Genomic DNA, 144,179 nt, shown 5'->3' on the forward strand with positions numbered 1-144,179 from the left:
GGACATAGAGGATTTTCGAGACCTTATGTCCGTCGCAGTGCCCCAGTACCAGATGCCCAGTCGGCACTACTTCTCAAAGAAAGGTGTGCCTGCGCTACACCAGCATGTCGCACACAACATCATCGCTTCTTTGAGAAACTGTGTGTGTGACAGGGTGCATTTCACCACAGACACTTGGACGAGTAGGCATGGATAGGGGCGTTACATGTCGCTGACTGGGCACTGGGTAACTATGGTGACAGCAGAACAAGGGGCTGCTGTCCAAGTCTTGCCGTCCCCACGAGTTGTGCGTCAATCCTCTTTATCTAGAAGTTCCTCCACTGCTTCTGCCTCCTCAACCTCCTCTCGGTCCTCCACCTGCACCCAAAGCCTGTCTGGTAATGCCACCCGCTTTCTAACTGCGCAGAAGGAATCCTGCACACCTCCTTACTATGCTGGCAGCAGGGCTCAACGGCATCAGGTGGTGTTTACTTTGAAATGTCTGGGAAATGTGAGTCACACAGCTGAGGAGTTGTGGTCAGCTCTGGAGACCCAGTTTCATGAATGGTTGTCTCCACTGGACCTGCAACCAGGGAAGGCCGTGTGCGACAATGCTGCAAACCTGAGTGCGGCCCTTCGCCGGGGCAATGTCACACACGTGCCTTGTATGGCTCACGTGTTGAACCTGGTTGTCCAGCAATTTTTAGCCCACTATCCCGGACTAGATGGCCTTCTGCAGAGGGCACGGTTGCTGTGTGCTCACTTCCGCCGTTCGCATCCCGCAGCTCAACGACTTACATCTCTACAGAAGTCGTTGGGCCTGCCAGTTCACCAGCTGAAATGCGATGTGCCGACACGGTGGAATTCAACTTTGATCATGTTGCAGCGACTGTGGCAGCACCGACAAGCCCTGGTGCAATACGTTCTGACGCATAGCCTGGGCCAACGAGATCCAGAGGTGGGGCAAATCACGCTGCAGGAGTGGTCTCAGATCAGGGACCTATGAAGTTGACGCGCCCCCTGGGCCGTGGGGTACCCGGAGCCGGGCCGGTAGAAGCTGGGGGTTGTAGTCACTGTGGCGGTGACCCGGTCCGTGACCCAGGGTGGTCAATCCAAGGGTAATTTGTATATATGGGTTTTATAATGTCCGACTACGCCACCTGTGGAGTGCGGCCAAAGGGGCGGCTGCTGCGGAACAGTCCTCTGAAGCTGGTGGTTTTGCAGCAATGGTATTATTACTCCCCACAGGAAGAGTGTAGCTTCAGGGCAGTGTGGGTGGATGATGGTGGTTGTAGTGCAGGGAGTCAGTAATGAACACAGAGTCCGTGTGATGCAGTCCCAAGATCTTTACTCACAGTTGTTTCAGTCCAGATTACAGGTACCAGAGCAATCTCCCCCGTCGTGCTGTGCGTACTCAGTGAGGGGCTCAGTCCACCCCCAGATAGTTCCGGAGTACTTAGCAGGACCCCCTTCTGTGTGTCCTTTCTCTGGCCTTCTCCCTGCACCTCACACCCAGTGACACTTCTATCCGGTATCCTCGGGCCTTGGCAGGCGACGTGTGTTCCGTCCCCTGGGTCCTATGTGGCTACCTGCTTAGTGAGACTGATGTGGACTTTGGCCTGCAGTACATGAAATGCTGCAGCCTCTGGTTTCTAGTTGAGCCTTGCTGTTTCTCCACTAGTTGAGGGACCGGTTCCCCTTATCTGGCCTGACCCCTCTACCTCCTGGTAGCAGAGGGCGTACGGGTGGCCTTCTGCACGGCCCGTACCCCTAGGGTCCCTTCGGTTCCTGGAGCCTTCCTGCTCCCACTCCTCTCTTCTCCCTTTCAGTCCTGGGCCTCCCAGGCTAGGCCCGCCTCTGGAGCAGAGCTCATGCAGAGCCTCTGCTTCTGTCACTTCTCCTCCTCTGACTGGATTGCTCTTTCTAAGATGGCTTCCTATTTATACTCTCCCTGGCATGTGCTCCCCTAAGCTGCTTTCTCCACCCACACCCACTACATAGGACCCTCCCGCCAGCTAGGGAACTGGGACTGTGCTCTCCCTTAGGAGCAATCTCGCCCTACCCCCACTGCGGGTATGTGTTGGATGCAGGTGTTAGGGTCCCGAGCCATACTCCTTCCTTACCTGAGGGTGAGATACCACACCGCTGGGTGAGATACAGTACCTCTGTGACGACTGAACCCTCAGGGGCGCCACACACCCTTCTGCACAGTTTTGAAATGGCGACGAAGATGTTTAGTGCTGACGACGATGCCATTATCAGCATGACTATTCCGGTGATTTACATGATGCAGCACACGTTAAACAGAATTCAGAGTCAGGTGGTGGGACAAGAGGAGGTGGAGGAAGTAGAGGAGGAGTCGTATGCGGAAGGAATAACATCTCCAAGGTCCAGACGGTCGGCAGCACCAAGGCGGCAGGCATGAGAGGGTGGGGGAGAGGGATTAACCAGGGTGCATGGTAGCAGCCAAACTGTTGAGGAAGGTGCAGGAGCCGAGGAAGAAGTGGAGGACGAACTTGCGATGGGCATAGAAGACTCATCAGATGAGGGCGACCTTGATCACATTTCTGTTGTGCGAGGTTGGGGGGAGAGGGCACAGGAAGGAAGCATGATTTTTACCTCGCTACCAACACAACAAGGACTTGGTCCTCCTGGATGCGCAAGACACATGAGTGCCTTCTTGCTGCACTACCTGCAACATGACCCTCGGATTGTCAGAATTCAAAGTAATCCCGACTACTGGGTTGACACACTCTTAGATCCCCGGTACAAAAGTAAATTTGCCGAAATAATTCCTGCCATAGAAAGGGATTCACGCATGGAGGAGTATCAGCAGAGGCTGTTGCAGAATCTTACTTGTGCTTTTCCACAAAACACCAGTGTTGCATGTAGTGAATCTCACAGTTCTAACTTGCCAACCGTGGGACTGTCGAGTCTTCATCACTCAAACCGTAACAGTAACACAGTATCTGCTGGTAATAGCAATTTTGTGGAATCGTTTCACCACTTTTTTAGACCAACCTTTGCAAGGCCACAGGAGACAAGAAGTCTGACACATAGTCAACGCCTAGAGAGGATGGTACAGGAGTATCTCCAAGTGAACATCGAAGCCATGACTGTGTCACTGGACCCTTGCTCATTTTGAGATTCCAATCTGGAAAAATGTCCGGAGCTCGCCACTCACGCCTTGGAGATCTTGTCATGCCCTGCAGCCAGCGTTCTCTCTGAACATGTGTTCAGCGCTGCTGGTGGTGTGCTGACAGATAAGCGCACTCGGCTGTCCACTGAGAATGTAGACAGACTCACGTTCATAAAGATGAACAAATCATGGATCCGCAAGGACTTTTCTACCCCTGTGTCATCCTGGGGAGACTAAAACCTTGAGGATTTGGTAAAATCACCTCACCAACCGTTTTAAGCAACTCTGAGGCAATTGATGCCACTTAAGTGGTGTCTGTGCCACAATTTTTGGAAAAAATGGAGACTCTTTTTGGAGTCCCCTTGCTGTGTTTTACTTGACGTTGGCATCGTCAATTCCAGGTGGGTTGGGTCGCCCCCCCCCTTTTAACTGTAAGAAACTACATACACTATGGCTTGGGGTAACACAGATGGCTGAGTCTGAAGAGCTGTTTACTCAGAGGTCTGCTCCAAAGCTTCAGTGTCTGCTAGTCAGCGTAGAATTTTTAACTGCATCTAGCGTAGTAGCCCAGCTGCGAAGCAAGCTGCGCCGCCTGTGTATCTAATAAGAATTTTTAAATGCATCTAGCCTAGGCAGACTGTGGGGACCCCCAACCAAACCCAGACGCTCAGCCCCCCTACCGCCCCCCTTTCCTTGACAATACAATAATGTAACTCTTACAACTGGATGGGTGAGGATCGGTCACAGCTTTATTAACTCTTTATACTCATTCCATTAGAAAGGCATTTTATTTCTAAAATAATTCAGCTTGTTGCAGCATGCCCTGGGTCTCCACACCGGCAAGTTGGCCAACAAGTGTAACTCTCCAACATGTCCTTTCTATTTCCAGGCCACGGAGGATCCTGCGTACTCGTATGCAGGACTCTGACCCCCATCCATCACTCTTAACGCTTTTTCCACTCCGTCCTGGAGTCCTGACAGGAATATGTCCAGTCCAATATTTATTAAGTGAACACTGTCGGGCCGTATGAGGCCTGCTTTATCTCCTTCCAGTTGTCGGTGTTGTATCACTACACCGCCTCTGTCTTTTCTAAATTTTGCCATCCGAATATTTATTACCCGCCTTGTCCGTTCGATTGCCGTGATGTCTCGCGCACCTTGCCATACCGCTATCGGCACAATCTCTGACCATACTATAGTTAGTTTTGTGAAAAATTCTCTGAAGCGCTCAGTGTCTAGTTTCATTATTGTCATTAGTTATGCACTCTTGTGATGACCTAGGTCGTTTCCCCCGGCCTGTATAACTAAGATGACCGGACCTCTTGCCTCTCTCCCTACCTTGATTACCTCCATTAGTACCTGTGGCCATAGCAGGCCTCTAATACCTCTCCAGTTGAAATATGTGTTATGAAACTCTAATTTCCTCCTTTCGCTCTTTTTTCTGCCCAATATATATATACGAGTGGCCTATCACCCACACTGTTGGCTTAGCGTCACCTGTAAAAGAAACAAACCACGTTAGGATAACAAGTCCGGTCTTATGTATCTCGCCAAACACGTGGATCGCCATCTCCCTATCCTCTGAACTTCCGTTTCTGACAGTCCTGCTCTTGCTGCTTCCGTGGCCGCACCTATGCCGAATGAGTGTGTCCCGTAATCTTTGGGGTGGTTCCCTGCCGATGTTATGCATTTATTAAATATAGCTTGGAACTAGTATCTTGATAATGGCGTTCCATCAATGTGTGATAGGAAGAAATTACTTTGTGATCTGATGGTTATATATGTTTTTACTATTGTTACCCGACTCAGTGTACCGTTTGTGGGTTGTAGAAGTACCCAAGTGCCCCTGCCCGCTGGAACCGTTTTCGATTGGCGTATGCGTAGACGTATTGCATTATTGGCTATGACTACGTCCTGGTATAATAAGCCTCCACTGGTGGTAATTTTGGATTGAGGGACTAATTCGCTTATGCATAGCGCCCCGAAGAAGGCGATCGCAAATGCAGTAGACAGTAGTGTTGCTTCAAATTGTGAGTATCATGTTAATGGTGTTAGGGATATGATGTGAGAAATCAGTTTTAGTGACACGGGACGGGACATCTACACTCCTGACTTGGCTGACCCCTTTTCCACCCTTTTATGGATTGTCTGATGATGAATCTCTTTGTCACATCTCCCCAATTCAGTAGTTGGAAGTGAAATGCTACTCCGGTCAGACACCGCTGTGCTGACGCCCCTGATATGCCCCTCATCGTTAGCTGGTGGAGAAATTTTATGGTGACTTGTAATCTGGCTTGTTCACATTGGTCAACCCGTCTGCCTGCTACTAGTCGTGTCCACTCTTCCCATGCCTTACCGTATGCTTGCCACGTCGACGGGGCAACTGACGCTCTGATTAATGGCATCAACTATTCGCCACTAGATCCCATAGGGAGGGTGGGCAACTGTTGCCCGATGGGTGGGCGTTGGGGAGGAGTTCTGTGAAAATCTGCCAATTGAATTGTGATAAAGCGTTAGCAGCAGCTTTAGACCCCTCAGCATCGTGGCTAGCGTGGACCCATACTTTGTGTTTTAGGCACAGGAATGCTAGCCGGCGTAGTAGGCCTAGCACTGGGAGAGACGATGATGCCATCTTATTAATGCAGTGTGCTAGGCTGGTGTTTTTTGTTATGAAGCGTATATTTTTGTTAGCCAGGCGCGCGCCCCATATTTCTATTGCTACCACTATTGGGAAGAAAAATTATTTTCCGGGCTAGATGCAGCTAAAAATTATTATTAATTTCAAAGCTGGTGGAGCTTGGTATAGATGGCCTAATACAATGAGTACCACACACTACTACTATGCCCAAAATTATTTTCCAGGCAAGATGCAGCTAAAAATTATTAGTAATTTGAAAGCTGGTGGAGCTTAGTATAGATGGCCTAATAGAATGAGTACCACACACTGCTAATATGCCCAAAATTATTTTCCAGGCAAGATGCAGCTAAAAATTATTATTAATTTCAAAGCTGGTGGAGCTTGGTATAGATGGCCTAATACAATGAGTACCACACACTGCTACTAAGCCCCAAATTATTTTCTGGGCTAGATGCAGCTAAAAATTATTATTAATTTCAAAGCTGGTGGAGCTTGGTATAGATGGCCTAATACAATGAATACCACACACTACTACTATGCCCAAAATTATTTTCCAGGCAAGATGCAGCTAAAAATTATGAGTAATTTGAAAGCTGGTGGAGCTGGCCTAATAGAATGAGTACCACACACTGCTAATATGCCCAAAATTATTTTACAGGCAAGATGCAGCTAAAAATTATTATTAATTTCAAAGCTGGTGGAGCTTAGTATAGATGGCCTAATACAATGAGTACCACACACTGCTAATATGCCCAAAATTATTTTACAGGCAAGATGCAGCTAAAAATTATTATTAATTTCAAAGCTGGTGGAGCTTGGTATAGATGGCCTAATACAATGAGTACCACACACTGCTACTAAGCCCAAAATTATTTTCCGGGCTAGATGCAGCTAAAAATTATTATTAATTTTAAAGCTGTTGGAGCTTGGTATAGATGGCCTAATACAATCAGTACCACACACTACTACTATGCCCAAAATTATTTTCCAGGCAAGATGCAGCTAAAAATTATTAGTAATTTGAAAGCTGGTGGAGCTTAGTATAGATGGCCTAATAGAATGAGTACCACACACTGCTAATATGCCCAAAATTATTTTCCAGGCAAGATGCAGCTAAAAATTATTATTAATTTCAAAGCTGGTGGAGCTTGGTATAGATGGCCTAATAGATTGAGTACCACACACTGCTACAGGCCCAAAAGGTTTTACTTGGCTAGCTGCAGTAAAAAATTTGTATTACATACACAGGTGGTGTAGCTTGTAACACAGATAGGCTACTCCACTGACTAACACACACTGCAAGAGACCCAAAAGGATTTGCTTAGCTAGATTTAGCCAAATGCTGTGAAAAACACTTGCACAGCACTAAAACAGACCTGCCTTGCAAAAAGTGATAGGAACTGATGTAACCTAGCCCTCAAAAGGGCTGGAATTACAACTAGTCACTACTCCCAACCTATCTGTCGATTTAAGAGCACAGACCTGCCTGCTAAAAGTGCTAGGAACTGCTGTAACCTAGCCCTCAAAAGGGCTGCAATTACAAACTAGTCCCTACTCCCTAAACCTTTCTGTCTATTTAAGAGAAAATTCGCTTGCAATTCAGTTACACAATATAGCGCTAACAGCAGCAGCAGTGCCGTCTAACACTCAGCTGCAGCAGTGAGAAAATGGTCGCGACGGGGAAAATGGCTGGGTCTTATAGGGCAAGGACATGTGACATACACAGCCAATGACACATGCCCTTGCATGTGTGAAAAAAAGCACTTCGCTCCGTGTGTGCGCTGCTGATAGGCTGACAGACTGCACCTCCCCACTGTAAATGCGGGAAAGAGAAAAAAAATGGAGATCTTCATTATTTCTGCAGAGATGCATCCCATGCCCCTCCCCCCCGCCCCGCTGTACACTCAAACTGTGTATTAACATTGATTATCAGCATTACTGTGAAAAAATCCAGTTACGATTTGGGTGCATGAACAGTTATCGAACATAACCTCGAACAGCCGGATTTTTTTCAAATCGTTCGGGTTCGTCGAACGGCTCGAACACCGCCGAAAACAACTCGAATTTGAAATTGGTGAACAGTTCGATTCAAACACCGCTCATCTCTATTGGTGACACTTCAACCTCTGCCTTCTTCCTCCTTATATATCCGGCCGCTCTGCTTCCAGAAACACACACGAGCGACGAGCCCAATGTAAGTCTATGGGAAACTCGAGCAAAATTACCCAAATTGATGGGGACAGTGCTGAAATGACATGGGAACATCATGGGGAAGACCCCTGGAAGCATTTCTGACTCCCAGGTCACTGCTGTGAACAATATTGTCAGAGTCTTAAGCCACTTTTATAGACTCACAATAAAACATATAAAAATGAAACCAAAATGGATTTTCCTGGAAAAACTGTTAAGAAATATTCTTCCAGGGTAATGACTTGTATATAAGTCAAAATAAATAACCAAAAACAAAAATACTCCTCCACACCTTGGTCTATGTTCACACGTAGTGTTTTTGATACGATTTTACACTTTTGCATTGCTTTAAAGGGAATCTGCCACCCCCTGTGACTTAACAAACTTCTAACATGGGCATACAGGTGATAGAAATGTAAATCTACATATGCATACCTGTATGACCCATATTCGAGGTCTTGTTGGTGTGAAATGTGTTTTTATTCAGTGCTTTTCTCATTCTTGCCAGGCATGGCGCACTTTAATTTTCTCCCGGCTATATTGTTTCCATTAGTGATCTTGTGTGCAGGCCCCGTGAAGTCACAGTGACACATTTCACATCAACAAGACCTCTGATATGGGCCATACAGGTATGTATAGATTTACATTTCTATCACCTGTATACCCATATTAGAGGTCTGATAAGTCCCAGGGGGTGACAGATTTCCTTTAAACGGTGGAAAATACTTTACCAGAAAATGTAGTTTTAAAATTTTACTACCTTATCTGGTCATGTGGTGTGTGAGACATGAGCAGACACATCCTGTTTTGAAGGAGGGACTCTAAAAGTCACCCAAAGCCTATTTTTACAGAGCCATCAGGCGGCCCTTACTATTGTTAAAAGGCCAGGAGTCGGCCCTCACTATTGTTAGAAGGCCATCAGTCGGCTATGCTTTGTTGTTCCCATTATTAAAGAGTGGGTCTCCTATACTATTATTGCATAGTGACTGCAAGGGCTGTCAAAAATTTGGACACACATCAGTACCCCTTTGAAGAAACATAGAGGAGGGCCTCAGTAAAGAAAATGTTCCCATTTTAAAGGAGTGGGTCTCCTCTACTGTGATCACGCATGCAGTGACTGCAAGGGCTGTCAAAAATTTGGACAGACTCCAATATATACAGGAGGGCCACATTAAAAAATTGTTCCCGTTATTAAGGAGTCGGTCTCCTATAGTGGTAATGCCCATGCAGTTACTGCAAGGGCTGCCAAAAAATTTGGATGCACTACAATACCCCTTTGAAGAGACGTAGAGGAGGTCCTCATTAAAAAAATTGTTACCATTGTTAAGGAGTGGGTCTCCTATACTGGTAAAAAACATTTACCCCTGGGGGGTATACATGAACATATTGTAAAACATACAGAATGTTAGAGATAGGCCTCTAAAAAAATTTCCTATGGGCATCATAAACACTAGTAATGAGCGAGCACTAAAATGCTCGGGTACTCGTTATTCGGGTTGAGCAAATTGGAATGCTCGAGTGCTCGGACCGAGTAACGAGCCCAATGTAAGTCTATGGGAAACTCGAGCGTTTTTCCTACGGCTTTCCCCGGCGGTCTGAAGAGAGCGTAAAAATTGCCCAAATCGATGGGAACAGTGCTCAAATGACATGGGATCAGCATGGGAAGACCCCTGGAAGCATTACGGATGCCCAGGTCACTGCTGTCAACAATGTTGTCAGAGGTATTACGCCACTTTTACGGACTCACAATAAAACATGCAAAAACGAAACCAAAATGAATTTTCCTGGGAAATATGTTAAGGAACATCCTTTCCAGGGTAATGACTTGTATATAAGGCAAAATAAATAACCAAAATCAAAAATTTTCCTCCACACCCTGGGCTATGGTCACACGTAGCGTTTTTGATGCGTTTTTGCACTTTTGCATTGCTTTCAACTAAGATAAATGCATTCACTGGGAAATGTCATTTTAACATTTTACAACCTTATCTGGCCATGTGGTGTGTGGCACATCATCAGACACATGCATACAGTGCTGAAAAGACATGGGAACAGCATGGGGATGAGCCCTGGAAGCATCTCTGACTACCAGGTCACTGCCTAAAAGTGTGCCCATCACAAGTGATCCTTGGCGCATGCAAAGATGCCTCTGTCGTTGCAGACTTGCAACAATCACCGTCCACGTCCTTGTCCCAGAGCAGAGTTCAGTTGCCCCTACCCCATTCCTTGGAATGCAAGTGCAAGTATGCAGCCAGCCACCCACCCACAGGCTGCAATACTATGCTGCCAAATTTTTGACAGCTGCTTGCACTTGAAATGTGGCATTTTAGGCTCGTGGAGGCGGAAGCTGTCCACAAGCTTAAGGCGGTGGCGGCCGGGTGTCCATACTCAGTCCCCAGCCGCCACTATTTGTCCCGATGCTGTATCCGCCTTCCACAAGCACGGGTCCTATAACATTACCCATGCCCTCCCCAGCGCACTTACTGGGAAGGACCGCCTAACCACAAACACGTGGACAAGTGAATGTGGCCAGGGACGGTACGGAGCCAGTCCACAGCTTGTCGGTGAGTTGTTTTTCACCACAGCCATTTTTTTAGCTCAGTAAAAGGACTGACTTTTGGGAAACCGTATCTACTCCAGTTGTCATTTCTCCCAGGAAGTCCTCTAATGCAGCTTGGTGCATAAGTAATGGCAGCAGCCTGTCTAACATTAGCTCGTACTTGTCGGTGGTGCTTCGACCCACAAACATCTTTCTTTGCCCTTTAATTTCATGACTACAGAGTTGGGCAATGGCCTGCTCTGCAATGCGGTTTCAGAAATAACATGCAATTAAGCATGTCCAATCCACATTAAAAAAAGCAGCCATAGAGTGTCCGGGAAACTTCCAAAACACTTTTCTTAGCCAGGGATGCTTCTCGGCAGGGTTAAACGGACCCACCAAAGAACCGGAGGCTCCTCCGATGGGCCCTAGCTTCTCCATTGGGAGAGTTCATAGTACCGAGGTGAAGCCATGATGATGATAGAGGCCACCATTTGCTTAGTTTTCTGTTACTTAGAATGCAAGCGCAAGTATGCAGCCAGCCACCCATTCACCCACAGGCTGCAATACTATACTGCCACATTTTTGACAGCTGCTTGCACTTGGAATGTGGCATTTTAGGCTCGGAGGCGGAAGCTGTCCACAACCTCATGGCGGCGGCCAGGTGTCCTTAGTCGGTCTCCAGCCGCTACTATTTCTCCCGGTGTTGTCTCTGCCTTCCACAAACACGGGTCCTACAACATTACCCGTGCCCTCCCCAGTGCACTTACTGGGAAGCACCACCTAACCACAAACACGTGGACAAGTGAATGTGGCCAGGGACGGTACGGAGCCAGTCCACAGCTTTTTTTTTGCTGAGAGTTGTATTTCACCACAGCCATATTCTTTAGCTTGGTGAAAGGACTTGGGAAACCGTATCTACTCCAGCTGTCATTTCTCCCAGAAAGTCCTCTAAAGCTGCTTGCACTTGAAATGTGGCATTTTAGGCTCGTGGAGGCGGAAGCTGTCCACAACCTCATGGCGGGCGGCGGCCAGGTGTCCATATTCGGTCCCCAGCCACCACTATTTCTCCCGGTGTCGTCTCCACCTTCCACAAGCACGGGTCCCACAACATTACCCGTGCCCTCCCAAGTGCACTTACTGGGAAGGACCGCCTAACCACAAACACGTGGTCAAGTGAATATGGCCAGGGACAGTACGGAGCCAGTCCACAGCTTGTTGGTGAGTTGTATTTCACCACAGTCATATTTTTTTGCTCGGTGAAAGGACTGACTTTTGGGAAATCGTATCTACTCCGGCTGTCATTTCTCCATCACCAGGTTCTGCACATTGTCACACACGACCATGCCTGGCTGTATGTTCAGTGGTGAGAGCCACAGATCAGGCTGCTGTGTTACAGCTTTCAACAACTCTGCAGCGGTGGGCGGTTTGTCACCTAAGCATTAAGCATGTTATCTTCAGCACAGCCTGTTGCCGCTTGGCCAAGGCAGTGCTGCAGTGCTTTCAGCTTGTGAGTGATGTTGTCATTTCAGAGATGGAGGCCGAACTGGAGGAGGAGGTGCAGGAGTTGAACAATGTGATTACATTGAGGTTACTTTGGCGACTCTTGTTTTTATACTAAAGAAAGATCCTACTGTGTTTTTTCTTTTTTTTTTTACGTTATTTATTGAGACAAATGCATTCACCGGGAAATGTCATTTTAACATTTTACAACTTTATCTGGCCATGTGGTGTGTGACACATCATTAGATACATCCTGTTTCATTTAGGATGGAGGGACTCTGAAAGTCACAAAGCCTATTCTTACTCGCTATTATTAGAGAGCCATCAGCCGGTTATGCTTTGTTGTTCCCATTATTAACGAGTGGGTCTCCTATACTGTTATTGCATATGCAGTGAAGCAACGGCTGCCAAAAATTTGGAGGAACTCCAATGCCCCTTGCAAGAGGCGTAGAGGTCAGAGAGCCTCCTAAAAACAATATTCCCATTATTAGGAAGTGGGTCTCCCATAATGTTTGCCTATGCAGTGAAGCAACGGCTGCCAAAAATTTGGAGGAACTCCAATGCCCCTTGCAAGAGACGTATATATGTTGATATGGTACATATGGTGGTGATATGGTGGTTCAGGATGAGGAGAAGGAGGAGGACAAGAGTAAATAGACAAAACCAGAAAGCGTATCCCATGTCTGGGTGTAAAGACAGAGGTGCATGGGAATAGAGTTAGACCTCCCAAAAAAAGACACTGTATTTGAGTTTATGTTACGCTGCTATCATTCGGTGGTGATGAGAAGTCTAGCCCAATCCAGCCCTTGTTCATTTTTATAAGAGTCAGCCTGTCAGCATTTTCAGTTGACAGGTGGATGCGCCTATCGGTTATAATTCCACCGGCGGCACTAAAAACCCGCTCTGACAAAACGCTAGCGGCAGGGCAGACCAGGACCTCCAAGGCGTAGAGAGCCAGTTCATACCACATGTCTAGCTTGGATACCCAATAACTGTAAGGCACAGAGGAACCACGGAGAATGCTGGTACGGTCGGCAAGGTACTCCCTCACCATCTTCCGAAACTTTGCACTCCTTGTGAGAGTACCCACCGCCTCAGGACCTGTGCGATGGTAAGGTCTAAGAAAACTGTTCTAGAACTTTGACAGTGTTCCCCTGCCTCCCCTGCCTCTGCTAGATTGCATTTGTGGCTCTCTCGCCTGTACTCCTTGGTTGTCCAACGAACTGTGACCTCTGCCGCCAGCGTTTTCAGATGGGAATTTTTTCACTAATTCTGTTATGCTCTGCAACTTAGAACTAAGGAATAGGATGGAAAAGCTGTCCCTGCACTGAGACTCAGCTTAACCCTACGCTGGGGTGGGTGCCCTATTCCTTATGAATAGCCCCACCGAAACTCCTGCACTGAACTCAAATGAAGACCTGTAGGAAGGGGAAAGGGGGCCTAAAAGATCTAAGGACTGGGAGCAAAAGCAGTAGACCTCCTAACAGAAAAGTTAGTTGCAGAAATAAAGATTAAAGGGAACAAAACTGGTGGAACAAGAAGTCCCAGGATAACAATTATCCACAGCACAAATAACTAAACAAGGCTACTTAGCCAGAGCACAAGCGTAACAACACTGATGTCCAGCGGGAATGAGTAATAAAGAGTGCAGAGATCACGTGACCAAGAAACCCAGCACCAGAGGAAAAGACTAGAAGCCAGCAAAACACAACAAGATGGCCAATAGTAAAGCAAAATAGATTCTAACAGTACCTCCCCTTTTACGAGGATTCTCCGAATCCTCTAGGCCAAGCCTTACCAGGAAATCTCCTGTGAAAAGCCTTAATTAGCCTTGAGACCGAGATGTCCTCGGCCTTCACCCAGGAATTATCCTCGGGGCCGAAACCTCTCCAGGACAAAAGATACTGTAATCTTCCACTATGCCACCTGGAATCCAAAATGAGAGAAATCTCAAATTCACCATCCTCATCAACAGGAGGAACAGTAGGCTTCGCCTGCTTGTCAGACGTGTCCGCCTTCTTAAGTAACGACACATGAAACACAGAATTAATCCTCCAGGATGAGGGAATGCCCAACCTCACTGCTGCCGAGTTGACAATCTGAACAACTTTGAAAGGACCCACAAATTTAGGCCCCAGTTTTTTAGAAGGAATTTTCAAACTAAGATTCCTAGAGGACAACCAAACCATATCCCCAACAGCAAACAAGGACTCCTTTCTTTTTTTGTCAAAATACCTTTTTGATCTCCTGTTAGCCTCTTTATGGTTCAGGCGTACACTGGTCCAAACCCTCTCCAAATCACCAGAAAAATTGTCCTCCTCTGGTACAGCAGCCCCAACTTTGGAAAATGGACCAAAAGATGGATACCTGCCAGTACAACAAAAAAAAGGAGAATAACCGGCCGAGGAAGAAGTATGATTATTAAGGGCAAACTCCGCAAGTGGTAGAAATTCTGACCACATTTCCTGATTGTCTGCCACAAAACATCTCAAAAACTGCTCAACATCCTAGTTCTTCCTTTCAGTCTGTCCATTGGACTCTGGATGATACCCCGACGAGAATGACAAATTAATTTTCAATCTGTCACAAAAAGCACGCCAAAAGCGAGCCACAAACTGTGGTCCTCTATCGGAAACAATGTCCGTGGGAACACCATGGAGCCTGACAATCTCCTTCACAAAAGCCTTAGCAAGAGTCTTGGCACAAGGTAACTTGTTGAACGGAACCAGATGACACATTTTAACCAGGGCAACCCCAGGACGACCGGGGAAGGCAACTGTCACGCTGTCTCGGCGTTCAGGAGGTCAGGAGCCTATGCTGACCCTACACTGAGGCCCTGCTTAATCCCTCTACCTGGAGGTACTGTTGATGGTACAGAGGTCCAGGCCGTCAGCGTAAACCTACCTCCTGAGAATCCCTGAACCTCAGTAATCCAGTCCTGAGAAGGACCCCGATCACAACAATTGGGGACAGGACCGTATATGCCAAACACAGTACAAGACGAATGAGACAGTACAAGGGGCAAACCAAAAACCACCTTGCATACAAAAACTTACACCACTACAACGGAGGGAACACCAACGGGTAAGGGGATAAAGAATAAAGCGAGGAAGGGAAAAAAACACACCGAGTACACTTCGCTCCTACTTCACAATACCACGTATCACTCCGATAGTCTGCATGAAAAGCTTTCATCCAACAACCACCCAATCTGAACAGCAGGTATTTGAAGGAGTACCAATACTGCAGAATTAACTGCAGCTGGGCGAGGCTGGGCCTCGTCTAGCACAAAAAGAGAGAATTAACTCCCTCCCTGCCGAAAAACACCAAGCACCAAAAACTCAGCTGCGAGAAGTCAGGCTGTGTAATCGCGACGATCTTCGTGGCGACACACCCGTGACAGCAACTTAGCAAGTACAAATAAGTCAATCTGCTCCTGATGTTCCATATTCATAGTAAGCGGAAACCCAGTGACCTTTCGAAGAATGCTCCAGGGGAGTATTATCAATCGCCACCACAGGAAAAGGACATGACAAAGGTTCAGAATCAAACTTATACTTTTCAAGAAATTGTTGATCAATCAAATTAAGTGCAGAACCACAATCCACCATAACCTGAAACTCAATCAAACGACCCCGACAGGTGGTATTACCAGGAAAAAACACCCCAGCAGAACATAAAAACGCAATGCGAATGGGAGTATTATTTCTACTGACCATTTTTTTTTCTTTCCTTAAGCGAACCTCACATTACTTTAAAAAATTATCAGCCTTACTGGAATACAAGCAAAGTCCCTCAGAGAACCTCCTGTCCCTCTCCTTGGAACAGGATGACATTGCCCAGACCTGCATAGGTTCCCCAGTGTCGGCAGGAATATTGTGAGAAACAGAATCCAGCAATACAGGAAACTTCTCTTCATTCTGTCTAGCCCTCAACCTTCTATCCACACGGATAGCTAACTGCATGGCAACTTGCAGAGTATCTGGTGCAGGGAATGCAATGAGCAAATCTTTAACCCTTTCACTCAAGCCTGCCAGAAACTGAAACTTGAGTGCAGGGTTGTTCCACCTGACCTCTGCAGACCATCGTCTGAACAGGGTGCAATAACTCTCAGCATCAAGAGAACCCTGTTTTTGACGTCTGAGCTCTGCCTCAGTTGATGTAATCCGATCAGGATCATCATATAGCAAACCCATGGCATCAAAAAATGCCTCCACAGACCTCAAACAATGATCATCAGGAGACAAGGAAAACACCCAGATTTGAGGTTCCTTACGCAATAGAGACATAATAATCCCTACACGCTGTAGTTTACTCCCAGAAGGTCTAGGTCTGAGCCGAAAATACAACAAACAAGCATTTTTAAATGAAAAAAAATCCTGTCGTTTCTCTGAGAAACACTCAGGTAACCCTACCTTAGGTTCTTCATAGCGTTCTGCAGGGTATTTACTCACGTACTGCTGAAGACCGGGAACCTCCAGAGTCAACCCTTGCAAGCGTTGAGCAAGCTCCTGGATGGTACTCATACTGAAGAAAATCCAGGAAGAGGAGAGGAGAAGAAAAATTTTTTTTTTTTTTTTTTTTAAACGCGGCTGGACATACTGTTATGTTCTTCAAATTAGAACTAAGGAATAGGAGGGAAAAGCTGTCCCTGCACTGAGACTCAGCTTAACCCTACGCTGGGGTGGATTCCCTATTCCTTATGAATAGCCCCACCGAAACTCCTGCACTTAACTCAAACGAAGACTTGTAGGAAGGGGAAAGGGGGCCCTAAAAGATCTAAGGACTGGGAGCAAAAGCAGGAGACCTCCTAACAGAAAAGTTAGTTGCAGAAACGAAGATTAAAGGGAACAAAACTGGTGGAACAAGAAGTCCCAGGATAACAATTGTCCAAAACACAAATAACTAAACAAGGCTACTTAGCCAGAGCACAATCATAACAACACTGATGTCCAGTGGGGAATGGGAGCCAGGTGCTGAGTAATAAAGAGTGCATAGATCACATGACCAAGAAACCCAGCACCAAAGGAAAAGACTGGAAGCCAGCAAACCACAACAAGATGGCCATAGTAAAACCAAATAGATTCTAACAAATTCCACAACAAGGGCCTTCTCATACTGCCCCATTTTATTAGACCTGTCCTGCAAAGGAATAAGAGATATAAAGTTCTCCCTGTAGCGTGGGTCTAGAAGCGTCACCAACCAGTAATGACTGTCACCCAAAATTTGGACAACGCAAAGGTCATGGCAAATCAGCGTAACATAAACTCAGCCATATGTGCCAGACTGCAAAGAGGCAAGACTTCCGTGTCCTCACCAAGAGGACGACTGACCATGCTGTCCTCCTCATCCTCCTCCTCCTCCTCCCAGTCCTCAGGTCATCCACGCTGAACAGACGGTATGGCAGTTGTGCAGGTGGTACCGTCTATAGCGCAGGCAACTAGCTTCTGCGCTATAGGGCTGTGTATAATCACCCTGTATGGTTCCTTGCTCCATCTCATCATGTTCCGCCTGCAATGCATCCTCTTTAATTGGAGAGCAGAGAGCTTTTCAGAAGACAGAGAAGCGGGATGGTGACCCTAATTATGGCATCATCGCTGTTCACCATCTTGGTGGATTCCTCAAAGTTTTGGAGGAAGGTACATATGTCTGACATCCATGTCCACTCCTGAGGTTTTGTGCGTGGAGTCTGACCTGAATACCAACGGCCTTGTTGATGCTGGTAGTCAACAACTGCCCTCTTCTGCTCACAAATCCTTCCCAAAATCTGCAATGTAGAGTTCCAACGCGTGGGGACATCGCAGATCAGTCGGTGAGCTGGAAGCTGCAAACGCTGCTAAAGCATGGCAAGAGCGGCGGAAGCTCAAGCTGACTTTCTAAAATGGGCACACAGGCGGCGTACTTTGACAAGCAGATCCGACAGATCCGGGTAGGTTTTGAGAAACCGTTGAACCACGAAGTTAAGCACATGGGCCAGGCATGGTATGTGTGTGAGCTCGCCTCGCCTCAGAGCCGCCACCAGGTTCCAGCCATTGTCACACACGACCATGCCTGGCTGTAGGTTCAGCGGTTTCAGCCACAGATCTGCCTGCTCTTTCAGAGCTGTCCACAATTCTTCAGCGTTGTGTGGTTTGTCACCTAAGAATATTAGCTTCAGTACAGCCTGTTGCCACTTGGCCGAGGCAGTGCTGCAGTGCTTCCAGCTTGTGACTGATGTGGTCATTTCGGAGATGGATGCTAAAGAGGAGGAGGGGCAGGAGCTGTAGAATGTGGGGGCAACCCTGATTGACCCAGGGCCCGCAATCCTCGGCGTCGGGAGGATGTGTTCCGTCCCAAGGTCCGACTGGGTCCCGTCTTCCACTATGTTAACCCAGTGTGCCGTCAGCAAGATGTACCATTCCTGCCCACAAGCATTTGTCCACGTGTCCGTGGATAGGTGGACTCTCCCAGTAACTTCATTGTTGCGGGCACGGTTAATGTTGTGGGACACTTGCTTGTGTAATGCGGGGATGGCACACCGGGAGAAATAGTGGCGGCTGGGGACCAAGTACCGAGGGACGTCCGCCACCATCAGGTTGCAGAAAGCTTCCATCTCCACGAGCCTAAAAGGCAGCATTTAGAGCGCAAGCATTCGCAAAATGTGTTAATTTAGTAGTGTTGGCATATACAACAGATTAGGACTTATTATAAGTGAAAGGAGGACTTTATACTAACCAGAAAGCAGATGGCGATAGTGTGTAAAGTTATATGCTTGCTGTATGGTGGGAGGAAAGCTCTCAATTGTTGGTTGTTTTTACTTCCTGTGTTTCTTTCTTTTTTTCCTGATTGTGTTATGTCAGCAGCACACAGACTGTGTGACAATGAATTGTATCTCATGTTTAACCAGTATGAAGTAAATACTGTTTACTCAATATATCTTGCTGATTGAAGCTCTCGTAAGTACAGTGGTGACTGTAAGAAGATGCACTCTGCGACAGGTTATGGGCCCAGGCCGGAACCCAGACACTACAGGCCCACACTACAAGAGGATCCTGGTTTATAACTCCAGATAACGGAGCACACAGATAAGCTCGGTAAACAGAAGGAAATAAATCCAGATGCAGAGTGACAGAGGAATTCATGATCCCAGGAGCTGGATATAATTACAAAGAATTCAACACAGGCAGGACATACAGGAACTATCAGCAAGAAGAAAAAACAGGAGAATATCTTCAGTACAACTCTCTAAACAAGTAAGACTATATAAAGATGATGAGTAACACAGAACTGAAATTCACAGTAGCTAAACTGAATAGTGAAAATTATCAGTTATGGAAATTCAAAGTAGAGATGTTGTTATCTAAGGATGATTTATGGGAAGTAATTGTTACAGAAAGACCAGATCAAGATAATCAGACATGGGATAAGAAGAATAGACAAGCGAGAGCCACCATTAGCTTATTAGTGGATGATGCTCAATTAATACATATAAGAAATGAAGAAACAGCTAAAGGAATGTGGGAAGAATTAAGAAAACTGTATGAAAGACCTAGCTTGAATCACAAGTTATTTTTATTAAGAAAGCTTTACAGTATGAGATTGAGTGAAAATGACGACATGCAGAAGCACATATTCTCAATGATGGAAGTGATATCACAGCTAAGATCTATTGGTGAAGACATTAAAGAAAGTCATGTAGCAGCTATATTATTGTGCACTTTACCAGATTCGTATACAGCCTTGATAAATACCCTTGAGACAAGACCAGAAACTGACATTACATTAGATTTTGTGAAAACAAGACTAATAGATGAATATCAGAGAAGAAAAGAACAAAGAAATGATTCTTCTACTGAAAAGGACAGTGAAAACGCTCTTAAAGCTACAGAATTTGAAAAACCATATAAGAAAGAGACAAGAGAATGCTTCAGATGTAAGAAAAAAGGTCATTTAAAGAAAGACTGTACCATATGGAAAGCAGAACAACAAAAATTACAACATAAAAAGCATACACAGAAAGTAAAAAACACAATTTCCGATTCATGTGAGAATAATTGGAATGGCACATTTAAAGTAACAGACAAGAAAGCATCACTTGGTTGGTTTATTGATTCAGGAGCAACGAGTCATATGACAAGTGACAAGAATTTCTTTACTGATCTTGATTTAGATAAGAAAGAAGCCATTTATCTTGCAGATGGAAGCAAAATAACCGCAGAAGGTATCGGACAAGGTATGCTAAATTGTTCAAACAAGTTCGGACAAGATTCAAAGATACTTGTACAGGATGTGTTGTATGTTCCAAAATTGGAAGGCGGATTATTATCTGTGAAACGTTTAACAGCAAAAGGACTTACAGTAAAATTCAAAGACAATGAGTGTGCAATTATTGCAGGAAACAAGGTGATCACCAAAGTCAAGGCAGATGAACAATTATATCATTTTGACACACCAAAGGAACAGATGAAGGTATGTACACATGATCACAAAAACTGTATTCACATGTGGAATAGACGTCTAGGACATAGACACCCTGACAGTATAAGGGAATTACAGAGAAAAGAATTGACAAAAGATTTAAAGATATCAGATTGCTCAATTACCGTAAGATGTGAATGTTGTATAAAATCCAAAGCCACAAGGATATCTATTCCAAAAGAAAGTGAGATGAAAAGCGAAAGACCACTTGATTTGGTGCATACTGACGTATGTGGACCCATGAAAGTGACTACATCAGGAGGCAATAGATAAATGTTGACTTTTATTAGACGACTACTCAAGATACACAGTCACATACTTAATTAAGAACAAAAGTGAAGTTTTTGATAAACTTGTAGACTATGTAACAAGATCAAGTAACAAATTTCAAAGGAAGCCAATTGTCATCAGAAGTGATAATGGAGGTGAATTTACAGGTCACAGAATAGAAGACTACTTAACAAAATGGAATAGAACACCAGAAAACTGTTCCATACACATCTGAACAAAATGGAGTAGCAGAAAGAAAAAACAGAACTCTAACAGAAATGATAAGATGTATGCTGATGGATTCCAAACTACCAGAGAAATATTGGGGTGAGGCAGCAATGACAGCTACATATCTACAGAACCGACTTTTTTCCAGAAAACTGACGAAAACTCCATATGAACTGTGGCAAGGTATGAAACCAAGCGTCAATCATTTAAAAGTTTTTGGATGTAAAGTTTTTATATTCATTCCAACAGAAAAACGTTCCAAATTTCAAAACAGATCCATGGAAGGAATATTCGTTGGATATAGTGAAAATTGCAAAGGATATAGAATCCTAGATCCCAAAACAGACAGAGTTACAGTGAGTAACAGTGTGACATTCATTGAAGATTTAAATGAAGACATTATGATTTCAGTTGAAACAAAAAATGAAAAAAACAATAGTGACATAACTGAAGAAATATCTGATGAGAAAGAGGTAGAAATTAATGAAGAACAAAATACTGAAAGTGAAGAATCACAACTATAAACAGACACAGAACCAAGACGTTCAATGAGAGAAAACAAAGGAAAACCACCAAAACGTCTCTCATACAAGACAAGCATAAGAAAAATCTATGAGCCTATCTCTTGGGAAGACATATCTAAACTTCCTGAAGAAGAAGCTAATAAATGGATAGAAGCAACAGAAACAGAAATTAAATCCATGCATGATTCAAATACATGGACACTAACAGATTTACCAGAAGGAAGAAAAGCCATAGGATGTAAATGGATTTTTAAAGTAAAATACCAAACAGATGGCACAGCTGAAAGATACCGAGCAAGACTCGTAGCTAAAGGGTATTCTCAAAAATATGGAGACGACTATGATGAGACATTTGCTCCAGTTGTCAAACACACTACAATAAGAACTTTACTTACAGTTGCAGCAATGAAACAGATGGAACTGAGACATCTGGATGTAAAGACAGCTTTTTTGAATGGAGATTTAACAGAAGACATTTACATGGAACAACCTCCAGGATTCAAAGATGAAAGAAATCCAAACAAAGTTTGCAAACTACAGAAAAGCATATATGGTTTAAAGCAAGCAGCTAAAGCGTGGAATGACAAAATCACGGAAGTACTTACAAATGAAAAATTTCAAAGAAGCAAAGCTGATCCATGCTTGTACACAAAAAGGCTGATTAATAGATGGATTTATGTACTCATATATGTAGACAACATTTTGATTTGTTTTAAACAAGAAAGGGATAAAGAAAACATTCTAGAAATCCTGAAGCAACATTTCGAAATCAAAGACTTGGGAAATGTAAAACAGTACCCAGGAATACAGGTAGAAAGAGAAGAAGACGGAAGTTTCCTACTGAATCAAAATCACATGATTCAAGACATAACAGAAAAATTTGGATTAAAGGATGCAAAAACAGTAAAGTCTCCAATGGAAGCTAATTACCTCAAAGAGATGAACAGTGAAAAAAATATGCTACCAAATAATGAAGAATACAGAACAGCAATAGGAAAACTACTGTATCTAGTGACCGTTACAAGACCAGCCATCGCAGCAGCAGTAGGAATCCTGAGTAGAAAGGTATCAAAACCAAATAAAGTTGATTGGAATGCCGTGAAGAGAGTAATGCGTTGTAATGCACACGCCCGGACTGACTGGCGTGTGCGTGTTTAGTGGTTCCACTGTTCCATGAACCGGAGAGTGTCTGGAGGGGCGTAACTAAGTATCTGCCCGATCCGACCAAGGTAGCACGACAGCATACGACGCCAGTGCACCAGGGAGGAACCGAGCAGAGGGACCAGGGTCTACTCCAGGTCAGACTCCGGATAATGTTAGAACTCTCCTGTTAGGTTTTTTTTTAGTTTGCTGGTCACATGACCATTTTTGCCTATTTGATCCGGCTCCGCCCTCCTGGCCTTGCTGGACTTCATTGTATTTCTACTCTTGAGCTAGCTTGGTGCTCTGTTACCTTTCTCTGTTAGTTTTGCTAGGTCTTCTGATCTCTATGTTCTATGTTGTGTGTTTGTCTTTTACTGCTACAATTTCTGCTAGGAGGTGTCCAACTTTATCCCAGTCCCTAGATCTTGTAGGGATCCCTCCCTTGCATCTATAGGTCTTCGTACAGACTAGCTGAGGACTATAGCGGGTCTGATCGCAGGATCAGGTTCCCCGTTACATCATAGGGATCCAGTTTAGTTCTATTGTAGGGACAGATCTCCTGTCTTTCCTTAGTGCTTGTAGCAGATCATAACAGTAAGTCCAGCCCAAAAAAAAAAATTTCTCTAAGGAAAGACCTCCAGTTTTCCATCATGGTCTCGGTTCAAGATTTGGCTTAACGCTTGCAGGGACTCTCTCTGGAGGTGGCCGAGCTCCAACAACACGTGAGTAACTGTTCTGGAGCACATTTTGTGGAGCCAAAGGTACGTCTGCCTGATCTATTTTTTGGTGAACAACAAGATTTTTTTTCTTTTAAAAATGCTTGTTTATTGTATTTTCGTTTAAGACCCAGATCCTCTGGTGATGAATCACAGCGCATAGGGTTCATAATGTCACTTTTGTGCAAAGATCCTCAGGAATGGGCCTTCTCTCTCCAACCTAGTGATCCGTGCTTTAGATCAGTGGATAGTTTTTTTTCTGCTTTGGGTTTGTTGTATGATGATCCTGATCGTGTCTCATCTGCTGAGTCTGAATTGAGACATCTGAGGCAGGGATCAGGTAATGTGGAAAAATATTGTTCTCACTTCCGTCGGTGGTCTGCCCAGGTGGGGTGGAACGATTCAGCTTTGAAAAGCTTGTTTCTTGCAGGGCTAGGTGAAAGGGTTAAGGATTTGCTGATTGCTTATCCCACACCTGGAAACTTGCAGGAGGCAATGCAATTAGCTATACGGGTGGACAGGAGACTGCGTGCAAGGGTTAATGAGAGCAAATCCTCTGCTATGTCAGCTCCGAGTCCTGAGAGGGTCTGTGCTGACAATGGAGAACCGATGTAGATTGGAGCGATGGCACCCCGCTCTCAGGAAAAAGACCGCAGGCTTTCTGAAGGCTTGTGCTTCTATTGCGGAAATTCTGGTCATTTTATTAAGAACTGTGTGCTTCGTATGAAGAAAGAAAAAAAAATGGTCAGTCATGCACGTATTGCCTGTTTAAATTCTAAGGGAGTATTCCTATCTGCTACTACCGCTGCTCAGGATGAATTAATTGAATTTCGGGTATTTGTGGATTGTGGTTCTACTCTGAATGTGATTGATGGGGGATTCTTGGAAAAACTTAGATTAGAACCTAAAACTTTGTCATCCCCTATTGCTGTGGTTTCTGTTGATGGCTCTCCCTTGAAGAGTGTTACTCATAAGGTCTGTGAATTTCCCCTCACTATTAATGGTATTCATCAAGAGAATTTGGATTTGGTGGTATTGGATAATTTGCCTTCTCCAGTAATATTGGGGTTACCCTGGTTAAAATTGCACAATACTGTACTGGATTGGTCTACCAATGAAATTAAGTCCTGGAGCCCTAAGTGTTATGACAAGTGTTGTAACGGACGTATTGCTGCGGTGGAAAAAGGGAAATTACCTGTACATGTTCAGGATTTTTGGAGAGTTTTTTCTGAGGAGGAGTCACAAATTTTGCCTCCCCATAGAGACTATGATTGTACCATTGAATTTGTCACTGGAGCGACTCTTCCTAAAAGTCGTTTATTTAATCTTACTATTCCTGAGAGAAAGGCTTTGGAGGAATACATACAGACAAGCTTGGCTGCCGGTCACATTAGGCCTTCCAAGTCTCCTGTGGCTGTTGGATTTTTTTTTGTTAAAAAAAAGATGGCGGTTTACGTCCTTGTCTGGACTTTCGTGAGATTAATAAAATTACTGTACGCAATCCTTACCCACTGCCATTGATTCCTGATTTATTTAACCAGTTAGTGGGGGCCAAGTGGTTCTCTAAAATTGATCTCCGGGGGGCATACAATTTGTTGCGCATGAAGAAGGGTGATGAATGGAAGACTGCTTTTAACACTCCTGTGGGTTATTTTGAGAATCTGGTGATGCCTTTTGGTCTTACCAATGCTCCAGCATTTTTTCAGAATCTTATTAATGACATCCTTAGACCTTTAATCGGCAAAAATGTGGTTGTGTATTTGGATGACATTCTGATTTATTCGCCTGATCTGGAGTCTCATTGGCGGAGCATACATGAGGTATTACAGTTATTAATGGACAATTCGCTTTTTGCTAAGCTGGAGAAATGTGAGTTCGCTGTACAGAGAATTAGTTTTTTGGGCTACATTATCTCCAGTGAAGGTTTTGAGATGGACCCGGTTAAAATTCAAGCTGTGCAGGAATGGCCTAGGCCTATTGGTTTGAAATCGATACAGAGGTTTTTGGGTTTCGCCAATTATTACAGAAAATTCATAAAAAAAATTTCTATTATTGTCAAACCGCTGACCGATCTCACCAGGAAAGGTGCTAATGCAGTTCAGTGGACTTCTGAGGCCATTGAAGCTTTTGTGTTTCTAAAGGAGAGGTTCACCTCTGCTCCCATCCTTATGCAGCCTGATGTGACTAAGCCGTTTTTGGTTGAGGTTGATGCTTCTTCGGTGGGGGTCGGTGCGGTGTTGTCTCAGGAAAACAAGGGTGGAGTACATCCCTGTGCCTTTTTTTCAAAAAAATTTTCTGAGACTGAACTTAATTACGATATTGATAATCGGGAATTGCTGGCGATTAAACTCGCATTTGAACACTGGCGTCACCTCTTGGAAGGTGCTGAATTTCCCATTCAGGTTTTTACTGATCATAAAAATCTGATCTATCTTGATGCTGCCAAGCGCTTGAATGCCCGTCAGGCTAGGTGGGCACTTTTTTTCTCGCGGTTTAATTTTTCCGTTACTTACATCCCGGGTACCAAGAATGTTAAAGCGGATGCTTTGTCTCGCAGCTTTTCTCCCATGGTCGGTGTTGAGGAGGAAGAGGAGAGCATTTTACAAGAAGGTGTTGTGATTGCTGCTTTGGACTCCGTTTTGGAGGATGAGATTCTTAAAGCTCAGGAGAATGCCCCATCTAACACTCCCCATGGGAGGTTGTTTGTGCCTAGGACCTTTAGGAGAGATTTGTTTGTTGAGTGTCATGAGTCTCGGTTGGCAGGTCATCCAGGAATTTCTGAGACCAAGAGACTTGTGGGTCGCAGTTTTTGGTGGCCTGGATGGCAGAAGGAAGTCATTAAGTGGATGCGCCAATGTACTGTGTGTGCTAGATCCAAGTCTTCGCATGCTCCAGCTGCGGGGTTGCTTTGCCCTCTGGAGGTTCCTAGTGCACCTTGGACACATCTGGCCATGGACTTTATTACTGACCTTCCCCCCTCTGAAGGTTTCACGGTCATCTGGGTGGTCGTGGACCGTTTTAGCAAGATGTGTCACTTGGTTCCCTTCATCAAACTGCCTTGTGCTAAGACACTCGCTAAGGCCTTTGTCAAGGAAATTGTCAGACTACATGGTGTTCCTACTGACATTGTTTCTGATAGGGGACCTCAGTTCGTGGCTCGTTTTTGGCGTGCCTTTTGTGACAGGTTGGGAGTTCATTTGTCGTTTTCATCCGGATATCATCCTGAGTCTAATGGCCAGACAGAAAGGAAGAACCAGGATGTTGAGCAGTTCTTGCGTTGTTTTGTGGCAGACAATCAAGAGGGGTGGTCTGAGTTTCTGCCACTTGCTGAATTTGCTCTTAACAACCATACATCCTCTTCTGCTGGGTGTTCGCCTTTTTTTTGTTGTTCTGGGAGACATCCGTCTTTTGGGTCATTCTCCAAATTGGTTTCGGCTGTGCCTGAGGAGGAGAGTTTTTCCGGTGATTTGGAGAGAGTTTGGACGGATGTGCGTGGTAATCTTCAGGAGGCTAACAAAAAATCTAAGAGGTACTTTGATAGGAAACGGCAAGAGGTTTTGTTTGCTGTTGGTGACATGGTTTGGTTGTCCTCTAAGAATCTGCGATTGAGGATTCCTTCTAAAAAATTGGGTCCCAAGTTCGTAGGGCCCTTTAAGGTGCTTCAGATAGTTAACCAATCTGCTGTTAGGTTGGAGGTTCCTACGTCCTGGAAGATTAACCCGGTGTTTCATGTTTCTCTGTTGAAAAAAGCTGATGTGTCGGATGGTGACGCCTCTGCCACTGTTCCTCCGGTGGTGGAGGACGGGGAATATGAAATTTCCCGCATCCTAAATTCTAGACGGTATAGAGGGAGTTTGCAGTATCTCGTCGCTTGGAAGGGTTTCGGACCTGAGGATAACTCATGGGTGAGGGCGGATGATGTTTCTGCTTCCAGACTTGTCAGAGCTTTTCACAGGAGGTTTCCTGGTAAGCCTGGGCCTAGGGGATACGGAGGATCCTCTTAGAAGAGGGGGTACTGTTAGAACTCTCCTGTTAGGTTTTTTTTAGTTTGCTGGTCACATGACCATTTTTGCCTATTTGATCCGGCACCGCCCTCCTGGCCTTGCTGGACTTCATTGTATTTCTCCTCTTGAGCTAGCTTGGTGCTCTGTTACCTTTCTCTGTTAGTTTTGCTAGGTCTTCTGACCTCTATGTTCTATGTTGTGTGTTTGTCTTTTACTGCTACAATTTCTGCTAGGAGGTGTCCAACTTTATCCCAGTCCCTAGATCTTGTAGGGATCCCTCCCTTGCATCTATAGGTCTTCGTACAGACTAGCTGAGGACTATAGCCGGTCTGATCGCAGGATCAGGTTCCCCGTTACATCGTAGGGATCCAGTTTAGTTCTATTGTAGGGACAGATCTCCTGTCTTTCCTTAGTGCTTGTAGCAGATCATAACAGATAACCTCTGCTTCGGAGTACACTAGGTCGGACTCACTGGAAGAAGCGGCCAAGGTAACAGGTACCGAGTATAGGAGAGTCTCAGTCCATTCGCTATCAGGTAGCACCCCGAAGGGTTCAGGAGACAACTGGAGGTCCTCCGCCTGGTCGGAGGGGTGTAGAGACTCGGGGATAACCTCTGCTTCGGAGTACACTAGGTCGGACTCACTGGAAGAAGCGGCCGAGGTATCAGGTACCGAGTATAGGAGAGTCTCTATCCATTCGCTATCAGGTAGCACCCCGAAGGGTTCAGGAGACAACTGGAGGTCCTCCGCCTGGTCGGAGGGGTGTAGAGACTCGGGGATAACCTCTGCTTCGGAGTACACTAGGTCGGACTCACTGGATGAAGCGGGCGAGGTATCAGGTACAGAGTATAGAGAAGGCTCTGTCCATTCGCTACCAGGTAGCACCCCGAAGGGTTCTGGAGACAACTGGAGGTCCTCCGCCTGGTCGGAGGGATGTAGAGACTCGGGGTTAACTACCGCTTTGAGGTACCCATTGTCAGGCTCACAGGACGGAGCGGACGATGTATCGGGTACCGGGTGTAGAGAAGTCTCTCTCCATTTGTCATCAGGTGGTATCCCGGAGGATTAAGGAGGCAACAGGGGGTCCTCCGCCAGGTAGCAGAGATGCACAGACTCGGAGGTAATCACTGCTTCAGAGGACCCTTGGACAGGCTCACCGGTTAAAGTGGGTGAAGCATCAGATACCGGGTGCAGGAAGTCCTCCTGTGTGGATTCTGGGTAGGCAGTAGTCTCTTCGGGCAGGAGAACTGGTGCGCTACCCACGCACATTACCCGTCGGGGCTGCTCCGGGATATTGGGAAGTGAAGCTTCAGCAGGGGCTTCAGGGTTAGGGTCCTCGAAGACCATACGAAAGGCCACCAGGAAGGCCTGCAGGTCAAGGACGACAGGATCCCATGCTTCCCATAGGGGGGTGACCCATTTCAAGGCATCACCCGCTAGGTAGTCAATCATAAAGGCCACTTTAGCCCAATCGGAAGGAAAATAGAGAGGGTAGGCCTTGAAGTGTAGCATGCATTGCTCCACAAAAGCACGACTTTGTTTTGGATCCCCAAAGTACCGTAGCGGATCCGCAGGAACGAGTACTGATAGATCCGTCTGGACGGGTGCGTAATATGCCTGAAACTCAGCTGGTAGCAAAAAAAAAAATAAAATAAATTTCTTCTAGAAGCACGTATTTGCTGGAAAACGTCTCAGAGAGCGAAGGCCGTGGGGCTCAACAGGAACCATGGCCTGAGCATGCTGTAAAGCACACGCCCGGACTGACTGGCGTGTGCGTGTTTAGTGGTTCCACTGTGCCATGAACCGGAGAGTGTCTGGAGGGGCGTAACTAAGTTTCTGCCCGATCCGACCAAGGTTGCACGACGGCATACGACGCCAGTGCACCAGGGAGGAACCGAACAGAGGGACCAGGGTCTACTCCAGGTCAGACTCCGGACACGGCTGTTGACCCACACCGGGGAATACAGGAACAGGCAGACTAGAGCGCAGGCTGGGTAGGGTCCAGTACAGACTGGGAGACAAATTCGGAGCCGCAGATGCGGTAAACAAACAGAGTAAAGCGAAACCGCAGGTGCGGTAGTCAAGGCCGAGCAGAGCAGAACCGCAGACGCGGTAGACAAGGCTGAGCAGAGCAAAACCGCAGACGCGGTAGACAAGGCTGAGCAGAGCAAAACCGCATACGCGGTAGACAAAGCTGAGCAAAGCGAAACCGCAGACGCGGTGGACAGGACTGAGCAAAGCGAACCCGCAGACGCGGTGGACAGGGCTGAGCAAAGCGAAACCGCAGACGCGGTGGACAGAGCTGAGCAAAGCGAAACCACAGACGAGGTGGACAGGGCTGAGCAAAGCGAAACCGCAGACGCGGCGGACAGGGCTGAGCAAAGCGAAACCGCAGACGCGGTGGACAAGGTTGAGCAAAGCGAAACTGCAGACGCGGTGGACAGGGCTGAGCAAAGCGAAACCGCAGACGCGGTGGACAGGGCTGAGCAAAGCGAAACCGCAGACGCGGTGGACAGGGCTGAGCAAGCAAGAACCGCCGAAGCGGCAAGCAAGGCAGAGCGGAGGGAACAGGGCTCAGTTCACACGGAACAGACAGGAAGGGAAAGGCAGAACCAGATACCCACAGGGTACTTCCAGAGAAGTAGCGAGTGGACCACAAACTCACAAACGGAAGTACAGTGACAACGAGCAGGAGTTAGGTACGAGTTCAGACTCTGCAGAAAAAGGGAAGGTACGGACATAGAGAAAAACAAAACAGGCTAGGAGAGTATTCAGACAAGAACAGACACAGCAGCAAGATACAGGAGCGGGTCTAGGTATGCGGCCCCTAGAAAGCGCAACGAACAGGCAGGAGCGTGTTCACACAGGCCTGGAAATACAGCCTCCAGGATAGGCAGAAGACAACAGGCTAGAAGATAATACAGACAGGACACAGTTCAGACACAGGAACTGATACCGAAGACAGGAAACATGAACGGGACCTGGCATATCAGTGACCAGAAGCCAACTGACAGAACACAATGCTCAGGCATGGGTTAATTGGAGCAGCTGGTTTAAATACCAGGTGACAGACAGCAATAGGCTGAGGACGCACAAGGGGTGTGCCTGCAGCAGGCACAAAAAGCAGGAAGTGATCGGGTGCCGCCCTTAAGCAGCAGAAACAGAAGCAAACAGACAGCATGGAGGGAAGCCAGAGAGACATTCTGGATTGGAGATCAAGTGCGCGCTCTTGCACAGTGGGAGATGGACCACTATGCAAGGACGCCACCAGGTATGTTACATGCGTTATTTGAAAGGAACTAGCAATGTTAAGCTGAAATTACCCACAAGTGATAATTGCATTTTAACAGGATATGTTGATGCAGATTGGGCTGGAGATCCAACTGACAGAAGATCTACCAGTGGACATATTTTTTTTCTCTCAGGTGGACCAATAAGTTGGACAAGTAAGAAACAGTCAATTATGGCACTGTCTTCAACAGAAGCAGAATATGTTGCCGCAGCACATGCGAGTCAAGAAGTACTGTGGTTAAGACAATTGTTGACAGAATTAGGACAACCACAGTTGGAACCAACAAAACTGAAAGAGGACAATCAAGGATGTCTTGTTCTTGCTCAGATGGAAAGAGTCAATCCAAGAACCAAGCATATTGATGTGAAATATCATTTCTTGAGAGATCATCAGGAACAAGGAGTCTTGAAGTTAGAGTTTTGTCCTACTGAAGAATTGACAGCAGACATCTTCACGAAGGCGTTGAATGCTGATAAACACCAGAGACTAATAAAAAAGTTGGGTTTGACTGAATAAGTCCTTACTGTTGAGAAAGGGTGTTGGCATATACAACAGATTAGGACTTATTATAAGTGAAAGGAGGACTTTATACTAACCAGACAGCAGATGGCGATAGTGTGTAAAGTTATATGCTTGCTGTATGGTGGGAGGAAAGCTCTCAATTGTTGGTTGTTTTTACTTCCTGTGTTTCTTTCTTTTTTTCCTGAATGTGTTATGTCAGCAGCACACGGACTGTGTGACACTGAATTGTATCTCATGTTTAACCAGTATGAAGTAAATACTGTTTACTCAAGGTATCTTGCTGATTGAAGCTCTCGTAAGTACAGTGGTGACTGTAAGAAGATGCACTCTGCGACAAGTAGTGTGGCCTGTGGGGCATTAGCTGCATATTTGCGCTTGCATTTTAAGGACTGGGGTAGGGACAACTGAACGCTGCGCTGATACAAGGGCGTGGATGTTCTTGCTGATGGTGGTAGTTGAGAGTATTAAACCACAGGTGCAGGGCGGGAGTCATCTTGGCATGCGCCATGGACAGGGGAATGGCGTGCACGAACAACAGTGGAACAAGCAGTGGTGTCATCCACAGACACTGTTGCTAGACCCTGGGGTTTGGCCCATTTAGTTGAGTGCTTTGCTGCCATGTGCCTGATCATGCTGGTGGTGGTCAGGCTCGTAGTTTTGCTACCCCTGCTGATGCTGGCCTGGCAGTTGGTGCAAATGGCCTTTTTGGAGTTATCGGCTTAGTGTTTAAAAAGCAACCAGACTTGGAAACAGTTGTACTGGCAACTTCCGTCATGTTTATGTTACGAGGAACAGTTGCCCGCTTTCTGTCTGCAACCACCACACTGCTTGTTCTTGCCTGTTGTGGTGCTACGCCTCCCTCCCCCTGTGTGCTGCTGTCCTTCCTCTGCATGTCACCTTGCCAGGTTGGGTCAGTCACTTCATCGTCCACCACCTCATCTTCCACTTCCGCACCCTGGTCCTCCTCCTGATTTTCTGGCAATTGTGTCTCATCATCATCCACCTCTTGTGACAGTTTCCCACCGTCGCCTTTGTGTGACCGTGACTGCTCAAATATTTGGCCATCGCTACATGCGATCCCCTCTTGCCCCGCTTCAAGTGGACTGGGCGAGAGGCCCGAATCTATAAATGGAAAAGTGAACAGCTCTTCGGAGTGTCCAAGTGTGGGATCAGTTGTCTCCGGGCACTCGGCATTGTGGGAGGAAGGAGGATCAGGGTGAGGAATATGCAGTCCAGACTCACGGCTACTGAGTCTTGACCGTGTGGAAGACCGGGTGGTGGTGGCTAAGTGACTGGAAACATTATATGCCATCCAACCAAAAACCTTTTCACACTGCTCTGTGTTCAGTAGTAGTGTTCTGCGGTCCCCTATTAATTGGGACAGGAAGGTCGAGCGAGAAGATGTGGGTGTTTGTTGTGGCACAATTTCAGCTTGCCCACGGCCTCGGCCTAGTCTTCTGCATGCGCCAACACCATCACGTCCACTTCCCCGTCCCTTGCCACGTGCCTTGCCCATTTTAAATGGAGGACAATATTTTCCACGTTCACTACAAATGGCTGGATTTGAACCGCAGTGATATGTGATACGTGTGACAGAAAACCACAGTTTTAAATTGCTGGCCTGTAGGTTACTATTTTTCACAGCGACCTGGTGTCTATAACTTCACTGATACACTGCAACAAAATTTAAATGGAGGCCAGAAATGGCTGAATTTGGAGCGAAATTATATGTGATACGTGTGATGGAAAACCACAGTTTTAAATAGCTGGCCTGTAGGTAACTATTTTTCACAGCGACCTGGTGTCAATAACTTCACTAACACACTGCAACAAAATTTAAATGGAGTACAATATTTTACACGTTCATTACAAATTTCTGGATTTTTATCACTGTAATATGGAAAGGATCTGGCTCTATTCTGCTGTGGCAACAAGCAAATGGAGCAGAAAAACGGTGTTCTCTGGATTGCTTTTTAAGCAAATAATCAGGATTAAGATCAAAAAAATAATTATCCCTGGCCCCTGATACCTGTGGCTATTTGTAGAAATATCTGTAACAGCAGCAGCAGACAGAACTGGAATGGAGCCTATTGTGCTGTATTATACACTGCAGTCTGCCACATACACTGCCTGCCTGCCTAGCACTGATATATATATATATATATTGATATATATATATATATATATATATTGATATATATATATATATATATATATATATATATATATATATACAGTACAGACCAAAAGTTTGGACACACTTTCTCATTTAAAGATTTTTCTGTATTTTCATGACTATGAAAATTGTACATTCACACTGAAGGCATCAAAACTATGAATTAACACATGTGGAATTATATACTTAACAAAAAAATGTGAAACAACTGAAACTATGTCTTATATTCTAGGTTCTTCAAAGTGGCCACCTTTTGCTTTGATGACTGCTTTGCACACTCTTGGCATTCTCTTGATGAGCTTCAAGAGGTAGTCACCGGAAATGGTCTTCCAACAATCTTGAAGGAGTTCCCAGAGATGCTTAGCACTTGTTGGCCCTTTTGCCTTCACTCTGCGGTCTAGCTCACCCCAAACCATCTCGATTGGGTTCAGGTCTGGTGACTGTGGAGGCCAGGTCATCTGGCGTAGCACTCCATCACTCTCCTTCTTGGTCAAATAGCCCTTACACAGCCTGGAGGTGTGTTTGGGGTCATTGTCCTGTTGAAAAATAAATGATGGTCCAACTAAATGCAAACCGGATGGAATAGCATGCCGCTGCAAGATGCTGTGGTAGCCATAAATTCAGCAATGTGTGCCAGACTGCCACCAGCCAAGTCTTCCCTGTCCTGACCCATAGGATGACTGTCCATGCTCTCCTCCTCCCCATGCTCCTCCTGGCCCACTAGGTTGAGCACATGGGCCACGCATGGTACGTATGCGAGCTTACCTAGCTTCAGAACCGCCACCAGGTTCCAGCCATTGTCACACATGACGATGCCTGGCTGTAGGTTCAGCGGTGACAGCCATAGATCTGCCTGCTCTTTTACAGCTGTCATCAACACTGCAGCGGTGTGCGGTTTGTCACCTAAGCATATTAGATTCAGCACAGCGCTTGGCAGAGGCAGTGCTGCAGTTCTTCCAGCTTCCGACTGATGGGGTCATTTCGGAGATGGAGGCTGAGGAGGAGGAGGAGCGCAGAAGCTGTAGAATGTGGGGGCAACCCTGATTGACCCAGGGCCCAAGATCCGTCCCAGGGTCTGATTAGCTTCCGGCTTCCACTATATTAACCCAGTGTGCCATCAGCGAGATGTACCGTCCCTGGCCACAAGCACTTGTCCATGTGTCAATGGTTAGCTGGAACTTCCCAGTAACTGCGTTGTTGAGGGCACAGGTAATGTTCTGGGACACGTGCATGTGTAATGCGGGGACGGAACACAGGGAGAAATAGTGGCGGCTAGAGACTGAGTACCGAGGGACGGCCGCCACCATCAGGTTACAGAAAGATTCCGTCTCCATGAGCCTAAAAGGCAACATTTCAAGTGCAAGCATTCGAGAAATGTGGGAGTTTAGTATTGTGGCCTGTGGGGCATTGGCTGCGTATTTGCACTTGCATTCAAAGGGCTGGGGTAGGGACAAGTGAACGCTGCATTGGGACAAGGAAGTAGTTACTGATGGTGATGGTTGCAATTGTGCAACGACAGGTGCAGGACAGGAGGCATCTTGGCCTGCGCCATGGACAGAGGACTGGCGTGCATGCACAATAGCGGAACAGGCAGTGGTGTAACCTGCAGACACTGTTTCTGGACCCTGGCATTCGGCCCAACTAGTCGGGTGCTTTGCTCTCATGTGCCTGAGCATGCTGGTTGTGGTCAGGCTGGTAGTTTTGCTGCCCCTGCTGATGCTGACGTGACAGAGGTTGAAAATGGCCTTTTTGGGGTTTTCTGGACAGTCTTTAAAAAAGAGCCAGACTCTGGAAGACCTAACAGTTGGACTGGCAACTTCCCTCGTGTTGGTGTTTCAGGGAGCCGTTGCCCGCTTTGTGTCTGTGGCCACCCCACTGCTTGTTTCTGCCTGTTGTGGTGCTACACCTTCCTCTCCCTCTGTGCTGCTATCCTCGCTATGCATGTCACCTTGCCAGGTTGGGTCAGTGACTTCATTGTCCACCACCTCGTCTTCCACGTACGCACCCTGGGCCTCCTCATGACTTGGTAGCAATTGTGTCTCATCATCATCATCCACCTCTTCTGACAGTTTCCCACCGTCACCTTCGTGTGACTGTAGCTGCTCAAATGTTTGGGCATCGCTACATGCGATCTTCTTTTGCCCCACTTGAAGCTGACCGGGCAAGAGGCCCGAATCTATAAATGGAAAAGTGAACAGCTCTTTGGAGTGTCCAAGTGTGGGATCACTTGTCTCCAGGCACTCGACATGGTGGGAGGAATGAGGAGGATCATGGTGAGGAATATGTGATCCAGACTCATGGCTACTGAGACTGGACCATGTGGAAGACAGGGTGGTGGTGATGGTGGCGGAAAAATGACTAGAAGCATTATCTGCTATCCAACTAGCAACCTTTTTACACTGCTCTGCCTTCAAGAGTGGTGTCCCGCGGTCCCCTATAAATTGGGACAGGAAGATAGACCGACATGATGTGGGTGTTTGTTGTGCTCCCTCAGCAGGCAGTTTCATCTTGCCCATGGCCTCGGCCTCTGTGTGCACCATCACCATCTAGTCCACTTCCCCATGTTAAATGGAGTATAATATTTAGCAAGCTCCACAAAATGTCTGTACTATTACCACAGTAATATGGGATCACGTGTGATGACCACGGTTTTAGGCAGTCGTCTTGTAGTGTGGTATTGGTCAGCGACCAAGTGTGAATAGGTTCAACAGCACATAGCTGGCTGACTTGAAATGGAGTGTATTTGGCACGCTCTAAAAAATGTGACGATTATTACCGCAATAATATGGGATCACACCTGATGACCACGGTTTTAGGCAATGTCGTTAGAGATATGGTATTGGTTAGCGACTAAGTGTGAATAGGTTGAACCACACACAACTGTCAGACTTTAACTGGAGTGTAATATTTGGCACGCTCCAAAAAATGTCACGATTATTACCGCAGTAATATCAGATCACGTCTTATGATGGACAAGTTTCTCTGCTTCCACAAAACAGAAATGCAAATAAAGTAAAAAAAAAATCTGGCTGTATTCTGCTAACAAGCAAATGGAGCAGTAAAATGGTGTACTGTATTGCTTTTTAAGTAAATAATCAGGGTTAAGAGCAAAAAAAAAATTAGCCCTGATATCTAGGGCTATGGATATCTCTAACAGCAGCAGACAGCACGTGCAATGGACCCTGTTTTGCTGTATACACTGTCCACAAACTGTGCCTGCCTAACTCCTGCTATCACCAGGATTAATAATATATGCAACTGGATTACTCTTTAGAAGGACTGTTAGTTCAGATGGATATATATCTTGCTGTGGAATACCTAATACTTCACTACTAAACCGCCAATTCTCTCCCTCACTCAGCATCACCTCTCCCTACTCTTCCTGTTTCCGGGGGAAACTGTGACAAGCATAGACCCGAAGAAGCTATGCGGCCATCCAATCACTGTAATGCCACAACCAACATGGCTACGGCATTACAGTGAGTGGCAAGCAATCCCCGCATGTTTATTCGCTTTCTAAAGAGCACAAAACATGTGGGCGAGGACCCGAGCTCCAGTCCGAGCATCCCAGAAGTACTCGTCAAACAGTGAGATGCTCGGCCGAGTACGCTCGCTCATCACTATTCTTTATCTCTTGGCATTATGGGTTCTTCTTTTATGGATAACCATGCTATTAACTTAGCGGCACTTTCTTTATTTTTCATCTAAACTCCAGTTAGTGCTCTTAAGATACAAGTGGTCCCCCTGACCATGTGATATATATTGTTTGCAGTTCTGGTTTTCCAGTCACTTGTTTTCTACATTGCAGAAAATATTTACTTAGAGTTAAGCACCTTCCTCATGAAAACTTTAGGAAAAACCTCATTTGAGCTTTCCATGTTCAAGAAACAGCGATTATTTGATGAAATGTTATGTCCATATATGTCACTTTCCTTGTATCCACCTTGAGACATGTTTATATTTATTATTTTGATTTTCCTTTGATATGACATGTATTTTTCATATTATACTTTGTACAGATAACCTTGATAAAGGCCAGAAGGGCCGAAACGTTGGCATATAATCTGCCTCGCGTTGATAGGTCAAATAAACACAGAATTTGAAAATTATTTTCCCATTTTGTGCCAAAGGTTTTTCCCTATCTGGAGTTTATGTCAGTGACATATGCAAATTAGCCATATTGGCCCAAATCAAAAGCCCGGACAACCACTTCAATGACCAAGCCAAATTTTTTAAATTTGACTAGTGTCACTGTAGCTGGTAAGAACTCTGGGATGCTTCAAAGTATCCCAGTGATTTTGAGAATGTTTTTTGTGACACATTGTACTTTATGCTAGTGGCAAATTTAGGTCGATATGTTTTGCGTTTATTTGGGAAAACATCAGAATTTGGGCCAAAATTTTGAGAAATGTGGATGTGAAAACAAAAATGACGTTTTTTTCCACTAAAATGATGTTTTAGCCCCAAATATGTAATTTTCACAATGGGTAATAGGAGAAAACAGACTCCATAGTTTGTTATGCAATTTCTCCTGAATGCGATCATACCCTATATGTGGTCAAAAACTGCTGTTTGGGTATATGACAGAGCTCCGAAAGGAAAGCGCACTGTGTGATTTTTGGAACGTAATTTTTTCTGGAGTACATTTTGAATGCCATGTCGCATATGCAGAGCCCCTGACATGCCAAAACAGCAGAAACCCCCACAAGTGACCCCATTTTGAAAACTAAACCCCCCAGGGAATTAATCTAGTGGTGTACTGAGCATTTTTAACAAATAGGTGATTCACAAAACTTTATAACATTATAGATATGAAAATAAAAAAATATTTTTTTTTCCATGAAAATACTGTTTTAGCACCAAATTTATCATTTACACGAGGGTTAACTGGAAAGAATGGACCCCATAATTTATTATGCAACTTTTATTGAACATGACAGTACCCAATATGTGGTTGTACACTACTGCGTAAGCACACAGTAGGGATCAGATGGGAAGGAGCGATACTTAGCTTTTAGAACACATATTGTGTTTGAATAAATTTTGGATGCCATTAGCTGAGCCCCTGAGGTGCCAAAACAGCAGAAACCAAAAATGACCCCATATTAGAAAAGTCACAGCTTAAGGATTTCATCTAGGGGTGTAGTGAGTATTTTGAACCCACATGTGCCTCATAGAACTTTATATCATTGAGACATGGACATAAAACATTTAAGTGGTAAAAATGTAATTTTTTTACTTACTGTAAATTTGTCAGTTACACAAGGGTTAATACGTGAAATTGGACCACACAATTCATTGCAATTTCTCCCAAATGCAGTGATGCCCCATATGTTGTCAGAAATTACTGTTAGGCCACATGTCAGGACTGAAAAGCAAGGAGCACTTTTTGGTTTTTGGAGCACAGATTTTGCTTGAATAGTTTATGGACGAAAATTGTGAAGCTCCTAAAATGCCAGAACAGCAGAAAAAACCCAAAAGTGAACCCATTGTAGAAATTGCTCCACTCAATGAATTCATCTACAACTGCAGTGATTTTTTTGTAACATCCATGCCACACTTTATTTTCTGGAAAATTGCAAATCTGACAATTTAGTGCCCACACATTGTGCCCCCATACAGTGTAGCACCCCCCATATAAAGTGCCTAGCTTGTGCAGACACGCACCCCGTGAATTGTTAAATGCTCTCTCCCCTCTATAATAATGCCAAACATGCCGCTGTTTACCGTGGTTTAGGCACAGTGGTGCTCAGAATGTGGGGACATTTGGAATTGCGAGCACAGGTTTCAATGGATTTTATTTGAGAGGGTGGGAGTTATGTCGCTTTCATAGAATCATAAAATGTTAGAGTTGGAGGGGACCTCCAGGGTTGTCTAGTCTATCCCCCTGCTCAATGCAGGATTCGCTAAACCATCTCAGACAGATGTGTGTCCAGCCTGTTTGAAGACTTCCATTGAAGGAGAACTCACCACCTCTTGTGGCAGTCTGTTCCACTCGTTAATCACACTCACTGTCAAAAAGTTTTTTCTAATATCTAATCTGTATCTTCTCCCATTCAGTTTCATCCCATTGCTTCTAGTCTTTCTTTGTGCAAATGAGAATAAAGCTGATCCCTGTACAGTGACAGCCCTTGAGATATTTGTAGACAGCTATTAAAATGGTTGTCCGGTCAAAAGTGTTCAGAAGTTGGCAGTCACACAAAGGCGGAGGTAGCGGTCCTGCTGCTGGGTTGTTGCCCTCCTACGGCCCCCTCCACGTCTCCTGGTAGCGCCTCCAGCCTCTGGCCACTACGCTGATAGACACAGCAAACCTTCTTGCCACAGCTCGCATTGATGTGCCATCCTGGATGAGCTGCACTACCTAAGCAACTTCTGTGGGTTGTAGAGTCCGTCTCATGCTACCACGAGTGTGAAAGCACAACCAACATTCAAAAGTGACCAAAACATCAGCCAGAAAGCATTGGTACTGAGATGTGATCGGTGGTCCCCACCTACAGAAACACTCCTTTACTGAGGGGGTCTTGATAATTGCCAATAATTTCCATCTATGGTCTATTCCATTTGCACAGCAGCATGTGAAATTGATTGTCAATCAGTGTTGCTTCCTAAGTGGACAGTTTGATTTCACAGAAGTTTGATTTACTTGGAGCTATATTCTGTTGTTTGTGTTCCCTTTATTTTTTTGAACAGTGTACATACCCCGGGCCTTTCAGCGCCGCCTCACTCCATACACTTGTATGGAGCGAGGACAAACCCCATCTAGTGAAGTGGACGTTCAGTGGGCACATCAGACTAGTAGGCGTGGCCTCGCTCAATACAAGTGTATGGAGAGCGAGGCTGCAACCACTGGCCGGGGGTATGTATAACATATACATAGCCTCCATTTTCAGGTCTCATACTGGCGAATCCCCGCAGCGCACATCTATGAAGGAGAATCTAATAGAGGAGATACTACTTCTCAGAACAAATACATAGACTGCACAAATGTTATTTAGTATGTTTCTGTTGAAAACTTTTTTCCCCACTTACTGGATAGTGTATTGTATATTTAAAATAAAAGTGTTTTGTGTTCTAAAGTTGTATTCCAATAAATACATTTTAATGTTCTATCTAAATAGCTTGATTATTGTATCATAATGGTGATGAAAAGCCTGATGTTACCATTTTACTACAGTAAACTTATCACTTAAACATGAGCCATGTATGAGGGCGTCAGAGAGCGAGTCAGGAAAATTGAGGAGTTGGAGGTTTGGCTTACCAACTCCACAGCCCTGGGAAATACAGTGAATATTAAGTAGTTCATTATTCTATTTTTCTCCTTACTGTAGGTGATGGGGGATGATCAGTTTGGAAGCTTGTACCAACCAGGCATAAGTGTCAAAAATGACAAGCTCTCTACTCCAATAGATAACATCACTTATTCTGTGTATAACATTGAATCTTTCCAAAACTAAACTTGTGCCCCCCACCCCTAGCCCCGTAACCTACCTAAACTTAATATTTCCATTTCAGTGTGTGGTACTACCATAACGCCCAAGCCGCAAGAAGCTATATTTCACCCAAATATTTGCTCATCTCCCTCTCTATCCCATCACCTGCACGCCCTCATCATCTGCACCTCAAACACATAATTCCTTTTCTATTGAAACTACCACAATCTGTTGGAAGACCATTTCCAGTGACTACCTCTTGAAGCTCATCAAGAGAATGCCAAGAGTGTGCAAAGCAGTCATCAAAGCAAAAGGTGGCTACTTTGAAGAACCTAGAATATAAGACATATTTTCAGTTGTTTCACACTTTTTTGTTAAGTATATAATTCCACATGAGTTAATTCATAGTTTTGATGCCTTCAGTGTGAATGTACAATTTTCATAGTCATGAAAATACAGAAAAATCTTTAACCTTCGTCCGACTGAATAGGTACAATTGTAACTATTCCGATTTAAAATTGCAGTAACTTTTTTTTTTCGAAAAGCCGTAGAGGGCTGAAATTTCGTGACATCTCTGCAGTTTTGGTCCAGAATATATTGGCCAAATTTCAATAAAATATCTCCACCCCCTTCCGAGATAAGGGGTCGAGATATTTTTGTAAAATTATGCAGCCTGACAAAGGTTAAATGAGAAGGTGTGTCCAAACTTTGGTCTGTACTGTATATGAAACACTAGTTTCTTCCAGGACTAATTTTATGCTTTGAATAGAGAGATTGATCATTATTAGGTCAAACAAATTTCCATCTTGAAAAGAACCAAACTTCGTTTTAATGTTTTTTTTTTTCATATTTTTATTTAACTAGGGTGGAAAAAAAATCTGTCCTCGTTTAAAAACATAGGACTCTTTTTTTTTTTTTTTCCCATCACCTCATTAACATTCTGAAACTCCATTATTTTCCATTATAAAATTTCAGTGACTTAGAATTATTCTATCTAAAAGACTTTAAAAGGTGTTGTCCATCCTAAAACGACGGGTCTGCAGTCACTATTTGTATAACTAATGCTTAGATGTTTCTATTATAACACTGGCCATTCTAGAACTTGTATCACTCATTTTTTCACCAGTTTTAGCTCTATGTATTCTAGTGGGTGGAGATTAACCTTTATGATGGTTATTATAGTCCACAGTGACATGAGAAAATTCCTGCTGTGTCTATGCAGCACAAAGCAACAGAAGGTATTATACAGCGATACTGAGCAGTACAGCTGTGAAAACAGAACTTGCTAAAATGCAGCAGCTGGAGACGGGAGTAGGATCGTCCGCACACCATCTGCAGGTGGTGGGTTTCTGGAAACAGACATGTGCCGATGCACTAGACTTTCCTGAGCTCCACCCTCCTATGGTTGGTGCTTGGACAGTTATTCAGACCTCTGCTATGAATGGCCCAGATGGGAATAACCCTTAATGCAGATATGAAGAACATCTCTTCAGTAATAGATATGCTACAAGTTTTCAGAAGTAACATTATTTAGTAGCAGAAGCGAGATAAAAAAATAAATAAATTTAAAAAAAAACACTATAGCCGAAAGTTAGGTTTTTGCCCTTAACTGTAGACTAAGTATAGGTGTCACTTCGAGACAGTGAAATTTATTGTGAGATCAATCTTGCCAGGTCAACCAGTGAACACAAAAATAATGGAGTGTGGGCTATGTAGGCCCTAATTGAGTCTTTGTATTGTTTCAAACTATGAATGCACCCCAGATTAATTTAAGAGCTGAACATTTATTTATTTTTTTTTAAACAAACAAAACCCATAATGAAAACCTCAGACAAAACTAGAGGAACATATTCCAATTTCAAACGATTTATTTTAAAGGAGCACAGTATGAAAATCAAATTCCAGTGTGCATTTGAGCAACAGTAGAGCACAAGGGACAAGAGCCAAAGCATTTAGGGGGAAAACAAACAAAAAGAAAAAAAACAAGGTGAGGAGGAAAAACTTTCATGTGGCTAACAAAGAAAATCAGCCTGTGTTAGTTTGAACAAACTGTAAAATTAGATTACTTTATGCAGCAAAATAAGAGATTTGTGAAAGTTCATGCTCGGAAGAGTCCTTTGTCTTTTTTGTTAAGTAATAACTTAAATATCTCTGTAACGACTGCTTCAATCTGATGGAGATCTATCCATATCACACATGGGCACGCCACAAAACACCAATATCGCACCCTGGTTTGGGGTGGGTCATAAGCTTCGTGCCTGTTACATTAAACATTTTGCAGAAATGTATTTCATTTTCTTCAGAGACTGCCCATATTTTGCCTATCGCAGTCTCATCCTCTACCCTCCACAACCAGTACCATGCCTGAATCAAAGATTTTAACATGTAGGAGACATCCCAGTAAAGGAAAAGGTTGCCTTTATAAAAAATGTCCATAGTTTGCACTCCCCGCCCCAAAAGATCCAATAATAGATAAAATCACAAAGCAAGCTATAATAAAAGACAACTCCGTAGGGACAGAACTGTTGCTTTTGAGAAATGGGAAGTACGCTTAGGTGTCATCCGAATTTGCAGCTGAAGCAAAAATAGGAAAGGTGGAATCTCTAGAATAAGGAATGTTTAGGAAGATATACACACAAGTCCTCATTAAAGTCTTACACAGCATGGATCCACAATAGTTAGTGGAATGAATACATGTAGTAAATCACATTCCTTAACATAGCAGAGAAACAATACATTTACCAGTGTGTATGTGCAAAAAAAAAAACAAAAAAACATTGATTTAAAAACGCACAGGTAAAAAATAAAAAAAAAAAGGCAGGGAGGTGGATTTTTATGTTGGCTGGTGATAACCACGACTTTGGCACTTTTACTGAAGGAAAAACTAAAAACAATGGCAAAATGTAGTCATGAATTTGTGAAATTGATGTAGATAGCAGATGGAGAGGCAGGAAAATAAAAAAACACCACAGAAAAGAGTCGCCATTTTACCTCTTACGACAGACACCACTCTCATGCACAGAAAGGGATAAAGACTGGGTATTGTATTTATTATTTCAGAATTTCTTTACACAGTGCAACATGAAACCGCAATGTGGGGGAGAGGGGCTGGCATGTCACAATAATTACAAGTGCATATTAAAAAACATATATTATATATATATAATGTACATCATATAAAACAACTGTGAAACAGAGAAAACTTATAAGACAAAATGTGATGTCGAAGCTCAAATGGAGCAAACTGCCATAGAGGCAATGTTTAAAAACACTTAAACAAAACAAAACACAACTTGTGAACATGGTGATCAAACTGGAGGCATTGATAGTGTATCAATGTTACAACGGCCCTAATCCTTCACAGGGAGTTAGAGTCATCAGTGACAGATTCACAATGTATCGATGGCCACAAAATACACAGGGAGAACCTTCTAAAGCGGATAAAACAGAATACTGTGCATTATCTGGAAGGCATGGCTTCAAGAACACCAATGAAAAAAAGGTTGGTGATGATCTAGAAAAAAAAACAACAACTATTTGGTGGGGGAGGGGAGGGGGGGCCAGCAACAAACAATTAAATAATAAAAGCAGCACTACTAATCGGTTAAATCTCCCACTTCCTTAACACGTGAGTGAAGTTTTATTTGCTATTTTACTGTATTTACCCTACATTATACCACTGTAAAACGGATAATCAATAATCAGGAAAAAAAAAAAGAGGAAAAAAAATTGCAATGACATTTAGCTTTAGGCTTTCATACAATACTTAGATTGCTGGGTGTGCCCATAAAACAATTCAGGTCAGAAATAAATCCGATCTTCAGAGCCCTAAAAATATCACTAAAAGTCACCTGCCATACTCCAGAAAGGGAGTGGCACAGCAACAATCTATAGGGTAGAGGGCTATAATCTGGGGCTCTCAAAGACAATCTACCGTAAAACTGGAACGTCACAGATTGGAGAACACTGCAGAAGACGTTCATCAGAATGGATTATAAATGTAAAAGATTGACATGGAAAAGAGTTTATAGTACTGGCTAACCAATTTGACACTTAAAGATGTTTCCACTACTTTATCACCGATGACCTATCCATAGAATAGCTAAATCATCAATGTCGGATTGGTTGGGGTCTCACACCCAGCACCCGTCCAATCAGCTCTTCTCGGTGTCGACGGAGATGCTCTGTCTACTGGTGGCCACAGAAGGGTACTGCACATCCGCATCCTACTGATTTGAATAGGAGGCGGATGTGTAGTACCCTGCCACAGCCACCATCAGAAGACAGAGCAGTTCTGCAATTGAGCATTTCCAGACGGGTGTTGGACCCCAGTCGATCAGACATTGATGTCCTACCTAAGGATAGGTCATCAATGATAAAGTAGTGGACAACCTCTAAGACATGTCAAGAGGGATGGCATTGTTTTAACCACGGACTATTTCTAGAGCCTCTATTTTAGCACTCTGTTGTGCCTCTCCTCTTTTATACCCACTAGAAATGTTTGAATTAATTGACCACTGGGTCCTACCAGCTGGAGGTGTGTCTGGTTTGTGTCACACTTCATTGACAAGATGAATGCCAAACACCCAGTTGTCTACTTATACATATCTAGTAGAATAACACATATGGTAAAGGACAGAGTTCCAAGCATAGATGGCATAGACTTATTTCATGATGAATACAAGCAGACATTTCAGGAGTAATAACTCAACCTCTTTAATTTAGAATTCACACTGAACTGTCTGAAATACTTTGAGCGATAATTAATGTCCAATCGAGATATATGAAATTAAGTTAAATAAACAAAATAGGTTAAGTACCATTTAAATATTTTCCCATGTCACAACTGGAATCTACCATAACGTGGAGCAGAACCTGCTTCTGTAAGTGTTAAACACAAACTGACACATCTACAGTAAAATACTCCTCCCATTTATATTCATAAGGCACATTACAACCTTGCAGAAAGCAATAATGTAGTTGTGATCTTGCAGAACAGTCTCTTGACCAAGTTCAGCAGCAAATCATCAGCTTGTTAGAAAGAGGTCAATTCTAGATGGAATATAACAAAATAATACCTTCATTAGCATAGCAACAAGTTTAATTAGTGGCCTTGGGTCCATTGGGTCTCCATTATTCCATGTAAGAATTATGGAGCTAGCAGGCTCTTACTAAATAGAACTACATTTTTTGCAGCCAGCGTCCTTTATATGAGCTATATGGCTCTCCGTTTTAGTAAGGGACAGCACACTACGCTAAGCTGGCTCAATACTAGATGGTAAATCTCCAGTAGCATTTAGTCTTTGCAAATGTTAAAGACTCCGCCCGATACAAGGCAACATGGGAGACAAAGGAGAACACTTCTGGATTTCTCTTATACTGAATGTAGTCATGCCATTTAACATTGTAGTGTGTTATATGTGGATTGCCCCTTAGTGTTATGGTAAATGGCAGGAAAGTGCATAAAATATATTATGTATTTAGCTTGAAACACATTTTCATCCCTTCTGCAAGGTCTACACTGTTTGCTCCATTGAGACTTAAGCAAAAAAAAAAGTAGGACACATCACTAACACATGTGCAAAAGGTATGTATACACAAATATACATAAATGTAAGAACAAAGATGTAACAGAGCCAAACATGCCAATGAATCAGTAGGGTTTCATTATTAAGCTGTGAGATATCATCATTGAAAGTCATCCAAAAGCACACAAAAACTCAATGACTAATTCAGCTCTGCTACATCCATACAAAGAATTATCACTGCAAATGAGTCGAAGGGAGTGCCAGCCATCTACGGTGTTGTGCTTTTACATGTCATGGAATGCTTTGACAACATAATATCCTTCTGTTTTAATGCAATGAGTGCGATCTCACCAATATATTGTCACTTTCTTAGCATCAAAATAAATCGACATAAAAATTCCATTGTGTCTAGAATACAAAGGCATTGCTCATTTAACAGAGGGTATGCCGCCTTAGTCTGTATCCCTTCTTCAGATCATGAAGTGAGAATAGGTACAATCAATGTTGCTTAGTGTAAAATTACTTCCCATTTCTGGTGTTATTATACAACTGCATGGATTAAGATCCACCTTTGATTAACAGGTTAGCATGTTGGTGATTTATGGGTGTCAAGCAGGAGCCTGCTGGTTTGGAAGGATGATAGATTTAAAATCTCTTGATTGTAGCGTAAATTGCAAAAATGTAGTGTCACATTAAAATTATACAGCAGAGCAGCAACATTTATATAAAAATAAAAAAAAAAAGGTACAATCTCAGATCTAATCAGCAATGATATAATGAATTTCCCTTAGGGGGCCACCAGCAGAATATAGACTGCCAGACAACAAATATTCCCTCTGCTGTAAAGGGTGCAGCGACAATAAAAAACACTGCTTTAAGGGAAATGCTATGGGTGCAGCAGACGTCACTAATCTTCAAACGGGGCTTGAAACAAAGTGTTTTCAGGAGAATTAGGTGTAGAGGGCGATATGAAAAAAATTGGAGTAGTTAACAAGTGGAAGATTTGTCCATAACAACAAGTACAGCTCTTATATTCCCAAGACCTCATAGGCACACCATGGAGGCTGCACACAATAACTACAGCTCTGTGCTATAGGTGCAGGGAAGAGGACCTCAGGTATATGATGGAACATGGTAATAATGGTTTCCTGATTTACACAGCATCAAAACAGAAAAATCTCGTTATGCAATCCGATGCATGTGGTGGTACAATGTAGCCCCATAAACTTCTATGGGCATTGCATTAAGGCTCTATACAATCTCCGGTTGTATAGAGTCAGAAATATGGTGCAAGTCATGAGGTCTAAGGAAGACTGAAAGTTATTGCTACGGCCAACTCCTCCACTCTACATCTTTTAGATCTATATATGTAGAGTACACTACACCTTGTTTTTGCCCCATGGCAGTTTACAACTTTGAATTCTTCAATGACCCCTCTAGAAAATACAAGGCTGAAATCAATTACAGGGAAACTAAAAGTTTCCATTGGGAAAGATATGCTCAAAATAAAATATATATATTTATATGAGATACAATATACAAACTCACACGCACAACCGATCATTCCTAGAAAGAATACATATGTTAGCCCTGTCATTTGTTTTATCAGTTAAAACCTGCAATGCAATTCAACGGCAAAGACAGAACAAGATCATCTCAGTGAGGATGGAGGAGCAACAGAGTAAAATAAACCTGGAGGCAAAAGAACTGTGGCTGTGAGGGCAGGTACAAACAAGTATGTATAGACTAGAGGAACTGTCCTATTGCCTCTGCTCACCTCACTTATTGTAAAAGAAGAAGACACAGCTCCGTAGAAACAATTTAAAATACATATATGTATATATATATAAAAAATAATAAAAATCACTTGAATTGTACGACTTCTATCAAAGGCAGACTTACAGCATTGTGCTGCATTTTCACGAATTTGGCAAAAAAAAAAAAAAAAAAAGGTAGAAATTAAATCACCAATGTTACAAAAAAAAAAAAAAAAAAAAAAGTCAAATTCTGGTAGTAATAAGGGGTTTACTACACTGGAAAGTAGAGAGTAGCGGGGTCAGGTCACACCAGGTTGTACTCTTTCAGATTTAGCTGTAGGATGGTGTCTTTGACAGCAGCAAAAACAAAGCGGATGTTCTCTGTGTCTGTGGCACAGGTGAAGTGCGAGTAGATTATCTTGTCACTATCAGGATTCAGATCCACAAACATTTTCAGAATGAATTCACGAGCAGTCGTTGCATCTCGCTGGGGACCTAGAGCACAAGAGAATGAAAGACAAAAATAAGCAAGATGAGAAAAATGAAAAGAAAAAAAAAAAAAATTATTATGTACACTGCTCAAAAAAATAAAGGGAACACTTATACAACAGAATATAACTCCAAGTAAATCAAACTTCTGTGATATCAAACTGTCCACTTAGGAAGCAACACTGATTGACAATCAATTTCACATGCTGTTGTGCAAATGGAATAGACAATAGATGGAAATTATTGGCAATTATCAAGACACACTCAATAAAGGAGTGGTTCTGCAAGTGGGGACCACAGACCACATCTCAGTACCAATGCTTTCTGGCTGATGCTTTGGTCACTTTTGAATGTTGGTTGTGCTTTCATACTTGTGGTAGCATGAGACGGACTGTACAATCCACAGAAGTTGCTCAGGTAGTGCAGCTCATCCAGGATGGCACATCAATGCGAGCTGTGGCAAGAAGGTTTGCTGTGTCTGTCACCATATTGTCCAGAGGCTGGAGGCGCTACCAGGAGACAGGCCAGTACACCAGGACACGTGGAGGGGGTTGTACTAGGTCAACAACCCAGCAGCAGGACCGCTACCTCCTCCTTTGTGCAAGGAGGAACAGGAGGAGCACTGCAAAATTACCTCCAGCAGGCCACAAATGTGCATGTGTCTGCACAAACGGTTAGAAACCGACTCCATGAGGGTGGTATGAGAGTCCGACGTCCACAGATGGGGGTTGTGCTCACAGCCCAACACCGTGCAGGACGCTTGGCATTTGCCACAGAACACCAGGATTGGCAAAGTCACCACTGGCGCCCTGTGCTCTTCACAGATGAAAGCAGGTTCACACTGAGCACATGTGACAGACGTGACAAAGTCTGGAGATGCCATGAAGAGCGATCTGCTGCCTGCAACATCCTTCAGCATGACCGGTTTGGTAGTGGGTCAGAAATGGTGTGGGGTGGCATTTCTTTGGAGGGTCGAACAGCCCTCCATGTGCTCGCCAGAGGTAGCCTGACTGCCATTAGGTACTGAGATGAGATCCTCAGACCCCTTGTGAGACCATATGCTGGTGCGGTTGGCCCTGGGTTCCTCCTAATGCAGGACAATGCCAGACCTCATATGGCTGGATTGTGTCAGCAGTTCCTGCAAGATGAAGGCATTGAAGCTATGGACTGGCCTGCCCGTTCCCCAGACCTGAATCCGATCGAGCACATCTGGGACATCATGTCTCGCTCCATCCACCAACGTCGCATTGCACCACAGACTGTCCAGGAGTTGGCGGATGCTTTAGTCCAGGTCTGGGAGGAGATCCCACAGGAGACCATCCACAACCTCATCAGGAGCATGCCCAGGCGTTGTAGGGAGGTCATACAGGCACGTGGAGGCCACACACAATACTGAGCCTCATTTTGACTTGTTTTAAGGACATTACATTAAAGTTGGATCAGTCTGTAGTGTGTTTTTCCGCTTTAATTTTGGGGGTGACTTCAAATCCAGGCCTCCATTGGTTAATACATTTGATTTCCATTGATGATTTTTGTGTGATTTTGTTGTCAGCACATTCAACTTTGTACAGAACAAAGTATTCAATGAGAATATTTCATTCATTCAGATCTAGGATGTGTTATTTGAGTGTTCCCTTTATTTTTTTGAGCAGTGTATATACATATCATATACACACAGTCGTGCTCAAAGTACCCCGGCAGAATTTTTCCTTTCTTGGCTTTGGTTCAGAGAATATGAATGATTTTTTTTTCTCCACTCATGGTTATTGGTTGGGTGAAGCCATTTATTGTCAAACTACTGTGTTTTCTCTTTTTAAATCTTAATAACAACCAAAAACATCCAAAATGACCCTGTTCAAAAGTTCACTTACCCCAGTTCTTAATACCGTGTATTACCCCCTGTAACATCAATGACAGCTTGAAGTCTTTTATGGTAGTTGTGGATGAGGTTCTTTATTTTCTCAGATGGTAAAGTTAATCACAGTTTGAACATTGCTGACTGGCATTATCAATTCCTTGGATATTTTTTGTATCCCTTTCCTGTGTTATAGAGTTCAATACCTTTTTAGATCCGTTGACAATCAATAAACATCAGTGGCTGGATGAACGATGCAAGAATCTGTCTGGATCCCAGAAACTCACTCAGCTTTTATGCACACACCCTGATTACAAGCAAACAGGTCACAGGTGAGGATGTTACTTTTAGTAGCCATTCAAACCCATTTGTGTCAAATTCTGTGCATGTTATCAGGCCAAAATCACCAGGGTATGTGAACTTTTGATCAGGGTCATTTGGATGTTTTTGGTTGTCATTAAAATTTAAAAAGAGAAAACCCAGTAGTTTGACAATAAATGGCTTCATACAACCAATAACCATGAGTGGAGAAAAAGTTTTTTTGTTAGCATTCATATTCTCTGAAACAAGGCCAAGAAAGGAAAAATTCTGCCGCCCTACGATATACTCATATGTACGTGTATTCCCATTACCACCTTGGGACAAATTAATTTCACTACAAAGATTTGTGTGTCTTCTATTTTAGCATTTTATTACTACTATTTACCCACTAGGGGCTTGTATACTAATATACACATAGGTTTAGCATTGTCACCATTCTATTATCATGGCTATTTTTATTACGCTCCCCCTTTTTTTTTTTTTTTGCTCCAGCATTATGAAATCACTATGTCTTGCTGTTAGTGAGCTTTATTATTTTCGCATGTAGCCCTTCATGGGGTTATTCTGGATTTTAATGGTTTATTATATTAATATTTTCTTCAATAAAGGTTATTTTTTATGAGACCATTTCATTCTCTGTTGGGTGCCTTTCCAAAATTGTGGGTAAACAACTTTGTTTCAATCATGTAACACTCATTCAAACTCACCTGTAGCAAGTAACAGGTGTGGGCAATAAGAAAATCACACCTGAAACCAGGTAAAAAGGGGAGAAGTTGACTCAAACTTTGCATTTTGTGTCTGTGTGTGCCACATTAAGCATGGAGAACAGAAAGAGGAGGAGAAAAGAACTGTCTGAAGACTTGAGAACCAAAATTGTTGAAAAAAAATCAACAATCTCAAGGTTACAAGTCCATCTCCAGAGATCTTGATGTTCTTTTTTCCACAGTGCACAACATAATCAAGAAGTTTACAATCCATGGCACTGTAGCTAATCTCCCTGTAAATGGACTGCAGAGAAAAATTGATGAAAGGTTGCAATGCAGGATTAGTCAGGATGGTGGATAAGCAGCTCCAATTAAGGTCTAAAAAAATCCAAGCTGTCCTGCAGGCTCAGGGTGCATCAGTGTCAGCACAAAACTATCTGTCAACATTTGAATGAAATGAAACACTATGGCCGGAGACCCAGGGAGACCCTACTGCTGACACAGAACCATAAAAAAAAAGCCAGACTGCAGTTTGCCAAAATGTTCGGGAGTAAGCCAATCCTTCTGGGAAAGCATCTTGTGGACAGAGGAGACCAAGATAGAGCTGTTTGGTAAAGCAAATCATTCTACTGTTTACAGCAAAAGGATGAGGCCTACAAAGAAAAGAACACAATACCTACAGTCAAATACGGTGGAGGTTCAAAGCTGTTTTGGACTTGTTTTGCTGCCTCTGGTTGCCTTGACTGTGTGCAAGACATCATGAAATCTGGAGATTACCAAAAAGATTTTGGGTCGCAATGTAATGTGCAGTGTCAGAAAGATGGGTTTGCGTCCAAGTGTCTTCCAGCAGGACAATAACCTCAAACATACTTCAAAAAGCACCCACAAATGGATGGAATCAAAAGCGCTGGAGAGTTCTGAAGTGGCAAGCAATGAGTCTGCATCTGAATCCCATAGAACACCTGTGGAGAGATCTTAAAATTGCTGTTAGGAGAAGGCACCCTTCAAATAGGAGAGATCTGGAGCAGTTTGCAAAAGAAGAGTGGTCCAAAATTCCAGTTGAGAGGTGTAAGAAGCTTGTTGATGGTTATAGGAAGCGATTGATTGCAGTTAATTTATTCCAAAGGGTGTGCAGGCAAATATTAAGTTGAGGGTGCCAACAATTTTGTCCGGTCCGTTATGGGGATTTGGGTGTGAAATTATGCATAATTTGTCTCCCCCTCCCACTTTGTTTTTTTGTGTTGTTCCAATACACACAAAAGGAAATAAAACTTGTGTATAACAAAACATGTGTAATTGCAATAATTTTCCAGGTGAAATACTTCATTTTCTGGGACAATTTCAAGGGGGACAACACTTTCGGTCATGACAGATATAGATATAAAAACACACACACACACACACACACACACACACACACACACACACACACCTATTTGTATATAGATAGATATATCCACACAATCTCTACAGAACATTATGGGGCCTTTTATTTTTTTCATTTTGTTAGTGGAAATAAAAGATTAAAAAAAAAGTTAAAGTGAACCTGACAGGTGATACATGCTGTCCATGGATTGGGCAGCATGTATCAGGACACTGGTTGTATGATCTCAGCCAGGTATATTTGACTATGAAGTGCTGCCACTATTCAAGGAAAAACACACTTTAAAAGCTGCGCAATGCCCTGGAGTGACAGGTCTGTCCCTATACAACACGTAGGCAGAGAACTGTCAATCCAGGGCAGCAGGCAGGGAAAAGTGGTCGGGGAACAGCCTGTCCAACTAGTCTACAGCATGGTTTCGCCCCCTGTGGCTTTTAAAGTATGTTCATCTCCGAACCACCGCAGCATTTTCTTTGAGTTCTGTTTTTATTTTTTTCCACTTTGCAGTAAAAATGTCAACTTACGGATGATATAAAATGTAAATTGTTTTACTATGTTGTAAACCAGAGAAAACTAAAACTATATGTATGGGTTTTTCTTTTTAATTTCTTATTTTTTGGGGAGATCGTTAAAAAAAAAAATAATAATAATTTTAGCATTCATCATATGGCAAAAATATAATATATTATTAGATCGGACAGTTACACATGTGACAATACCAAATAGGTATAGTCACATTAATAGTTTCCCTAAGGAAATTGAGTTAGGGATCGCTTGTACACTGACAATACAATAGTATTGCAGTCTACTGTGCAATTAATAATCTAAGACGCTCAACCACATGACTGGGCTTCATACATGTACAAACATGGAAGACATAATAGGCCCAATGCGAACAGAACATTATCCGAAACATGAGCTACTGAAGGTTACACCTATGTTTCCAACAACTTATTGGACAACCCATTCTTAAAACGAACCGGTCACATGATTTATGCAGCTCAAACCACAGGCAGCATGAAACAAAACCTGCTGCTGTGCAGCCAAGTTATAATTTGCTCTGTAGCACTTTGGCATTTCACAGAAAATATAGCTTGAAGATTCGACTTTGGACTGTAGGTAGAGACAAGACTAGTCTAGAACTACCCCCAAATGAGAGGTCTCTCCCATGTGTGAACATCGGCACTGGAGCCACACCAGACTAGCCTGGTCTCTGACTACGGTTCCCACTGGATCTTCAAACTATATAACAATGTTATTGTGCAGCCAGGCTCTGTATCATGCTGCCCAAGCCACGAATTAAGTGACAGTCTCTCTTTAACCCCTTCCCGACCCGTGTCACACCGTTTGTGACATGGAAAACAGTTCATTCCCGACCCATGTCACAGCGTCTGTGACATGGAGGGAAAGAGCCCCTGCAACGCCTGCGAGCGGGGTCGCTCAGGTTTCACAGTTGCTACTGCAACTGGACATCCTGAAGTCGACCCCCCGGGGGGGTGGATTAACCCCCCCGTGCCTGGGACCCCTCCGATTGGCTGTTTCATTTTCACTTTTAGTGAAACGGCCAATCGGTATGAATTAAATATTTCACCAATGAAAATTGGTGTAATATTTAAATCTGGGCATGGCCTGATGCTTACAGCATCAGCCATTGGCTGGGGGGAGTGTCACCTCTGTCCCCCCCTCCCCCCAGATCTGATTGGGGGGCTAGCGTCACATGGATACTAGCCCCAATCAGATGTGGAGGGAGTTTTTCATGATGGCCGCAACTGCCCAGCTCCTACCCGTCCATGGATCGTGTGCCGGCCATTGTGGACCCTCTGCTGCTGCCCCCCGTGGACCCTCTGCTGCTGCCCCCCCATGGACCCTCTGCTGCTGCCCCCCCGTGGACCCTCTGCTGCTGCCCCCCCGTGGACCCTCTGCTGCCGCTGATCGCCTGCTGCCGCCGCTGATCGCCTGCTGCCGCCGCTGATCTGCATCAGGTAGTATTGCCCCCACTCCCCCCCGACCCCCCCTCCACTCCACCCTGACCCCCCCTCCACCCCCGACCCCCCCTGCACTTTCATACCTGCACCCCGACCTCCGCTCCCTCTGCTCCCTCTCCCACGTCTTCATCCACCGGCTGCTGCTCTCCTTCTGACAGCCGGTGGACTGTGATCACAGCAGCAGCAGGCTCAGTGTAAATGCCCTGCTCCTGTGATCAAACCCACCATCCCCCAGTCCCAGTGATATCACCCCCCACCTCCCAATAATCACCCCTCCCCCCAGTGTTCACACCCCCCCCTGTCCCCAGTGTTCACTCCCCATCCCCAGTGTGCACCCCCCCATCCCAGTGATCATCCCCCCCCCCCGCAAACCCAGTGATCACCCCCCTGCTGCTGGCTCCTGCTCCCCTTTCTGCCCCAGTAATCACCCCCCTGATGCTGCCGGCACCAAGCACACACACACACGTACACTCACACTATAATAAAGTTTCGATTTTTTATTTTTTTTTTAACACACACACACACACACACACACACACACACACACACACACACACACACACACACACAATGGCCCGCCCGTCCCACTCATCCCAGTCTAGGGCGTACTAAGCTTAGGAGGCTATGTCAGGTTGGTGTGTGTGTGTGTGTGTGTGTGTGTGTGTGTGTGTGTGTGTGTGTGTGTGTGTGTGTGTGTGTGTGTGTGTGGTGTATACACTACAATATACCACACCGCACACCAACCTGACATACACTACACAATGGTGTCCGCTAACAAATTGGAATCATGTTGCGTTTGGAGAGTCCCTGTGTGCCCAAACATTGGAGCTCCCCCACAAGTGACCCCATTTTGGAAACTAGACCCCCCAAGGCACCTATCTAGATGCATAGTGAGCACTTGGAACCCCCAGGTCCTTCACAAATTAATCCGTAAAAATAAAAAAGTGTTTTTTTTTCCACTTTTTCATTTTTATGAATCAATTTGTGAAGCACCTGGGGGTTCCAAGTGCTCACTATGCATCTAGATAGGTGCCTTGGGGGGTCTAGTTTCCAAAATGGGGTCACTTGTGGGGGAGCTCCAATGTTTGGCCACACAGCGGCTCTCCAAACGCGACATGGTGTCCGCTAACAAATTGAATGGAAAATCGGCTCAAATTGTTAGCGGACACCATGTTGCGTTTGGAGAGCCCCTAATGTGCCTAAACAGTGGAGCTCCCCCACAAGTGACCCCATTTTGGAAACTAGACCCCCCAAGGCACCTATCTAGATGCATAGTGAGCACTTGGAACCCCCAGGTGCTTCACAAAATGATCTGTGAAAACAAAAAAGTACTTTTTTTTTTTCACAAAAATTTTCTTTTAGCCTAAATTTTTTAATTTTCACATGGGTAACAGGATAAAATGCATCATAAAATGTATTGGTCAATTTCTCCTGAGTACACTGATACCTCATATGTGGTCATAAACCACTGTTTGGGCGCATGGCAGGGCTCAGAAGAGAAGGAGTGCAATTTGACTTTTGGAGCTAATTTTCCATTCAAAAAGTAAAATGGCGCTCCTTCCCTTCTGAGCCCTGCCGTGTGCCCAAACAGTGGTTTATGACCACATATGAGGTATCAGTGTACTAAGGAGAAATTGACCAACAAATTTTAGGATGCATTTTATCCTGTTACCCATGTGAAAATTAAAAAATTTAGGCTAAAAGAAAATTTTTGTTAGAAAAATAAAAATGTTCATTTTTTTCTTCCATGTGGCTTTAGTTCCTGTGATGCACCTGAAGGGTTAATAATCTTCTTGAATGTAGTTTTGAGTAGCTTGAGGGGTGCAGTTTTTGGAATGGTGTCACTTTTGGGTGTTTTCTGTCATAAAGACCTCTCAAAGGGACTTCAAATGTGATGTGGTCACTAAAAAAATGGTTTTGTAAATTTTGCTGGAAAAAAGATAAATTGCTGATGAACTTTGAACCCTTCAAACTTCTTACCAAAATTTTTTTTTTTTTCAAAAATTGTGCTGATGTAAAGTAGACATGTGGGAAATGTTATTTATTAACTATTTTGTGTCACATCACTCTCTGGTTTAGTAGAATAAAAATTCAAAATTTGAAAATTGCAAAATTTTCAAATTTTTTCCCATATTTTTGATTTTTTCACAAATAAACGCAAATATTATCGACCTAAATTTAATACTAACATGAAGCCCAATATGTCACGAAAAAACAATCTCAGAATTGCCAGGATCCATTGAAGTGTTCCAGAGTTTTTACTTCGTAAAGGGACACTGGTCAGAATTGACAAAAATGCCAAGGTCTTTAGGGTCAAAATAGCTGGGTCCTGAAGGGGTTAAAATGCTATAGTCCGTGCAAAATAAAAAGACCATTTACTTTCCTCCCCGTTCCAGCGAAGTTGGCTCTGTGTCTGCGGATGCATTGCTGTGTTATTGGCTGTGGTCAGAGCTAGTTCAGACTCCAGCAATTACACTTGGGTGCCAGGAGTATAAACACAGCCGGAGAAGAATGCACCACTCCAAATGTAATACAAAAGAAAAAAAGTTATATATTCACATGCAGTGTTTGAATGCTGCATGAACCTAGGTAAATAAACACCTTTTTCCTTCTACATCAAATTGGGAGTGCTATGAATCTAGTTTTCTGGATTTTGTCCTCTGTACCTGGACACAAGACTTCTTTGCACCCTGATAGACAGCTTCTGTCTTTTGAAAAGCAATATAATCACAGTAATAACCTGCAGTGTCGGGAGTGGGCTTAGCTTCAGAGTCTGCCCATATAGTTAGTGCGCACATCCACAGCACAGGGAAGGCAGATTTGGCCATGGATTAAACAATGTATCGGTTTTTAAAGTGCGCTTCCTTTTAAGAACTAGTTTGACATGAACACGTTCCGCAGATTATACTAGACCGCAATGCCAAGAACCCCGTTAGCTTTTTCACAGTAGCAAGAAAGAATTTCCTGCGTAGCGAAGCTACATAGAAGACAATAGGTGCCAGCATATCAGGAATTAGGAACAATAAAATCTTTGGGACTAATACTAGATAATGGCATAAAATGCAGCAATAAAAACTAGAATTTCTGGGAATGAGAGAAGTGCTTACCATCAAACTCAGGGAAGTAATCTACAAGGTGAGAATACATGATCTTATCTTCAAGAAGGTCCTTCTTGTTTAGAAAAAGGATAACTGATGAATTCTGGAACCATGGGTAGGTTATTATAGTTCTAAAAAGAGCCTTGCTCTCCTCCATCCGATTCTGCCAAAAATAATGAAAATGGATAAATGTTAAAAAAAAAAACAAAAAAAAAAACACACAAATTGTCCAGAATCTAAAAACTTATTGAAGTGTACCTATTATCACATTTTATCTCATGTCTAATTTAAACTAGTGTAAAAACCTGTGATGAGCAATGTCAATATAGGGCTTTGATCATTAGATCACTATTATTCTCTCTTTACACAGGGACAGAATTAAAGGGATTACATTTAACTCTATTGTCACCACAAATGTCTTTATTAATGCAAATAAAGTGTTTAGGCTGCACAACCAGAAAAAAGGCAAAAATGTCCTGATGCCGGGTCAAATAGTATAGATTCCCCTTGCAGACCAAATCCAACAAATTTAAGAAGTTTGCCAGAACCATTTAAAAATGTGCAAAAAAGATTTGATTGAATTCCATCCTGTTACCATGCATCAATGGATCAACCCTTTCAGAAGACTTTGTTAGGGTATGTGCAGAAATGAAGCAGAAAATTTCTGCAGCGTTTCTGCATGTAAAAACGCTTGTGGATTTTACACGCGTTTTTACATGCGGATTTGACTTGCGTTTTTAAAATGCATTGGGAAAGCAAATCCGCATGCAGAAACGCACAAATAATGGACATGCTGCGGATTTTTCCGCTGCAGAAAATTCCGCAGCCTGGGAGCAGAACATGCAGATTTTTATTGGGGATCATGGGGCACGGATTACCAAGAGTTTTGCAAGCATTTACTCTGCGAAAATCCGCATCAAAAAACGCTTGAAAAAACGCATAGTGGGCACACAGCCTTAAGTGTACTGTGCTCTCTGCGTAGGCCGATCCGTGCTGACAGAATGGATTGCCATTTAAGCTTTTCTAGCAAACTCTTGCCTTTATTATCAGGGTGTGTCTTCACGTTTAAAAATCATTTGACATATCAAGTAGTCATATCAGAAATTCGGATCAGTGCTGAGACCTTCAGGGCTCACTAAATCAAAGAAGTAGATATACTCCGCCAACGACTGTTCTCCAACGAGACCAAAGACAGCATTAATGGAAAGTTAATGGAGCCTCTTTTGAGACTTCCCCGCCAATCAAAATGGAGACAGGGCTCTGTGATGCTCTTTAGACTCAACGGGAGTTGTACAAATATGTATGCAGTAGGGGCAGTCAGCAGAGGATTAATCTCTTGTGAACTACCCTTAAATGTGTACTCGTTGCCATTGTGGCTTTGGCTGTTGACACCGTTAAATACTTATTAAAAATAATCTCTGAAAGTATTGGGATACATACCTCATTGTCAGACTCCACAAGGACTTGGTCATATTCACTCAGAGCTACAAGGAACATGATGGAGGTGACATTCTCAAAGCAGTGTATCCACTTCCTCCGCTCTGATCTTTGCCCCCCAACATCCACCATTCTGACAAACAAAAACAAATCTATTAGATTAAATTTCAAGTACAAACACTGAACATTTTCAGACTTTTAATACCGGATGTATATCTAATATAATGTGGTAATAGGAAAGACGATGATCCAGCTCCACAGACTCCAATAGTAAAAACAAATGGCTTTTATTTAGATTTTTTTTTTAAAAAATATCCAAATGGCAATAATGTAACTCCAGCTGGTAGACAAACAATACTGAAACGAGTCTGGTAGCGCACCCCTTCTTGGTGCCCTTGTGTTTCCCTTCTAGTATTGTTCTTCCACCAGCTGGAGTTACATTATTGCAATTTGGATATTTTTTTAAAAAATTCTAAATAAAAGACATTTGGTTTTACTATTGGGAGTCTGTGGCGCTGAATCATCGTCTTTCCTATTACCTGTCTACTGAGCGCAAGCAGCAGCGCTGATCACGGACCCCGAAGAGACACAGCTGTTTCATGGAGGTGAGCTGTTTTTTTATCCTTTTCCCTTTCCTAATATAATGTGGACAGAAATCGCAAGTTTCTTTATGCAAGCTGAATATGTAGCTTTTGTGACATTTCTTACAACCTACCCTGATATTACACGAAGCTATTTTTTTTTTTTTGATTATCCAGCCATGCCATACTATAATCACACACTTTATAACCGTTTTTTATTTGGTTTGATAGGACATTTAAAACAATTGTTAAAAGGGTTATTCCCATCTTCATAGATGAATATTATCGGATAGTACTGTAAAAACAAGCACTTTTGCAATTTTCTGCATGTTAAAATGTTGCGTCTGTTCTTAAGATATTAACAGTTTTCCTTTGTTTACAGCTTGTTGCCTAAGAGACCGACCACGGTTGCTGTCTAGATCATAAGCACTGTCCAGGATTAGGAGGCAACACATTGCTTCAGGTTTCCTGGCCAGCTTCAAAACAGTGCTTAAAAGTCAACACGAAGAGAATCTGCGGCTCTGTTGACTTGCAAAAGTCTGACCAGTCTGTGCTGGCGGAGATCGGTGCAGGGCACAACAGGCAGGTAGGAAGTAACCACCTGACTGTTAGTGCTTAAAGTCCCGGATATGCCCTTTAAACAATAGTGATCAGTGATATCGCGGGTCTCTGCTGTTACTGTCATTTAAGCGCCTCAATCCGGCCTGGGCGTCCATTATGCCAACAAAAAGTTTAAAAAAATAAATAAAAAAAAAAGTGCATATGTCGTGTTGCCACATCTGTAACAGATACAGTACAAATCAAAATATAAAATTAACCCAAATGGTAAACAAAGTAATGAGTAGGAAAAAAAACGGAAAAAAAAAAAAAACTGTCACACAGCAACATCGATGGAATAATCAACAAAGGTACATGGTGAGAAACAATCCCCCCCCATTTCATAAAACAAAAAAAAACATTTTTTCATAAAACTGAAAGGGTTCCCCACTACCACGACAAACCCTTTAAATTAAAAAGTTACTGTAAAATAAAAATAACAGGTACCTGCCATACTGGCGCAGGGTCTCCTGTGACATTTATGCTGTAAGCTCTGCAGCCAAATCAGCGGCAGCCATTAATAAGAATAACAATCTTTCTTTTCATATAGCGCCAACATATTCCGCAGCGCTTTACATACATTATCATCACTGTCCCCATTGTGACTCACAATCTAAATTCCTTATCAGTATGTCTTTGGAGTGTGGGAGGAAACCGGAGAACCCAGAGGAAACCCACACAAGCACGGGGAGAACATACAAACTCCATGCATATGTTGTCCTTGGTGGGATTTGAACCCAGGACCCCAGCGCTGCAAAGCAACAGTGCTAACCACTGAGCCACCATGCTGCCCTTAGGTTTCTACGCCCTTAAGGTTATGTGCCCACGATGCAGAAATGAAGCAGAAATTTTCCGGAGCATTTCTGCTTATCATTGGAAGAAAAAACGCATGCGGATTTTACAAGCGTTTTTTTACTTCCGGATTTGCCATGCATTTTTCCAATGCATTGTACACTGTGTTCCAAATTATTATGCAAATAATATTTTCTCAGATTTTCCCAAATTACCTATATGAATTGCAGTCATTGTAATTTTCCAGTCAAATAACTATTAGAGTACAATTGAAAGGTTTTTGTACAAACTGCCTATGATAACAGTATATTTTTAAAAAAATAAAACACTCAAACTGCACTCAAAATGCATGTTCCAAATTATTATGCACAGCAGAGTTTTCAACCTTTTCATTTTAATAAATAACAAAAAAATGGTCATTTTTGAAATTATAAGCATTAGCAGGTTATTACAAACTGAAATCAAACAGTTTTCAACTCAAAACTTTATTCTAGGTGATGTTACATTTGCACATAGGACCCCTTGTTCGAAAGGAGCTTCTGAACTTTCTCGTCCATTGAATTTGTCAGGTTTTGGATGGTTTCTGCTTCAATTGTTTTGCATGAGGACAGAATACCCTCCCAGAGCTGTTGCTTAGATGTGAACTGCCTCCCGCCATCATAGACACTCCTTTTGATGATGCTCCAGAGGTTCTCAATGGGGTTGAGGTCAGGGGAGCATGGGGGTCACACCATAAGTTTGTCCCCTTTTATGCCCATAGCAGCCAGAGATGCAGATGTGTTATGTGCAGCATGAAACAAATAGGCTGCCACTATTATACACCACACCCTTGTTTATAAAAATAAATGCACACCATCAAAGCAAGTTGTTTTTTTAACAAGCATTTTTGGTTGGAATTTTATTGTAGTGCATTTTTTCCTTATGTTTTTCAAGTCCTATAAAAAAAAAAAAAAAAAAAAAAAAAAAAAAAGCGCCACAGAAAAGCAATATATCCAATATGTGGGTAGACTTTTCAGTAAAATTGTATCCACTATTGCAGTGAATTTAGAAAAAAAAAAAGTTAGAAATCAAAGCCTTTCAGCCTATCAAAACACTGAGCACGAATCCAGTGTTCAAGCTCTCCACTTTCTGGACCGACTTAGGAGAAGTGAACTAGGGGGAATGAAAAACTGACCGCGCTGTACAACTACACGATAACAGCAGCTTCAGGAAACTCTCACAGGCACAATTCCAGTTTCGGTCATTTCTGAAATCTACAGCAAATACTAACAAAAGACAAAAGGATAGAAAAGGCCAATACTGCCAAGGTCAAGATTGTAGGAAACTAGAAATTAAAAAGTGTTCACTGTTTATATATCAAAATTAAAAGGAAATATAAAAGGAAAGATAAAAAAAAAATAAAAATCTTATGGCCAAAGATTCTAAAGTTTCTGCAAAAAACTCAGATGTTTAAAAGGGGTTTCCACTACACTGATGACCTATCCATATGTGAGCAATATCAGATCTGTGGGGGTCGGACACCACAGCTTCGTACACCGTTTAGTGGCCGCTGCAAAGTACTCCAGATCAGCTCCTATTTAACTAATAGAGGCTGATCTGCAGTACCGTATATACTCGTGTATAAGCCGACCTGAGTATAAGCAGAGGTACCTAATTTTACCACAAAAAACTGGGAAAACATACTGACTCGAGTATAAGCCCAGGGTGGGAAATGCAGCAGGTACTGGTAAATTTCCCCAATCCTGGTATGCGTGGCCCCCTCATACCCCAATCCTGGTATGCGTGGCCCCCCTCACCCCCCCCAATACTGGTATGCGTGGCCCCCCCCTCACCCCCCAATCTTGGTATGTGTGGCCCCATCACAGCACAGTTAAAAAAATAAATAAAACTTATATTAGCCTTCCTTCCTCACCTCTGCTCCAGCGCTGCGTCCTGTCTGCAGCAGCTCATGGCAGCATCTGAGGCACAGCGCGCGCTCTCAGACACTGCTGTGAGCTGCTGCCGGCAAATTCACTCCTCTCCACGCCGGGACCATGTGCGTGGAGAGGAGTGAATATGCTTTCTCTTTTGTAGCGGGTACTGTCAGCAGGAGCTGTGGCTCAGCGCTCCTCCGTGCCCGCTGCTAAAGGAAAATGAATATTTCCTCTTCTCCACACTCCATGGGCGTGGAGAAGGAATATTAATTTGCCTTTAGCAGAGGGCATGGAGGAGCGCTGAGTCGCAGCTCCTGCTGACTGTGCCCGCTCCTACGCCGCCGCAAACCCCCCCCCCCCCAGCTATCCACCAACAGAATCTATATATACACTTGGGTATATACCAGAGTAAAAGCCGAGGGGGGCTTTTTCAACACAAAAAACGTGCTGAATCTTGGGTTACTCCCATTCTCATGATTGAGACGGGAATAACGCTGTCCAATTCAGCCCATTAGATCAGGCAAGAGTGGCCGAGCTATGCAGTTTCCGTATCTCCAGTAAAAATTAATGGGCAGTTAGAGAAATCGGGCAGTTCATTATGCAATGCTGTTTCCCTAATGCTCAGTCATTTGTATGGGAGCTGGAGAAAGTGTGTTGCTCAGACATGCTCGACTGATTCTATAGCTTCTCCTCTTTGCTGGAAAGAGTCAACTTTGCAAACATTACGAGATCTGGGTGGAAAACCACAAGATGTCATACAAAATCAAAAATATTCAGCCACCTTAGACCTGCTACTGGGGTCTCACAGGCACATGCGAGAACTAGATAAGACCATGTGGTGCCGTAACAGATGTGGAGGCAATGCCCAGAAAACAGATGACCGAAGAAGCAGACCCAAGGCTCACAAAAGACCGGAGTATTTACAATATAGCTGTCTTTTCACATCCTGTACAAATTAAGGGGTTTTCTGAAATTATGTCAGACCCTAGAAAACCCATCTATTAAAATTAAAACGATAAGAGACAAGAACAGGCAATAATGCTTTCACCTAAAAATTATGTTTTCCAAGTCGAAAGGGTACTCAATGATACCAGTAGTTGGCACTCTAACTCTCAAAACATCTTGTTGGGTGGGCAGGTAGCCTGGCTTGGAAATGCGATCCATATCTGTCAAGTAACTGAAAAAGAAACAAATCATTGATTAGAAAATAAAATTAAAAAAATGGAAATGGCGCACCTTCATGTGCTATACTTTGTTCTATAAAACTCAAAAGTCCCCTATTCATCAAGACAGAGTAAACAAAGGTGGTCTAGATGAGGGGGAGTGTTGGAGTGAGACACATTTGATACATTAAAGAAGCATCTTAGTGAATCATGCCTGTCCGAAAAGTGGCGTATGCCTCGCCAAAAATCTTACTGCAGTTAGGGACCGGAGTAAGATTTCTGGCAGAAGGTATGCCAGAACTCATGAATTAGATGAGCTGAGCAGTCAGGCCACCATTCTGCCCATTTTGGAAGAGCTAGGCAAAACTGGAGTGAAAATGTCCAAAGTCGCAACAATTTTGTGACTTTTCAATGTGATTTACATGAGAATTCTGGCATAATCGCTTTGATGAATCAAGGCCAAAGTGTCATCCAAACTGCAGTTATAGCTGTGCAAAAGGCCATTCCCACTTATAAAAGTCATAAAGGTGAAACACTCAAATTTCTAGCTAGCTAATGCTCCTGAAAGGGAATCTGTTTTTGCCACCTAATCTAGACAGTGAATCTGATTTCAGTGATAAGTCAGTCACTTATTGGTCTGCTTTCTGTAGTTTTGATGTTTTATCAGCAGCAGATTATTAGAGGACTAGTTAACCTGCTGCCATATGGGCTTCCATATTCATGAGGTCTGTATAACTCCGCCCCCACTACTGATTAACAGTTTTCTGTCTATGCACAGTGCACACAGAAAGCTGCCAATCAGTGGCGGGGGCGGGGTTGTACAGAGCTCAGCATTCAGAGAACTGGTAGATTTGCAGCAGAAAAAAAAATATCAAACCTGCAGCAAGCAACCCAGTAAAGAGACAGCTGGAATCAGCGTCTCTTCCCTATATCATGCTACTCTCAGAAGGAATAGCAAAATCTTGGTGGCAGTTTCCTAAGAACGGCGATGTTCACACTGGTCTAGCATGGTAGCTAGACGCTCATTTATTAAGGGGCACATGCCTCTAAATTAATCAGGTGCATCTAACAAGTGCTGTGCGCCTCGCAACAAATCTGATTCCAAATAAGGACTGGAGTAAGATTTCTGGTGTAAGGTACACCACAGCTCGTCATGAATTAAATGAGCTGTGGCATCACGCCTCAGCTCAGCTACATTTTGGAGAGGCTGGGTAAATCTGGCGTAAAAACAGTCACAAAGTTTGTGCACACCAAGTTTGCAACTTTTTAATTCTGGGGTAATCGCTTTGATGAATTGGGACCTATTGTAACATTTATCAGAAGGCTGTATTCCAATAATCAAAGAATCCTGTAAGAACGTACTATTTGGCTGAATCTGACAGTTGGTATTCCCGTCGCCGATCATAGCATTCCTGGATACCTGGGTCACTCCACAGGTTTTTGATTGCATTGATATATGGCTGTTCAAAAGTGCAGACCCTTTCCACATCCACTTCTCGTACAATGAGTGCGTTAGCCTGGAGAAAAAGAAGTGTGGAAACAATCAATATACAGGATCGTAGCACTCAACAGGTAACAACAGTATGTGACACACAGGTGTACACAATGGAGTTTATTTCTGCCTTTGCCAATTTTATGGACAGGGCAATTTCCATAAAGCTGGAGGCATGATATTCAGAATCATCCATATAGTTGGGTACGAAGCACTGGCATTTATATGAGCAGTACATCACCCACATCTTACCTTGTTCTGCTCACACTTATAGGGGATTTTCAATGTGTCCATGGCACGGATCATAGACTGCATGGCAGTAAAGATATTCTGATACACAAGCTTGGTAAAGCCCTTTTTGTCCTCTTCTGAGTAACCAGAGCCATGGATTATTCTCATCTGTTTAATGAAAGTGCTCTTGCCACTTTCTCCTGTACCTACAAGACAAACATAGAATAGGGTTACACATAACCGCCCATGTGCAATGTCAGAACACCAGCCCCCCACCATAACTGGCTCCCTAGTAACCAGGCATACTAGAAACTAATCTACCTCTCACTCCACCTCATGGCTGCCACTGTGTTATTCTACAGTAACTATGGCACAACCATTGCTAGCTGTACTTGTAATAAAACATGATCAAAAGAGGCAATTTATGGCAGACTTCACGTTCATGGCCTTTAGTTTCACATCTAAGCGTGCCCCAAGGTTACCAATGCGCACTCACCAATGACCTCCATGCACTGAAATTCATTGACATGCACATTGCTAACAAGACCTGAGCAACCTCGGCCTCTCCTGTGGTCTCTGCCTGGAAGCGAGGACATCCCGTCTACAGTCACCTGACTGTCGGCCACAATCCAGCAGCAGAGTCAGGTGGCTGATGGGCAGGATGCCACCCCACCGGATGGGATGCCACCCCATCAGGCAGTCACTCAGGATGGGAAGTCGTCGCTTATCACAGTACAGACAACTGACGCTGCGGCACTGAACCCCATTAATACAGGAAGCCCGCAGATTCTGGTCTTTAAAAAGAATAATTACGGACTGGTTTCTGGCTTGTCTGTTTTTTGTTTCCCCTTTCAGATAGAACAGTGAAGTTTATACTTCTGATCTACACAAAACCACCTACCAGAAGAGTTGGATTTTATTCTGTAAATTTCCTGACACTTTTGCCCACACTAGCCTCCAAAAGGTAACAAAGCGAATACTAAAATTCCTTGAAGTAAAAATGCATTGCAAATGCCAAGATACAAAACGACACCTAATTTGGGAAAATGAACGAGCATGGTGTGAAACATTACTGGCACGTGTGAATGTTGGAAATAAATCAATAGCATATTTAATACTGGTGAAGAAGGACAGAGGCCCCACACACACTCAGACCCCAAATGTCAAGAGGGCATTTTATAGTAAAATGGCAATTCATGTGCCCCAGACTAGCTCAGATAGGAGGTTTAGCAGACATGGAAATGCCATGCACAATAACAATACCCTCTTACGTTATCTTTAATGACGCCCTTAACTAGCCATAATGAGCCCTCTGCACAGCATTTACCGCATCAGAGCACATCTGCAGGGAAAACCCAGCCTAGTTAACCACAAAGTGCAGCTACACTGGCATGTAAAAGTTTGGGCAACCCTGGTCAAAACTACTGTTATTGTGAAGCAAGTTGAAGATGAAATTATCTCGAAAAGGGCTAAAAGCTAAAGAGGACACAAAGGATACGCATTTTAGGCAAACTATATATTATATTCAAATCTGTTACATTTTAAAAATTACAAAAAGGAAAATGGGCCGATGCAAAAGTTTGTGCACCCTGCAGAATTGGTACCTAGTAGCACCCCCTTTTTGAAAGTATCACATCTTGTAAACGCTTTTTGTAGCAAGACAGAGTCTTCCAATTCTTGTTTGATGGATTCTCATCTATTCTTCCTTGGAAAATTCTTCCAGTTCTGTGAGATTCCTGGGTCATCTTGCATGCACTGCTATTTTGAGGTCTAGCCACAGATTTTCAATGATATTCAGATCAGGGGACTGTGAGGGCCATTGTAAAACCTTCAGCTTGCATCTTTTGAAGTAGTCTATTGTGGATTTTGACGTGTGTTTAGGATAATTATCCATTTGTAGAAGACATCCTCTTTTCAACTTTAGCTTTCTTTACAATTGGGGCTATGTTTGCATTAAGAATTGAAATTTCATTGCATCCATTCTTCCATCTACCTGTGAAATGTTCCCTGTGCCATTCGCTGCAACACAACCCCAAAACATGATTGATCCACCCCCATGCTTAACAGTTGGCAAGATGTTCTTTTCCTGAAATTCTGTGTCCTTTTTATTCACACACAGCTTTGAGCATTGTGGCCAAAGAGTTATTTTTTACCCTCACTGGTCCACAGAACTTGTTTCTAAAATGCATCAGGCTTGTTTAGATGTTCTCTTGCATAGTTCGGATGCTGAACTTTATGGTGAGGACCCAGTAGAGGTTTTCTTCCATGAAGGCCATATTTGTGCAGGTGTCTCTGAACAGTAGAACAATGTACCACAATTCCAGAGTCTGCTAAATCTTTCTGAAGGTCTTTTACAGTCAAGCAGGGGATCTGATTTGCCTCTTTAGCAATCCTACGACCAGCTCTCACTGAAATTTTGCTTGGCCTTCCAGACCTTATCTTAACCTCCACCGTTTCTTTTAACTGCCATTTCTTAAGCCTTGGTCAAAGTTACCTGAGCACACAAATTTCCAAGGGTGCCCAAACTTTTGCATCAGCCAATTTTCCTTTGTTACCATTTTAAAAAAAATGCCAGTATATATTTTTTTGCCTAAAATACAAAGGTAATGTGTCATCTTTAACGTTAGGCCATTTAGAGATCAATTCACTTGCTTAACTGTTCACAACAACAGTAATTTTGACCAGGGGTGCCCAAACTTTTACATACTACTGTAATTTAGGCTTTTAGGTTATGTTCACATTTGCATTTCCACTGACAATATACCGTAGTTGAGAAAATTTAAGTTAAAGGGTTATCCCCATCACTTCCTTTCATAGATAATACAGGAATGACTTCTAGGTTTCATCCACCTGGGGAGCGGTTACAAAAACAGCCAAGTGCAATTGTGTTACACTACCGTACAACACGGCTGAGTGCTATGCGATAAAACATCACATAGCACTCGGCCCACTGTTATTCTATGGGGCTGCTCAGATCAGCGATTATTTTCTCATGCGGATTTGGCATGAGAGAACAATAGCAGCATGCTGTGATTTGCAGCGAGACTCTATTCACTTGCACCCATACAAGTCTATGGGTACGCGTGAAACACTGGACTGCACTCCGATGTCAGCCCAGTGCAGTCCGATATACTCCAAGTCATGCCATGGAGGAGATGGAGAAATCACTTTCTCTGTCTCCTCCGCAGCTGTGCTCCAATCTTTTCATGTGAGAGGATCGGAGCAAAGAGCAAGGACACTAGGTTCACACTCGCAGCAGAGCAGGAGCCGAGGATCATTAGCAGATCACATCCGATGCCATACGCTGGTGTGACGCCGGCCTTAGTCTGAGGCCACACGGCCGTTGATTCTATCGTGCGAGGGAATCAGGCCGATTATGCCAATATCACTTGGCTCAAACTCTGTCAAAGTTTGAGCCAAGTGTCACCAGGGCTGTGGACTCTGAGGCCATCTTTGTGGAGTCGAAATAAAATGGACCGAATCATAATATTTTAGTATATCATATTATAGTACATTGGGTTTAGTAGCACAATGCAAGATGTGCTGTATATGTTTCCATAAGAATTTGGGAAAGTTATGAAATGTCCTATAAATGTCTGCTCTGTTCCTGATCTCGGCTTTTAGTTGAGATGAATCTGTGCTGCAGTTTATGTACACGCTCAGTAGTGAGGCCGGGCTGTGGAGTCGGAGTCGTGGAGTTGGAAGTCAGGGAAATTGAGGCGTCGGAGTCGGGAGTTTGGCTTACCGACTCCACAGCCCTGGGGTCACCTTTGTGTGAACTGATTCTTTCACGTGAGGGAACCACAGGTTCGGAGAAGACTGAGAATTTAATTTTGCCATTCTCTGTGTCCGCAGATGTTTCAGACGCACCCATAGACTTGTATGGGTGCGTGTGATCCGATCATCCGATGTGCTCGCAGTATACGGCCATTGTTTTCTCATGCCAAATTGGCATGAGAAAATAATCGCAGATCTGAAATGCTCCATAGTAGAACACAGGGCCGAGCGCTATCCGACAGAACATAAAATAGTACTCGGCCGTGTTCTACGCCAGTGTGAGCATACCCCTAGTGTAAGGCTGAGTTCACACGATGCGTATTTCATGCGTTTCCGCGGCGTTTTTGCAGTTGCGCAAACGCCGCGGAAACACATGAAAAACGCATGGTAGAAGGGAAGCAATGTTCCCCAATGGAAATCCGCATGTGCTGTGCCCATGATGCGGTCAAAAATCCGCAGCATGTCAATTAATTTTGCGGAAACGCGGCGATTTCGCCGCCATTGACTTGCATTAGAACGCGCCAATTCCGCAAGACTGCATCTGTACTTGCGCTATTGGCGCATTCTAATATGCGGATGGTACCCGGGTGTGGAGGAGAGGAGAGTCTCATCCACACCCAGGTACCATTAAAAAAGCTGTAAAAAAAGAATAAAATAAAAAATAAATGTATTCTTACCTTCTGTCGGCCCGCACAGCGCTCCCGCTTGGTTCCCGGCACTTGCAGTGAGTTGTAGGACCTGCGCTGACGTCAGAGTCATGTGACGGGTCACGTGACGCTGACGTCGGCAGGTCTTTCAATTCAAAGTTGCCGGCAGCCGGGAACTTTGTAAAGCAGGACAGCGCGGGCCATCGGAGGTAAGTATATACACTCTCTCGGGTCACACTATATAAATCCATGCAGTTTGCATGGATTTATATAGTGTGACCTAGTTGTCAAGCACTTTCCAGGTGATGCTAAAATCGCCTGGAAAGCGCTTGTCAATCTGCATGCGGAAACGCATGTGAATCTGCATGTGGATCCGCATGTATTCTGCAGGAAAAACGCATGCACAATCTGCATGCTTTTTTTCTGCCAGGGAGATGCAGAAATGATGCAGAAATTTTCTGCTTCATTTCTGCATCGTGTGCACATACCCTAACTCCCAAGTTTTCTACATCAGTACATTATTAAAGGGAATCTGTCACCAGGTTTTTTTCCACATAATCTGAGAGCAGCATATTGTAGAGATAGAGACCCTAATTCCAACAATCACTTACTGGGTTGCATAGTACTTTAGATTACCCCCCAGGTCCCTAAGACTTTTTGTAAATACCTTCTGCTGTTGATAATGCCTGTGAGCGGCGCTATCGGTGGCCGTTCACAGGAATCACGTGATCCCGCGCTGACGTCATGACAAGTGAGGCGTGACTCAGCGCTGAGGTCCCAGCGGTGGCTGCTGGGTTGTGGTCGGGGTTACCCCCCACGTCACACCCAGCATCCACCGCACGCTTTCCCAATCAATGGGGAGAGGCAGAGCACGCATTGGATGCCGGGGGTGACGCGGAGGGGAGGGGGGGGGGGGTAACCCCGCCCACAGCCTAGCATCCACAGCCTAGATCCTGACCCCCGGCTGCTGCCAGTACTTGTCGTGACGTCAGCGGATGTCACAGCCGGCTGCAGCCGGGGGTCACATGATGCCTGTGAGCGGCCACTGATAGCGCTGCTCACAGGCAGTAACAGCAGAAAGTATTTACAAAACATTTTTTAGGGGCCTGGGGGTGGATATATGGGGGGGAGGGGTAGTCTGAATTACCGCACAACCCCTTTTAGCTTCGATTAAAAAAAACAAAAAAAAAAAAAACACACAACAACACTTTTATCAGCAGGAGATTATCCCTGGATGACTAGTAAACTTGCACTGATTGGCAGCTGTGTGCACTGTCCATGGGCAGAAAGCTGCCAATCAGTGGTGTGGGTGGGGCTATACAGAGCCAAGCCTTCAGAGAACTGCTAGATCTGCAGAAGAGAAAACACTGATTGTATCAAAAATACAAAGTGAATTATGTAACATCACTGGAATGGGGCATTCTGCCCCTATATTATTCAGCAAAAACCTGGTGAAGGATTCACTTTAACTCCTTAATGACTAGGCCTCAAAGGGTTTTAGGCTGCCTTCATATGCAACGGTCATGTTGCGGCTTTTTACATCAACAGCCGTGTACATCTGCAGTTTTTCCACAATTTTCCTGTACAATAGCTTTAAGAAACACTCCAACGATGTGTTTTATTCCTGAAACCGGTGTAAATATGTATGTAATGTAGTGTGCGCTTTGGTCCTCTTCTCATTTCTTTTGGGGTTTTTTTACCATTCATGTTTCAAACATGAACTATTGAATTAATTCTCCACATTATTATGGATGTGTGGATACCTAATGAGTGGGGTTTTTAGTTTAATTTTTTTTTTTTTAACTTAAAAAGGGATTTTCCCATGAACAAAATTCATTTTAAAATGATAAATCTTGGAATAATAATAATTTCCACAATTGGATGTGTTTAAATAAAATGTTCTAAATGTGCCCCTGCTGTGTATTGTGTAATGGCTGTGTGCCCACGATTCGTTTAAGCAATTCCGAATCAGCAAAAAAGCTGCAGAAACGCTTAAAAAACGCTTGGTAGAAGGCCTGCCATGTTCCCCAATGATAATCCGCATGTGCTGTGCACATGCTGCAGAGATTTCCGCTGCGGATTATCATTGCGGAAAAATACGCAGCACTACCAATTATTTTGCGGAAGCGCTGCGTTTTCGCCACCATTGACTTGCACTGGAACGCATGTAATCTGCATCACTGGATCTGTACATATGGATTCCATGCGTTTCAATGTGCGGATGGTACTCAGGTGTGGCGGACAGGAGACTCTCCTCCGGACACGGGTACCATAGTACCTGTAAAAAAAAGAATAAAATAAAAAATAAAATGTTATATTTACCTTCTGATGGCCCCCGGTCTCCTAGTCTTCACTTGCCGGCAGATCGCGGTGGACTGAAGGACCTGCGCTGATGTCATAGTCATGTGACGGCAGGTCCTTCAGTGTACCGCGAGCTGCCGGCAAGCAAGGACGGAGTGAATCAAGACTGCGGGGGCCATCGGAAGGTAAGTATAGATTTATTTTTTTATTCTTTGGGTCACACTATATAAATCCATGCCGTTTGCATGGATTTATATAGTGTGACCAAGTTGACAAGCACTTTCCAGATGATGCTAAAATCGCTTGGAAAGCGCTTGTCAACCCGCATGCGAAATGCATGTGAAGAACGCTTCACATCCACATGTCCCTGGCGGGAAAAACACAAGTACAATCCGCATGAGTTTTTTCTGCCAGGGAGATGCAGAAACGCTCAGGAAAAAATCCGGAGCATTTCTGCATCGTGGGCACATAGCCTAATGGATGTGTCTGACCAAACAGGAACATGGTCTGATTATACCACATCTCCTGGGCAGGGGAGGAAGCAAAAGAGTATACAGATGTTACACTAGAGGATCATAGCTGATTCTTTCTTTGAGGTAAAAACATTGTTTAACCCCTTTGACGTGGAGCGCAATAATACGCCCCACGTCAGATCCCAGTTTGGTGCGGGCTCCGGCCCTGAGCCCACACCTTTCCGGGCACATGTCAGCTGTATAAATCAGCTGACATGTGCCCTCAAAAGCCACATGTCGAATTGCGATCCACCCATGGCTGTTAACCAGTTAAATGCCGTTGTCAATCTCTGACAGTGGCATTTAACTCGTGCTTCCGGGAGGCGCGTAATTGGCCCCGCCCATCAGCAACCCAGTCACATGATAACGGGTCGCCGATGGGTTGGCATGACAACCCGGGGTCTGCAGGAGTCCCCTGTGGTTGTCACTGCCAGATTGCTAAGAGCGCCGCCCAGTGGTCAGCGCTCATAGCAAGTGAGCAAATCTGCTACACACAGGCGATCTGATCATCGCCTGTATGTAGCACCGGTGATCAGGCAAGTACTGATTCTAGTCTCCCATGGAGACTATTGAAGCATGCAAAAAAAAAAAAAAAAAAAAAAAAAAAAACACGTGAGAATTCGTTTTTGTTTTTTTTTGGTCACCACAATATTGCAATAAAATGCAATAACGGGCGATTAAAACCATCGCATCTACCCCAAAATGGAATCAATAAAAAGGTCAGCTCAGTGTGCAAAAAATAAGCCCTCACCCAGCCCCAGATCCCAAAAAACGGAAGTGCTACGGGTCTCAGAAAATGGCGCCAATTAGTTTTTTAGCAAAATTTTGGATTTTTTTTTCAACACTTGAAAAAAACAAAAAAAGAGCACACGTGGAATTGCATTTTTTTTTGCAATTTCACCGCACCAAATTTTTTCTATTTTTTTTCCCATTTTCCAGAGCACGATATGGTAAAACCAGTGAAGTCGTTCAAAAATACAACTTATCCCGCAAAAAATAAGCCCTAACGCGCCCATATTGACCGAAAAATAAAAAAAAGTTACCGCTCTGGGAAGAAGGGGAGCAAAAAAAAAGAAAAATTGAAAATGCTCCTGTCATGAAGGGGTTAAAAACAGGCAGGGAAATGCTTTACCTCACAAAGAATCAGCTGCGATCCCCTGCTGTCCTGTCTGTACATCCATTTGTGAAATTATTTCAAGATTTATTGATTAAAATAAACTTTCAAATTAACTTTGCTCATGGGAAAACCCCTTTAATTTGTTCCTCAAAACAGGGCTTTGGAGTCGGAGTCAATGTCCATTTTGGTGGAGTTGGAATCGGAGTATAAAATGCATCGACTCCAACTCCTAAAATATATAATAAATTGGGTACAGTAGTTTAATGCAGTTTGTGGGGAATATTTTTTCATAAGAATTTGGGAAAGTTCTGAAATGTCCTATAAATGTCTGTCCTATTCCTGATCTAAGAGTCTAGACTTTTAGCGGAGATGAATCTGTGCTACACTAAAATGGAATTAGACTTACCGGTAATTCGGTTTCTAATAACCCACCACGACAACACACACGAGGATGTAACCCCACCCTAATAGGGACAGGAAATACAAAGAGGTTTAAATAGCCCCTCCCACATCCTCCCTCCAGTGTTATTACAAAGGACCACAAGAATATAGATGCTCAAATTAGTTGTTACTGATCCGGCTGTAGTAGAAACAATAAGCAAGGGGGAGGGAATTACCCATGCTGTCGTGGTGGGTTATTAGAAACCGAATTACCGGTAAGTCTAATTCTATTTTCTCTAATAACCCCCCACGACAGCACACAGGAGGTATACCAAAGATATACTAGGGAGGGACAATAGCCTGAAGGTCCTTCCTTCCGAAGGCTAAATCTCCAACAGACATTTTGTCTAGTCTGTAGTGTTAGAAGAAAGTATGACCACGTAGCAGCTCTGCAAATCTGTTCGATGGATGAGCTGGTTTTTTCAGCCCAGGAGACAGATATCGCCCTTGTAGAATGGGCCTTGAGCCTTGCTAGAGGAGGTAGATCCTGGATCTGGTAAGTCTCCGTAATTGACCTCTTAATCCAGTTGGCTACTGTGGATTTTGCGGCCTTCTTGCCTCTATTTGGACCTTGTGTATGGACAAATAGGTTCTTGTCTTTCCTTCTTCGGTTTCCTTAAGATAGTGCAGTACTATTCTCCGAGCGTCCAGAGTGTGGAATTCCATTTCTTTGTCTTTTGGGGTGTCAGAAAATGATGGAAGAATTATCTCCTGAGATCTGTGGAAATTGGAGACCACCTTAGGTAGAAATGAAGGGTCAAGTTGGAAAATTAGACGATCTTCCAGGATTCTTAGGTAGGGTTCGTTGACCGAAAGGGCCTGTAGTTCACACACTCTTCTGGCGGTAGTTATTGCCACCAGGAAAGCCGTTTTCCAGGTCAGCCTGTCCAGTCTTATGGCTGATAAGGGCTCAAAGGGTGGAAGGGTTAACCCCTTCAGAACAATGTTAAAGTCCCAGGGGGGAATTAAGTTTGTTACTGTAGGGTGGATGTGAGTGGCTGCTGTCAAATCTTCTCACCCACTGATGTTCAGCTAGTCTTTGATCAAAGTATGAGCTTAACGTTGCTACCTGGACCTTAAGAGTACTAGGTCTGAGACCTTTGTCCAGACCTTGTAGAAAATCTAGAATCTGTGTCATATCAGCCCTATGAGGCTCTGGGTGAGTGGGTGCACACCACCTTAAGAAGGTTTTCCAGATCTTATGGTAAATGGTGTTTGTTACAGGTTTCCTGCTCTTCTGGAGAGTTTTGATGACTTTCTCTGAGAGGCCTCATGTTTTTAATATCAGGAATTCAGAAGCCAGGCAGCTAGGTGTAGTTTCTCTGGATCTAGGTGGTGAATTGGTCCCTGGAGCAGGAGACCTTTCATGGGAAGAAGGATTAGAGTGTTCTCCACACTCAGACTGGTTAACGTTACGAACCAACTTCTTTTTGGCCAGAGAGGGGCCACTAGGATTACTCTGGTCCCTTCGGTCCTTATCTTTTGTAAGCTTTTTGAAAGGATAGGCAGTGGGGGAAAGGCATACGCTAGTTTGAATTCCCATTGGTGAAAGAATGCGTCCACACCCAAGCAAGGGCCGTTTGGATCCAGGGAGAAATACTGAGATACCATCGCGTTTTGGTGTCCGGCGAAGAGATTTACCTCTGGATAGCCCCATCTCTCGACTAACATCTGGAAGACGTCTGGGTTTAGGCTCCACTCTCCTGGATGAATCTTTGTTCTGCTTAAGAAATCGGCCTGGACATTGACTGAACCTTTGATATGAAGAGCCGACAGGGATAGAAGATGTTCTTCGGCCCAAGAAAATATTCTCGCAGAGATTGCTTTTAGGCTTTCGTATCTTGTGCCCCCTTGATGACGAAGGTGGGCTACTGTGGTGATATTGTCTGAAAATATCTGTGAGTTTTTTTGGACCAGAGGCTCTGCTGCTCTGAGGACTTCCTCTATGGCTTTTAATTCTCTGAAATATGATGAGCGCTGGCTCACCTCTTTGGTCCATATACCCTGGAATAGCTCTTGGGAGAGCATGGCTCCCCATCCCTTCCCGCTGGCATCCACTTTTATGGTTACTAGCGTATTCTGGATCCATGGTACTCCTCTGTTCAGATTTTTCATGCTCAGCCACCAGAATAGAGAGGTCTTTACCCGTGGTGGTATAGGGATTTTCCTGTTCAGAGACAGTGGAGATCCATCCCAATTCGTAAGGACGTGGGTCTGTAATGTTCGGGTATGTGCCTGAGCCCAGGCCACCATCTGGATACAGGAGGTCATAGACCCGAGGACCGACATAGCATCTCTCAATGATACTGATCTCCTGCTTCTTAGGACATTGATCTTTGCCTTTAGCATGACCTGTTTTTGTTTGGGCAGAAATGACATCTGGCTGTGGGAATCCAATAGTACTCCTAGAAATGGTTTTTTTTTTGGTCATGGAGGGAGCCATATCTGATTTTTTGTGGTTCACTAACCATCCCAGAGATGATCGGATCTGAGTGGTCAACTGTATATGTTCTTGGAGTACTGGTACTGAGGTCCCGATTAATAACAGGTCATCGAGGTATGGAACTATTGAAATATTCTGACCCCGGATATAAGTCATGACTTCTGCCATGACCTTTGTAAATATTCGCGGGGCTGGTGATATCCCAAATGGGAGAACATTGAACTGGTAGTGGACTATTTGTTCCCCTTGAGTCACTGCGAATCTTAGGAACCTCCTGTGAAGTGGATGTATGGGGATGTGGTAATATGCATCTTGGAGATCGATTGTGGCCATGACATGGTCCTTTCCTATCAGGGGGACCGTCAACCTGATGGATTCCATCTTGAATCGTTGATAGTGGATATACGGATTCAGTGGACTTAGATTGATTATAACTTGGTGTGAGCCATTTGTTTTTTTTTTTATTACGAAGAGTCTGGAATAATGTCCTGTGCCTATCTCCCTTGTAGGAACCAGGGATATCACCCCTGAGGACAATAGGTCTGTAAGACCGGATATCAGGGTGGCCTGCGGACTCTGAGAAGAGAGCTGTGTTAACTTTATTCTCTGTGGAGGATAGGAGGAGAAATTTATTTTTACTCCGAACTTGACTACCCTCAGGATCCATGGGTCTGAGCAGATTTCTTTCCACTGAGGGAGAACATTCGAGATGCGGCCCCCGACTGTCCTGACGTTTATTTTGGGAGAGAAAAAGATTCTTGCCTCCTCTACCTCTGGGGTAGCTCCATCGTCCTGTTTTCCCTTTCCCCCTATATTGAGGGGTCTGTTCCTGGGAGGGACGAAAAGGCCTCTTCCTTACATTTCTAGGTTCCGGGAGGGCCTTCTTGTCTGAGGCCTTCTCTAGAAGATCATCGAGGGCTGTCCCGAACATGTATTTCCCTTTAAAGGGGATGGAACACAATTTTGTTTTTGATGCCACATCGCCGCTCCAGGATTTCAACCATAGGGCCCTTCTTACAGAGTTTGATAACCCAGATGCTCTTGCTGCCACTCACTGATTCTGCAGAAGCATCTGCTAAAAACCCCATAGCTTTCTGTAGAAGCGGTAGGGATGCCAAGATGTCTTCTCTGGGGGTGCCTGAGACTAGGTGTTCATCCAGTTGATCTAACCAACCCTCGTTGGGAGTTATCAGGAGTTGGACTCAGTTCACCTCCTCTGGAAGATCTTCCGAGATATACATCTCCTCTTGAGAGTCTTCCTCCCCTCCCTCTGGCGGGCTGATTTTCCTCTTTTTGGCTGCTGAGGGAATAGATGTAGAAACCTGACTAGGTGAGGGTGTAGGGAGAGTGACTGAGGCTAAGGAGGATTTTATCTCTTGACGTACAATCCCCTTTATTTCTTCCATTAAGGAAGGTTGTTCCTGCTTGATAATCTTCTCCGTACAGTCCTTGCATAGGGGCTTTCTATGGGAGGACGATAGCTTTTTGTACAGATGGGACATTTGCGTGACGGTTTAGCTTTGTCTCCAGATGCAGGTTCCTTGTCCCCCCTACAAGAGAGGGGAGAAGGGAAAAGGAGATATAATCACTATTACCTGCATCTGGGAGATGGACTACCAGTGCCATACTTACTGGGACTGGACCGGCGCTGGGCTCTATAGATGCAGAGCGAGAAGCTTCAACAGACAACGTTTTGTCCTACCTGCAGGTGTCTTCCTGTCCAGGGCTCCTTTATGGGCGACTGGACCAGCGCCTCCCTCTGTTAGAGGGCTCCTCCCCCGGTGTCCAGGTCCAGACATGTGATCACCGGCAGCTTCACTGCTCTTTTTCCCCCTTAGTGTTTGCTGCGGTCCACCGTGGAACGCAAAACCGCCGGAAGTGACGTCATCATACACCGCCCGGCGTCCGACGTCACTTCCGGCGCCGCGCCGTGCGCTCCACATCCTGGAGACCGGCATCGCTTGCGCATCAGTGGGGGAGAGGAGGAGGAGGAGATGGACCAGAGAGCTCAAAGAGGCCTCCGGCCAGAAGATCCTGCAGACCTTGCCCGAGAGTGTGGACTGGAGGAGGGGGTCCCGAATCCGGAGGAGACGGGAGCAGCGCATGTGAGGAGGAGAGGTAAACCGCTCGATCCTCCGCTGCCCGGCTAATAGCTTTCTTCCCAGTGCCTGTCGCCGGCCCAGCACACCGGGGATGACCTCTTCATCCCTGATAGCGACAGGAAATAACACTGGAGGGAGGATGTGGGAGGGGCTATTTAAACCTCTTTGTATTTACTGTCCCTATTAGGGTGGGGTTACATCCTCCTGTGTGCTGTCGTGGGGGGGTTATTAGAGAAATTTATCACTTAAACATGAGCAATGTATGAGGGAGTCGGAGGTTTGGCTTACTGACTCCACAGCCCTGCCTCAAGAGATAGTAAAAGATCTCTGGAGAACATTTTTTGCCCTGTAACTGAGGAAGCCCCAATTATAGAAGAAAACAGCCAACTCAGTGACATAGATCACTGGCAGTGCTGATCTGGGCCTGCTATGACTCAGGACCTCTGCTATGCAGGGCAGATACCCAGCGATCACCAGGTTCTAACTAAGCACTGGCAATCACGATGCCGATGTTTGCTGCATAGCGGTCATTGAGCACTATGTAACTGGAAAAATAGGAGACAGAAGCAGATATAAACTGCTCATGCCCACCTCCCACTCCCCAGGGTACCTGGATATGTCTGCCAGTCAGGAACTGGTCCTGCACCGTACACCGCAGGACCGTAAATGTACAATAGCGTGTGTCAAAAAAAAAAAAAAAAAAAAAAAAAAAAATCAAGACAAGGTACCTTAAATTTATGCTGCTTCGTCATTATCAGTTAAATAGATCTGTTGTGATGAGACTGATGTACTAACTCTGAAAAATCTGACATCTCAGCCTCAATATCCATTTATAATGGAAAATCTGGTGACAAATCTGCTTATGGGGACAAACTAAATATTGACCGTTACTTTTACATTAACTCAGGGGAATGAACAGCATTTTTTGCCCTTTTTTACCTGCAATGTACAGTGTAAAAAATAGTTGCCAATGCGGCTAAAAGAAAAAAAAAAAAAAAAAAAAAAAAAAACTGTCTCTCAAAAGTTTTAGACTTCGTAGCAAAAGATGCCTTTTTTTCTGCAGTCTGGCTACAGATGTAGATGTAAAACCTAGCATTTTGTCTGCATACATCTAGCAGTAAAAGACATTCTTATTAGAAACTTCAATGCGTAACGGATGCACTCAATTACTACAGTCCCTGGAGTGGTCGTAGTCATAAAGTAGAGAATATAAATGCGGTGATCTGTTAATCAGGCCTCAGTCTAGTGTCACCAGTATAGATGGATGTGATGTGCTCAATAAATCTGATCCTTATAGCAGTTGTACATTATACAATTGCCAAACCAGATGTTACCGTTAAAACCGAGCAGACCTTGTTAGCTAGTCCCTCAGTGTGCACCCAGAGTATGTGACATGAAAGGCCTTAAGGTGATGCTCACGTTCAATGGGGAGTCTTGTTTTTAGAAAGGGTGGGGTTTTATTTACAGAAGGAGAGTGGGAGGCAATGTTCCTCAGCCAATCAAAATAAATCACAAAACCAATAAGACCATAATAAGCTGTCAGGTCCAGAGCCAAGCCACTTACTTACACAGCTCTGGGTCACCAGCAGCCATTAGATAATCCTGCTTTACATAATAGGATTGCAGATTAGCTCATAAGGAAGCAAAACACCATTCTGCATAATCTCCATTTCGGTGTTAAAAGGATTCTGAATCTGTACCTTTATCATGATTTTTTTTTATATTTGTGTACCTGGAAAAGTTGCAGCATTTTGTTCTATATTGCTCCTTAAATATTCCTTATTGTTCCTTCTTCTAACATGTGCCTGTATGTGAAGCTTAGGGTACATTGGAGTGTTTCCTGTAAAGCATACACTATATTCTCTACTCTAGCAATACTGTAAACCTATGTGCCCTTGTCTCCTCTTATGTCCATCTCTGACACAAAGATGGCTGTACAAGTTTCGATTTCTTTGAGAAAATGCGGCTCAGAAGACTCCATGGGAATATAGAATATGCTGTGAGTGAGGAATATTAACCTGCCATCTACAGTGTTCAGAAGTAGGTTAGCAAAATTTATATATAACTACAGGGGAAAAAAAATCCACAAACAGGCCAATTGGAATATGCAACCAGGAGCTGCATTGGTCTGGTGCACATAAAATTAGACTATATATACAGTTAGGTCCAGAAATATTTGGACAGTGACCGAATCTTTGTGATTTGGGCTCTGCATACTATTTTTTTATTTAATATGAAACAACTGAGATGCAATTGAAGTGTACACTGTCAGGTTTAATTAAAGGGGTTGAACAAAAATATCCTGTGAAACCTGTAGGAATGGCAACCATTTTTCTACAAAGCCTCCTCATTTCAAGGGCTCAAAAGTTAAATGGACAAATGAACTTGATCATAAAAAAAAATAAAAAAAAAAAGTGTTCATTTTTAAATACTTTGTAGAGAATCCTTTGCAGGACTGAAGTCTGGAAGCCATGGACGTCACAAAACGCTGGGTTTCCTCCTTTGTGATGTTTGCCAGGACTTTACTGCAGCTGACTTTAGTTGGTGCTTGTGTGTGGGTCTTTCTGCCTTAAGGCTGTATGCCCACTAAGCGTAGCAGCTCCCCGGCAGCTCGCGATGGTCTAAAAGGACCTTCCATTAGGTCATTTAGTCATGTGACAGGTCACGCGACTAAATTACGTCATGGAAGGTCCTTTTAGACCACCGCGAGCCGCCGGACAAGGAGACCGGGGGCCATCAGAAGGTGATTATAATGTTTATTTTTTTACCATTCTTTTTAACTATAACTTGGTCACACTATATAAATCCATGCCGGTTGCATGGATTTATATAGTGTGACCAAGTTGTCAAGCACTTTCCAGGTGATGCTAAAATCGCTTGGAAAGCGCTTGTCAACCCACATGCGAAATCGCACGTGAAAAACCGCTTCACATCCGCATGTCCCTGGCAGGAAAAACACATGAAAAATCCGCAATGTTTTTTTTTCTGCCAGGGAGATGCAGAAACACTCAGGAAAATTTCAGAGCATTTCTGCATCGTGGGCACATAGCCTTAGTGTGTGAAATGCTGCTCGATGGGGTTGAGATCTGGTGATTGACTCAGCCATTGCAGAATATTCCTCTTCTTTGCCTTATGAAACTCCTGGGTTACTTTCACAGTATCTTTAGGCCATTGCCCATCTGTATTGTGAAGCGCCGTCCAATCAACCTCATGCCAGCATCGTGGGCCAAATATAATCAACCTGCATGCCAAATTTGGCCCAGGGGCCAGAGTTTGACACGTGAGTTTTACAGGCTTGGCAAAGATATATGCATATATAAACGAAGACACTTTCTTACAACAAGATTTTCCCAATTAAGACATTTGTGAATGATTTTGATCAGCAGACCATCCCACTACCAGCAAAGCCATCCAACCATGATATCGCTTTTCCTCTCCTGGCTGTTCTAGTTCACCTCTGGGTCTTACTGCTGGTATAAACCCAGGAGAAAATTGTTTGTCAGGGAGCATGTTTAAAAAAGGAAATGTCCTCCACTCTTCCAGAGCAGTATGCACAATGACAAATTGAACATCACTCAAAAAAACTTGGGCAATGGCCGAGTCAATCACCATATCTCAACCCCATCGAGTATGCATTTTGCTTTAGATGTTTTTATCCATTCTTTAACCATCAAGATCTGGAAAATCAGCGCTGGTGAACGCATCACATATTAGTTGTACTGTCTGCAATGTTACGGAATAAATCAAACACTTTTTCCTGACATAAGATCATGAAGTCCAGCTTCTAATAGAAAGGTTCCCCCTGATCAGGACATCCCCCTCTGATCTATATTAGATCGCTCAGTGCCGTAGTTCTTGGCAGTGCAAGTCCTGATTACACAGGACGATGCAAGCCCAAGGAAAGATGATCTTTTTATGCTGCACAAAAAATCATTTCACCCAATGAACGTTTTTAATAATGCTTGTTCACGATTATCTGCAGTGTAAAGGCCCCTTAAAACTTAGCCATTGTATGGGGGAGGGAGAGGTGAGCAGGAGTTGGGAGAGCTAGCCGGTCAGAAACTGGAAAAATATGGCACTATGCTGCAACCAGTAATAGGCTGCATACTTCTAAGGAGCCTGCTGAAAGATTAGCAAATGCAGCTACTGCTATGGATTACCGAACCTGCCTTCAATATTCTCATTTGATCAAACTGGAAAACTGGTTTAAAAAATTAAAAAAAAACATTAACACACACACACACACACACACACACACAACAACTTTATTCTCTTCCTTTTTCTCAAAACACAACAAAAGACATGCACCTTAAATGCTTCACAAGCTGTCTAAACCTTTAGCTTTAAGAGTATGTCATTGCTGGCTCCTAACTGTTGGAACCGGCTCGTAGACCTGGCTAATATTTGTCCAGGCATGTTCTATAAAACAATGAAACCTGAGGCACACAAGGAAGCAGTTGTGCTGTTCAGGAGGAAACAATGAATAAAAATTATGTAGAAAGTGCTGTGACCCAACAGTTAGATAGAAAATGGCTGAGAAAGGTTAAGGCACCAGAAGAATATGTCTTCATTGGCTACAGTGATTGATCCTTCCAGTCTTTTTGTGTTGCAAATCATATCCTTACAGGATATGGACGCCTTCAATATCTACCATCTAGGGAGAGTTACACACTTCTATACCTGCAGGATAGGCAGCTTGTTCTGCCAAAGCCTACAGGTTCAGCTGACTTCACTGTGTAGAGGTTGTCCAGGACTGAACTATTGTTCAGCTATCTGAACAAAGGCCCCACACTGGATCTTTCAGTGGTCTGCCGCTTTGTGGCTGTTTTGCGGTGGTTCCTAAATGCTTCCACCACTCAGTAATACCACTCACTGTTGATACAGGACTATTGAGAAAAGGAATGTCATGAGCAGACTTGTAACAACATATACAGAACCACGCTGGTCACAGTGAGCTCTTCAGAATGACCCATTCTTAACAAATGTCTAAAAACATACTAAATGGCGAGGGGCTGGATTTTAGATACCTGTGGTAATGGAACATATGAAAAATCTGAAATATTAAGAGATGTGTCCCAATACTTGTCTTCTTACAATTCATTGCATTTAATGAAAGTGCTATGTCAATATTAGGCTATGTTCACACATCATGTTTTTTTTTTCCCGGTCTCAAATCTGCAGCAAAACCTGATCTCTGACAGGAAAGAAGCTGCGGTTTTGGTGCGTTTTTTTTATGCAGAATTGTGTCTCTTGTTCATGCTTTGTCTCTTTTATGCATGTACATAAAGTTCAGTGGAAAAAAAAAATCTCATTCTGGTTTTGGCATAACAGTGGGGGAGGCGAATTGTTCAGGAATAGTTTAACTAACAAACTCAATGCACTGCCAGTGTGTATGACACTATTTACTTTCAGACTATGGGGTCTGCCATTCAGTTGCACAGGCATTGTTCAATGTCACACCTCCCTGGGCCACAGGTATTGTTTAATCTCACATGCAGCTCAGCAAATGTTTATAAACTGTCCAGATCACAAATTTAATTAAAGTCTCCTTATACAAACTACCATCTCAGTGACAAAGACAAGATGGTTAAAATTAAAAAAATAAATAAATAAAAAAACACAAAAATAAAATGTGTTTCACATACTGTTGTACTTGCTTATTTTCACAAAAAATACAGCAAAACCTGATTTGGCAAAATCTATACAGAAAATAGGAATAAGTCATGACTAAATTCATTGGTTGTACTAGGCTTCTAATGGATGAGCCATTTTGTTGCACAATTATCTTGGGCACTTGCAAAATAGCCATATGGCAAGTCAAGAGTGTCTAGTAGGCAGGGCTGTGGAGTCGGAGTCGTGGAGTCTGAATAAAATGTCCCAACTCAAACTCCAACAATATATAATAAATTGGGTACAGTAGTTCAATGCAGTTTGTGGGGAATATTTTTTCATAAGAATTTGGGAAAGTTATGAAATGTCCTATAAATGTCTGTCCTATTCCTGGTCTAAGGGTCTAGACTTTTAGCTGAGATGAATCTGCGCTACAGTAAATGTATCACTTAAACATGAGCCATGTATGAGGGAGTCGGAGTCTGTGTCATGGAAATTGAGGAGTCGTAGGTTTGGCTTACTTTGGCTTTCATTCTCCCATTATAAATTCTTCTTCTTACAACAATTATTAACTATGCCTGATAGGAGGCTAAATGGGTTGTACACTACTTGGACAGCAAGCCTTGAATACTATAATTCCCAGTGTAAAATAAAAATGATGTTCACCTCCTACACTGGCTCTCATGTGCCATTGTTATACCATGTGAGCACTGCAGCTAGTCAGCGACTGCTAATGGGCTGCAGTTCTCACACAGAAGTCCACATCTGTTTAAAAGATAGTTTTTTTATGGGATCTTATTATGCTATAGTTATTTTTTAGCTTATATTACCAATCACCGCCATCCATCTGACTAATGGACCCCCCATTGACATGCTTAGCAATTGTAAAAGGAAAATTTCCTGACAATTCAAGGTCCACAGTAAAACATAGCACCCAGTAAACACTGCATGACCTATGTATAACATTAAAGAAGCACTCAACTGAAGATTTTTTTTTATTTTTTTTTTTATAAATCTGTATAATACACATACATACATACATACAGTGTTAATACACTCTTATACTTCCACATTCTCCAGTATCCAGCATCGTTCTGCTCCTCATGCTCTCCAGGACACACTGTGCTCTGCGTAATGCGGAAGTCTCTTTTACAACGTAAGCCTATGGAGTATCAGAAAGAGGCTCTGAACAAGGCTTTATAGACACAGTGTAAAAGAGATTGACGATAGAGTGAGCTGGATAGTAGCAATGGCACTGACGTCCCCAAGAAGCAAAGCAGAACGCCACTGGATCCCGGAGAAGGCCGTGGTAGGCAAGTATATTAACACATACATACTACATTACATGTACATAGATTTACTTATAAAAAATCTTTGTGGGAAAGCTTCTTTAACAGGGTTCTCTAAGCTGACATGAACAATTCTTGTAATATAAAAAAAACAAATCCAGATGAGGACTCAACACATTGTTCCCCTCGAGCCCCAACACCTATTTGCTTTCACAGGGTATGTGACCACGATGAGGAGCCGCTGCGGCCCCTACGCTGCAGAATAGCTGCACCACTTCAGACCTCGTTATGCAGACGAGCAGACGCGGACTTTCCTCATTGATGCAAGTCTATGGGGAAAGTCCATATGTGGACCCGCAAGAGAAAGTGACATGCTGCGGGTCTGAAAGATGCGTAACATGTCAATTTCCGCAGGTGATCCGCAGCCTCAGATGCACACATAGTGGACATGGGTTTTCTAGAAATCCCACCCACTATACTGTAACATCTGGACGCTGCCTAAACACGCAGCGTTAAACCCGCAGCATTTCCTGATCGTGGGCATATACCCTCAGTGTTTTGGCTGCAGCAATGACATGTCGATAGCTCAATGATTGGCTATAGCAACAATGTGGGCTGAGAGACAAAACACAGAACAAGGCCTGGTGCAGAGCAAGGAGAGTACCATCTGCTTTTGTTAGATTACATTACAGGAATGGCTTGGGATCCCCTTTTCTAAAAGAGAAAAACACTTTTAAAAATTTTTCCTAACAGTGATACTACGGTAAGTATCAATACTCGGGTATACAGAACCTGATGATGGGATTGTATGATGACCCCACAAAAAGAACATGGAAACATGCAAATAGGGCAATGCATAGGCCTCCACTAACATGATTAGCAGGCGAAAATGAGATCCACATATACCCACGTTCTTAGACCTGAACAAAATTTGGAGAGTGGTCAAAAAAAGCAACAAGTCAACACAAGGAATATTCAATTCACTGCAGCCAGCCAAGTGCAGAGGACAAGCTCTGCTGAAACACGTGAAATGTAGTCCCTAAAGTGTGCCAAGCAAAGAAACACAGCAATTCCATTCTTGGTAGTACCATGCACAGGTATCACAGTGGGGATTGCATCACACTAATCCTACACAGGTTCCAACTGCTGAAAATCAGAACCTTTAAAAGGAGATATCTAGAGTTCAGAACTACGGTCTCCTTTGGTGGAGGAACTAACCGAGAAGATGATTGACGTCCCTGTCACGGCTAGCTGGCATCAATGTGAAATATAACTTTTTATAGGTCCAGTAAAGCAGAGTTTGTAGGCATTTTTATTTTAGCAGTCAGCATGATCTGTGATAACATGCAACAGAATATGGTGGTGCAATATAAAGATTTTTCTCATTTCCTTACTCCAAGTAAAGGGCATAATCCTTTCTTATCCATGGCCACAGTGTCCTCGAATACTGATTAAGAAAGGAACTTTGCAGAAATGTGTCATCAGAAAATAAACTAATTTTAAAATGAGATTTTATAATATTTAGTTTATTTTTCCAACTCTGAGCATATTAACAAAACCTGAAACTTCCTTTCTCTCAGGGGATTATGGGTCAAAAAAGTAGGCTCTACTCTGTTAATATAGGACTCTGCAGATATCGAAAATGCACACTTCAGCTCCATTCAGATGAAGCTCTGTAGAGCCACGTTCTGGGGGATAGGTAGGGACCAAGCCATCGGGAAGCGATCCCCTATCCTGTGGGTAGGAGCTAACGTCAAATCATTAATGGGGTATTCCGATCACCAAGAGCTTACCCTCAATATGTAGTAATTATATTAGTAGCAAATATCGCCTATTAGAAATGTAGTATAGTTCTTCTGATTCATTATGTCGCTTACCCCATGTGCTGGGCATTGCAGCAGTAGGTATCCATGGTTACAACCACTAAACAGCACATGGGGTAAGCAACATAGCAAATCAGAAGAACTATACTACATTTCTAATTGGAGGTATTTGCTAATAATACACCCACTACATATTGGTATAGGATCTAGCAGATGGGAATACCCCTTTAAGGGTTTGTAACAAGTTTAGATCACCAAACTTCGATCAAAAATAAAATAATGGACCATCATATATCACTGGTTGACTGTGCCACCAATACCATTGGCAATGTCACCTGTATTGACATTTACCTTAGGCAATGATGCCAAGTACACAGCTCACTGGACAACAAGGACACTCCTCACCCCAATCATCAGATCCTCAATAGTCGGAGGTTTGAAAAGTATTTCTATGTAAAAAAAAGATGTTATAGAGGGAGCAAAAACAAGTAGGTGAGAAGCTTAAGAGGCTGTCTGGAACTTTACTTTATTTATTTAATTTATTTTTTAATTTTTATTATTTTAACTATGGGCCCAAGAACTAACAGGAAGATATTTGTTAACTACCTGCCTGTTCTGCCAGCAAAGAGTAGTCACGGACAACTCCTGCTGACAACATCAGCAACTTATCTTCCACGCTGCTCTGTTGATAGTGTGAATGCCAATGTCAAGCTGATCGTCAGCCGTCTCCCCGCTGCTTAAACTGCGGGGAGCTGGCTGTCAATCACCATGACGTCAGCAGAGCATCCCGGAAGAAGAAGAGCTGCATTGTTGATGTAGCAGCAGAATCACTGACATGAAGTCTGTGACTACTCTGAGCTGGCGCCAGGTAAAACAGGTAGATAATTAGCAACTATCGGCCTGTTAGAACTTAGGCCCATAGTAAACAAAAAAAATAGTCATGGATAACCCCTTTAACTGTCTAGCCACATCAAAGGTGCGCTGAGCACCTGTACTTGGTTTGAACATTCATTCTGTGCTGAGAGTCCCTTTAGGAAATTTCTAAAGATAAGTACAGTGAATGTCTGTGTGGAAATACTGCACAATGGATCCCAACAGTAGATCTCAGTCAGCTATCTTCTGGAGACTTGGTCACTCATGCTGGACGTTTTAAGCTATTTTTTTGAGTGTAATGACAATATTAACCGGACCTTTTGGGCTCAGAACATGAAGGTCAAGCTGGTTCTATATCGGTAGATTTCTTTCCAAGATGAGTGCTTGTCAAATCGAACAGCATCTGTTTAAAGCCTCTATGAGTATTGAACAATCATTAATATGATCATTTGGTCCCCATACACTTCGCAAATTGGTAACAAGGCACATGCTGCCAACAAAGAGCAATGTACTGCAGATACCGATGTTAGAGCCTGTACAAACAATCCAATCAGCAAATGAACAAGCACTTTGCTTAATTATTGTTTGATTGGCGATATATGTATAAACGGGCCAACGATCGGGGGACAAGATTTCTAGGGAGCGCTATTTATCTGTGAAAGCTTCTCACATTGCAATAACTACAGCCATAGGCTAGGTGATAGAAGGGATGAGCAGACCCGTGGAAATTCAGGTTCTGGTACCCGACCTTTATTCCAAAGTTCAGTTTGGGTACCAGAATTGTACCCGAACCCCATTGAAAATAATGCAGACCCAGAAAAAAAAAAAAAATCTCTCTCTCAGCAAACAGGCAAAATGGTATTTGTTTTTTTTGTTTTTTTAACTCCCCATGCACAGCCCAATGACAGCGGCCATTTCGAACAATTTTCTTCACAATCCAACATTATAGACACAACCTGGCATTCTGTGTGTTAACATGGAAAGCATAAAGTCACTCTTTATTAACAGATATCGTCTACGGAACTAACATTTGGCCACATACACTGTGTTCCAAATTATTATGCAAATAATATTTTCTCAGATTTTCCCAAATTACCTATATGAATTGCAGTCATTGTAATTTTCCAGTCAAATAACTATTAGAGTACAATTGAAAGGATTTTGTACAAACTGCCTATGATAACAGTATATTTTAAAAAAAAATAAAAACTCAAACTGCACTCAAAATGCATGTTCCAAATTATTATGCACAGCAGAGTTTTCAACCTTTTCATTTTAATAAAGAACAAAAAAATGGTCATTTTTGAAATTATAAGCAATAGCAGATTATTACAAACTGAAATCAAACAGTTTTCAACTCAAAACTTTATTCTAGGTGATGTTACATTTGCACAGAGGACCCCTTGTTCGAAAGGAGCTTCTGAACTCTCTCGTCCATTGAATTTGTCAAGTTTTGGATGGTTTCTGCTTCAATTGTTTTGCATGAGGACAGAATACCCTCCCAGAGCTGTTGCTTAGATGTGAACTGCCTCCCGCCATCATAGACACTCCTTTTGATGATGCTCCAGAGGCTCTCAATGGGGTTGAGGTCAGGGGAGCATGGGTGCCACACCATAAGTTTGTCCCCTTTTATGCCCATAGCAGCCAGAGATGCAGATGTGTTATGTGCAGCATGAGACGGGGCATTATCATGCATGAAAATGATCTTGCTGCGGAATACACGGTTCTTCTTCTTGAACCATGGCAGGAAGTGCTGTTTGAGAAACTCAACATACATTATGGAGTTTATCTTTACCCCTTCAGGGATCCTAAAAGGGCTGACAATCTCTCTCCCCATGATTCCAGCCCAAAACATTACTCCACCTCCTCCTTGTTAGCGCCGTAGCAGTGTTTGCATGGGGTGTCCCTAAACCAGCCATCCTCCACTCCATCCATCTGGACCATCGAGATCATTTCATGCATGATAATGCCCCGTCTCATGCTGCACATAACACATCTGCATCTCTGGCTGCTATGGGCATAAAAGGGGACAAACTTTTAAGGGTCTGACAGAAAGTATGTGCTGAATCATGCAAGAATCTGTTCACACTGGCATCCTGGCTTCCAATTCTACAGGATCCATTGTGATCACCCACTGACTTGAAGAGAACGCATCACCTAAAACATTTTAACGAATAAAAAGCTGATGCTTGTAGGTTTCTCATTTTCCATGGGAGCGTTTTCTAGGCATACTCTGTGATGTGTGCCTAGGTCACTGTGCAGAGGAGGGGGGGGAGCTGCAACATCTATTATGAATGGTGGATGTCATGTTATTTACTGTTAATAAGTTGTTACTGGTCATTGAAATCCTGACTGATCATAATGAGACCAATGAAAAGTCATCTCTAGAGACGAGGAATTATTTTAAATATTAGGCTTAGTGAAAATTAAAAAATATATATATATTTAATATACATAATTACATGGGAGGTAAAATCTAATAAAAAAAATGAATTAAGGAAGCCCTCCCATGAAGATTGTTTTAATAAGTCTGTAGTGTGTATATACTTACCTAGTGCCTTCTGAGTATCCTGCGCCATCACCCCGAGTCACACAGTGCTCTGCACTTACTATGTAACCATATGGAGTGTCAGGTTACATAGACTTACACTGTAAAAGAGACTTCCGGCTCACGCATAGAGAGGGGCAGAGCGGCGCTGGATTCCGGAGAAGGTGGCGATTAGTGGGTGTAGTAACACACGCGCGTTATGTGCACATATACACACATCTAGTAATAAAAAAAATCTTCATGGGAAGGTCTCTTTAGCAGCATTCCCATAGGAGACAATTTTTGCCTTTTTTTTTTTTTTTTTTTTTAATTTGGCAGTCAATAAAGCTATGTATGCGAGGTCTCAGTTTTTTGTGAGGCAACTTGTAGTTTTGAATGACACCATTAATTTTACCTTAAAATGCACTGAAAAACCCCACACAATTTCACCATTTTATTAGGGTATGTGCACACGATCAGTGTCCACTGCAGATTGGATGCAGCGCAAGTGCACAGCATGCAATCCGCAGGGGACAGATGTTACAGCATAGTGGATGTGATTTATACAAATCCCATGTCCACTATGCGTCTGCGGCACACCCGCAGTGCGTTCTTCCAGACCGCAGCATGTCTATTTCCTCCTGCGGGTCCGCATGCGGGCTTTCCCCATAGACCTAATCTCTAAGGGGAAAGCCCGCTTGAGAGAAAAAAAAAAAAAAAAAAAAAAGACGGCCGCCGCTGATTTGCATAATGAGCGGAAGGCGGAGGCGGCTTCTCCGCAGCCTCAGGACAGCAGTCGGCTCCGGATCGTCTGCATGTACCTTTATGGTTTTCTTTTTCTGAAATTCAATTTGCAGTAAGAATGATCCGATTCTGCAGATCAGTACAATTACAGAGATACCTAAATTTGAGGGTTTGTTCACCATATTTTACTACCGTAGCTTAAAAAAAAAAAAATTGGTTTGTGTCACCATTTCGTGACATCCATAACTTTTATAATTTTTCATTTGGTGGAGGCATACGAGGACCTGATTTTTGTGTGGTAAGGTGCAGCTTTTTATTGATACTATTTTAGGATAAAAGCAATGATCATTTTTTATTGAATTTTGGGAATATGCGATGGACGGAAAATCAGCAATTCTGACATTTAAAATATGGGATAAATAATTTTATATTTTCGTAGATCAGATTTTTTCTACAAGCAAAGAAAAACAATATGCATATTTGGTTTATTTCAGATTGGGAAAAGGGTGTGAACTATTGTTTTAAACTCCTCCTTACATTTCTCATGTTCCCCTAGGGTCACCCAGCATTCATTTGATTTCATGCACTATATACTGAAATACTTCAGTATCGTAGTATATAAATACATTTTCTTTACAGTGGCTATATATGCAAGATGATTGTCTGTCATATCAATCTGTTTTGGAAGGACCCGTAGACCTTTTAGGAGAGGACCATGAGGACTTCATAATAGGCAGTGTCTTCGATGGCTGCTGGAGCTTAGCCCTAACACAATAGCAGCTTTGGGGAGCATACACTTACACTTCAGCAATAACCTAAAGCATATGTATTATCAGAAGAGGGAATATTGCACGGATCTGTGTAACTCCACCAGCAGACGTGCACGCTACTCCAGCACTGCTACATTATCACTCACAAAGGAAGCATTAGTCCCAGAAGCAAGTCTCCCCATTATATGGGAAATTTAGGAAGGTGAATAGGGATCATCATTAAAGGGAACCTGTCACGTCCTAGCTACTATCTACACTGCCCTCATAGCGTTGTTAGTGATGCAATGTGCATCGCTAACCAGCTGTTTTCAGGAAAATTGGTGCAACTATAATGATTTTATAACGTTTAATATACTTAGATCGTACCTGCTCGTATTCAGTCATAGGGGCGTGCTTGTCATATTCAGTCATGGGGGGGTGCAGCATTCACTCACTGCTGGCGTCGCCCATGTATTTGAATCCTGCTCCCGGCAAGCGCTGATATTGTGGGGCGCAGGCGCACTTGTACATGTCCGGCCGCCAGCTCAGTGAGGCTGTGTGATTACCAGCTTCACTGCGCATGCGCGAAGAACATAGCGATGCATAGCACATACGCAGTGAAGCTGGTAATCACACAGCCTCACTGCGCAGGCGGCAAGACATGTACAAGTGCGCATGCGCCCCACAATATCAGCGCTTGCCGGGAGCAGGATTCAAATACATGGGCGACGCCAGCAGTGAGTGAATGCTGCGCCCGCCCATGACTGAATATGAGAATCACACCCCTATGACTGAATACGAGCAGGTACGATCTAAGTATATTAAACGTTATAAAATCATTATAGCTGCAACAATTTTCATGAAAACAGCTTGTTATTGATGCACATTGCATCAATAACAACGCTATGGGGGCAGTCTAGAGGGCAGCTAGGACGTGACAGGTTCCCTTTAAGGGCTTATTCACACCTATTGGGGCTCACAGGATAGGAAGTGTAATAACTGATAAGTAATAGTCATTGACCAAGCCAGCTAGAAAGATGCAGCCGGTTTGCAGGACAATTATACAGACAATTTCCTAGTTCTCTGCTAGACAGTGGTGCTGCCCAGCAAATATCCTTTTAGGAGCCTTAATCCTAAAAAAGGAAGACAAACAGAACTACTGGTGGCCCTGGTCACACCATGCTGTGCTCTCTCAATGGGGAGCAAAGACGTAGTAACACAGCCGTGATCCCAACTCCTGATCTCTATGGACCGCCAATCTCTACAGCCTGTAGGTGCCCATACACTTTAGGCAGGTATCCCACCTGACACCCCATACTTGGTTCAGCCCAGCATGCATGTGATATCAATAGAGAAGACACATCTGGCAGCAACTCATTTCCCCATAGGAACTAAGGATCAGTCATGTTGAAATCCGACATGTCCAATCCTCCCAATATGTGGCATGCAGAAGAACTCTAAGAGGACATATTATGTAGCCAACGCCATAGATCCAGGGGGCATGGGATGACCACCAGCATTCACCTGATTGCTTCTAAAAGATGCCACAATAGAGGGGGGATTCATTTGCAGGGGTCCCCACGCCCCTCCCATTCATGTACAGATGCTTTCTCTAGCAGGACTATTGGCAGTGCCAGTGCCGCATATGTCACCTTCCCTCCCACCACAGCCCCAGTACCTAGCAGCAGCAGCTTCAGCTCTCGCCGAGATTCCTTCTTGTCCCTCTTGATTTTCTTCTCGATCTCAGCGTTGATCCTCTTGGATTCCTTTACCTCCTCACTCAGACAGCAGGCCATCATGGAGTCCAGAGTCATCCCTTCCCCCGGCACCACGGCCCGCACCGGGGGCCTCTCCCACCCGGGGGACACTTACTCACCGCCCCGGTCTCCGAGCCTCCTCACAGGGCGCCAAGCATCCAGCCGAGGATACAGGAGGAGGGAGGGGGCGGACACCAGACACTTCCCCTCCCTGCCTGGCCGTGACCGGGTTTCCGCTTTCTGAACCCCCGGAGCAGCCACAACCTAACACTGTCAGAAAGCACTCCGTACAAGGCAGCCGGGCCGGCCAATCAGCGAGCTGGGTGTCACACGTCTCCTGGCTGGGAGGGACTGCTGCACGTCAGGGTTGGTTGTCTCTTCCCGTAGATACTGGGGCGTGGGCGCTAGGAATTCTGGGTAGCATAAGGCTGGCGCTGTACTTGCACGGTTACCATAGCAATCATGGCCTAGTGCTATGGCCTAGCATGGCTGCCGTGGTGAAGCCGCCTTTTTAGTCTCTGATTCTCATTCTTTCTATTAGTCAGTAATTACTGTACTTCTCCAATTGTGGACGGCTCTACTTTTCTAAACCTACTTCAAGGACAAAGTAAATGGTAGTTTCTTCAAGAATAAGCACAGAGTCTTGGGCCACAGATTAGTTATATAAATTGTAAACAGGCCATGGACATGAAGTGTGGAACAGTAAGGCCATGGATATGAAGGGTGGGTACAGTAAGGCCATGGATATGAAGGGTGGGTACAGTAAGGCCATGGATATGAAGGGTGGGTATAGGTGGTACAGTAAGGACATGGACATGAAGGGTGGGTATAGGTGGTACAGTAAGGCCATGGACATGAAGGGTGGGTACAGGTGGTACAGTAAGGCCATGGACATGAAGGGTGGGTACAGTAAGGCCATGGATATGAAGGGTGGGTATAGGTGGTACAGTAAGGCCATGGACATGAAGGGTGGGTATAGGTGGTACAGTAAGGCCATGGACATGAAGGGTGGGTACAGGTGGTACAGTAAGGCCATGGACATGAAGGGTAGGTACAGTAAGGCCATGAGCATGAAGGATGGGTACAGGTGGTACAGTAAGGCCATGGACATGAAGGGTGGGTACAGGTGGTATAGTAAGGCCATGGACATGAAGGGTGGGTACAGTAAGGCCATGGACATGAAGGGTAGGTACAGTAAGGCCATGAGCATGAAGGATGGGTACAGGTGGGACTTAAGGCCATGGGCATGAAGGGTGGGACATAAGGCCATGGGCATGAAGAGTGGGTACATGTGGGACATAAGGCCATGGACATGAATGGTGGGTTCAGTAAGACCATGAGCATGAAGGATGGGTACAGGTGGTACAGGAAGGCCATGAGCATGAAGGATAGGTACAGGTGGGACCTAAGGCCATGGGCATGAAGGGTGGGACATAAGGCCATGGGCATGAAGGGTGGGTACATGTGGGACATAAGGCCATGGACATGAAGGGTGGGTTCAGTAAGGCCATGAGCATGAAGGATGGGTACAGGTGGTACAGGAAGGCCATGAGCATGAAGGATGGGTACAGGTGGTACAGTAAGGTAAGGCCATGAGCATGAAGGATGGGTACAGGTGGGACATAAGGCCATGCACATGAAGGGTGGGTACAGGTGGGACATAAGGCCATGGGCATGAAGGGTGGGACATAAGGCCATGGGCATGAAGGGTGGGTACAGGTGGGACATAAGGCCATGGACATGAAGGGTGGGTACAGTAAGGCCATGAGCATGAAGGATGGGTACAGGTGGTACACTAAGGCCATGGACATGAAGGGTGGGTACAGTAAGGCCATGGGCATGAAGGGTGGGTACAGTAAGGCCATGGACATGAAGGGTGGATACAGTAAGGCCATGGACATGAAAGGTGGGTACAGTAAGTCCATGAGCATGAAGGATGGGTACAGGTGGTACAGTAAGGCCATGGACATGAAAGGTGGCTAAAGGTGATACAGTAAGGCCATGAGCATGAAGGATAGGTACAGGTGGTACAGTAAGGTAAGGCTATGGTCATGAAGGATGGGTACAGGTGGGACATAAGGCCATGGACATGAAGAGTGGGTACAGGTGGGACATAAGGCCATGGGCATGAAGGGTGGGTACAGGTGGAGCATAAGGCCATGGACATGGAGGGTGGGTACAGGTGGTACAGTAAGGTAAGGCCATGAGCATGAAGGATGGGTACAGGTGGGACATAAGGCCATGCACATGAAGGGTGGGTACAGGTGGGACATAAGGCCATGGGCATGAAGGGTGGGACATAAGGCCATGGACATGAAGGGTGGGTACAGGTGGTACAGTAAGGCCATGGACATGAAGGGTGGCTACAGGTGGGACATAAGGCCATGGGCATGAAGGGTGGCTACAGGTGGGACATAAGGCCATGGGCATGAAGGGTGGGTACCGGTGGTACAGTAAGGCCATGGACATGAAGGATGGGTACAGGTGGGACATAAGGCCATAGGCATGAAGGGTGGGTACAGGTGGGACATAAGGCCATGGGCATGAAGGGTGGGTACAGGTGGGACATAAGGCCATGGGCATGAAGGGTGGGTACAGGTGGGACATAAGGCCATGAGCATGAAGGCTGGGTACAGGTGGGACATAAGGCTATGAGCATGAAGGATGGGAACAGGTGGGGCATAAGACCATGGGCATGAAGGGTGGGTACAGGTGGGACATAAGGCCGTGGGCATGAAGGGTGGGTTCAGGTGGGACATAAGGCCACAGGCATGAAGGTTGGGTACAGGTGGGACATAAGGCCACGGGCATGAAGGATGGGTACAGGTGGGACATAAGGCCATGGGCATGAAGGGTGGGTACAGGTGGTACAGTAAGGTCATGTGCATGAAGGGTGGGTACAGGTGGTACAGTAAGGCCATGGGCATGAAGGGTGGGACAGTAAGGCCATGGGCATGAAGGGTGGATACAGGTGGGACATATGGGCATGAAGGGTGGGCACAGGTGGTACAGTAAGGCCATGAGCATGAAGGATGGGTACTGGTGGGACATAAGGCCATGAGCATGAAGTATGGGTACAGGTGGGACATAAGGCCATGGGCATGAAGGGTGGGTACAGGTGGTACAGTAAGGTCATGTGCATGAAGGGTGGGCCCCATGTCTGTGGTGAATTATGGACATACAGTGGGTGCGAAAAGTATTCAGACCCCTTTAAATTTTTCACTCTTTGTTTCGTTGCAGCCATTTGGTAAATTCTAAAAAGTTCATTGTTTATCTCATTAAAGTACACTCTGCACTCTATCTCGACTGAACAAAACAGAAATGTAGAATTTTTTGCAAATTTATTAAAAAAGAAAAGCTGAAATATCACATGGTCATAAGTATTCAGACCCTTTGCTCAGACACTCATATTTAAGTCACATGTTGTCCATTTCCTTGTGATCCTCCTTGAGATGGTTCTACTCCTTCATTGGAGTCCTGCTGTGTTTAATTAACCTGATAGGATTTGATTTGGAAAGGCACACACCTGTCTATATAAGACTTCACAGCACACAGTGCATGTCAGCCCAAGTGAGAATCATGAGCTCAAATGAACTGCCCAAGGAGCTCAGAGACAGAATTGTGGCAAGGGACAGATCTTGCCAAGGTTACAAAAGAATTTCTGCGTTACTCAATGTTCCTAAGAGCACAGTTGCCTCCATAATCCTTAAATGGAGGAAGTTTGGGACCACCAGAAGTCTTCTTAGACCTGGCAGTCCAGCCAAACTGAGCATTCGTGGGAGAAGAGCCTTAGTAAGAGGTAAAGAAGAACCCCAAGATCACTGTGGCTGAGCTCTAGAGATGCAGTAGGGAGATGGGAGAAAGTTCCACAAAGTCAACTATCACTGCAGCCTTCCACTAGTCAGGCCTTTATGGCAGAGTGGCCTCTCCTCAGTGCAAGACACATGAAAGCCCGCTTAGAGTTTGCTGAAAAACACATGAAGGTCTCCCAGACTATGAGAAATAAGATTCTCTGGTCTGATGAGACGAAGATAGAACTTTTTGGTGATAATTCTAAGTGGTATGTGTGGAGAAAACGAGGCACTGCTCATCACATGCACAATACAATCCCAACAGTGAAACATGGTGGTGGCACCATCATGCTATGGGGGTGTTCTTGAGCTGCAGGGACAGGACGACTGGTTGCAATTGAAGGAAACATGAATGTGGCCAAGTACAGAGATATCCTGGATGAAAACCTCTTCCAGAGTGCTCTGGACCTCAGACTTGGCCGAAGGTTCACCTTCCAACAAGACAATGACCCTAAGCACATATCTAAAATAACAAAGGAGTGGCTTCAGAACAACTCTGTGACCATTCTTGACTGGCCCAGCAAGAGCCCTGACCTAAACCCAATTGAGCATCTCTGGAGAGACCTGGAAATGGCTGTCTACCAACGTTCACCATCCAACCTGACGGAACTGGAGAGGATCTGCAAGGAAGAATGGCAGAGGATCCCCAAATCCAGGTGTGAAAAACTTGTTGCATCATTCCCAAGAAGACTCATGGCTGTACTAGCTCAAAAGGGTGCTTCTACTCAATACTGAGCAAAGGGTCTGAATACTTATGACCATGTGATATTTCAGTTTTTCTTTTATAATAAATTTGAAAACAATTCTACATTTCTGGGTTTTTTTCAGTCAAGATGGGGTGCAGAGTGTACATTAATGAGAAAAAAATGAAATTTTTAGAATTTACCAAATGGCTGCAATGAAACAAAGAGTGAAAAATTTAAAGGGGTCTGAATACTTTCCGTACCCACTGTACTTGTACTTGCAGATTTCCAGCACTCAGAGATTGTGGGAAAATGTACTGTTTTATTTTAGACATAGAGCAACCATTATCTCCATCATCCCAACATGGAGGATTACTGGGAAGACATAACACAAACTGCTGGGAAGCCATAAAGCACAGTGTAGAGAGGAACCAAGCACGTCAGCACACTGTTGGCAATGTTAACCCCTTAATGACCAGGCCAATTTTTACAATTCTGAACAGTGTCACTTTATGAGGTAATAACTCGGGAACGCTTCAACGGATCCCACTTATTCTGATTTTGTACGTCATGATAGTGGTAAAATTTGTTTGATATGACTTGCATTTACTTATGAAAAAAGCAGAAATTTTGAAAATTTTGCAATTTTCAAACTTTGAATTCTTATGCCCTTGAATCAGAGGGATATGTCACACAAAATAGTTAATAAATAACGTTTCCCACATGTCTACTTTAAACAATTTTTTAAACAAATTTTTTTTTTGTTAGGGAGCTATAAGGGTTAAAAGTTGACCAGCAATTTCTAATTTTTCCAACAAAATTTACAATACCAATTCTTTTAGGGACCACATCACATTTTAAGTGACTTTAAGGGGCCAGAAAATAACCAAAAGTGATACCATTCTAAAAACTACACCCTTCAAGGTGCTCAAAACCACATGCATGAAGTTTATTAACCCTTCATGTGCTTCACAGGAACTGAAGCAACGTGGATGTAAAAAATGAACATTTAACCTTTTTTCACAAAATGTTTACTTTCAGACCCAATTTTTTAATTATCACAAGGGTAAGAAGAGAAAATGAACCACAAAATTTGTTGTGCAATTTATCCTGAGCACACAGATACCCCATATGTGGGGGAAAACCACTGTTTGGGTGCAAGGCAGGGCTCGGAAGGGAAGGACCACCGTTTGACTCTTTGAACGCAAAATTGGCTGCAATCAAGAGCAGACACCATGTTGCGTTTAGAGAGACCCTAATGTGCCTAAACAGTGGAAACCCCCCCACAAGTGACTCAATTTTGGAAACTAGACCCCTCAGGGAACTTATCTAGATGTATGGTGAGCACCTTGAACTGCCAGGTGCTTCACAGAAGTTTATAACGTAGAGCTGTGAAATTAAGAAATCAAATTTTTTTCTACAAAAATGTATTTTTAGCCCCAATTTAACCCCTGTAACTCCTGTACTTCAGTGCATGAGACCTGTCAGTGAGTCAGTGAGACCCAGTTTATTGCTGGATCTCACAGGCCACCGTACCCTGGGATTATCACATGATCTCAGGGTACCATGGTAACCATCGGGACCCCCTTGTAACCACTTAAATAGCGCTGTCACGATTGACAGCGGTATTTAAGGGGTTAATTGGCCCTGATCGGCATCGAATCCGGCCGGGGCCAATACTGCATGGTGTCAGCTGTCATATACCGCTGACACCCGTGGGAATAGCTGCCTCAACGCCGTGAAAAAGTGGCGCTGAGCCATAAGTACCCTTAACTGTCACCGTAAAAATGTGTCACGGCAGTCGTTAAGGGGTTAAAGTGGTTGTCTGATCGAAATATATTGATGATCTATCTACACCAACCATAATGAAAGAGCATTTTGTAGTAGGATGCGCCAAATTCATTAAAAGGCGCACCCCATTTAATGAATTTGGTGCATCTTCTCAATGGCATGTGCCTTGCCAGAAATGATACTCCATTCGGGGATTGGAGTAACATATCTGGCAAAAAAAAGTCACTACCACTATTGATGAATTTAACATGTGGGTCCCTACAGAGCAATCCATAAAGTATAAAGGCTCCCACATAGCCCTCCTAAAAATATAATGGCCCCCACATAGCCCTCCATATAGTATAATGGGCCCCATAGTACTCTATATAGTATACAGCACTCCATAATCCTCTATATTGTACACTGCACCTTATAGTCCTCCATTCCGTATAATACACTCCCCATAGTCCTCCATATACAGTGGGTACGGAAAGTATTCAAACCCCTTTAAATTTTTCACTCTTTATTTCATTGCAGCCATTTGGTAAATTCTAAAAAGTTCATTTTGTTTCTCATTAAAGTACACTCTGCACCACATCTTGCCTGAAAAAAAACAGAAATGTAGACATTTTTGCAAATTTATTAAAATAGAAAAACTGAAATATCACATGGTCATAAGTATTCAGACCCTTTGCTCAGACACTCTTATTTAAGTCACATAATAATAAGTTTTCATGTAACCTTTAATAAGATGTGTAGTAGAGGGGTTACAAGGACACTAAACTTCAGGAAGGCAAATTTCCAACGGTTAAGAGATGATCTTAGTGCAATAAACTGGGACAATATCCTGAGACATAAAGCTACACAAAGCAAATGGGAGACATTTATTAACATCCTGAATAGGACCTGTGCACAATATATACCCTATGGGAATAAACATGCTAGAAATAGGAGGAAACCACTATGGCTAAATAGAGCTGTAAGGGGCGCAATAAGTGACAAAAAGAAAGCATTTAAAGAACTAAAGCAAGTAGGTAGTGATGAGGCATTAAATAAATATAGAAAATTAAATAAATTATGTAAAAAACAAATCAAGGCAGCAAAGATTGAGGCAGAGAGAATCATTGCCAGAGAAAGTAAAAATAACCCCAAATTATTCTTTTACTACATAAATAGTAAAAAACTAAAAAATGATAGTGTTGGCCCCCTTAAAAATAGTCTGGGTGAAATGGTGGATGAGGATGAGGAAAAAGCCAATATGCTAAATTATTTTTTTCAACCGTATTTACACAAGAAAATCGCATGACAGAAAACATGATTAGTGATAACAAAAATTCTCCAGTAAATGTCACTTGCTTAACCCAGCAGGAAGTACGGCGGCGTCTAAAAATCACTAAAGTTGACAAATCCCCGGGCCTGGATGGGATACACCCGTGAGTACTGCAGGAATTAAGTAACGTCATAGATAGACCATTATTTTTAATCTTTAAAGATTCCATAATAACAGGGTCTGTACCACAGGACTGGCGTATAGCAAATGTGGTGCCAATATTCAAAAAGGGGACAAAAACTGAACTTGGAAATTATAGGCCAGTAAGCTTAACCTCTACTGTGGGTAAAATCCTGGAGGGTTTCCTAAGAGATGCTATGATAGAGTATCTGAAGAAGAATAACCTCATGACTCAATATCAACATGGGTTTACGAGGGACCGTTCCTGTCAAACTAATCTGATCAGTTTTTATGAGGAGGCAAGTTCTGGACTGGACCAAGGAAATGCAGTGGATGTTGTGTATATGGACTTTTCCAAAGCTTTTGATACGGTTCCACACAAAAGGTTGATGCATAAAATGAGAACAATGGGGATAGGGGAAAATATATGTATGTGGGTTAAGAATTGGCTCAGTGATAGGAAACAAAGGGTGGTTATTAATGGAAAACACTCAGACTGGGTCTCAGTTAACAGTGGGGTACCACAGGGGTCAGTATTGGGCGCCCTTCTTTTTAACATATTTATTAATGACCTTGTAGGGGGCATACAGAGTAATATTTCAATATTTGCAGATGACACTAAACTCTGCAGGGTAATCAATACAGAGGAGGACAATTTTATATTACAGGAGGATCTATGTAAACTAGAAGCTTGGGCTGATAAATGGCAAATGAGCTTTAATGGGGATAAATGTAAGGTAATGCACTTGGGCAGAGGAAATAAAATGTAGAATTATATGCTTAATTGTAAAACACTGGTCAAAACTGTCACTGAAAAAGACCTGGGTGTATTGGTGGACGACAAGCTCACGTTTAGTGGCCAGTGTCAGGCAGCTGCTGAAAAGGCAAATAAAATAATGGGATGCATTAAAAGAGGCATAGATGCTCATGAGGAGAACATAATTTTACCTCTATACAAGTCATTAGTGCGACCACACTTAGAATACTGTGTACAGTTCCGGTCTCCGGTGTATAAGAAAGACATAGCTGAACTAGAGCGGGTGCAGAGAAGAGCGACCAAGGTTATTAGAGGACTGGGGGGTCTGCAATACCAAGACAGGTTATTACACTTGGGGTTATTTACTGTGGAAAAAAAGAAGGCTTAGGGGTGATCTTATTACTATGTACAAGTATATGAGGGGACAGTACAAAGACCTTTCTACTGATCTTTTTACTCTGAGGCCTGAGACGGGGACAAGGGGGCATCTTCTACGTCTGGAGGAAAGAAGGTTTAATCATAATCACAGACGGGGATTCTTTACTGTAAGAGCAGTGAGACTATGGAACTCTCTGCCGCATGATGTTGTAATGAGTGATTCACTATTAAAATTTAAGAAGGGCATAGATGCCTTTCTTGAAAAGTATAATATTACAGGTTATAAATACTAGATTCCTTGATAGGGCGTTGATCCAGGGAACTAGTCTGATTGCCGTATGTGGAGTCAGGAAGGAATTTTTTTCCCCAATGTGGAGCTTAGTGTTTGCCACATGGGTTTTTTTTTGCCTTCCTCTGGATCAACAAGTTAGGCTATGGGTTGAACTAGATGGACTTAGTCTTCCTTCAACCTTAAAAACTATGTTATATGCTGTCCATTTCCTTGTGATCCTCCTTGAGATGGTTCTACTTCTTCATTGGAGTCCAGCTGTGTTTAATTAAACTGATAGGACTTGATTTGGAAAGGTACACACCTGTCTATATAAGACCTCACAGCTCACAGTGCATGTCAGACCAAATGAGAATCATGAGCTCAAAGGAACTGCCCAAGGAGCTCAGAGACAGAATCGTGGCAAGGCACAGATCTGACCAAGGGTACAAAAGAATTGTACATACATTTTATTCTTTGGTTATATTTATGTACACGTGTTATTCAATGCTGGTATATTATTATTATTATTTATTAATATAGCGCCATTTATTCCATGGCGCTTTACATGTGATAGGGATATACATAGCAAAAGCATTTACATAATCTTAACAAAACGAGTCAGCGACTGGTACAGGAGGAGCGAGGACCCTGCCCGTGAGGGCTCACAGTCTACAAGGGATGGGTGGGGATACAGTAGGTGGGGTAGAGGAGGTCATGCAGTAATGTGGTGGAGCGGTGGTTACTACAGGTTGTAGGCTTGTCGGAAGAGGTAGGTCTTCAGGTTTCTTTTGAAGGCTTCCATGGTAGGCGGGAGTCTGATGTGTTGGGGTAGAGAGTTCCAGAGTAGGGGGGATGCACGGGAGAAATCTTGTATGCGATTGTGGGAAGAGGAGATTAAAGGGGAGTAGAGAAGGAGATCTTGTGAGGATCGGAGGTTGCGTGCAGGTAAGTACCGGGATATATTTCTGTATATATTTTATTCACTACTGGTATCTATTTATAAAACACCGATATGAGAAAAATGCAAGCCAATAAAATCAATATATACTTTATTAATAAAAAGGTAAAACCACATACATGAAAAACATACATATGAGAATGGAGCACACAGGTATAGAAAACCCTGGGGGGATATTACTATATAGTAAGTAAATGCATGATAAAAATGCAAAATTGGCATGTAACTGAATAGGTATATACAAAGAGGGAGGGAAATTCTACAAATAAGCATATTGTGAGGGATCGGCTCTGGTAGATGCTGGTTCACACACAGGATTCAGTTCGTTGGTTCAAAACAAACAGGCGGTTTATTAAAAATTCATAAACCGTCAGGGTTAACAAATTCAAATAGCCTCTTCCAGGTGCAAAAAGGTATAACAGCACTAAAATGGAACAAAACAACCAGTCCATATAATGCACAGGCTCAGCCATTTAGATGTCAGTCTTTTTCTCTCAGACTCCAGCAGGTCTGAGTAGCACATGCAAGGCCTCACGTTGCAAAATCACAGACAGAGTGAGACAGCACCAGCTGCCTTAAATCAGACATTGAAAGACCTGGACTGGAGGTAAGTGAGCAGCTGATCCCCCCCAGCTCTTTCAGGAACTCGTAAAACCCGGACCCATAATCTGGGCCCATTAAACACCTCTCCACACTATGTCCTGGAGCCTGCTTCTCCGGGTCCTACATCACAGAGGCTTGGCGCCTCAGGGACACATACCTGTCACGACCTGTCCAGCTGCCACCTTACATACCCCCCATCCTCTGCCTAAAGCCGGGGGGCTTGGCACTTTCTGCCATTAGACAGCTGCCATGCAGCTTCCCGGGCCTATGCTCTATATGGAAGCTAAAATCCTGAAGTGCTAGGAACCACCTGGTCACTTGGGCATTGTTCCCTTTCTTCTCCCTCATCCACCTCAGCGGGGCATGGTCTGTCACTAGCCTGAGCGTTCAACGTCCACTTGATGGCCAAACATTCCTTCTCCACTATGGAGTAATTCTTCCCGCAGGTTTACAACTTCCATCTTACATACATTATGGGGTGCTCTTCCCCGTTCACTTCTTGTGATAAGACAGCGCCAAGCCCGATATCTGATGCATCCGTCTGGACCACAAACTGGACTATGCTCAGATGGCTTCACCAATCCTGGCTGCAGATCGCGATGTCATCCAGGTAGGCTGCTGCGTACTTCTTATGGGGAGATAGGATCAGGTTCATGGCTGCCTGTAAGGTAGCCGGAGCTCCTTGTAACCCAAAAAGCATCCTTGTGTACTGGAAACAACCATCTGGCATTGAGAAGGCCGTCTTCTCCTTGACATCTTGGGACATGGGGATTTGCCAATACCCTTTCGTGAGGTCAAGGGTGGTAATGTACATGGCCGGCCCCAGCCTTTCAATCAGTTCATCTACCCTGGGCATTGGGTCGGTTTTGAACTTCGAGACCTTGTTGAGCTTCCGGTAGTCATTACAGAACCGCCACTCCCCATCTGGTTTTGGCACCAAGACTGTGGGACTGGACCAGCCACTCTTGGACTCTTCAATGATTCCTAGACTCCGCATCTGTTTCACCTCTTTCAAGATCACTTCTCGGCGGGCCTCTGGAATCTGATACGGTTTCAGGTTGATACGAACATGAGGCTCTGAGTACCTCATGCTCTTATGACCTGAGTGAGACCTGGCAACTCAGAAAACAGGTCTTTATTCCGCTGCAACAGCTCCTGACATTGCTGTTTCTGTGAGCGAGACAAGGAGTCTGCCACCTTAACATCTTCCATTGTCGGGCTTGGTTACCAGACAAGGAGCTTCTATGGGTTCTCTGTCCTGCCATGGTTTTATCATTTTCACATGGTAAACCTGGTAGGGCTTCCTATTCCCTGGTTGGTGGATTTTATAGTTGACTTCACCAATTTTCTCTACCACCTCATAGGGGCTGTAGCGCTGGCGTCTCTGCCTTCTGCCCAGCAGAGACGCCGACCCACTTACCGCCGCGGCTCTTCTCCTGCGTCCTCCGCTCGTCTGGCTGCGTGTGCCCGGGGTGCGCGCAGCGTGCACAGATCCCCGGGCACTGTTCTTAAGGCACGCGTTCCCGCTCCCTGCTTCTTAAAGGGGCCGTGCGCTCCGTCCTAATATGTCCCTGGCCAATGGCCAGAGGACAGCTGATATTTTAGGCATCTCCTCCAAAATGGAGGTGCCTGTGCAATGTTGTAGTTTGTGTGCTAACACTCTCCAGCCATCAGGTCCCAGTGCTGTCTGCCAGCCTCCCTATCATTGTGCCCGCCAGCCTGTCTATCAGCCGTGCCCGCCAGCCTGTCTATCAGCCATTCCAGCCAGCCTGCCTATCTGCCGTGCCCACCAGCCTGTCTGTCAGCCGTGCCCGCCAATCAGCCTGCCAGCCGAGCCTGTCCATCAGTCAGCTCCGTCCACCTGCCTACCAGCTGTGCACATCTGTCTGCCCATCTCTCGCGCCAGTCTGCTTCGACTATCAGCTCCGTGGGAGTCGCCTGCTCTCACACGAGGTCGGTCCCAGAGTGGCACCTGGTTCACCTTCCCGGTCCCTCCTTGGTTCACAGAGTCGACTAAGCCGCCGTGTAGCCAGGGTCGGTCCGGGTAGGCACTTAGTTACGCCCCTCTGGTCCCTCCTTGTACCACAGCACAGTGGTTCCACCATCCGGACCCGTAAGAGTTTGCACAGGCCATGGAATCCGGTGGCTCCCAGGCTCCCTTGCTTTCAGACCTGTATCAAGAGGTCTCCCGCCAGAGATCTCAACAGGATACTATCCTGTCCCACCTGCGGACTGTAAACTCCCGTCTGGATGCACTGTCCACCCCGGCTGCGTCCGCCTCTAACCAAGCGGCATCTGCTCCAGCTGCACCTCTTCCCAGCTGCAGTGTGGCACCCAGCGTTGGACCCCGACTATCTGCTCCTCCACATTTTGGCAGTGATCCCGCTCTATGTCGGGGCTTCATCAACTAGTGCAAACTACACTTTGAGCTCCTGGCTCATCAGTTCGCTTCTGACGTGGCTTAAGTGGCATTCATTATGTCTCATCTCACCGGAGAGGCGTTGGCGTGGCTTAACCCCCTGTGGGAGAGAGGGGATCCTCTGGTGTCCGATCTCCAAGCTTTCCTTGCGGCTTTCCGGAGGGTGTTCGATGCACATCTTCGACTGCCTTCTCCCTCCTTCGACTCTGCCAAGGGAGACTCACTGTGGGCCAATACAATGTGCCTTTCTGCACCCTCGCATCAGAACTTGCCTGTAACAACGAGGCTCTGGTGTCTACCTTTTGGGAGGGCCTTTCTGGGCGGAACAAGGATGAGCTAGCCGGTCGTGACATATCCACCTGGTGTCGTTGGCCACACGGATCGACATCCGGTTCTAGGAGCGTTAAAAGGAAGTGATCCGTGAGAAAAAGCCTCCGCGCCTTGTACCAACCTTCCAAAGGCCAGTCTCTCAACCAGCATCAGCCTCGGCCTCCTCCCTAGAGTCTATGAAAATAGACCAAGTAAAGATGGTCAAGTCTTGCCAGGAAGTCCGCCACGCCGAGGGAAGTTGCTTTTACTGTGGCAGTACTGAGCAGCTAATCTGTTCTTGTCCAGTGAGACCGGGAAACTCCAGTGTCTAGGATCGCTTGGAGAGGTCGTCCTAGGAAAAATTTCTTCCTCTCCACCCCTGACTTTGTCTGTATCGATCACCTGCGGTGAGACACACTTCTTCGAGACTGCCTACCTGGATTCCGGTGCTGTTGGGAATCTCATCCAACAGGCCATTGTGGAGCAGTATCGGATCCCTATCCAACGTCTTGTGGATCCGTTAGCGGTCTCCTCCGTGGATGGGAAGCTTCTTTCTGAATCCATTTTGTTCGTCACCGAGTCTGTAATTCTTCAGCTACACTCGGAGAAAATCTCCTTCTACGTACTGTCCGGCCTCTCCCACTCATTACTGCTTGGTCTACCCTGGCTTCAAACACATGAGCCGGTCTTGAATTGGAGTTCGGGAGAGGTGCTCCGTTGGGGTCAGGAGTGTCACAGGACCTGCTTGGTTCCTGTCCGTCCTGCTCGACCTCCGTCCTCTCCAGCTAATTTGCCCGGTTTGCCTGCACCCTACTGGTCATACGCTGACGTCTTTGACAAGAAGGAAGCTGAGACACTACCACCACATCTGCCGTATGACTGTCCTATTCACCTCATCCCTGGTGCTTCACCTCTCCGAGGTCGAATTTACCTCCTGTCGGTGGCCGAGACCAGAGCCGTATCCGAATACATCAAGGAGAATCTTGCTAGGGGATTTATCGAGAAATCCACCTCTCCGGCTGGAGCAGGATTCTTCTTCGTCAAGAAGAAGGATGGCTCTCTTCGCCCATGTATTGACTATAGGGGCCTAAATCAAATCACTGTCAAAAATAAGTATCCTCTGCCTCTCATCTCCGAGTTGTTTGACCGCCTCAAGTTCGCCAAGGTCTTTACTAAGCTCGATCTCTGTGGCGCATACAATCTTATCTGGATTCGCCAAGGTGACGAGTGGAAGATGGCATTTAACACCCAGGATGGCTACTATGAGTACTGCATGATGCCCTTCGGACTCTGCAACGCACCAGCCGTCTTCCAAGAACTGGTGAATGATATCTTCAGAGATCTTCTGTACTCATGCGTGGTAGTGTATCTGGACGACATCCTGGTGTTCTCTTATGATCTGCCCTCGCATCGAAGTGATGTTCGACAGGTACTGCAGAGGCTCAGGAAGAATCGTCTGTATGCAAAATTCGAGAAATGCGTCTTTGAACAGACATCTCTTCCCTTCCTGGGATACATAATCTCGGAGACTGGGCTTAAGATGGATCCTGAAAAGGTGTCTGTCGCTCTAAAATGGCTCCCGAGGGGTTGAAGGCTATTCAGCGGTTTTTGGGATTCGCTAATTATTACCTCCTGTTCATCCCTCACTTTTCCTCCCGGACAGCTCCCATCTCTACTCTGACCCACAAAGGGATTAACCCCAAGGAATGGACTCTCGAGGCGGAAAACGCCTTTGTATCCTTGAAACAAGCATTCTCCTCTGCTCCGGTCCTTTATCGTCCTGACGGTAACAAGTAGTTCTTCCCGGAGGTTGACGCCTCTTCCTCTGGGGCCGGAGCAGTTCTCACCCAGAAGTCCTCGTCCGGGCAAATGGTAACCTGCGACTTCTTTTCCAAATTCTTCTCTCTCTCGGAGCGCAATTACTCCATTGATGATCGAGAACTGCTTGCTATTAAACTGGCATTGGAGGAATGGCGGTTTTTGCTAGAAGGGGCTCTGCATCCTGTGGTCATCTATATGGATCACATGAATCTCTCTTACTTGCTATCAATCCTCGTCAGGCCAGATAGTCCCTGTTCTTTGCTCGCTTCAACTTCACCCTTCATTTCCGTCCAGCAGACAAGAATATTAAGGCAGATGCACTCTCCCGTTCTTTCCTGTCTACTGATCAAGAGGAGGAGCCTCTGCACATCATTGATCCCTTCAGAATAATGACTGTCGCCCCGTTTGATCTGTCTCATCTTCCTCCTGGTAAGACCTTTGTGACAGCTCCAGATAGGAGGAGGGTCTTACTCTGGGGTCATTCTTCCAAACTGGCTGGACATGTCGGTCAGAGGAAGACACTTCTGTTAATTTCCCGACATTACTGGTGGCCGACGCTGCGCAAGGACGTTGCGGATTTTGTCTCTGCTTGCTCTTCCTCTGGCCGTAACAAGACGCCTAGGCAACTTCTGACTGGTTGACTTCTTCCTCTTCCTGTGCCTTCTGCTCCGTGGCAACACATTGCGATGGATTTCATAACGGATCTTCCTGTATTGGCCAGTTGTACTGTCATTTGGGTGGTCGCTGACCGCTTCTCCAAGATGGCTCATTTCATTCCCTTGCCAAGTCTTCCTTCTGCGCCAGTGCTAGCTAAAGGCTTCATCCTTCACATCGTTCATCTCCATGGCCTACCTCTCCATATTGTCTCAGATAGAGGAGTTCAGTTTACTTCACGCTTCTGGAGAGCCACATGTAAGCTGCTGAATGTCGCTTTGGACTTCTTTTCGGCCTATCATTCTCAGTCCAATGGTCAGGTTGAGCGTATCAATCAGATCCTCACTAGTTTCCTTCAGCATTTCGTCAACGCTCACCATAGTGACTGGGTGGAGCTCCTACCTTGGGCCGAATTTTCCTACAATAACCATGTGAGTGAATCCTCAGACAAATCTCCATTCTTTGTGGTGTACGGTCAGCATCCCAATATTCCGTTTCCTGTTTCTACTTCGGTGGACAATCCTGCTTCGGAGTCTCTCATCAGAAAGTTTTCAGTGATTTGGGAGGACACTAAAACGACATTGCTACAGTCCTCTGAGCGGATGAAGAGACATGCTGACAAGAGACGTCTGGACCCACCTCTATTCTGGCCAGGGGACAAGGTGTGGCTTTCCTCCAAGTATGTCCATCTCAAGATGCCTTCTTACAAGTTTTGTCCGCGGTTCATTGGTCTGTTCGAGATTGTGAGCCAAATTAATCCAGTGGCATACAAGTTGAAACTCCCTGCCTCGTTACGGATCCTCAATTCCTTCCATGTGTCTCTCCTTAAGCCTGTTGTCCTCAATTCTTTCTCTGATGATCCAGGTACCGTTCCAGCTCCAGTCAGTACTGAGGACGTTTTTGAGGCAGAGAGCATTCTGCCCATCTGTCGTGCCAGTCTGCTTCGGCTATCAGCCCCGTGGGAGTTGCCTGCTCTCACACGAGGTCGGTCCCAGAGTGGCACCTGGTTCACCTTCCCGGTCCCTCCTTGGTTCACAGAGTCGACTAAGCCGCCATGTAGCCAGTGTCGGTCCGGGTAGGCATGTAGTTATGCCCCTCCGATCCCTCCTTGTACCACGGCACAGTAGTTCCACCATCTGGACCCGTAACAGGGGCCCTGCCACTTGGCCAGGAACTTGCTCTCCACTGTGGGCACCAATGCAAGTACTCGATCCCCTTGGTTGAACTGTCTCACCCTGGTTGACCCATTATACACCCTGGATTGTGCTTCCTGTGCCTTGAGGAGGTGCTCCTTCACAATGGGCATCACGTTGGCAATTATTTCTTGCATTTGGGCAACATGCTCCACCACAATTCTATAGGGTGTAGTCTCAGCTTCCCTGGACTTTATCGCCATATGCTGGAGTCCTTGAGGGTGTCGGCCATAGAGTAGTTCAAATGGGGAGAAGCCTGTTGAAGCTTGGGGAACTTCCCTGATGGAGAATAACAGATAGGAAAGCCGACAGTCCCAGTCTCGGCAATCCTTCTCCACTGCTTCCCTCAACGTAGCCTTCAAGGTTTTGTTAAATATCTCCACCAGTCTGTCCATCTGGGGATGGTACACTGAGGTTCTGAGTTGTTGAATCTGTAGTGCCTTGCACAATTCCCTCATGACCTTCAACATGAAGGGGCTCCCTTGATCCTTCAGTATCTCCTTCGGCAGACCAGTTCGAGAGAAGATATGGAGAAGCTCCCGAGAGATACACTTGCAGATGAATTTCTTAGGGGTACCGCCTCAGGGTACCAGGTAGCATAATCCAGGAACACTTATATATATTGATGTCCTCTTGCGAACTTCACCGGGAGCCCACTAAATCCATCGCTATGCATTCTAAGGGAAACTCGATGATGGGCAAAGGTACTAGGAGACTGCGGAAGTGGGCCACCGAGGAAGTTATCTGGCATGTGGGGCAGGAACGACAATAGCTCATAATTTCTCATAATTTCTCTGTAACATCCTGGCCAGTAGAATCTCTGTATGATCCGTTCCTGGGTCTTATCTGCCCCAGGTGACTACCCAATACATGGGAATTAGCCATGTCTAACACCCTGCATCTAAAGAAGGCCTGACACCAGAAACTGCTCGATCAGCTCACCCCTTGGCTTGGTTATTTTATAAAGCAGATATCCATTCATAGCAAAATGAGGGAACCGACTGTCAGCCCCTCGTTCCTGAGGCACTCCATTTAACTCATTTTCAAACGCCCCTTTAAGAGTTAAGTCCCTGAGTTGGGCAGTTCCAAATTTTCCCTCCAACTCAGGGATGTTGGCCTTAGGGGATGCTACCTCATTCTCATCGCCAATAAGCACACACAAGGGAAACTTCTCCGCTACTGCCTGAAACAAAGTTTCTTTAGGGGTGATCTGGCTGTCATCCAAGCAACCAGGTGTCCCTGCTTTCCCCCACATGTCACAGAAAAATGCAAACAAGTCTAACAAGTCCTTGACAATCCCGACCTCATGGGACTTGGTACCACAGTCTGTTTCACTATGGCCATGGGGTAGTTCTTTGCGTCTCCGTGTATACAGCGAAGCCCACAAATTTGTCAGGGATCAACTGGTGGGGAAGTGTATGGCTTATCATAGTCACCAGACTTTTGAGTCCAAAAGTCCACGTACCATTACCTCATTAACTGACACGGCACACGCCTGCGACCCCTCGCCGGGTTGACAGTCCACACTACAGGCCGGATAGGCGTAATAGGAACAACGCCACCCCATGTAGCAGTCCATCAGTTCCGGGGACATATGACACCGGCCGGCTATGTGTCCAGGATTGTGACATCACCAACAGATTACGTCCTTAACAACAGCTTTTGGCGGACCCTCAGCGGAATTTGGACACCCCCATTTGGGGCTCTAGACCCTTTCCGTCATGAGCACGCCCCCTTTTGGGTATTTCAGTACGGGGAAAGTGATGGTATCCTGCTTCCCTAGGGATTTCTCGGCAACCTGGTATCTCGCCACTTGGCCAACTAGGGCGTCCGTGTTGCGAGGGTCGCCCTGGCAACCCAAGTCTGCACTGGCCTGGGAACACAGTGGATGAATCTGTCCATCACCACACGTTCGACCATTTGGGCAGGAGTGGAAGACTCTGGCTGAAATCACTTTTAGACCAGATGTCGCAAGTCAAATATCTGTGCCCAAGGGGGTTTGTCGCCGGCATATGCCCAGTGGTGAACTCGTTGGGCTCTAATAGACATAGTCACTCCAAGACTTGCCAAGATTTCTGCCTTTAACTTGGCATATTCCTTGGCGTCCTGCAATGCTAAGTCATAATACACCTTTTAGGTTTCGCCTGTCAAATATAGCGCCAGCACCTCCTGCAACTGCTCTGGCGGAAGTCTCTCCCGATCCGCCACCCTCTTGAAAACTGTGATAAAAGCATCCACATCATCCCCCGGGGTCATCTTCTTACCGCTTTCCAGACGTCAGTGTCGTCGCCTGGACTTGGGGGAGGGGCGGTTCCTCTGCTGCGGACATCCGCTGCCAGGAGTTCCATCTGCTGCATCAGGAGTTTATTTGTCTCCTGCTGGGCCTGTTCGGTGCTGCTGGAGCTGCTGCTGCTCTCGGTAGTACTGTAGCTGCTGCTGGTGCCGTTGCGGTTGGCTTAGAATCAGATGCTTGATCAGCTCCTCCATTTTGTCTTACCGCATTCCCATTCCTATAGCCGCTTTTACCCAGGACATGCAGTTCTCTGTAGCAGCTACACGTTTTCCTGGAACGTTGGCCTCAATAACTGTGAGGGATCGGCTCTGTGGTAGATGCAGGTTTACACACAGGATTCAGTTCGTTAGTTCAAAACAAACAGGCGGTTTATTAAAAATTCATAAACCGTCATGGTTAATAAAGTCAAATAGCCTCTTCCAGGTGCAAAAAGGTATAACATCACAAAAATGGAACAAAACAACCAGTCCATATAACGCACGGGATCAGATGTTTAAATGTCAGTCCTTTTCTCTCAGACTCCAGCAGGTCTGAGCAGCACATGCAAGGCCTCACCTTGCAAAGACACAGATAGAGTGAGACAGCACCAGCTGCCTTAAATCAGACATTGAAAGACCTGGACTGGAGGTAAGTGAGCAGCTGATCCCCCCCAGCTCTTTCAGCTACTCGTAAAACCCGGACCCATAATCCAGGCCCATTTAACACCTCTCAGCATTATCTTTGCTGGAGCCTGCTTCTCCAGGTCCTACATCACCAAGGCGTGGCGCCTCAGGGACACATACCTCCCATCCACGACGTGTCCAGCTGCCACCTTACAATAGGTGTACACATAAATTATGCACCATGAATGGAAAATAGACAAACAGTTAAGGGGACAAACTAGAAATGGTATATTCGTTATAGTAAATCCCCCAACTTTTACTGAATGTGGGGTACTAATATACAGTAAATGAATACAGCATCCTATAATAACATCATGCTATGATAACATAACACACTGGGTAAGTATAATAATATACTGTATGAATTAGTCAGAGGACCTACACAATCAAACATACTGGTAGGTATGGGCCCACCAATACTACACTGTGTTCCAAATTATTATGCAAATAATATTTTCTCAGATTTTCCCAAATTACCTATATGAATTGCAGTCATTGTAATTTTCCAGTCAAATAACTATTAGAGTACAATTGAAAGGTTTTTGTACAAACTGCCTATGATAACAGTATATTTAAAAAAAAAAAAAAAAACTCAAACTGCACTCAAAATGCATGTTCCAAATTATTATGCACAGCAGAGTTTTCAACCTTTTCATTTTAATAAAGAACAAAAAAATGGTCATTTTTGAAATTATAAGCATTAGCAGGTTATTACAAACTGAAATCAAACAGTTTTCAACTCAAAACTTTATTCTAGGTGATGTTACATTTGCACATAGGACCCCTTGTTCAAAAGGAGCTTCTGAACTCTCTCGTCCATTGAATTTGTCAGGTTTTGGATGGTTTCTATCCATAGTCCAGGGAATCCGCCGCTGTCCATCGTAGTCCAGAAATGGATATCTGAAAGACATAAAAAGCGAGAAAAATAAACAATACACTCTCCCTTGTTCACCAATTTATTCCAAAAAATGTTGCCACATAGATTCAATGTAGTCCTGGGTTCCTTGAATCCGGTGAATAGCAGGAGCGATACTGCTATTCACATGCTCCAGGTACTGACGTCAGCCCTAATCAGAGTTGCCGGCTCCCACGAGACCTGGCGGCTCGGAACAGCGGTGATGTCACTCATCAGAGTCTCATAGAGAGCAGCATGACATAGACGACTCTGATGAACCGTATAGTTACTGACGTCACTGCTGTTCGGGTCTTGCGGGAGCTGGAAACTTTGATTCTGTACTGCAACCTATGGAACGTCGTTCTGAGAAAGACGCTTCATAGGTCACGCCTGGTCATATCTCACACGCGATGACGCTATTGAGCTCCATGGGTTGCAGTACAAAATTTGTGGAAGTTGGGGAACGTCATGGATTACGTCAGAGCTGCAGGGATTATTTTTTAATAATAAATTGGTGAATGAGGGAGTGTTTCTTGTTTTTTATTTCTTTACCTCTCTCTTTTTATGTCTTTCAGGTTCCCATTGGTGGACTAAGTCGGAATCCCTTGACTCGATGGCTTTTTTTTTTTAAATAAATTGGTGAAACAGGGCCAGAGTCGGGGGGTATTTTTTTAAAGTCAGAAAAAGCAGTAGTAATAAATACTGGTGTCTAAAACTTAAACTTAAAAAGGTAGATAAATGCATCAAGGTGTCACGGGTGTGTCGCCACGAAGATCGTCACGATTACACAGCCTGACTTCTCTCAGCTGAGTTTTTGGTGCTTTGTGTTTTTCGGCAGTGAGGGAGTTAACTCTCTCTCTCTCTGTGCTAGACGAGGTCCAGCCTCGCCCAGCTGCAATCAATGCTGCTGTAGTGGGACTCCTTCAAATGCCTGCCGGTCTGTTAGGGAAGTGTCAGTGAAAGCATTTCATGCAGACTAACAGAGCGGATCGTGGTATTTGGAGTTTCAGAGCTAAGTGTATTTGGAGTGTTTTTTCCCTTCCTCGCTTTATCATTTATCTCCTTTCCCGTTGGTGTTCCCTCTGTTGTAGTTGTGTAGTTTTTGTATGCAAGGTGGTTTTGGTTTTACTCTTGTACTGTCTCGTTCGTTTAAGTACTGAGTGTGGGCATATTATTACCTGTCCCCTTTTGTTGTGATCAGGGGTCCTTCTCAGGACTAGATTACTGAGGTGCAGGGATCCTCAGGAGGTAGGGGTTACGCTGGCGGCCTGGACCTCTGTACCTTTAAGAGTACCTCCAGGTAGAGGGATTAGTCAGGGCCCCAGCTTAGGGTCAGCTTAGGCCCCCTACCTCCAGTACACAGAGACAGCGTGACACAAGGGTATATTAATTAAAACTTAACTTTTACTTCAAATGGTTAAAAAGTTAGAAAACAAGTCAAACACTTAAAATTCAATCACATGTGGACTGTTGCAGAACTATTCAACCCAGGGTGTGACCTTATAACGATCAGATCTGCAAAAAGCACTACACCAGGACAGGTTACTCAAAACTGAATCCCTTTCCGGGTAATATCAGTGTTCAAAAACTTTTCCAGTGAGTCACCTGTTCCAATAGATTATACATTATCAATTGGACATAAACATGAAATGGATACCCACTCAATATAGTACTGAGACCAAACAATACAATGCTGTGTTTCAGTGGTTACTTAATATCCATTTAAGAAGAACATTAACCACTCCGATGGTGGATCAGAGTATTTAAATCATATACATGATAAAAATTGTATCAGAAGTAAAATAATAGAACGTCCTTACCCGTTCAAGTCTGTAAGGTGGTCATACAGGAACATATCACAGATATCCTTCATCAGACTCCGTTGGAATGGCACATGATACTGCCCCTGACAATCCCTAAGGGGTCTGCGATAGCCTGTTTCCCCTTTGCTCCCGTCCTAACACGGGCAGTACACAGCTAAGCCTAAACTAAATGGCCCTGTGCTTTCCCTCTGTGTGTTTTAGCAAAAGTTCTGACGCGTTTCCTCCACTGGATTCATCAGGGGACAGGTGTGCATAGTGTTTGAGGGGACCTAGGTAATAGTCCTAAACCTGACACCTATCTCTATGCTTCTTTAATCAGGGCAAAAGTCCAAACTTTAGGAAAAACACCAATACCGATTTAAAGACACAGAGCTGGGCCACAGTAATGACATGTTCCCATTAGAAAGGAGTGCGTCTCCCATACTGTTTGCCTATGCAGTGAATGCAACAGCTGCAAAAATTTGGAGGAACTCCAATGTCCATTGCAAGAGACGTAGAGGTCGGAGGGCCTCCTGAAAATAATGTTCCCATTATTAGGAAGTGGGTCTCCCATACTGTTTGCCTATGCAATGAATGCAACAGCTGGCAAAAATTTGGAGGAACTCCAATGTCCCTTGCAAGAAACGTAGAGGTCGGAGGGCCTCCTGAAAACAATGTTCCCATTATTAGGAAGTGGGTCTCCCATACTGTTTTCCTATGCAGTGAATGCAACAGCTGCCAAAAATTTGGAGGAACTCCAATGTCCCTGTTATGCACACGCCCGGACTGACTGGCGTGTGCGGGTGTTGTGGTTCCACTGGACCATGGAGAGTGCCTGGAGGGGCGTGACTAAGTATCTGGCCGATCCGACCAAGGTGGCACGACGGCATACGACGCCAGTGCACCAGGGAGAAACCGGGCAGAGGGACCAGGTGCTACTCCAGGTCAAACTCCGGACACGGGGGTTGACCCACACTGGGATTACTGGAACAGGCAGGTTAGGCTGGCACAGACTGGTGGATGTAAGCAAACACGGCAGGTATGCAGATGGGTGGATACAGGCGAGTATGCAGGCAGGGAGGTACTGGCCGAAAGGACGGGCTGGAGCACAGAAAGGTTAAGACCCAGTACAGACTGGGTCACAGAACCGCAGATGCGGTAGACAACCACAGCAGAGAGGGAACGCCCAAAGCGGTGGGCAAGAACAGAGCAGGACGGGGCTGCAGGAGCAGCGAGCACAAGCAGGGCAGGACAGGACTGCCGGAGCAGCGGGCAGAAGCAGGGCAGGACAGGACTGCCGGAGCAGCGGGCAGAAGCAGGGCAGGACAGGACTGCCGGAGCAGCGGGCAGAAGCAGGGCAGGACAGGACTGCCGGAGCAGCGGGCAGAAGCAGGGCAGGACAGGACTGCCGGAGCAGCGGGCAGAAGCAGGGCAGGACAGGACTGCCGGAGCAGCGGGCAGAAGCAGGGCAGGACAGGACTGCCGGAGCAGCGGGCAGAAGCAGGGCAGGACAGGACTGCCAGAGCAGTGGGCAGAAGCAGGGCAGGACAGGACTGCCGAAGCAGTGAACAAAAGGGTCAGAGCGGAGCAAGGCTGCCGGAGCAGTGAGCAAAAGGGTCAGAGCGGAGCAAGGCTGCCGGAGCAGTGAGCAAGGAGTCAGAGCAGGACGGACAGGGCTCTGTTCACACGGAACAGACAGGAAGGGAAAGGCAGAGCCAGATACCCACAGGGTATTTGCAGTGAAGTAGCAAGTGGACCACAAACTCACAAACGGGAGTACAGAGACAACAAGCAGGAGTTAGGTACGAGTTCAGACTCTGCAGAAAAAGGAAAGGAACGGACATAGAGGCAAAACAGGTAAAGGATAGGAGAGAGTTCAGACTGGAACTGTGTGTACGAAAGAGACCGACACTGCAGCAGGATACAGGAGCGGGTCTGGGAATACGGCCCCCAGAGAGGCGGGACGAACAGGCAAGGAGCGTGTTCAGACAGGACAGACAAGATACAGGAACGGATCTAGGTAATCGGCCCCTAGAAGGCGGGAGGAACAGGCTAGGAGCGTGTTCAGACAGGCCTGGAAATACAGCCTCCAGGAAAGGCAGCAGGCAAGAGTACACAGACAGGACTCAGTTCAGACACGGGAACTGACACCGCAAGGCAGGAGACATAGACAGGACTCAGTTCAGACAGGAACAGATACCGCAAGGCAGGGACACAAACAGGACTCTGTTCAGACGGGAACAGATACCGCAAGGCAGAGACACAAACAGGACTCTGTTCAGACGGGAACAGATACCGCAAGGCACAGACAGGCAGATCTAGGAATACGGCCCTTAGAAGGCGAAAGAACAGGCAAGAAGCGTGTTCACAAGAACAGACCACAGTTCAGACACAGAACTGGAAAACAGGCAGGAAAACAGGATAGGACCTGGCATGTCAGAGACAAAAAGCCGACTGACAGGACACAATGCTCAGGCGCCATCTTGAGGAAGAAGGTGGTATAAATACCCAAAGATGGACAGCAATAGGCTGAAGGTGCAACAGGGGCGTGTCTGCAGCAGGTACAAGAAACAGGAAGTTCAGCGGGCGTCGCCCTATGCAGCCAAAACAGACAAACAGACAGCAAGGAGGGAAGCCAGAGAGACATTCTGGAATGGAGATCAAGTGCGCGCTCTTGCACAGTGGGAGATGGACCACCATGCAAGGACGCCGCCAGGTATGTTACAGTCCCTTTCAAGAGACGTACAGGTCGGTGGGCCTCCTGAAAACAATGTTCCCATGATTAGGAAGTGGGTCTCCCATACTGTTTCCCTATGCAGTGAATGCAACGGCTGCCAAAAATTTGGAGGAACTCCAATGCCCCTTCCAAGAGACGTAGATATGGTGATAAGGTAGATATTGTGGTTGTTACGGCTCCGGGTGGTGGAACCTCTGTGCTGCGGTGCAAGGAGGGACCAGAGGGGCGTAACTAGGTATCAACTCAGACTGACCAAGGTCGCACGGCGGCTCAATCGACTCCATGAACCAGGGAAGGACCGAGCAGAGGGACCAGGTGCTACTCTGGGCCAGTCCTTGTATGAGAGCAGGTGACTCCCACTGGTCAGAAGGCAGGGACTGACCAGTACAGCAGATGAGCATGGCAGGCAAGCTGACGGGTGATCCGGGTAGACGGACTGGCAGACACCACAGGTAACTGGCCGGAGCCTCCAGGTAGGCTGGCTGGTAGGCACGGCAGGTAACTGGTACGTTCTCCGGGTAGGCAGGCAAGCCTGGCCCATAGACAGACTGGCGGGTTTGGACCGTAGGCAGACCGTCGGGCTAGGTAGTGTACTTGGCTGGCGGAGACAGGTAGTCAGGCTGGCGGACTGGATTGGTAGTCAGACTAGTAGCGGGACCTGAGGGCTGAAGCGGAGTTAGAACACAGAGCTACAACCTTGCACGGGCACCTCCATTTTGGAGCAGGTGCCTTTTATATGGGAAGTCCTCCGGCCATTGGCCGGGGACTCCTTAGGACGGCGCGTGCGGCCCCTTTAAGAGTTGGGAATCTGTAAGGTGGTCAGGCGTTTTAACTTGTAGGCCACTGGATTGATTTGCTTGAGGACTTCAAATGGACCGATGAACCGTGGACCCAACTTATAGGAGGATATTTTGAGACGAACATGTTTGGAGGAGAGCCAAACCTTGTCTCCCAGACGGAATTGAGGTGGGTCCAGACGTCTCTTGTCAGCATGTCTCTTCATCCGCTCGGAGGATTGAAGAAGTGCTTATCTAGTGTCCTCCCAAATGGTGGAAATTTCGCTGACCAGAGACTCCGCGGCAGGATTGTCCACTGAAGCGGAGATGGGAAAGGGAATCCGGGGATGTTGACCGTAGACCACAAAGAACAGGGACTTGGAAGAAGATTCGCTCTCATGGTTGTTATAGGAGAACTCGGCCCATGGTAGGAGCTCTACCCAATCGGTATGGTGAGCATTGACAAAGTGCCGGAGGATGCTGGTAAGGATCTGGTTGATACGTTCCACTTGGCCATTGGACTGAGGATGATAAGCAGAGGAGTAATCCAGGGAGACATCCAGCAGCTTACACATAGCTCTCCAGAAGCGCAAAGTGAACTGGACCCCTCGATCAGACACAATGTGGAGGGGTAGGCCGTGGAGACGAAAGATGTGATGGATGAAGTCCTTAGCCAGCACAGATGCAGACGGGAGACCAGGCAGAGGGATAAAGTGGGCCATTTTAGAAAAGCGGTCAGCGACCACCCAAATGACCGTACAACCGGCAGAGACAGGGAGATCAGTCATAAAGTCCATAGCAATGTGTTGCCACGGGGCAGCAAGTACGGGAAGAGGCAGTAGACGGCCGGCTGGAAGATGTCTGGGAACCTTGTTGCGGGCACAGGATGAACAGGCCGTGACGAAGTCTACAACATCCTTGCTGTAATGCACACGCCCGGGCTGAGGTGCGTGTGATTCCACTGGACCGTGCCGGAGAGTGAATGCCTGGAGGGGCGTAACTAGGTATTCACCCGATCCGACCAGGGTCGCACGACGGCATACGACGCCAGTGCACCAAGGAGGAACCGAGCAGAGGGACCAGGTGCTACTCCAGGACAGACCCCGGACACGGCTGTTGACCCACACAGGGGAATACAGGAACAGGCTGGTAGGCTGGCGCACAGACTGGTGGGTATAGGCAGGCACGACTGGTATGCAGGCAGGCGGGTATGCAGGCAGGGGGATACAGGCAAGCACAGCTAGAGTGCAGACAGGGAGGCACTAACAGGTAGGAACACAGGCGGGATAGGACCCAGTACACACTGGGACTCAGGAACAATACAGGCAGAGGGGTATAGGCAAGCACAGCTAGAGTGCAGACAGGGAGGCACTAGCAGGTAGGAACACAGGCGGGATAGGACCCAGTACACACTGGGACTCAGGAACAGAACCACAGATGTGGCGGACAAACACAGCAGAGTGAGGCCGCCCAGAGAGGTGAGCGAGAACAGGGCAGGACAAGACCGCCTGGAGCGGTGAGCAAGAGTAGAGCAGGACGAGGCCGCCAGGAGCGGTGAGCAAAGGGTCAGAGCTGAGCGAGACTGCCGGAGCAGCGAGCAAGAGTAAAGCAGGACGAGACCGCCTGGAGCGGTGAGCGAGAGTGGAGCAAGACTGCCGGAGCAGTGAGCAAAAGAGTCAGAGCAGGCTAGAACCGCCGGAGCGGTGAGCAAAGGAGTCAGAGCAGGCTAGAACCGCCGGAGCGGTGAGCAAAGGAGTCAGAGCAGGCTAGAACCGCCGGAGCGGTGAGCAAAGGAGTCAGAGCAGGCTAGAACCGCCGGAGCGGTGAGAAAAGGAGTCAGAGCAGGCTAGAACCGCCGGAGCGGTGAGCAAGGCAGAGCAGGGGGGACAGGGCTCTGTTCACACGGAACAGACAGGAAGGGAAAGGCAGAGCCAGATACCCACAGGGTACTTGCAGTGAAGTAGCGAGTGGACCACAAACTCACAAACGGGAGTTCAGAGACAACAAGCAGGAGTTAGGTACGAGTTCAGACTCTGCAGAAAAAGGAAAGGAACGGACATAGAGGCAAAACAGGTAAAGGATAGGAGAGAGTTCAGACTGGAACTGAGTGTACGGAGGAGACCGACACTGCAGCGGGATACAGGAGCGGGTCTGGGAATACGGCCCCCAGAGAGGCGGGACGAACAGGCAAGGAGCGTGTTCAGACAGGACAGACAAGATACAGGAGCGGGTCTAGGTAATCGGCCCCTAGAAGGCGGGAGGAACAGGCAAGGAGCGTGTTCAGACAGGACAGACAAGATACAGGAGCGGGTCTAGGTAATCGGCCCCTAGAAGGCGGGAGGAACAGGCAAGGAGCGTGTTCAGACAGGACAGACAAGATACAGGAGCGGGTCTAGGTAATCGGCCCCTAGAAGGCGGGAGGAACAGGCTAGGAGCGTGTTCAGACAGGACAGACAAGATACAGGAGCGGGTCTAGGTAATCGGCCCCTAGAAGGCGGGAGGAACAGGCTAGGAGCGTGTTCAGACAGGACAGACAAGATACAGGAGCGGGTCTAGGTAATCGGCCCCTAGAAGGCGGGAGGAACAGGCTAGGAGTGTGTTCAGACAGGCCTGGAAATACAGCCTCCAGGATAGGCAGACAAGAGAACACAGAACGGGACCTGGCACCTTCAGAGTGCAAGCACACACTGAATGAAACACAATGCTCAGGCAGGGATTGATTGCCGCAGCTGGGTTATATACCAGGTGACAGACAGCAATAGGCTGAGGACGCACAAGGGGTGTGACCCACAGCAGGTACAAAAAGCAGGAAGTGATCGGGCGCCGCCCTTAAGCAGCAGAAACAGACACAAACAGACAGCATGGAAGGAAGCCAGAGAGACATTCTGGACAGGAGATCAAGTGCGTGCTCTTGCACAGTGGGAGATGGACCACTATGCAAGGACGCCGCCAGGTATGTTACACTTGCTCAGGGAACGCCACCAGTAATGCCGGGTAATGAGCAGGAAGGTCTTCCTTTGGCCAGCATGGCCGGCTAGTTTAGATGAATGACCCCAGTGAAGAACCTTCTTACGATTCGGAACCGCTACAAACGTCTTACCGGGTGGGAGACGAGACAGGTCCAAGGGAGCCACATTCATCACTTTGGACGGATCGATGATATGCATAGGCTCCTCCTCTTGATCGGAAGACAGGAAGGATCAGGACAAAGCGTCGGCTTTAACGTTCTTGTCCGCAGGGCAGTAATGTAGGGTAAAGTTGAAACGGGCGAAGAACAAAGACCACCGGGCCTGACGTGGATTGAGTCTTTGGGCATCTTGTAGATATGCCAGGTTTTTGTGGTCAGTGTAGATGACCACCGGGTGCAGAGCCCCCTCTAGCTGGTAACGCCACTCCTCCGGCGCCAATTTGATGGCTAGCAGTTCTCGGTCTCCTATGGAATAGTTGCACTCGGACAAGGAGAAAAGCTTGGAGAAGAAGCCGCAGGTTACCATTCTCCCGGACGGAGATTTCTGGGTGAGCACCACTCCGACTCCGGAAGAGGAAGCATCTACCTCCAGAAAGAACTGTTTGTTGCAATCCGGACGGTGCAGCACCGGGGCAGAAGAGAAGGCTTGTTTTAAGGAGAGGAAGGCCTCCTCCGCTTCGGACGTCCATTCCTTAGGATTTGCTCCCTTACGGATGAGAGCAGAGATGGGTGCAGTCCGGGAAGAGAAATGTGGGATGAAGAGGCGGTAATAGTTAGCGAAGCCCAGGAATCGCTGAATCGCCTTCAACCCCTCCGGTCGGGGCTACTTTAAGACGGCAGAGACCTTCTCGGGGTCCATCCGTAGACCAGTCTTAGAGATAATATAGCCCAGGAACGGAAGAGAGGTCTGCTCGAAGAGGCATTTCTCAAATTTTGCGTATAGGTGATTCTGCCTGAGCCTAAGCAGGACCTGACGAACATCCCTCCGGTGTGTAGGTAGATCCGGAGAGAAGACCAAGATGTCGTCCAGGTACACCACCACGCATGAATATAAGAGGTCACAGAAGATGTCGTTAACTAGTTCTTGGAAGACCGCTGGAGCATTACAGAGGCCGAAGAGCATCACACGGTATTCATAGTGGCCGTCCCGGGTATTGAATGCCGTCTTCCACTCGTCTCCTTGGCGGATCCGGACCAAGTTATACGCCCCACGAAGATCGAGCTTAGTGAAGATCTTCGCACCTTTAAGGCGGTCGAACAGCTCTGAGATGAGCGGCAGGGGGTATTTATTTTTGATAGTAATCTGGTTGAGTCCCCTATAATCGATACAGGGGCGTAGTGAACCGTCTTTCTTTTTTACGAAGAACAATCCAGCTCCATCCGGGGAGGTAGATTTCTGGATGAATCCCCTAGTCAGATTTTCTTCGATGACAAGGGGTAGATACGCCCACGGGGTGGAGTGGCACCGGGTACCAGGTCGATAGGGCAATCATATGGCCTATGAGGTGGCAGTGTCTCTGCTTCCTTCTCGTCGAAGACATCTGCATAGGACCAGTAAGGTGCCGGTAGACCAGGTAAATTAGCCGGAGTAGACGGAGGTCGAGCCGGGCGAACCGGAACCAGACAGGTCTCATGGCAATCCTGCCCCCAACGGAGCACCTCACCGGATCACCAATTCAGAACGGGTTCATGTCTCTGTAGCCAGGGTAGACCTAGCAAAAGGGAGTGAGAGAGTCCGGATAGCACATGGAAGGAGATCCTCTCCGAGTGCAGCATTCCCACCAGAAGGGTTACAGGCTCTGTGACGAGCAAGATGGTCACCGGAAGGAGTCTTCCATCCACGGAAGCGACTGCCAATGGTTCAGCCAGAGGTTTGGTAGGAATCTGATACTTCTCTACAAGGGACTGAGAAATGAGATTCCCAGCGGCTCCGGAATCCAGGTGGGTGGTTTCAAAGAGGCGGTTCTCTCCATAGGAAATAGAAACGGATAAAGTCAAGAACGGAGAGGATTTACTCTTGCCTAGGACAACCTCTCCAAGCGATCCTAGACACTGTTTCCCGGCTTCACCGGACAGGAACTGATCAGATGCTCCAAACTACCACAGTAGAAACAGCTCCCCTCGGCTCGGCGTGTTTCTTGGCGAGACTTGACGATCTTGGTCTGGTCCATCTGCATGGGTTCGGGTGAGCGTGCCCGGGGAGTTGCTGGTTGGGAGGTAGGTTTCTGGAAAACAGGAGCAAGACGAGGAAATCTTCTCTCCCGGGTAGTCTCCTTAGCTCGTTCCAGGAAACGGATGTCAATCCGGGTAGTTAGTGACACCAGGTCATCCAGGGTGGTAGGAATGTCCCGGCCGGCTAGCTCGTCCTTGATCCATCCGGAAAGACCCTCCCAGAAGGTGGACATCAGGGCCTCATTGTTCCAGGCAAGCTCAGAAGCGATGGTACGGAACTGTATGGCATACTGGCCCACGGTGAGACTCCCTTGGCGGAGTCGGAGCAATGAGGAGGCAGTAGAAGTTCTTCGTCCGGGCTCATCGAAGACCCTCCGTAAGGCAGTGAGGAAAGCCAGAAGATCGGACACCAGGGTATCCCCTCTCTCCCATAGAGGGTTTAGCCATGCCAATGCTTCCCCGGTGAGGTGAGACATGATGAACGCCACCTTGGCCCGGTCGGAGGGAAACTGATGTGCCAGTAGTTCAAAGTGCAGTGTGCACTGGTTCAGAAAACCCCGACATAAGACGGGGTCACCCCCAAGACGAGGAGGCGCAGAGAGCCGGGGTCCAGAGCTGGATGCCGTGGCACTGGTAGGCAGAGGTGCCGCCGGAGCGGGTGTCGTTCGGCTCGAAGCGGACACAGGTGGGACGGACTGCGTGTACAGGCGAGAGTTGACAGACCGCAGGTAGGTCAGGATGGTTTCCTGTACGGATCTCTGACGAGAAACCTCCTGGTACAGGTCAGCAAGCAAAGTAGCCTGGGGGCCACCGGGTTCCATGGCCCGTGCAAACTGTTACGGATCCGGGTGGTGGAACCTCTGTGCTGCGGTGCAAGGAGGGACCAGAGGGGCGTAACTAGGTATCAACTCGGACTGACCAAGGTCTCACGGCGGCTCAATTGACTCCGTGAACCAGGGAAGGACCGAGCAGAGGGACCAGGTGCTACTCTGGGCCAGTCCTTGTATGAGAGCAGGTGACTCCCACGTGTCAGAAGGCAGGGACTGACCGCTACAGCAGATGAGCATGGCAGGCAGGCTGATGGGTGATCCGGGTAGACTGACTGGCAGACACCACGGGTAACTGGCAGGAGCCTCCAGGTAGGCTGGCTGGTAGGCATGGCAGGTAACTGGTACGTTCTCCGGGTAGGCAGGCAAGCCTGGCCCATAGACTGGCGGGTTTGGACCGTAGGCAGACCGTCGGGCTGGATAGTGTACTTGGCTGGCGGAGACAGGTAGTCAGGCTGGCGGACTGGACTGGTAGTCAGGCTGGCGGACTGGGCTGGTAGTCAGGCTGGCGGACTGGACTGGTAGTCAGACTGGCAGCGGGACCTGAGGACTGAAGCAGAGTTAGAACACAGAGCTACAACCTTGCACGGGCACCTCCATTTTGGAGGAGGTACCTTTTATATGGGAAGTCCTCCGGCCATTGGCCGGGGACTCCTTAGGATGGCGCGCGCGGCCCCTTTAAGAGGGAGGGAGAGCGCACGCCCTAAGCACAGTGCCCGGGAAGCTGCGCTCGCAGCAGCAGCAGGAGAGCCGGAAGACGCCGGGCCAGGAGCGCAGCGGTAAGGGGGACGGCGTCTCTGCCTGTCAGGGGGCAGAGACGCCGATGCTACAGTGGTGATATGCTGGTGGAGGATGAGGATGAGGAGAAGGAGGAGGACAAGAGCAAATACACAAAGTCAGGAAGCATATACCCATGTCTGGGTGTGATGACATAGGTGCATGCGAATAGTTATACCTCCCAAAAAAAAGACATTGTATTTGACTTTATGTTACGCTGCTGTCCTTCGGTGGTGTTGAGAAGTCTGGCCCAATCTAGCCCTTGTTCATTTTTATAAGAGTCAGCCTGTCAGCATTTTCACTTGACAGGCGGATGTGCCTATCGGTTATAATTCCACCAGCGGCACTAAAAGCCCCCTCTGACAAAATGCTAGCGGCATGGCAGGCCAGGACCTCCAACACATAGAGAGCCAGTTCATGCCATGTGTCCAGCTTTGATACCCAATAATTATAAGGCACAGAGGAATCACGGAAGACGTTGGTATGGTCGGCAAGGTACTCCCTCGCCATCTCCCTCCTTGTGAGAGTACCCCGCGCCTGTCCCAGAACTTTGTGTTCCCCTGCCTCTGCTGGATTGCATTTGTGTCTCTCTCGCCTGTACTCCTTGGTTGTCCAACGAACTGTGACCTTTGCCGCCAGTGTTTTCAGACGGGAATTTTTTTAATAATTCCGCAACAAGGGCATTCCGGTACTGCCCCATTTTATTAGGCGTGCCCGGCAAGGGAATAAGAGACAGAAAGTTCTCCTTGTAGCGTGAGTCTAAAAGTGTCACCAACCAGTAATGACTGTCACCCAAAATTTGGACAACGCGAGGGTCGCGGGAAAGGCAGCGTAACATAAACTCAGCCATGTCCTTACCAAGAGGACGACTGACCATGCTCTCATCCTCCTTCTCCTCCTCCTTCTCCCTGTCCTCAGGCCATCCATGCTGAACAGACGGTATGACAGTTGTGCAGGTAGTACCCTCTATAGCGCAGGAAACTAGCTCCTGTTATTCCTCCTCCTCCTTCTCCTCATTGTCACCCAATCCACGTTGGGTTGAGATGAGGCTGGGCTGTGTGGAATCACCCTGTATGATTCCTTGCTCCATCTCATCGTGCTCCACCTGCAATGCATCCTCTTTAATTGTCAGCAGAGAGCGTTTCAGAAGACGGAGAAGCGGGATGGTGATGCTAATTATGGCATCATCGCCGCTCACCATCTTGGTGGACTCCTCAAAGTTTTGGAGTATGGTACAGATGTCTGACATCCATGTCCACTCCTGAGGTCTTATGGGTGGAGTCTGACCTGAATACCGACGGCCGTGTTGATGCTGGTAGTCAACAACTGCCCTCTTCTCACAAATCCTTCCCAACATCAGCAATGTAGAGTTCCAATGCTTGGGGACATCGCACACCAGTCGGTGAGCTGGAAGCTGCAAACGTTGCTGAAGCACGGTAAGGGCGGCGGAAGCTGTAGCTGACTTTCTAAAATGGGCACACACGTGGCGTACTTTGACAATCAGATGCGACAGATCTGGGTAGGTTTTGAGAAACCGCTGAACCACAAGGTTAAGCACATGGGCCAGGCATGGTACGTGTGTGAGCTCTCCTCGATTCAGAGCCGCCACCAGGTTCCGGCCATTGTCACACACAAACATGCCTGGCTGTAGGTTCAGCGGTGTCAGCCACAGATCTGCCTGCTGTTTCAGAGCTGTCCACAACTCTTCAGCGGTGTGTGGTTTGTCACCTAAGCATATTAGCCTCATCCAGGCCTGTTGCCGCTTGGCCGAGGCAGTGCTGCAGTGATTCCAGCTTCTGACTGATGTGCTCATTTTGGAGATGGAGGCTGAAGAGGAGTCGGGAGGACGTGTTCCGTCCCAAGGTCCGACTGGGTCCCGACCTCCACTATATTAACCCAGTGTGCCGTCAGCGAGATGTACCATCCCTCCCCACAAGCACTTGTCCACATGTCCGTGGTTAGGTGGACTTTCCCAGTAACTGCATTGTTGAGGGCACAGCTAATGTTTTGGGACACGTGCTCGTATAATGCGGGGACGGCACACCGGGAGAAATAGTGGCGGCTGGGGACTGAGCACCGAGGACGGCCGCCGCCATCAGGTTGCGAAAAGCTTCCGTCTCCACGAGCCTAAAAGACAACATTCGCAAGCAGTCGCAAAATGTGTGAATTTAGTAGTGTGGCCTGTGGGGCATTGACTGCATATTTGCGCTTGCGTTCCAAGGACTGGGGTAGGGACAACTGAACGCTGCGCTGGGACAAGGATGTGGACGTGCTTGCTGATGATGCTAGTTGAGAGTGTGCAACGACACGTGCAGGGTGAGAGGCATCTTCGCATGCACCGTGGACAGGGGATTGGCGTGCATGCACAACAGCGGAGGAAGCAGTGGTGTCACCCACAGACACTGTTTCTGGACACTGGTGTTAGAACCCTCCTGTTTGTTTTTTCCATCTTGTGTTCTGCGGTCAAATGACCATCTGCCTTTATATTCCAGCTCCGCCCTTTTGGCTGTCCTGGACTTCAGTGTTTGACTGTTTCTCTAGCCTGGTGCTTCTGTGCCTTTCTCTGTCAGTTTGTTTGGTCCTTCTGGGACCTCTAGTACCTTTTTGTCTGTCTTTTTGTGTTCTGCAACAACTTCTCTGTTTAGGAGGTGTCCCATTTTTTGTTCCAGTCCTTAGTTTTTAGGGACCCCTCCCCTAATGCTATAGATCTTCGTTCAGACTAGTCGAGGACTAAGGCGGGTCTGTTCGCTAGGAACAGGCAGCCCGCTACATCGTAGGGATTCAGCTTAGTTTTACTGTAGGGACAGTTTTCCCTTATCTTTCCTTAGTACATGTTGCAGATCATAACACCTGGGGTTCGTCCCACTTAGTAGGGTGCTTTGCTGCCATGTGCCTGATCATGCTGATGGTGGCCAGACTGCTAGTTTTGCTACCCCTGCTGATGCTGGCCTGGCAGGTGGTGCAAATTACCTTTTTGGGTTATCTGCAGAGTCTTTAAAAAACAACCAGACTCGGGAATACCTAACAGTTGTACTGGCAACTTCCGTCGTGTTGGTGTTACGGGGAACGCCTTCCCGCCTTGTGTCTGCAGCCACCACACTGCTTCTTCCTGCCTGTTGTGGTGCTACGCCTCCCTCCTCCTGTGTGCTGTTATCCTTGCTCTGCATGTCCCCCTGCCAGGTTGGGTCAGTTACCATATCATCCACCACCTCGTCTTCTACTTCCGCTCCCTGGTCATCCTCCTGACTTTCTGGCAATGGTGTCTCATCATCATGATCATCATCCACCTCTTGTAACAGTAATTGCACTTCCCACCATTGCCTTAATGTGACCATGGCTGCTCAAATATTTGGGCATCGCTACACGTCTATTCCTCTTAACTCGCTTGAAGCAGGCCGAGAGGCCCTAATCTACAAATGGAAAAGTGAACAGCTCTTCTGAGTGTCCAAGTGTGGGATCCGTTGTCTCTGGGCACTCGGCATGGTGGGAGGAAGGAGGATCAGGGTGAGTAATATGCGGTCCAGACTCATGGCTACTGAGACTTGACCGTGTGGAAGACAAGGTGGTAGTGGTGGTGGCAAAGTGATTGGAAGCATTATCTGTTTTCCAACCTACAACCTTTTGACATTGCTCTGGGTTCAATAGTGGTGTGCTGCGGTCCCCTAGCAATTGGAACAGGAAGGTCGGGCAACAAGAAGTGGGTGTTTGTTGTGGCACAATTTCAGCTTGCCCACGGCCGTGTCTCTGCATGCACCATCAGCATCACGTCCTCTTCTCCTTCCCTTGCCACGCACCTTGCCTATTTTAAATGGAGGACAATATTTTCCATGTTCACTAGAAATGGCTGATTTTGGAACGCAGTTATATGTGATATGTCTGACAGAGAACCACGGTTTTAAATAGCAGGCCTGTAATTTACTGATATTATTCTTCACAGAGACATAGTGTGAATAGCTTGACTGACACACTGCAAAGAAATGGAAGGCAAAAATGGTTGCTTTTGGAACACAGTTATATATGTGGGGGAGTATTTACTGCGTGTGGGAGGGGGTATTTACTTTGTATGGGGGAGTATTTGTGCGTTTTTTAACATGCGTTTTTTTTTTCTCTTTATGGTATGTCATGCTTTAAATAAAGCTGCGTTGTTTATCATGCTTCCTTGTATTTGGCTTTGACCAAACTTTATTGACTTTGGTCCAGATTACAAGCATTTTTTATGCCTTTCCTCGGTGGAAACGCACTTAAAACAAGTGCATTTTGTAATTATTGATTTTCTGCACCTATTGCAAGTCTATGGGGAAGTTCCACACAGGAAACTCAGCGTACCCGCAAGACAAGTTGACATGCTGTGGATTTAAAACGCGCATCGTAGGTGAGTTTATGCTGACAGGAGATTTCTAAAAATCCCATCCACTTTGCAGTGGATGGGAAGTGTAAAGCACTGTGTTTTTGACACAGCAAAAATTTGCAGCATAAATAACACACCAAAAGTGCTTCATGGGAACGTAGCCTAAGGCCACGTGCACACGTTCAGTATTGGGTCAGTATTTTCCATCAGTATGTGTAAGCCAAAACCAGGAGAGGAACAATCAGAGGAAAAGTATAATAGAGACACGTCACCACTTCTGTATTTATCATCCACTCCTGGTTTTGAGATACAAATACTGAGATAAAAAACTCAACAAGTACTCAACGTGCGCACATGGCTTAAAAAGCAAACAAGTGCAGTGAAATGGTGACTTTTTTTGTTGTTTTTATGATGTTCACTGTGCAGTAAAAAATATCTGGCAATTCAATTCTCTAGGTCAGTAAAAGAAAGTTTGGAAACTTGTAAAAAAAACTTACGGTAGTTTGTTTCACCATTTTCCAATAAACGCAAAGTTTTTATTTTTCTGTCGATGGATCTGTGTGAGAGCATGTTTTTGCATGACTAAAGTTTTTATTTTTACCATTTTGACTTGTATACATTATTTCGATAGCTTTTTATTGCATTTTTCTTGATGTTATGGCCCCTGCTGAAGAGCGTATGAAAAATCTTCCAAGTTTCATCCAGAAACTCAGACGATTTTTCTCCTCTAATTTTCAACCGTGTGCCATCCGTCTGTCTTCTTTTCGTCCGTGTGACAGCTATGTATGATACATTTTCACATGCAACTACAGAAAAAATTGTACATGATCACATACAGTTTGCTAGGGTTGTAATAGAAATCTATATGTAAAAATTGAGTGTCACTCAGATGTTCCATATGGGGTCTGATTATTTGACTCACCCATAGACTTGAATGTGTGAGTATCGTCTTGGACTCAAAATAAAGTAGTGCGTGCTGCAATTTTTTTCTCACAGACAGTTGGATCGTGAAAAATCGTTCATCTGAAGAGACGTATTGAATAACACGGGTCACTGTGCTGTCCTTGTGTGGTCATAGTAAAAATCAGACAGCACACATCCAATTTATTTGCTCATCTGCATGAGCCTTCAGGCTTCATTCAGACATACGTGTTACATGTACGTGTTGTATCCATTTTTTTTTTCACGGATAAATATGTACCTATTATAGTCTATGGTGCTATTCCCATGTAAGTGTTTTTTTCACAAACCGAATGTCTGTGCAAAACTCATGGAGACATGTCCATTTTTTCTGCTTTAAAAGATAAAAAGTGCCAATACAAGTCTATGGGTCTGTGAAAAACACATGTAGAACACGGTTGGCATCAGTGTACTGTCCATGTTTAACCGCTTTACCCCCGAAAGCTGTTTGCACGTTAATGACCAGGCCAATTTTTACAATTCTGACCACTGTCATTTTATGAGGTAATAACTCTGGAACGCTTCAATGGATCCCACTAATTCTGAGACTGTTTTTTGAGACAAATTGTAATTCATGATAGAGGTAAAATTTCTTTGATATCACTTGCATTTATTTGTGAAAAAAATAGAAATTTGGCAAAAAAATTTACAATTTTGCAATTTTCAAACTTTGAATTCCTGAACCTTTAAATCAGAGAGATATGTCACACAAAATAGTTAATAAACTTTTCAGCATTTAATTCATAATAAGGACTAAGCTATAATTTTAATAAGTGTAAGTTACATATAAAATTCAAAGACAGCTTTTTGTACACTTGCCACTCTTTTCCCTATTTTCATAGGGATTACCTTTTCCTTCCCTTTCTTCCACTCCCCCCCCCCCCCCTATTAAAACCTTGTTAACTTTCCTACCTTCCCCATTTCCCTTTTTCTCTCCCCTCACCCTTTAGGCGTATATTGTGTGTTTCTCCCTTTAAAATGTTTTAAAATACCAATAAAAACAATTGAACAAAATAGTTAATAAACAACATTTCCCACGTGTCTACTTTACATCAGCATACTTTTTGAAACCAAACTTTTTTTTTTGTTTGGAAGTTATAAGGTTTAAAATTTGACCAGCAATTTCTAATTTTTTGAACAAAATTTACAAAACTATTTTTTTAGAGACCACATCATATTTGATGTAAGTTTGAGGGGTCTATATGACAGAAAATACCCAAAAGTGACACCTTTCTAAAAACTGCAGCTCTCAAGGTGCTCAAAACCACATTCAAGAAGTTTATTAACCCTTCAGGTGCTTCACAGGAATTTTTGGAATGTGGAAGAAAAAAATTAACATCTAACATTTTTTCACAAAAATTTTACTTTAGACCCAAATTGTTTTATTTTTGCAAGAGTACCAGGAAAAAATGGACCCCAAAATTTCTTGTGCAATTTGTCCTGAGCATGCAGATACCCCATATGTGGGCGAAAATGACTGTTTGAGCGGACGGTAAGGCTCGGGAGGGAAGGAGCACCATTTGACTTTTTGAATGCGAAATTTGCTGAAATAATTAGCGGACGCCATGTTGGGTCTGATGTGCCTAAACAGTGGAGACCCCCCCACAAGTGACACCATTTTGGAAACTAGACCCCTCAGGGAACTTATCTAGATGGGTGGTGAGCACCTTGAACCCCCAGGTGAATTTCTTTAGGTGTGTGGTGAGCACCTTGAACCCACAGGTGCTTCACAGAATATTACAATGTTGATCTGTGAAAATGAAAAAAGAAACATTTCTCCCACAAAAATGTTGTTTTAGCTCCCAATTTTTTCATTTTCACAAGGATAGCAGGAGATAATGGACCCCAAAATTTGTTGTGCAATTTCTCCTGGGTACGCCGATACCCCATATGTGGTCGAAAACTACTTTTGAGCACAGTGCAAAGCTCATATTGGAATTCATATTTTGCTGGACTAGTTTGACGGTGCCTTGTCACATTGACAGAGCCCCTGAGGTACCAGAACTGCAGAACAAGAGCAGAATAAGAAACCCCATTTTACAAACTACACCTCTCAAGGAATTCATCTAGGGGTGCAGTGACACCACATGTGCCTCACAGAATTTTACACCATTGGGCGGTGAAGAAAGAATAATTACATTTTTACCATGAAAGTTTTGTTTTAGCCCCAGATTGTACATTTTTACACTGGGAAATGGGTAAAAATGGCACTAGTGAAGAGCGAACATGCTCGCCACTGCTTGGTACTCGCCCGAGCATCACGGTGCTCGACAAGCTCAGCGCTCTGCAGTATTTCCGAGTTGCTCGGGCGGGAACTCTGGCCCTGCATGTTTGCCGCTCTTTAGAGAGCCAATGAACATGCAGGGATTGCTTGCCACGCACTGTAATGCCGTAGCCATGTTGGTTGTAGGCATTACAGTGATTGGCTGGCCACACAGCGTCATCTGGTCCATATAAGACCTGGCACCGCTATGCTCGTCACAGTCTACCCCGGAATCAGGCAGAGTAGGGAGAGCTGCTGCTGAGTCAGGGAGAGATTTTCTTGTTTAGAGTTAGTATAGGTATTCCACAACATATACTGTATCTATATATCCATCTGAACTAACAGTCCTTCTGAGGACTAATCCAGGTGCATATTTTCAGTGGTGAAGGTGATAGCTGGAGTTAGGCAGGCAGGCAGTGTAAGTAGCAGACTGCAGTACATATAGTGCAAGAGGGACCATAGCACATTCCTGCTGCTGCTATTCTTACAGATATTTGTAGACATTGCCCCATATATCAGGGGCCAGGGCCATTTTTTTTTAAGTAGAATAATATTAGTAAATTAAAGGCCTGCTATTTAAAACCGTGGTTTTCTGTCAGACATATCACATATCACATATAACAGTGTTCCAAAATCAGCCGTTTCTGCCTTCTATTTCGTTGCAGTGTGTCGGTCAAGCTATTCACACTAGGTCTCTGTGAAGAATAGCATTACTAAATTACAAGCCTGCTATTTAAAACCGTGGTTCTCTGTCAGACATATCACATAGAACTTTCCAAAATCAGCCATTTCTAGTGAACGTGGAAAAGATTGTCCTCCATTTAAAATGGGCAAGGTGCGAGGCAAGGGACGGGGAAGTGGACGTGATGGTGCATGCAGAGGCCAAGGCCGTGGGCAAACTGAAACACCCACATCTTGTCACCCGACCTATATGTCCCAATTGCTAGGGGACCGCAGCACACCACTATTGAACCCAGAGCAATGTCAAAAGATTGTATGTTGGATAGCAGATAATGCTTCCAATTACTTTGCCACCACCACTACCACCCTGTCTTCCACACGGTGAAGTCTCAGTAGCCGTGAGTCTGGACCGCATATTCCTCACCCTGATTCTCCTTCCTCCCACCATGCAAAGTGCCCGGAGACAACTGATCCCACACTTGGACACTCAGAAGAGCTGTTCACTTTTCCATTTGTAGATTTGGGCCTCTTGCCCGGCCAGCTTCAAGATGGTGAGCGGCGAAGACACCATAATTAGCGTCACCATCTTCTCTGTCTTCTGAAACGCTCTTTGCTCACAATTTAAGAGGATGCATTGCAGGCGGAGCACGATGAGATGGAGCAAGGAACCATATAGGGTGATTCCACACAGCCCAGCCTCATCTCATCCCAACGTGGATTGGCTGACAATGAGGAGGAGGAAGAACAGGAGCTAGTTTCCTGCGCTATAGACTACTACCTGCACAACTGTCATACCGTCTGTTCAGCGTGGATGGCCTGAGGACAGGGAGGAGGAGGATGAGGAGGAGGATGAGGAGGAGAGTATGGTCAGTCGTCCTCTTGGTGAGGACACGGAAGTCTTGCCTCTTTGCAGTCTGGCACACATGGCTGAGTTTGAGTTTATGTTACGCTGCCTTTCCCGTGACCCTTGTGTTGTCCAAATTTTGGGTGACAGTCATTGCTGGTTGGTGACACTTCTAGACCCATGCTACAAGGAGAACTTTCTGTCTCTTGCTCCCTTGCTGGACAGGCCTTATAAAATGGGGCAGTACCAGAATGCCCTTGCTGCGGAATTATTAAAAAAATTCCCATCTGAAAACTCTGGCGGCAGAGGTCATAGTTCGTTGGACAACCAAGGAGTACAGGCGAGAGAGACACAAATGCAATCCAGCTGAGGCACGGGAACACTGTCAAAGTTCTTGGGACAGTTTTCTCAGACCCTCCCATCGCACAGGCCCTGAGGCACGGGGTACTCTCCCAAGGCTGGAAAAGTTTCGGAAATTGCTGAGGGAGTACCTTGCCGACCGTACCAATGTCCTCCGTGATTCCTCTGTGACTTATAATTATTGGACACGTGGCATGAACTGGCTCTCTACGCCTTGGAGGTCCTGGTCTGCCCTGCCTCTAGCGTTTTGTTAGAGCAGGTTTTTAGTGCCGCTGGTGGAATTATAACCGATATATGCTGACAGGCTGACTCTTATAAAAATGAACAAGGGCTGGATTGGGCCTGACTTCTCAACACCACCGAATGATAGCAGCATAGCATAAACTCAAATATAGTGTCTTTTTTTTGGGAGGTCCAACGCTATTCGCATGCACCTCTATCTTCACACCCAGACATGGGTATAAGCTTCCAGATTTTGTCTATTTGCTCTTGTCCTCCTTCTCCTCATCCACATCCTCCACCAGCATATCACCACAATATCTACCATATTACCATATCTACGTCTCTTGCAAGGGGCATTGGAGTTCCTCCAAATTTTTGGCAGCCGTTGCATTCACTGCATAGGGAAACAGTATGGGAGACCCACTCCCTAATCATGGGAACATTGTTTTCAGGAGGCCCTCTGATCTCTATGTCTCTTGCAAGGGACATTGGAGTTCCTCCAAATTTTTGGCATCTGTTGCATTTACTGCATAGGCAAACAGTATGGGAAACCCACTTCCTAATAATGGGAACATTGTTTTCAGGAGGCCCTCCGACCTCTACGTTTCTTGCAAGGGACATTGGAGTTCTTCCAAATTTTTGTCAGCTGTTGCATTCACTGCATAGGCAAACAGTATGGGAGACCCACTTCCTAACAATGGGAACATTGTTTTCAGGAGGCCCTCCGACCTCTACGTCTCTTGCAAGGGACATTGGAGTTCCTCCAAATTTTTGGCAACTGTTGCATTCTCTGCATAGGCAACAGTATGGGAGACCCACTCCTTTCTAATGGGAACATGTCATTACTGTGGCCCAGCTTTATGTGTCTTTAAATTGGTATTGGGGTTTTACCTAAATTTTGGCAGCCGTTGGACTCACTGTGTACCCTATAACTGTATAGCAGACCTGCTCCTTTTTTATGGGAACATGTTGTTACTGTGGCCCAGCTCTATATGTCTTTAAATGGGTATTGGGGTTTTTCCCAAATTTTGGCAGCCCTTCCAGTCACTGCATGGGCATTACCACTATAGGAGACCCACTCCTTTATAATGGGAACATTTTTTTACTGAGACCCTCCTCTATGTCTCTTAAAAGGGGTATTGGGGTGCATCCAAATTTTGGCAGCCGTTTCAGTCACTGCATATGCAATAACAGTATAGGAGACCCACTCTTTAATAATGGGAACAGCAAAGCATAGCCGACTGCTGGTCCTTTAAGAATAGTAAGGGCCGCCTGATGGCCCTATAAAAATAGTGTTTGTGATTTTCAGAGTCCCTCCTTCATAAATGAAACAGGATGTGTCTGATGATGTCTCTCACTCCACAGGGCGAGATAAGGTAATACAATGTTAAAATGACATTTCCTGGTGAATGCATTTTTCACTGTTGAAAGCAATGCAAAAGTGCAAAAATGCATCAAAAACGCTACGTGTGAACATAGCCCAAGGTGTGGAGGAACATTTTTGTTTATTTATTTTGTCTTATATACAAGTCATTACCCTAGAAAGGATGTTCCTTAACATTTTTCCCAGGAAAATCCATTTTATTTTCGTTTTTGTATGTTTTATTGTGAGTCCATAAAAGTGGTGTAATACCTCTGACAACGTTGTTGACAGCAGTGACCTGGGAGTCAGAGATGCTTCCAGGGGTCTTCCCCATGCTGTTCCCATGTCATTTGAGCACTGTTCCCATCGATTTGGGCAATTTTTATGCCCTCTGCAGACCGCCAGGGGCCGCCGGAAAAATGCTCGAGTTTCCCATAGACTTCCTCGGACCGAGCACTCGAGCATTCCAATTTGCTCATCCCGAGCAAAGAGTACCCGAGCATATTAGTCCTTGCTCATCACTAAATGGCACCAAAATTTGTCCCACAATTTCTGATGAATGTAGAAATACCCCATACGTGGCTATACAGTACTTCTTAGCCATATGGCGAGATTTGGGAAGGACGGAGCGCTATATGCCTCCTGGAGCAAACATTTTCCTAGAATAGTATGCAGACTCCATATACGGAGACCGTAAGTGCTAGAAGAGCAGAACCCCCCCCATTTTGGAAATTATAGCCCTTTGGGAATTTATCTACAGGTGTAGTGGCGATTTTGACTCTATGGGTGTTTTCCAGAATCAAACAGCATCAGATGTTGCTGAGTGAAATTTGCAAACTACTGTTGTAGTGACCAGTACGTTGTAGTGACCAGTACATTGTAGTGACCAGTACATTATGCCCAGTTCATGCTTCTGGAGACACGTACCCGTAAAATAGGTGGGCTCTCATCGTTACAGAAATGCCAAACATGTGGACGCTAACTGCAGTTTAGGCACAGTGGGGCTCAGAAGGGAGGGGGCATTTGGATTTGAGGGCGCAATATTCACTGGATTTCTTTTGGGGGCAAGGGCCATTTCGCTTTTCTAGAGCCTTTGAGCTACTAGTAAGGTGGAAGCCACCTATATTTCTGTTAACAGATGACGGACCTGAGTGGGGACTTACTTTTTTTTGTCTATTGATTTGAAGCTTTTGTTAGGAACATTTTACACAACATTTTGGATCACATTTATCTGGCGCTCTACGCTGAGTACTGATATTGGGGTTTCCATTTAAATGTCCAAGTGACATAATTCAGATGAAACTTCTGAGGGATCCATTTACTATAATGAGGCAGCGAGTTACTCTGGACTCCGTCTGGCCTCTGTTCAGCGTTGTGCTTTTCAGAAGTTTACAAACCTGTGGCCAATGGCACTTTTATGGACGCCTAAAAAGATGGACACTGCCGGTTCAAAGGCCAGACGGCATCCATAGTGCCTCCATCTGCCTCATTATAGAGAATCTTCCGCCATTGGTTCCGTCTGAATCACGTATTTCAGAGATTTACATGGAAACCCTGGTGTTAGCTCTCAGTGTAGAGCGCAGGATAAGTGTGCGCCGAGCCTTACTGTGATCTTTGGGAAGCAGAACGAACAAATCAACAGCAGGTGAAGAATTGGTTTTATTTCTTTTTTACGCCGTTCCTCGTGCGATATAAGTGATTAGATGACTTTATTCTTCTGGTCCGTGCGATTTCAGCAATACCAGATTTATACTGGGTTTTTATGTTTGGCTGCTGCCACACAATAAAAGACACTTTCTTTTGCAAAAACATGCTTCGCCCTATTTTGATAATTTTTCCATATTTCAGTCGACAGAGTCATGTGATGGCTTGTTTTTTTTGTGGGATGAGTTTACGTTTTTATTGGTACCATTTTCGGGCACATGACATTTTTCGCTTTCTATTCTGATTTTTGGGAGGCAGAATAAACAAAAAACAACAATTCAGGAATTGTTTTTTTTTGTTTTTTTTTTATGCCGTTTCGCGAATGGTAAAATTGATAAGGCACCTTTATTCTTCGGGTCAGTGTGATTACAGCGCTACCACATTTATATTTTTTTTTATGTTTTGGCGCTTTTACACAATAAAAACTATTTTGTAGAAAAAAATATTTTGCATCGAATTATTCTGAGAGCTATAACTTTTTTATTTATTTTAACTTTATTTTATTTTTCAGCTGATGGAGCTGTATTGTGGCTTGTTTTTGCGAGACTTTTTCAGCGGTACCATTTTTATGCCATTTTTATACCATTTATCTTTTTGACCGCATTTTATTCCACTTTTTGTTCGGCAGTTTGATGATAAAGCATCATTTTTTGCCTCATTTTTTTTTTTTTTACGGTGTTCTCTAAAGGGGTTAACTAGTGGGACAGTTTTACTTTTTTTTCATAATAATATTTATTTATGGGTACAATATATATATATATATATTATTAATTTGTGATTTTCTTAAAAATATTTTTACAAGTTTTTTTACTTTTTTTTTTACTTTGTCCCACTATGGAATTTTCACTTTCTGCAGGCTGATCGCTGTTATGAGGCATAGCAGTGCAAGATCACTGCTATGTTTTATAGCTGTCAGCCCTGCAGACACAAGATAGTTAGATCATGCACTGCATATGATTTAACTACCTTGCTAGTGTCTGGTGACCCGGATGTTGTCATGACGACATCAGGTCACCATGGCAACAATCGGGACCCCACTATGATGTCGCGGGGTCTCTGATCTAAAGGCAGAGGGGCCTTCTTCCCTCTGCCTGCATGCGAGCACCGCTCCTGGCACTGAGCGCCAGGTGTCAGCTGTCAGAATAAGCTGATACCCGCCGGCGATCACGCACGCACAGTGTCTGTGCACGCAAAATCACCGAGACATATCCATATGTCCCAATGGTGGTAAGTACCAGGCCACAGGGACGTATGGATACGTGTCACATCAGAAAGGGGTTAATATTAAGCTTTGTAACTTATTTATTTATTATTAACACTGATGACACACTGATCAAAAACACTGATGACAATGATACCATTTTTAATGTACGTGTTTGAACACATAATGTGTGAATGAGGACTAACACTGACATTCTACAAATAGTCATAGAACCAATTATGAAGCACTCCCATCAAAGTTGTTATCCTCTTAATATATTACAATCATATTATGTAGCACTGTGCACTTACAATTGCTAATTTTTCCTTTCGACCCAGCTAATTCTTCTCTTTTCTCTGCTCTATATAGAAACAGGAAGCATCTTGTCCCTTCAGAAATAATTCCACTCCAACTCCTGCCCCAGATGCTCCCTCTTCCCCCTGCCATAGACTTTTGCTTTGACTGATGACTCATACTGGGAAAATTGACCTGCTTGTACATAGAGCTTAGTAGGATTAAGCTAGTCAGTTTTTTAATCATGTGATGTCATAGACCTAATGGAAAATAGAAGAATTAAATTTGTAGAAAGGCAAAATGAGCAATTGTAAGTATACAGTGCTATATATTAAGATGACTGTAATATATTAAGATGGTAAAAACTTTAATGGGAATGTTTCTTTCATGCAATATGCCATGTGGTGTGTGGAAGTTACCACTCTGCCATAGCAATGACAAAGAAAATAAAAGAACATTTGTGACGCTGGGGTGCACTTAATTAACCTCTGCTTCCTGGTAGTGTGATGTAATATGGTGCACTCCAAATAGTCCAGAAAACAGGGAGGCCAGAGGGGCTGTTCATAACTTTTACTTGTTGCACGAATACACAAGTACATCCAGATAAACGATGAATGAACAGAGATTAAATTCCTATGCAGCAATCACAGTTACTTTACAGTATAGTCATGCAGATATGCATATGGTGCAGTGATTTCTGAGTTTCAACTTCTGCTTATATGCACAGTCTTTCTGACACAGCTGTCTGAAGCTGAGGCTGTGATTTCTCATATACTGGAGCTAAGGCTGCTCTATTACCTGCTTTTTCAGCTTCTCTAGGACAACTCTCAAGGGCACAAAATATCTCCTCTCCTTTCTCCTTCACTACTAAACCCAGGACTCGGTCATGTGCTCCGCTCACCAAAAAGAGCCGGATCTTTTGGATCCTAAATTGATCCCTATTAAATATGTGTTCACCATAGGTGATCACTAGGGGCATACATAGGAATCATGGAACCCCATAGCAGAAGTTCTAATTGCCCCCCCCCCCCAAAAAAAAAATTTAAATAATTGTCAGGGTCACAGAAGAGCAGATCTCACAACTTTCCATCCTTTAAATAGTAATTTTCCTCCGGCTGAAGTTCTAGATTCCTCTTTCATTGCCCCATGAAGTGTGATGTCAACAAAAGTGTCCCCCAAACAGAGTATGATACCCCTATAGTGAATTCCTCCACATGCGCAGTATGATGACTGTAGTGTAACCCACCTCAACTCCCAAGGCAAAGTATGCAGACCCCAACACAGTATGATCCCCCAACTGTGTCCCCCTAGAGCTAGAGAGGATGGTACGTAATAAGGGAGGGTGTTATACAAAATAAAAGATTAAACTATCTAACTAAGGACAGCCCTATACATAATAAGTGAGTACACTCTATACTAAGGGACTGTGCTATACATAATACAGCTACATTCCTGCATTTGTTTGCAGTGTTGGTGTGCTGCCCGCTTTAACAGACGCATTGAGCATGTCCTATTCTAATCCTCAAAATCGGATCAGAACAGGACATTCTCTGACCCTCACAGATCTCATTCTCAGATCCGTGATTTTCATGGATGTGTGAATGGACCCAGAAAACTCTACGAGTCCGTGGACCACCCAATAAAAAAATCTGGCAGCACATGGACATTTCACACAAATGTGAGAATGCAGCCTAAGGGATTTTACAGATAACATTATCACTCCAAGTCCTATAGTGCAGATACAGAATAATATTTACATCCAGGCACTTACCGCTGACACCTCATCTGACCAGAGTCAGTTTTTGCTGCTTCTTCTCCATCTGGTTAGACCTTCATGTCCACATCTCCCAGCCACGACTTGTCTTGTCACGATGATCTCCAGCCTAGAAAATAACAAGGTCACATATATTGTATACATACATGTGTTTCACCCGCACTGTTCCCCTGAATGCAGATATGTACCCCCCCATTAATATACTATTAGCCACTTAGTAATCAAAATATAAAGTGATCAGCAGCAATGTGCCCCCCATTAACTATAATCTCCACCAACCAATAATATAAATTATTCAGTCTCTGACTCACCAACTGTAAGGCTATGTGCACACGGAAAATATACAAGGCTTTA

General features: G+C 45.0%; 1 protein-coding gene across 1 annotated transcript; it reads right to left on the reverse strand.

The window, feature by feature from the left end:
* Positions 1–42,599: 42,599 nt before the first annotated feature.
* Positions 42,600–95,132, reverse strand: GNA11 (G protein subunit alpha 11). The gene is made up of 7 exons (XM_073660643.1): positions 94,707–95,132; positions 66,095–66,279; positions 65,713–65,867; positions 64,236–64,364; positions 59,308–59,437; positions 57,877–58,030; positions 42,600–48,529 (listed from the first exon to the last, which is right to left on the reverse strand). Exons 1-7 carry the CDS (start codon positions 94,840–94,842, stop codon positions 48,339–48,341), a joined length of 1,080 nt encoding a protein of 359 aa, XP_073516744.1. The 5' UTR covers positions 94,843–95,132; the 3' UTR covers positions 42,600–48,338.
* Between the last annotated feature and the right edge of the window lie 49,047 nt (positions 95,133–144,179).

The sequence above is a fragment of the Phyllobates terribilis genome, unplaced genomic scaffold (assembly GCF_046119375.1).
Source record: "Phyllobates terribilis strain yellow unplaced genomic scaffold, ASM4611937v1 Scaffold_1__5_contigs__length_1240528914, whole genome shotgun sequence".
Classification (NCBI taxonomy): Eukaryota; Metazoa; Chordata; class Amphibia; order Anura; family Dendrobatidae; genus Phyllobates; species Phyllobates terribilis.

Coding starts and splice junctions, on each gene's coding strand:
- GNA11 (XM_073660643.1), bottom strand. CDS start 94,842: ATGACTCTGGACTCCATGATGGCCTGCTGTCTGAGTGAGGAGGTAAAG. Junction 59,438..64,235: donor TTGGAAAACATAATTTTTAG/GTGAAAGCATTA, acceptor TTTGTTTGTCAG/AATGGTGGATGTTGGGGGGC. Junction 58,031..59,307: donor TTGTGGAGTCTGACAATGAG/GTATGTATCCCA, acceptor TATTTTTGGCAG/AATCGGATGGAGGAGAGCAA.